Genomic DNA, 141377 nt, shown 5'->3' with positions numbered 1-141377 from the left:
AAGAAGTGAAACCATTTTTCCCAACAATGGGGATTCGGTAATTTGAGAAACCATGCCTTATCCGGAAAGTATGACCTGCTCTGTAATAGATAGGTAACCTAGGTCCACAAGGAACTCTTGCCGCAACTGATGGGAATCCCTGGAGCTCTGCAAGCATGCCTTGGCTTCCTGTAACCTCGTAGATACTTGGTGAAGCATTAGGCAAAGGGTAGGGACCTGGACTGAAGGGCTGAGCAGCAGCAGAAAGTTTGCTTCCATTTGTCTCTGCAGATTTCTCCTGGTTACTAGAACATGAACTGTCTTCAGTATCCGAGGAGGAATTTTCCAAAGGGGATTCATTTTCGTAGACTTCACCTTGGTTGTCCCCTTTTATACCTTCATCATCCGGTAGTGACTCACATAAGCCATCTAAAGAAACTTCATTCCTCCTCTCCTGCTGTGGTGTCTCTTTTGGACTAAAGCGCATCTGATCATCAGTATTTTCCTCACATAATTCTTCCGCTCTCTCCAGAAAAGGCTTTAAAACCGTACCTGGTGCAGCTGCTGCTACTTCTTTGTAAGACAATGATTTTGAAGCCATTGCAGCAGGCATAGTGGCAGGGACAGGAGAATCTTTAGATGCTGATGTAGGAGAAATAATGCTCGTCGAGCTCTTTGGAGGCACTCTACTGGAATCATCAATTTTATTTAAGCTAGCAGTGCTGGTTTGCTTCAATGGAGACACTTCAGCAAAACTTGCCTTGAATGTTGTCTGATGCCCTTGAGATACAGCTTCATTTCTATACCTGCTGTCCTTAAAGTTTGAGTAGACAGAATTTATCTTTAATTTGGCAAGCTCTGGATGCTTTCTGGTAAACTTTTTAACAGCACTGTTTCCTGACCGACCTTTTGAACTAGCTTCCTGCCATCCTCCATCCGAGTTTGCTTCTTGGGTTTCTTCTGACAATGGATGGTCACTTATTGTGCTTTCAATTGACTTGGATGATTCTTGGGAGAGTTTGGTATCTAAAGCGTTACTTTCCTCAACTGTGGTACTAATTTCTGTACTTCCACTTCCAGGGGCAATTTCATTGTTTCCTCCTAACTCCTCTTCATTCAATTTATCAAGAACTGGTTTAAACTGTGAGATCATAAAACAAAAGATGAGAAATATATAGTTCAGAAGAAAATTTGATCGTTGCACTCGCCACAACAATGGTGAGAACAATGAAAAAATAAATGCATCTCCCAATACGACCTCTCAAAAGGCTGAAAGTTGAAACAAAAAATCTCTGGCATCAAGTAAGATAAATTTCAAAACAATTTTGTAAGAGAAAACATGATTTAAGCAACTCCCTGGTAGTATAAAATTATCATTTATTTCAATGAACTAGACATTAGATATAAAAATGGACAATTGTTTATCAACTAGTCCTTTTTAAAATGAAAAAACACCTTGGTTTGTCGTTTCCTCGTGGTATCTGCAGCTTTTGACTGCTCATCAGGATTTATATAATCAAGGAGATCTGACACACTGCACAAGAAGGATCAAGGTGATGGTTGGCTGGAATATGGTAGAAGGTTTCCAAAGTATTAAATCATTACCTTAGATGACCTTTGCTGGCAATGGAAGCATCAGGTTTAGGTGTTCCATTTCGAGCTGCTTCTTGCTGTTCCAAGGCTTTTGATTCAAAATATTCAAGCCATGCAGCAGCATCCTGAAGGTGCTTGGTTCATTAGTTCTCAACTTTCTAATGTTCACGTAAAGAGATCCATGTAACCTTTTAGAGGGTCAAAACTAGTGATAGTTCTTAAAGTTTGTTTTGCAAACATTAGTTTTCTTCATAATCAAACAGAAAGCTCCTGTAATACTTAATAGCTGAAAAAGAAAAATTAAATGCACGTGTAAAATTGCATTAAAAGAGTGGTTTCATTAAGAAGTCTTCCGCAGTCTGTAGGCATGGGAGCAGATGAAATGTGAGTACACCACAAGATGTATCAAAACAATGATTGTCATCTTATAGCATGGTGGTATCAGTAGAACACCTAAAACGAATTTCTTAGAAGCAACCATTTATTAAAGAGGCAAAAAACATAACCAAAGATTGCCAAGGATTCCTTGGCCTAGTGTCAAGGGTGAGACCCCACCACTTGTGTGGGTAGTGTAAATAGTTTCGATAAGAAATCCCCCGCCCACATTTTATAAAAAGAAAATAACCAAAGATTAAGTGAACCTGAGTTCGAAGATCCTCAGCTCCTAGCTTAGACTGAAGAATTTGTAATGTAGTTTGTTCGTGTTGAACACTGAGTGAGTAGGCTTCCATCAAAGAAAGTGCAATTGCTATGGCGTGATAGCTAGCAGCAGTCTGTCACATACAGCGTCATATTAGTCATAGTCATAGATTATATTTTTTTAGTAATTCATGGGTATGATATATCATGCTTTTAAAGCTGTTTCATTGTTGTAAGCTGATCGTGCAGTCAGGGAGATCCAATGAAATGTGTACATTTAATTTTGTGCCAGTATGAGCCATAAATTAATGGAGTTGTGTATGTGTCAAGGGATAAAGTGACGCTGGACAGACCTGTATGTGATCTGCTCCTAATAATCTCTGGTTGCACTTAAGTGCTTCGTGTAAATATCTGAGAGCGACGTGAACATTTCCGATACCTTCTTCCATCATAGCAATGTTGATGTAAGTAGCTGCAGTGTTTGGGTGAGACAGCCCACACGTAAAATGAAGAAGGTACATAGCACGATTGACATATCTGCCCAAGTTAATAACAATTAAGGCGGGTGAGTTTAAGAACCAGGAATGAGGAGAAATATTTTGGCCATACAAAAATAGACAAAAGCGGGGTAAATGGAAAAAACCAACCAAAACGCGGTAAATTTTTCATCGGTGAGAAAATCGAAATAGTTAAGACGTATACCCACAGAATCACAAGTCATAGTTTGATCACGAAAATTTTAATGTATGAAACTGAAGAAGATAACATCAATACTAAAATAAAATCTGACTCAGCAAGGAGCCTCACACGATTGAAAATATACTGCATTCAAAGATAAACCTTAAACAACTTTTGGATTCATGACATAAAGCAAAATAGACATGTGAATCAATGATAAGAAGTTTCCTTACTACAAAGAATCTGTGTAACTTACTTTAAAGCCAATTCAATGTGTTGGAGACGATAGTAAAACACAGATAGATCGCCATAGCTTTTCATCGTGTCGGGATGATCAAGCCCCAGCTCCCTCTCATTGATATCTAATGCCTTTTGCTGATATATAGTAGCCTGGACGAGACCATAGCAGACAAAATTAACTAGGCAGGTCTCCTATATGTCATGGCATCAGCTTTCTAAAGGAAACCAGCATCTTGATGTTTCATGATGCAATAAATCTTAACCTACGCTCCATGGCATTACATAATCATTCTTTTATACAACTTGTACATCTGTAAAGTTTGTGTCGTTTCCTCGGAGAGGCAGATATATACAGTATTCAGTCAAACAATATATAGCTTTATAACCAAGTGAAGCTGAAAAATAGTCCTACCTGATTAAAATCTCCAGTGTGGTATAGAACAACAGCTAGAAGACTGTAAGCACATGCAGTTGTACGATGATAGGGACCACAAACAGCAATCATCTTTGCCAGAGCCTTAAGTTCCAAAGTCAAAACCAGATTCAACTATGAGGACATGAAAAGTTGCAGAACACTTGAAACACGACTGACAATTTTGGTACCTTTGTCCCATAGTTAGCAGCATCTTCTAGCTTTCCCTTGTCTAGAGCAATCTTGGATGACTCAAGTAGAGTTCTCCCATCAGCAGAAGAGCAACCTACATGCTGTACATCATGAAGTAAAAGAAATTATGCAATCATTCAGATAATCAGTCAAAGAAAAACATAAATAAAAATTCAAATTTATGGAGTATGCTCGGACCTTGCAGACTGGCACTATACTGATGATATCAGAATTCTTGAATGGCGTAGAGCTTTCCAAATCATAGTCTTTAGGAACCAACTCTAATCCAATCTAAAGAACAGGAATTCAACAAATATTCGTAGGTTAATAAGGAAATAAGATAAATTATCAGTTAGTACCTTGTGACAAAGTCCCCTGAGAATTGATAGCTTTCTCAAATGTTGGAATTCATCTCTCATTCTCCAACCAAATCTTTTCTCCAAATATATTCGCAGCCATTGCAGTTTGAGAATTTGATCATCGAGGCCATTATCCCCGACATTGTTAGAGGCAAACAAGAAATTTAAGGTCGAGGCAATTGCAGTGGACAGAGTATCTTTACTTTGAACAGAGGCAATAACAGCTCGAATTACACGCTTAAAAGCTCGAGCAATCATCTCATGTATACAAAGAGACTGTATATGAGGAAGCTTCTCAGCAAGTTCAACCTGGTTCAAGCAATACAATTAATTCCAAAGACAATCATCCAGAGGATAAAAGAACAACCACCCAAACACACACGGACAAAGATATTATTCACTCACCACGCGGCCTAAGGAGCGCATTTGTAACCCTCTAAGATGCATGAAGTCAGTCAGTGTACGACCATCAACTGGAGAAAGTTCAAGTGAGGCAAAGTCCATCACCTGAAAAAAAAAGTTATTGCTACAACATTTGTCGCAAACCAAAGGTGGTGCTCCCATAGTCGTATCAATTTGAACTAGTAATGAAATAAATACCAGCTTAGGCAGAGCTACATCAACATAATACGTGTGCACCATCTCGATCAGCTCGTCCACTGACTGCGAGTTGTAACAATGAATTAATAGAACAAAAGCAATTGAATTATGTTTGGAAATGATAATGAGCAGAAGTTCTTATTCTTACAGAATCAAACAAGTTAATCTGAGAGAAACTACAGCTGTATTACATTGGGAGGGGTCAAATACTTAAATCACTGAGTCCTTGCCCCTCAATATGCAGGCTAATCATGAAATTTTGCATCTAAATGGAAGCCTACCATTGAACAAATAACAAGCAATAGAAAATCTATATCATCATCCCATAGAGCTACTCACAATAGGAGACAACAGCACAACGTCTTAAAGGCATTAGAATACATTTTCGAGGAAGTGATGATTTTTTTATGACGATTTGACACGTACTGGGTTGACCCCGGGTTAATGCAATAACCTGCAAACCACGCTATCCAGGTAAACCGCACTAGACAAACCCTGTGCGATAGGCTCGCCTAAGAAAAAGTTGGTAGAGGGAAGTAAACTCCTGACTATTAGTCAGACGCTCCACTACTTCACCAATTCAGACAGCCCTTAGAGGAGAAATGGTGAAATATTATTCAATCCTCATTTTGTCAAAGAGGAAATCAAATGACTCAATCTCGACCATACTCAAAAGTCACTATAACTGTTGTGAAAGAAAACATCAAAAATAATTTTCTAGAGATAACATTTCTTGTTGAGCACTGACAGGAAGGCTTTTTACATGCATCAAAAGATATCAGTCATCCCATCCTTTCAAAATGCCTTTAGGCCTTTGTATCTTGGACCCCAGGATTTGGCTTCGAAGGAAGCAAGAGGGAACCATTACGCACTATTTCTTGCCCATGTGAATGATACATAATATTGAAGCAATACCTTTGTATGAAGGCCAATCCCAGTTTCTTTCAAACGTGAAAAGGCCTCTTGAGGAACATATTTCAGCAAGTCCACTACACCGTCAGAATCACAGGTATTTATCTCTCCCATGTTGCTATCCATGTGTAGATCGCTGGCATCAGCATCATTTGCTTCAACCTTACTACCATCACTAGGTGTTCTCTCTTCCCTCTTCTTTAGCATTTTAAATTTTCTCCCAAGTCCTTTGACCACTGATTCAGTCTTCTTGTCATCCTCGTGATCTCCAGATTTGTTATCTGCAGGTGTTTCCTGCTTTTGTAGATGCTGCACCCAACAAGAACCAAGTTCCCATCTGATACAACTTTCGGTTATAGCAGGATTGTCCACTAACCTTTTCAGACCCTCTTTAATAACTTTCTGGACCAGACATCTTGAACTTTCAACATCCCTTAAATGAGGTTGAAGAGCCTGGCCTCCGACGGATGCTTCAGAACATGGATCCATGAGAATTACCCTTAAACTGTCAAAAAACAAGGCATCAGTTATTTTTATATATGATGACTGATTTCACCAACAGAGAGGCAACCGACTTTTTCAACAGTTTCGAGTTATAAGCAATTCAACAACATAATTCAAATATCCTAGATAAAAATAGAATACAAACCTCATTATAAATATAAATTTTGATAAGCAACAATCCAGAGCGTAACTCAAAAAATACATTCATTTATACCAAAAACTTTTCCAGAGAACAGAATAGCTCAGAGTTACATAAATTACAAGGCGAAGCACTTAGCTAACAAATTTCAAAAAACGAATTATTCCTTGTTAACCCCCTGAAAAGATGCTAATGCCGACGAAAAACCCTGTAATCTATGCTAGTTGGTTATCCAGGTAAAGTACTAAATTATCTTTGACATCAGTTCAATTATACCCGTTCAAAGACTTACGACGCCCACTCTAAGCACATCTGTAAACCAAGTTTTCTCATAATCGACCGTACCACTGATACAAAAAATGGATGACTAAAGAGGAAATGTTTATATACCTATTCTGATCATTCATGACTTTGGTTTTTCAAACTAATTGCAGTCAAACCATTAAATTCACATTCGCAACCACACAAAGATAAGTAACAAAACCTGTTGATGTTAAGTGCATTGCTGCCACCATCGGGTTGCTCCTCAATTTCAATATCTTGCATACAACTCCTACCCTTTTTAACATCTCCATTGACCTTGACAGTTGCAGTGTAGCCACACTGCCTGACAACAACTACACCCAAGGAAGAAATGTCCTGCCATATATAGCACATGTATCATTATCACACCATAATTGGCCCGGCATTAGAATGCTTGAACTTCGCATGCAGCACAGAAAAGAAATAGGTTACCCGTTACCCAAAGCATGCTAGTGATTAATGATATGCCCGCAAAAGACTATGGAAGAGGATTCTACAGAATTTCTTTTAAAAATTGGAAGGAAACTGAAGAAGTTTAAATTCCATTGATTGACAAGGAACGCAATATAATTCCACCATTTAACTGAAATGCCAGTTTTTTGGTTTATGGCGAGAAAAGAAATTAAGCATCACAAAGAAGTATGGTAGTTCTTTAAAAGCTATGCATTGATAAATAATTATATAAGGAGTATTTGACTATTTCATATGAAATGATGGATTATCTGAATGTATTCACAATCCGATAATACGCCATATGGAACATTCCACCATTACCAAGCTAATGACCTTTAATATGATCAGGAAAAAATGCATACATAGGCTGATGATGATAGTTTTTAGTAAAGTGGGCAGTGAAAAGCAACCATGGCCATATATACCGAAAGATGTAAGAACCGGAATTATGATGCATGAGATAACTGGAATCACACTTCTCATGTACAGCCAAGCTATTCTAATACTCCTTCTACAATCAAAGTAGGTTAGTGAATAAAGTTGCGTCATAAGAGGTAAAAGTCAACTCACATGTATTACTACATTTTCATCTGCAGTTACACCTTTTAGTAGATTTCTTCGAGAAACTTCATTAGCAGATTCATTGAATGTAATACTGCCTAAAATCTTGGATCCAGATTTCAAGCTTGCGTCTGCGTCATCTCTTTTGACAATAATTGAAAGGTCACCGATGCGACTCTCATGCACGACTGAACCAGGACTGAAATTTGTGTCGCGCTGTGGAGTGTAATCGATCACTTTCTGTATAGCTGAAACAGCTTTAAATATCGAAACATCAAGAAAAAGATTATGAACCAAAAACGCCTTTCTATCTCGAATCACCCTGTCTTCTTCAGTTTTGCAAGGCATGCTTGCCAATATTGCAAAGTCTGTTGCCCATGGTCTACTGTCATACTCTCCAAATCGTCCATGGCCTCCACCATTTCCTCCCATACTCTCATCCTCTGCCGGCAAGGGAACAAAGTTTGAAACTGAATCAGCGACAGACGGAGGGAGAAGCCAGGTATTCGCACGGAATCCGTATGGAAGGTTGCCAAACTGAAAAGAGCATCATGCCGACTCATTCCTCTTAAATGCTTAATTTCAATTTGGATAACATTTGCTTTGTCCGAATGGAAATTTACCTTATTGTGTTCTACAAATGCTTTCATCAAGGATGCATACGCCTGCAAGTACGATATTACTATCTATTATATTATTTGATTTGATAGATGTGGTAGCATTCTTTTATAAATTACCTATTTTGTTAACAACCGCTACAAAAAATTGAAGGGTCTTTCGGTAACATCTCAATAAATTTTTAACTCCCAAACAAACTTGACTTGCTCAATACACATGCCAGCTCATGAGTTCGGAAGCAGCATTTAACTACTTGCTCCGGCTCGTTATCAAAAGTGTCAGTGAGGTTGAGGCCGAAGATAACTCACATTGGCAAAAGCTCGGCTTTGCTGTTGCAAAAGATCCACCAAGGAACGGCTCCTCAAAAGTTGTTTCCCCACAGTGTAGAATCCTTTCATAGATGCTATCACTTGTACGATCTTCCCATTGCATATCTTAATCTACATTCACATTGTATAATTATTGATTCTGCAACAGACGCTCTGTCATGACTGATCGCGTATACTCATTTGAGAAAGAAAATTTAAAATTTCATGCGCAAAGTTTTAAAAAATATAAATTTTACCCAAAAGGACATTAAATTATTTGTTCTACTCCCCAACTCAACTCGATTTACTGCTAAAAACCCTTCAACTAGCTCGGTATGATCGTGTGACAGTTGCCATAATCTTCAGTCGTGCAATTCTTTACAAAAAAATATAACCTTTCCCGATACCGAGAATCTGCGTCAAAGATTTTGGGACCGGTAATGAGTTTAACTCAACTCAAAGAAGAAAAAATCACCTGCATTACGAAGTAATCGCCATCTTTCCTTGCTTCTCCGTCTTTAATTTTCATTATTTTCCAATCTGCATTTATCAGAAGCAATTACCAAATAATTACCAAATAAGATGGAAAGAATATGAAATCCCTCGACAGAAAAAGGAGAGAGATAAACGCACGTAGAATTGGAGGGGATAGCTGAGAGAAAGAGAAGAACTCATAGAAATCTGAGAGACTCGGAGTCGGATGTATTGCCGTCATCCCGTAAAAATCCGATATCGCAGGAGGCGGATTCTCCGTGGACCTTGCTTCTCCATCGGTGGCGCTAGGCTGGATTTTGTTTTTCTTCGAACGGGACTCCGCCCCGTAGCCCTTAAGCTTGGAGAAGCGTGTGGTGCACGCGAAGATGTCCAGGAGCCTCCGTACGTGGGCAAATGCCAACGACGACTCAGTATAGTCCTCTGTGTACGCAGTGGCATTTCCGTTAATATGGAGAAATTTCTGGTCAAATGTAGAACACTACCCGTAGTTCGCCAAAAAATTTGCGAAAGCTTTGGAGTTTGCTATTTTTTTTGGAAAAAGCACATTTGGAAAACAATAAATAACATTGTCGCCATCTGTTACTGATTTTGGGTATCATCAGCTGCCGCTCTCCCCAAGATACCTTCCATCTACTTATTCAACGGAACGGCCCCATGCATTTGTAATAATTGTTTTATGAGCGTTAAATGTGTGTTAAATACTTGTCAGATGGATTATTTTTCTTACTAAACAAAAAAAAAACGTTTCTACTCTTTTTTTAATAAATATATGATATTTTATAATTAAATATCTTAAATATGACAATAATATATAATTTTTAAAGATTCAAAATATTCCTTACACGTCTTTGCGGATGAAAATCCAGTACAAAAACTTGCAAATCTCCTATGAATATATAATATTTGAGTATAAATTTTCCAGATTTGACACTAATATATGTTTTGAGTATCCAAATATATAACGAATTTTGATATTAATGACACATGTTTTTATTCGGATGAAAATTGATAAAAAAATATTAAATATGTGGTACTAATATATGCTATTCAATATAAATTTTTTCAGATCAGATATACATTTAACTATGATGTTGAAGATTTGAAAGCAAATCTCTCTTGTTTTATTTACCGACCGAATTTTCAAAATATTATTATTTGACAATATAACAAATATTTTATAATACTTTCATAAAACTGAACATTTACAAAATTTAATTTTTGGCATTACATTTTTTGTTTAAGTTTATACTTTTTTATATACGTAACTTTTATAAAATAAGAATCTTTTTTAGGAAAAATCTAATGTTTTTTATTTAATTTTATTTAAAAATCAAAGCCCCAACAGCCCACGCAGCTCGTTAGTGTTGTACCTGTTCATGTGAAAGTTGAACCTACCTTCAACCATTCTCAGCAAACAAGGCTTCAGATTAGCAACCTCAACCTTGTCATTCAATTTGTCTCCCTTCACCTGTCACACATTTTCAATGAATAGTTAGATTTCGTGAATTGATTATTCCAATCATCCACATAGACGTACAACAGATAAAAGAACGACTTTCGTGAACAAATTGTTCACTAAATAAATATCTTGGGTATTTAGTTGACATGACAAATAACTAATAATGAAAAATGGTATATATTATTACAAACACAATTAAATTAAATACTCGATTTATATAAAAATCCAGAGATTACAAACATTGTCTTTGCTTACCTCGTGAGAAAGAGAATAGTTTGTGAAGTGGCATGTCTCCACATTAGCAGCCAACAACTTCTTCACATCGATTATTTTATCAGTCGATATACCCTTCATTTTCACATGAGATGATCAGTCAGTCCATCGAGTCAAATATTATTTATCATCATAGAATTTTAAACATATCAAATTAGTAACCGCATTGGCATTTTGTTTGGAAACATGCGAATCCACTAGCATCGAATAAGGACACCAGGTTTTGAATGAATAAATATTTTATTTCAATTTTTTTTTTTAATTAGAATAATGAATTTGGAGTTTACCATGGCGTACGTGAAGAATGAAATTCGAATGAAAATAGACCAATACCTTGAGAACAACTTGGCTATCATAGGGAGTGACGATAACGATTTCAAGCAGATGAGGTACAACTACAAGGGAAGAGAAACGAATTAGTTAAGCAGGAAAAGAAAAACGAAAATCGAATTCAAAATAAAATAGAGAACATAGATTACTTCTAACCTTTCTCCTCTTTCTTCTTCTTCTTCTCTGTCGTCTTACCTTTGTGGTTCCCCTTTCCTTTAGATGACCTCGGCGCCATTTTCTGCAAATCAGCTGAAAAAAAACTTGAAAACTCGAGTTTATATAAGTATATATCAACGTTGATTTGATTTGAGAAGGAATGTTGAATGGAGTACTGAAACAAAGCTAATCAGAACAAGTGCAGATAAGGCAACAGAAAGAGGATGTTAGATATTAGTTTGAAGATGGAAGAAGGAAGCTGCTGGCTATGGAAGAGAAGATAGGATAAGGGGTTTTGGTGTTGAGTTCTTGGCTAGATGATTTCGAGTGAATGAATCCTGGCCTCTCCTTCCCTCACGCAAAATGAAAACTTGCCTTTTTCTCTCTCTACGGTAATTGCAAGATACACGTGAATTGTGATGGCCGTATTTAAAGGGTGAATAGGCTCGAGACTGATGGGGATGGACGGCTGGGATCGCTTACCGTAGTTAGGCATCGATTGATTTTTATGGATTTTAATTTGTATAATCATATTTTTATTTTCAAAATTTTCGTTATGTATTTCTTAAGTCAATAGCTATTTTTAAAGCTCTGAGAAGGTTTTTTATTTATTTATTTATTATTATTACAAATAGATTTTCAAATTTAAATATCAACCTTGGATTAAGATAGATTCTAGAAATCACTCCGTTCGTGAACCGACTCGGTTTGTTTATGACTCGAAAAATATTTGATTTGTATTCGAGCTTATCGATTTGAGCCGAACTTGAACTCAAATTATTTTGTTCGATAGTTCGCGAACCGCTCACGAGTTTTAATATTCTTTTAATATAATATAATTATATATTAAATAAATAAAATTCGAAGCTTTCAAGTACTTATTTTGGAACTATAAAGTTTTAAAATTTTCGAGATTCGAATCGAACTTGAACTCGTATATATATTATTTTATATTTTGATTATAGATATGTTGTTCCTTATATCTTAAATTTTGATAAATATTTTTTTTGTTATATACACATTTAAGATATTTTTAATTTTCAATATTATTTATTATACTATATTATAATTCTGATTTAATTGTGTGATTAAATCGATCCGATCGATTGAATTAATATTTTAAAATATGTTGATTTGATCGCCAATCAGATCATAAATACATTGGTTAGTATTTTTTAAAATCATAATCAATTGTTATTTTTATTTTTTTAAAGAATCAATTGTTAACATTTGAATGACTATATATTGTGTTTGGCAGAAACGATGGTGATGTTGGGAAATTGACCGCTTATTTTGTCCCACGTGGCATCTGGTAATGGGCCATGCTTCCGTCCATCCTTTTCTCCTTGGTCTTTGTCGACCGCTCGTGATCGGTAAATAATTTTTTTAAGAAAATTATATTGTAAAATGGGTTGATTTCATCCTACATTTAAGAGTATTATCTTTATGATAGAATCAAAGGTCCAAATTTAGTCACATATATATATATATATGAGATCCACTAATTTTTTTAAAATCACATATGTGTGTCTTGTCCATCCAAACCATGTGGAGGACAGTGCCCCACATATAGCATCGACTTAACCGGCAAAATGTCAGCATTATATTAGGGTGCGATAATTTTATTCATGAATTTAATATTGAATCATTTATAATTTCGTATCTATATTTTGACTATCAAATTTTTTTTTTCAAAATTATATAATTAAAAGACTAATTTCATTATTTATTTTTTATAATTGCATTTATAAATACATTTACATGTCACAAGAGATTTTTATACCCCCTAATTAATATAATTAACAACAATATTGCTAGTTTAATTATATGATTTTTGAGAGAATGACTTAAATTGGTCGTGAAGACATTGTTACACGACTATAATTTATTCAACAAAATATATATGACAAAAAATATTATATCTCAATGTATACATAACATTTTGCCTAGTTATATTTTATTATAACATGATATATATATATATATATATATATATATATATATATATATATATCTATTATATTATTAAGTGACGTCAAAATTTGTAAATTTGTATTAGAAATTATTAGAACCTCGTACATTGATTTGGAATATTAGTTCACAAAAACTAATTTAAGGAGTGTGAAACTTACGAAAAATGACTCGAATATGGGACAAATTTATCAAAATAACAGTTCAAGTGTTACGTTTTTATTTTTCCATCATAGACAATTATTGTACCCCTAAATTTTTTTTTATCAATAATTACACTTCTTGTAATTCATAATTATTAAACCTATGACATTGATTCTGATATCAATCTTATGAAACACTTACCGTTTCACCAAAACCTGATACCCACTCGAACCCACACCAAAAACTCATTTGACATGGTTTTAACCTGCTCTGAATGAAAGAAGTTTAATACTAAAATCCGACTCATTATCATCCTTACTTTTGTTGTAACTTGTAATTGACAAATGTGTGCATGCCTTTAACTAGTTTTGTCAAGTGGGTGTTATCACATACTAGGACAACACATAAATAAACCAATTTCCTTTTTTTTTGAATGGTGGTGTCTTTGTTAATGCTAATATAAAATTCGATACCTACGCAATTTTGTATTTGTAAATTAAAAATCAAAGTTTTTTGTGTGGATATTTTGATTTATTGAAATTCTATGTTGATATTCTGATCTTTTAATATTAAAATTGAAGTGAAGAAATATATTGTTGCTACATTGACCTTAAAGTTTTTGGAGAAAATGGAGAGGAATTCATGGCTTTCAACCTATTTTGGAGACATTAATTTTAAGAGGCATTTTTATATCCTCTTTCAAAAAATTCGTTAAATCTAACTTAAATATACTATTTGTTATACAATATCAACATTCTTCACAAAAACTAGAGTTGTTGATTCAAGAAATTTTAAAAAGTATATATACAATTAGACCGACTGATCACTCGACGGTTTGAAAACCCTTTGGCATAAATTAGGTCACTTACTCAAACCATGTGATCGAAGTGTATGTATAGATTAAATTACAAAAGAAAAATACGTAAATTTAAAATATAGAGATATATTTAATTGGTTTTTCCTTTTATAAATTGCTAAAATTAGTTGAGTAAGGCATATAGAACAAAGACATTTAGCTCAACACGATTTGACTAATAAATTATTTCAAGGCGACAGCTTGTTTCGGATCCTACAATGCAGGAAAATATTACCAATCTTGGAACATTATATATATATATATATATATATATATATATATATATATATATATATATATATATATATATATATATATATATATATATATATATTGAAATATTCAATATTTCAATATATTTAAACCTTTTTACCCCCTATATATCTGATGTGATTTTGTTATTGTAGTTAGCCACATGTCTAATAAATAGCCATATAGTATAGAATCAACTATGTTATTAGTGTAATAAATTATTTAAAACAGTTAGTTATAAAATTATTAAACAACTTTTCTAAAAGTATTTAGTATATAATTTTTTTTTAAAAAAATAAACTAATAATATATGACAAGATACTTTTGAAAATTCCTCGACATTTTTAGATAATATAAATAGTAGGTCTCTTGTGAGACGGTCTTACGAATCTTTATCTGTGAGACGGGTCAACCACACCGTATTCACAATAAAAATTAATACTCTTAGCATAAAAAGTAATATCTTTTCATTGATGATCCAAATAAGAGATACATCTCACAAAAAATAACCCGTGAGACCGTCTCACACAAGTTTTTGTCTAATATAAAAACTAGCTATTCAATATGAATAAGATGATGTCAATATTTATTTTTAATATATCCTAAATAATTATCGGTTCAATATTTATTCGGCATTTTACCACAGTCTCAACCATCAATTCACTATGTGAAAAATGACATTTTACTTCGCCAGACGTTACTTCAGCAAATATAAATTACGAAGTAATACGTTACCAATAACTTCATTAATAACACAAGCGAAGTAAAATAATATATTTTACTTCGGATGTTTAAAAACACGGGCTTCACTATATTTTTTTTTTATATTTTACTTCGGCATATCAATTTTGATGAAGTAAAAAATAATGAAAATGCGTCGTAGCGAAGTAAAAAGAGTAAACCATGCGACGGTTTTTATAAACCGTCGCTAAATGTCGCGACGGTTTAAACAACCGTCGCCAAATTTAAAATCGGCGACAGTTTACTTTACCCTGTCGCTAATTTTAGCGACAGTCAAATAAAAACTGTCGCCGATTTAAAATTTGGCGACGGTTTTATTTTAAAAAAAATTACACCCCGCGTATATTTCTCTCCATTTAAACCGTCGCCGATTCAAATTTTTGCGACGGTTTTTAATAAAGTTGTCGCCAGTTTCAAAAAAATTCATTCCCGCCTATTTTTCCCTCCATTTTCTTCCACCACTCTCTATAAATACTTATAAATTCTCACCAATTTCTTCCACTTCACTTCACTACAATTAAAATTTTTTCTCACTTACACGATTTTACAACTTCACAACACTTAAAATTTAAATTTCTTACACGATTTTACCACTTCACAATACTTAAAATTTTTATCTCTTACACGATTGTATCAATTAATAACACAAATTTATTAAATTATTAAATTTTTTTATTTTACCGCACCTATTAATAAAACAGATTTATTAAATTATTTAATTTTTTTTTATTTTACCGAACAAATTAGCGACGGAATTCATACATAGACCGTCGCTAGTTAGCGACAGTTTCTAACATGCATTCCGTCTCTAATTAGCGACGGTTTTAACATTCCGTCGCAATATAGCGACGGTGTGTAACATGAATTCCGTCGCTAAATTTAGTAATTTAGTTACACGATAGCCGGCCAAAGACTTCAGTACCAAAGACTTCAGTATTTTCAATCATACAACTTCGGTTATTGTATGAAGTAAAAGGTCATCTATTACTTCACGTCCATATACTTCGGCACTTAACTACCCTATTACTTCAGATAATATCCGAAGTAAAAAGCCTTTTTTCACATAGTGATTGATTAATTTCTCTTAACCATGGATTTTTTTTCCTCGATCTATACGTGACAACTTATTTGTTTAGAAGCTTGATTTCAGAATAAAATGCAAGGGCGTTTAATAATTAATTTATAAAATATAAAAAAAATTCTAAGGTCGATGTTTAATATTTATTTAGCCGAATGGATTCTAATTAATCAATACATGCGTGACAGCATATAAGCAATCAATTGCTTGACAAGCTTAATTTATTTATGGGCATATTAAATTGTTAGGTGAATCAAACAACCGTGTGTGTCATTATGTCCAATGAAAGCCGTTTTTATCGAAAAGCCTACAATATAGGCGTGTACTAAATCAGCTCGCAATTATTTATTTACATTACAAAAACTCAAAAAAGAAAACAAAAGAAAAGAAAAGAAGAAAAATAAAACATTGTGATTAAGTAAAAACTACGGTAACATAATCCCGTTTAGACTTAACTATAAAATTAGGCTAAATCCGGACCAAAAAAATAAATTTAAAATCATAATCTTCTAAATTATAAGCTAGCTGACGAGTTCAATTTGAATTTTGTACCCAGAAAATATAATATTTAAGAACATCATGTTCAGGAACTCAAATTTTATTGATGATAAAAATAAAAATTATATATCGAATGTTAACTCGTGAATATTATTACCTCTGCTTTAACTAAAAAAAAAACACGTCCCTCTGCTGTCCTCCATAAAATTAAATGTGACTCATTGATGTGCAGCAGCAAATACGTTTTAATTATTTAGATTTAGATTAGAAAACTAGTAACTTGATTATTATCATGTCCCTTACGCTGGCTAGCTGATGATGGATGTAGAATTAGGTCCATCTCCTTATTACCTTATCTTCTTATTTTGCTCATTCGATTTTTGAAAAATAAGTAATCAGCTAATATTAATTTCACTCTACAGAATGAGATGAAATGAAACTTGAAAATTACAATGTCTAGGTTACACAATTTTAGAGTATGATCATCCTTGTCCCTCGAAAAAGTGTAAATATTCGACAAGTCACTTTCTGACCTAATGTGGGACTGAGGGTATGCTATCTAAGAATATGAAATTTGGGTCAAATGACCTTTAACATCTTACAGTGTCTTTCATCGTATCTCAAATTATGTGTGCTATTGAACATAAAAGTATACTGTCTGAAGACAGGTCAGAAGTGAAGGATACGGATGAGTGGCCTTCTAAGTATTCCAAGTTCGTTGTGGAGGCCAGGTTTACTGTCCTCGGAGTACTGGAGCTGTCACTGCCGTTCATACAAAGTTAAAGAATAGAAGAAAAGTAGGTGTGTGCTAGTATCTACACGTGTGTGTGTGTGTGTGTGTGTGTGTGTGGGTATATGCATAATGCATGCGTATGTGTATATGCAGCTATGCGTTGTGGTTTCAGAGTCAGAGAAGTGTTTTTTTCTTATTGACATGCAAAATATATATTAGGGTTTGGGTGTTCCTACTTACTGATCATTGGTAGAAAACTGGATAATGCATGATGTTCTTCGTGATTGTGCTTCTAAAATATATATGTGATTACTTTAAGCTGTGGTGCCCATGACAGTGGATGAGTTCTGGAGCTCCCTGAGCAAGAAGAAGATTGGAATGAAGGCTCTTTTACTTGACCAGCTGCCTCGCTTTTTGGATACCGTGAATCTTCGAGTGAGTTGTGGAGGGTTTCTTTTTATCAAATCTTTGTAAAATGAACCTCATCTGTAACATTGTGAGAAGGTTCTTTATCTTTTCTGGGGCAATGGAGTTAACAAATTAGTCTTTCTTTTGTAATGTTCCAAGCATTTCAAAATAATCTGTGTTCATAAGATGTGTAGAGATCTTGTTTAAGTTTAAGGGGCATTGTCTTATCTTTACATAAAACCCATTTTAATGGAGGCCCATAAACTTAATTTTGGTATCAAACCCACTTTACCGACTCAACATTTTTGCAGTCAATTTGAATATTGTCTATTCTTGTGTCTGATCCTGAGGAAAACCCAACAAAGACAAAGAAAATGACAGAGAAAATCAAAGGAAGCAAACTAGGGGAAAGAACTCGATCTGCAAAGAGAAAACAAGAAGAAAGTAATGACGGAAATTAGCAGCTGTAGTAGTGAAAGTGATGATGGCTATGAAGACAAAAAGTTAACGAAGAGATGAACAGATAGCAGAGGAAGGCTGCATCATCAGCGAAGAAAACCGTCGCGTCAGTTCAAAGTCGGAAGCAGCAGAGGACGAGAGCCAGATTTTTATATTAAATTTTTACTATTTTTGAAGTGTGCTAGTAATTAAATAAATAATTAAATGGGGATATATTGATAAAGAATAAATAAAAATCTTAAATATAAAATTTAAAAGATATATTTGAGATGGAGGAAATATCAAAATCAGCCTAATATACACGGAGGGATCATGTTTTAATATATATTAGTAAAATATATATATATTATTATTATTATTATTATTTTTAATTTGATCAAATAATATTAAATAATTAATATAAAATTATTTTCAATTTAGAAGAGTTGTTCAACTTAAATTATATGTAAAATATGAAGTGATTTGAAGAAATTTTAGTAAGATAAGAAGAATAATTATGAAGTTAAATATTTAGTGTCCTCTAAATTAGTTATTATAATGGTTTTATACTTAATAATATAACTAGTTATTCTGCACACGCGATGCGTATGTACAATCTTTTGTATCATTATCGATGGATTAAAGTGAAATTTAACAAATTATGAGAGACTACATTGATACTTGAATTGTTGAAATAAAAAAAATTAAAAATAAAAGTGTTTGTTGAATTTTTTTTATAAAACAAAAAAACAAAATGTAATATTAATATTATATTATGGTAAAGTTAGAAAAAAAATTGGTATCACTTTTAAGTAATTACTATCATGCCCTTAAATTAAATTTAATAAAATAGAATAGATAATATAAATATATACATACATATATTATATATATATATGTGTGTGTGTGTGTGTATGTGTAAAAATTTTAAAAATGTAAATAAAATTAATTTATATATTCCATGTATAAATCGTCTAGAACATATGAAATAAATCTAAAACGCCAATAATAAACTTCCAGCCGGCCTTAAACTCTGAGACGGGCTGAGCGTCGTCCACAAAGCAATCTAATAAGTTGGTCGGACTTTTTGTTATCTCCGGCCACCTGGTCATCGCTGGTATCTGCGACATTATCCATTGGTAAGCCACTTGATTGCGCTTTTCGTTCCTCTGAACGAAGTCTTCCCTTTGCTGCGGTGAAATGAGGGTGATGTTAAAAATTGATATTTCAGTAGATGCTATTCAGTCGTTTCTTGGCGTTGATGGTTAATTTATTAGGTTTATGGGATGTTCTATGGAGGTGAGCAGCCAAATTCAAAGAACTGTTTTTTCATCCTGGACGGACTGGAATTAGTTTCATAGATTTCATTTTTGAATTGAGGAGGTGAGAAATAAAGTTCTACCGTTCAAATTTATATCACTTGAATTTTTTTCCGCAGCAATTTGATTGTTTCTCCTTGCATGAAAAATGAATTAATTGTGTGTTTTACATTAAATTTGAGGGAACAAAATCGCTTGCTCAAATTCCTACTTTTTTCGATGTAGTTTAAAACAAGCTGTTATTTCAGTGTATAAAGACTTAGGATCATTGGCGGCTCTAAAAACTCAATAGTGAGGTGTGGAAATTTGATCAGGTTCCTTGTCATGGTTTATCGGCGAAGGATTTGCAGTTTCTTGTTCGCAGATTTTGATAGTATCTTTTAGTTTTAGATTGTGATATGACTATGAGCCTGCAATCAAGCATCATAAATTTCTTTCTGATTTTAGGATCAAGTTTTCTACTTCAATTGAATGAAAGAGGCAATTTTTCTTGTTTTAAGGCATGGAGAAGGTGGACTGGAGCAATAGTCCTTAATTCCTTATTCGATTGTTACTTCACTTGTAGCAATAGTCCTTAATTCCTTATTCGATTGTTACTTCACTTGTAGTTCTTTGGGAACGAGTTTTGCATCATTCACCTGCTTTTACCTTTTGTATTTCTTTAAACTATATGTATGGACTTGGTTACCAAAACTATTCTCGCCCCAGCGAAGGTTCCAAGTTACCATATTTCTATGCACATTGACTGCGGAGAATGATTTGTTGCTGCAAACTGTATAAAGAAATATCATGAATGTTCAAATTTCATGAATGTGCAGATCATTATTAGATGGGTTTTTACTCAATCAGTTTATAGCCATTGGTCGATATTCTAACTCGGCCATTCTTCTGGAGAGATCATCTCAATTTTGTATGGAAGAAACTTTATTTAATGCCGAGAAAGTGTCGGATGGTGTAGGCTCTGACAATGCACCGGAAATTAGTGATGAGAAAACAACATTTGGTGGTAAAAATGGCATCCTCGAAGGCGATCCTTCTCATGGGGCCAATGAATTTGTTACTCCGGCCATTGGTATGGAATTTGATTCTTATGACGATGCATACAACTATTACAACTGTTATGCCAGGGAGGCTGGCTTTAGTGTCAGAGTGAAAAACTCATGGTTTAAAAGAAATAGCAGAGAGAAATATGGTGCAGTGCTTTGTTGCAGCAGCCAGGGATTTAAAAGAGCTAAAGATGTGAACCGTCTAAGGAAGGAAACAAGAACGGGTTGTCCTGCTATGATGCGGATGAGGTTAGTGGATTCTAAAAGATGGCGGATACTTGAAGTTACTCTTGAGCACAATCATTTATTAGGAGCAAAAGGCTACAAGTGCAGCAAAAAGATGGGTAGCGAATCAAAGAAAAATCTATTGTCAAAAAGTGATTTAGAAGTGCAGCCTGTCAAGTTGTACCAGGCTGTTGTGATTGATGCAGGAGGTGATGAGACGTCAAATTTCAGCCAAACAGTGGCTAAGGCATCATCCTATCGTCCTAATCAGTTAAACTTAAGAAAAGGTGATGCACAAGCAATGTATAATTACCTCTGCCGATTGCAGTTGACAAATTCGAACTTTTTTTATTTGATGGATCTAAATGATGATGGGCGGGTGAGGAACGTGATATGGGTCGATGCTAAGTCCCGTGCAGCAAGTAGTTATTTTAGTGATGTGATATATTTTGACAATACATGCTTATCGAACAAGTACGAAGTTCCCCTTGTAGCATTTGTTGGCATAAATAATCATGGTCAATCTGTATTACTCGGCTGTGGACTGCTTTCTGGGGAGAATAAGGAGTCGTATACATGGCTATTCAAGGCATGGATTTCTTGTACGTCGGTGAATTCCCCAGAAACCATAATCACTGACCGATGCAAGATTTTGCAGAGCGTCGTCGCTGATGTGTTCCCAAAGTCCCTTCATCGATTCTCTCTGTCCCTCATCATGCAAAGAGTCCCTGAGAAATTGGGAGGGCTGCGCAACTATGATGATATAAAAAAATCATTGCTTAAAGGAGTTTATGAGACTTTAAAACCGTTTGATTTTGAAGCAACTTGGAGATTTATGATCCAGCAATTCAGAATCATGGATAACGAATGGCTGTGGTCTTTGTATGAAGATCGTGCTCAATGGGCTACTGTTTATCTCAAGGACACATTTTTCATGGGAATGGCTACTGCACGTCCTTGCGAGACCATGACTGCCTTTTTTGATAAATATGTGCATAAGCAAACTCCACTGAAAGAATTTCTCGACAAGTATGAGTTAGCCTTGCAGAAAAAACACAAGGAAGAAGTTCTGGCGGACATGGAGTCGAGAAACTCAAGCCCCAAACTAAAAACTAGATGTTCCTTTGAACTGCAGCTATCCAAAGTATACACCAGAGACATATTTAGAAGATTTCAATTGGAGGTTGAGGAGATGTACTCTTGCTTCGGTACCACACAACTACATGTTGATGGGCCGATAACGATATTTTTAGTCAAGGAACGCATTATGTCTGAGGGAAATAGAAGAGAAATAAGGGATTATGAAGTTCTATATAATGCAGCATTGTCTGAAATTCGTTGTATCTGCAGCTGCTTCAACTTCTATGGGTACTTGTGTAGGCATGCTTTGTGTGTACTTAACTTTAACGGGGTAGAAGAAATCCCATCAAAGTACATTTTATCTCGATGGAAGAAGGATTACAAACGCTTGTATGTGTCACCTGACCAAATGTCCGGTGGTTCACATATTACCGAGCAGGTGGAACGGTTCACTCAATTATACAGAAGTGCATTGCAAGTCGTGGAGGAGGGAATGATCTCCTTAGACCATTACAAGGCGGCAATGCTTGCATTTGAAGAGTCTCTGGACAGAATTTACAGTGTGGAAGAAAAATGCGGGCAATGACATTTTTACTAGAACCATTGGATTGTGAAGATTGGTGTGCATGCTCTTGAAGTTTGTCGACTAATCAGAGGACATACATACATTAAAAATTATTTTTCTGGAGGACTCTATAAATGATTCAAATCTTGATTTTAGAGGTTAGATTTAACTGGTTGTAGATGTTGTACACTGAAATTTCACTCATGTCCTGGTCGCTGTAATCTGGTGGCTGTAAATGTATACTTGTTTGTTGATAAATTATTTATTACAGTCTTCGACATCGTATCACGAAAATGATAAGATTCTATATTCCTACTTCATCCAGTATTTAACTCAAATCCTATCATGAATTATCTCATTTTTTTTTATCTCTGCGAAACCATAAATTTGTGTAATGGGGATGTTTTGAAAAATATATTTGATATTTGGAGAGTAAAAAAGGCGGACATCGTGGGCGATTCTCTCCAAAGGAAGCTGTGTCCTTAATTCGAGAACAGCCACGAAAGATATAACATGGTTTGAAAGAGAAGCTCAAATAGCAAACTTTAGTTACCAATTTAAAATCAAGATTGTTGCAACGAATGCTTCAATGCATGCATTGACGATATAGTTCTTGATATCATTACTGAGACAGCAAACGAATAAATTTGTTCCAAAAGACTACTAATTTAAAAAACAGCGAATGACTAGACGGCCGAATGACTTCTTTCCCAAAAGTAGACAAGGTCCTAAACAGAAAAACAACCAAAAAAAACATAAAGAGATTCTAATACTAAAATTAGCTTCTTTTTTGCTCCGTGGAATTGGGGTGAGGATGCTGGCTTTGAATTAAATAAGATAATTTAACGAACAAAGAATATTAACCTTCAGTGACTATCAAATTTTAGACATCTACAAATCTACCAAAATGGAATGTGTGAGTTATATTTAGAATTCAGGCTTGACAATTTCCGTAGGGATATCTTTACCCGAAATTCTATATGGACTATCAGAGCACTCATATTGAAACCAATCCTTTGCACAGACTAGTGCCTGAAGTGTGCTGGATTGTAATGAACTCTGATGACCACCAATCTTTCCATCTCCTGTGTCAAACACTGAATCTGGAGGAACAGTTGAAAAGGGAATCGACAAAACATCAGAAGCCATTTTTGCAAGAGTTGGGTATTTTGTTCTGTTCACTTTCCACCAACCCAAAACATCAAATCCTTGTACACGGGGGAGAACAGATTCCTCCAGATATTGATCTAATTCCGACTTCAAATGCTGTTGACCACCCATAATATCAGAGATGTATATGTCAAAATCTGGAAAATCATCTCCATTTGACACGAGATTATCCTCTTGAGGTGCCTCTATTTTTAGCAGAGTGTCATTTCCCTCTTCTAAAAAAGTTGGTGCAGGAAGGCACTGCACCACGTACTCGAGATATACTTCGTGCAACCCCTCGTCAACAATCTTGATCCAAGTTTCAGCATCCACACCATATATCCTTGAGAAGTTGAATTTTACAAGCTGCATCTTAAACCGTGGATCCATTACAACAGCAATTGCCAAAACCAGGAAGCAATCCTCCCAATACCTGGAAAATTTTTCCAGCAACCGTTTAGATAAGCGGCATAGAAAGAAATCCGGACTCGCATAATCTTCCATCAGTTTAAGCTGGATTCCACACACTTTATGGAAGAATATATTGCTTGTCGGATAGACAGGTGAGGTTAGAATACTGGCTGCTTCATATAAAACTTCCAAGTATTTGCAGAGAGCTTTCACCTGGAACCATTCTTCCGTTGATGGAGTCAACTTGTAATCTGGATCAATGGTATCTAAGCAAGAAAATACTTGCTCTAGCTCAGAGGCGGCCATTAACATGTCATAGGTGGTGTTCCATTTTGTAAGGTCATCGGTTGACAAGGTCTTGTTACTGGACACTTGAAGCAGTAGTCTCAATTTGTTAAATCTTTCTTCATGAGCTTCTGAAGTTTTTACAAATTTCACACAGTCACGGACCTTGTTGATGGTCTCCTTTACACAACCAATAGCATCTTTTGCAAGACTACTCAATGTACGAGTATAGCAGCTGTTGATTATTAGCTGACCGTTTAGGATAAGAGAGTTTTTGATTGATATTAGGCGTCTAAGATTTCCCCTGGCATTTTTATTGGCATTGGAATGATCCAGAGTGATAGTCAATAGCTTTCCTTCAGAATTCCAATCGGCCATACAAGAAGCAACCACATTATTAAACACGGTATCAGAATCAGGGAAGGGTATCCTGACAAAATTCAAGATCCGCCTCTGCAACTTCCAATCCTTATCTATAAAGTGCCCGGTAAGCAGTATGTAAACAAGGCTTTGATTAGAAGTCCAGAAGTCTATAGCAAGACTGATATGTCCTGAAATCTCATTAAGAAGGTCCAGAATCTGCTGCTTCATCCTCAAGTAAGTACGCAAAATTTGCTCTTCTAAATCACTGACACTCATCATATTTAACTCAGGGTGAAGAGCCCGTACAAAATCAACAAATCCAGAATGTTGGCACATGTGAAGTGGGTAGTCATGCCGAATTATCATTTTTACAAATTCTCGACTGCACAATTCCTCGTTGAGATAAATATTGGCCACTTTACTCCCAGCTTGGTAACGTTTTCTTGGTCGATTGGTACCATTAACAGAAATGATACTTCTAGGAGATGGGGTGGAAGGACCCAATTGATCATTGTCCTGATTATTCCGGCTAACAGGGCAGATTCCCAAAGCAATATGTCGTTTCAGGTGGCTTGTGCCTGCTTGCTTTGAGCCTGATATATAAGCAAATGACTTCTTGCACTGGTTACAGAAGGCCCTAACACAGTCAGCATTTACAGTAAAAATTGTGAAGTGGTCCCAAACCATGGACGTCTTTTTCCTGCGTTTATTAAACTTGACATCTGAATCGAGTGAATCAGTTTGTTTAATAGAGATATCCATAGAGCCTTCCAGCTATCCAAACAAAAAAGAGAGATATTATGAGCACGTTTTCCTTCTTTAAGCTGAAAAAAAATACGTAAACTCCGCTACTCTTCCAGCTATCCGAGCAATTGATATTTTATGAGCACGTTTGGATAGCCTTCCAGCTATCCAAACAAAAAAGAGAGATATTATGAGCACGTTTTCCTTCTTTAAGCTGAAAAAAAATACGTAAACTCCGCTACTCTTCCAGCTATCCGAGCAATTGAGATTTTATGAGCACAATTTCCCTTCTTTAAGTTGAAAATACATGTGAACTCCACGACTTCAAAAGACTTTAAAGAGGGATCCAGCCACCTAACGACAGGGAAACAGGGGAGGCACCAGTTTGAGAACAGTTATATTCATCATTGAGCAATGTAAAATTCTATAACAGGAGCCTAATGCTCTCCAACCGCCTATCTCGTTTTTGTACTCCACAAACCAAAATGGAAAACCAAAAAGAGAGAAATCTACAGAAACCAGTGTGCTTCAATTTAAACTTGTGAACTCTATCAAAGTAAGTACACATGTTTAGTCTCAACGACATATATAATCCAGAAAATTGCATGAACACAATAAGAATTACTAGTTGGAAGTAAAATGGAAGCAAATACAACAATTTAACATAAACGAGTGAAATAAAAAATTAATAAAATTAACCTCCACTCCATGGCAGTCGACTATGTTACCGATAATTCTCCTGCACAGTAAAAATTCGTCTGGACAAACACTTTCCAAACATGCTAAACAATGAATTTGTTTGGTGCATTAATGTATTGTATTTTCTAGTTTCTTCCTCTTGTTTGTTTGTTTTTATACCGATTTCCGAAAAACAAATAAACATGTTGCTTCACTTTCTTGGTAGATGAAAGTATTATTCACAGAATTAAATGCGAGCGAAAGTTTTGGAGAAATGTTTAAAATAGTTTCCACTTCAATATCCAAAATTGACTAAAAAGAGCATTAATAATAGTGCCATCTTTATTTCTGTAGAACAATTTTCAATTAACTAAAATCATTAATAATACATTGAACTAAATTTTGAGATATTGATGTTTATAAATATTTTATACCCAAGAAAATAAATAAGCAAAATAATAATACCAAAGGCATGTTTAAACAACAAAATATAAGATTAGTTACAATAAAGATGATTTGTTAACAAAAAATAATTAATTTTATAAATTTCAAAGAACGGTTAAAAAATTTAACGATCATATTTATCACTATAATAACTAAATAATACAATAATTTTTTATTCATGAATTCACGGTTTTATAGAATTAATCTAACATTTTCAAATTCTGGTTGAAGCTAAATTAATTTTAGTTTCGATCATACACGCGAAAAAGATGTGATCTATTTAACATTGGAAAAGATCGTAAGGCATACCCTCAAGGTGGTCATTATTGTACACTCTTAAGAAGGCTAATATTCCAAATCAACATGCGATTACAATGAAGGAAAATAAATGAAAAAAAACCGTAGACGACAAAACAAACTTAACAAAAAATACATCCAAACTCCCCATCCAATCCAAGAACAAACACAACATTCCTAGTAAAAATAAGCACAATCAAAACAATTATCATTCCACAAACATTACACAATAAAGCGACAAAAAAGCCAAACAAAAATATCACAAAATAAAAAAGAAAAACCAGAAAATCGCTACCATCAAAACCGAATTAAACGAGAAATACACAATTCAGAAACACTCACCTCAACAACAGGATGAAATCCGAGGCGACGGAAAACGCAGGGTTTAGGGTTTTTCCAATGACTGGAGATTTTTGAAGAGATGGAGGGAGGGAGGGAGAGCGAGAAGATGATGGGCTTCAAGTCTCTCCAAAACCCTAACGGACTTTTTGCTGGGTGGCGGCCTATTGGGCATGTCCATTAAATAGGGATGGCAAATAACCTAATCTGTGACCGTCCATTGAGCCCAAGTCTCTATAACGTGATCTCAACCGTTGAAAGGTTTTTTTCTAATTTATTTTATTTGACTCCGAGAATTTTCCATCTCCATCTAAACTTCCTCAACAAGTAATGAAAAGATACTAATTCCATGTGGGCTCTATATTCTTCACTAATTTAGATAGTTATATGAATTTCACTTTCAACGACGTTATTTTTACATTAAAGTATGTTTTTCATATTAAAAAAATGTTTGAATAAAATATATTTAAATAACCTAATCTATGAACGTCCATAAATTTCAAAAAAGGCTAATTTCATATTAAAAATATTAATCGTCATTCTCATCAATGGTGAGTGAATATATATATATTAGATTCGGTTTTTTCTGACATCGTTGATCGACTGCCTTAGTATCATGGCATCGAGAAAAGAACAAAGTTCGATTTGTGTAACAAAGTCTCACGTTGTTGGGTGCGAATGATGAGATTGATCATAGTTGCATCGTCTAACTTTAGCTCAAATTTTACAATAACGTAGTCTTTAAATATTATGTTATAATTATTTACCAGTTTGATTCATTAACTTGTTTCGACTTTTCTTGCTCGATTGTACATTAAAACTTATGTTGTGCAAATTCAAAATTTATAACAAATCTAATAAGCTGAACATGATTGTAAACCGCATCACACTAGCTTATTAATGGATAATGTATAATATCATAATTCACATCAATTATCGCTTTCGTGATATTTTTGAGTCAGCAGGTAATCATCATAATCTTTTCATAACGATATATATATATGATATAAAGGAAAACTACATAGAAATATCAAAGCACAATGCCAATTCGAAGAATCAAATCAAGAGATCCAAACCAGATAGCTAAATGCTGCGCGTGACATATAATCCAATTAATTACCATGAGTAGAGTAGATAAGAGCCTTCTTGTGGAAAAAATTCCACATAACAAATATCAACTTCTTTCAACGGTAAACAACCACGGTTTTTACAGAACCGTGACCAACTAAATGACGCTTTCATGGATGTTATGAGTTGATCCAAATTAATCTTATTTTTAATTGCGATTAATCTTGGAATATTTTTACCTCGAAAGCAACACTAATGATCTCACTATTACTAGGAAGTCCTATTGCGCAATTAGAGAATAATAAAAGATAATTTAATCAATAGAGCCAAACAATAACTCAAATAATCTTACCATCAATAGACAGGAAAAAAACTTTTTAAAGATGTCAACACTTTTTCAAAGAATCACAAAGTTGATTCTCAGCACATACAAAAGGCTGGCAATAGTGATCACAGTTTATGTTATCAATAATAAATACACAAACTCTCCGCCGACACCGGCAGGGCAAGAAGCTTTAGGTTAGGTATTGCATATTTATTATTTAACATATTTTTTTAATAATATTTCAGATTTTGCTATATATATATATATATATAAATAAAAATGAATGCATCAATTCTCACAACCATTTCAGAATCTCCGGAATACATATACATAATGATAATACATAACATACATGAAACATCAATACAAGTACAACAGGAGCAAAATTTAGGTCGTAAGTGGTGGTCTTCATCTCCAGCAGTTCAACCCCTTGATGTTTACACATTCAACCTTGACCAAAAACAAGGGATCGAAAGCAAAGTGAGGGAAAGCGAATGGGATCCATCCTCGGAAATAAAAGGCCTCCAACTTGTATAATGACATTATATTATTATACTTAAAAGGGATGAAAAAGAAAGCATAACAATATATAATATCAGTATCCAACGTGTCCGACGAACTGTCTGCTATAGATTGAAAGCTTAACTTCCAACTTAACAGCATTAAAATATGTCTGGGTGAAAATGCCCAGGTATTGAGTTGCTCTGCTCAGCCTGGCGTAAATGCAGTTTCAATGCATAATTGTTCACCTGCAAGAATGGTTAAATCAGGATTTCTACTGATGGCTGTATCTTTAGAAGCAATTAATTCTTGTTAAATTTTTCAGGGATTAAAGAAAGTTCTTAAGCCTTTTCCATAAATTGGCATGTACATTTGCCAGTAGAAGATTAGATTATTACAGCTGCATCAGATGGTTTGTATACATTCAACATAACCCCTAGCTAGGGATACCTATGAGTCAGTGAGGAAGGACACACACTGACAGTAAAACTCAAATAAAGAGAGAATAACCAAAATTAATATGAAAATAAGTCAGAAAACATGGTATAACTTTATTGGGATTCAATGAAACCTTTAATTTCAAGTGGAGGAGACGGGCACAAAAGGACATACCCAACTAATTTGAAATTAAGGTATGTGCAACGATTATGATGTCGGTTATGCAAATGGCCTGATAATTTTAAATATCTATAGACTCCAGATATATAATTTCTTAATATCCAAAGATTATATAGTTACAGCATTGACCTCAAGAGTCCGCAGCTGCTCTTGATATTGAGTCACCAACAGCTTCAATTGCTGCACTTCCTGGTTCCTCTCATCGTGCTCTTTTTGACGTTCATGCTGGATGGCTACTGCTCGTTTGAGGATGACATTCTCTCGAAGAAGGGCCTCAATTTGTTCCTTAAGTATCATATTTTCCTGGATTCATAAAAATACCTGAAAACTTAGATAACACATGCTTCCATATAACAATAAAAAAAATCAGTGTTCTACGCGGCTGCCCTCGACCATCCCGCCTATGCATGAAGCGGCTGTTTTAAGCGGTCCAAACTATACAGCGGTGGGCAGGCGGTCAAGGTGGGTGGAGGCGGGCCAGGAAGCGAGCAGGCGGGCTAGGTGAGGCAGTCAACATTTTAAAATTGTAGTCAACAAATTTTAAAAACCTAGTCAAAATCAACTAATTTTAAAACTCAGAATCCTATTTATTTAAATCACACCCTACTTTTTTTTAACTTTTGGTTACCACTCCTTCTCACTATCAACCACTAAGCCCACCACACAAACTCTCCGCCGACACCGGCAGGGCAAGAAGCTTTAGGTTAGGTATTGCATATTTATTATTTAACATATTTTTTTAATAATATTTCAGATTTTGTGATTTCAAAAATCAAATTTGTATTTTTTCCCTATTATTATTGATTTATTATTGAAGATTAATGACGGAAAATGATAAACAACTGAAGTTGGAATTTAAACCAAAGTCTAACGATATTGTTTGGGAATATGAGATGTTGTATAATAAAGAGAAAAGAGATTGGATCACAAGCAAGTTGTATAATAGACATATAAAAGGAGGAGTTTATAAAATGAAACATCATATTGCAGGTATTGTAGAACAAGTTGAAGCATGTTTTAAAGCATCCGATGATGAGTTTATATATTTATTTGCACAGTATCTAAAAATTATATTGTATGAAGCTAGTTTATGTTTAAACATTATTTAATTACACATCTTACATAAAAAAAAGTATGACTATTTGTGATTATATTGCATGATTTTATATGATTATCTATAAAAAAATTACTTAAAAAAATTCCACCATCTGGGCCGTAGACTGCCCCGCTACCACTCATTTACAACATTGAAAAAAATTCATGCATGGAAAAAGTGTTTGACAACAGCAAAAACATTTTAGATCAACCAATCGAGCATGAAGATAAGATGCCATCTTTTAGCAGACAAAACAGCCATGGATGTCTATGGTACTAAGGCTCATCGAAAGGAAAGCAATAGCACTTTGATCAGTTATATCTTAAAACTCAGAAAACCTCAAAGAGTAGATAGCAATGATATCATAACATTTTTTTCGTCATCCGACACATTTAGCATTGCTATATATTTATAAGAGAGGAAATGATACAGACCTTAAGGAAATTTTGAGCTGCTTCAACACCAGCCCGAGCGCTGATAGATTTCTCCAGACTCTCCAATACTCTAGCTGCCCGGGTTCTAGCATCATCTATGCTAGTTGAGCTTATCATCTCCCGAACAAAAAAGTCCACCCATCCAGCACCATCTACAGGAAGGTGGTTTTGAACTTTAGGCTCCTCCACAGGGAATGGATCCCCTTCAGTTGGTGTATCATCTGTACATTATATAAAAGCATTTTTTCAAATTATTTAATTTAATTTATTAAAGTAAAAGAACTCAGAATCTATTCAATAATCAAAGAGCAAATAAGCATGAAGAGCAAACATGAAATAAAATAAAGTGATTGATAATCAGGGAGAAAGGCATCAAACACCAAAAATATTTCTAGAGGAACTAAATTCTGCCTGAAAAAAAAATACCATGTCATAGAGTGAAAAATGGTTTTGTAAATACAGCGTAAAAATAACAAAGCATGGGTATGTCCATCATTCTTGTTGAGCTGCAACGAAGAATCAAAATGTGCTATGCTTGGTTCACAACCTCAAAAAGTACACTTCTATCCACTTCTATCAATATGATAAGGTTCATCAACCACATAATCTTAGCATATATTTTTTTACCACCACACCATTATATGACTAAGCTGATACAAGACCATGTAAATATTCTGTAGCAATAACAGAAGTATTCCAGAATCCCCATCAATGTTACGCAATTTTAACAAGCAATTACCTGCAACCTACTTATGATCCAAATAGTATTTGGACGGATCATTCATGCTATGTAATGGAAAATCAAGTTAACAATCCTTTGAAACTAGGGTTTTTCCAACGTTGTAATCACATACTTTCCATAACTTATTTGATTTGCAATGAGCAGGACAATCAATACAATGATCTCATCTAAAACACAAAGGAACATCAAACATACATGGTAACTATGCATAGAAATACGAGATCTTGAAACAAAACACATGATATATCATGAACACAAACAGAGCAGACATACCATTTTGAAAATTTGCATCTTCTTCAGAAGTGGAGCCCAAGTTGCCCTTGTATACAAGACGAAGCTCGTGAAGGCTCTTAACAGCAGAATCTAAGTCATCACCATACTTTTCCAAGGCATTCTCAATAAGCTGAAAATATTTTGTCAAATAAGCACACTTAAAACATATGAGGAAGAAAACTAGTGTTCGAACATTCAAACACCCGGGGTTAAACATATCAGCTAGGGAAATAGCGTGATCAATTTTATCAATGAAGCTTAAAGATACACAAAAAATATTTGCAAACTTCATTTTTCAAGAATCCAAAAAACTGCACATTTGGTAAGGGAAAAAAGGATGCTAGACCCTGCTGCAAACATGAAAACAAATACAAGCAAAATTGCTAAAAGATACTTCATAAAATTATTCTGATTTCCGAGATAGTAGTATATAGCAATGCTAAAATCAATAGAAGCAAAAGAACACTTGATAAAAATTGATCGAAATTTAGACAACATTCTAAACGGTGAACTCAACGCCTGAAAAACAATCGAACAAAATCAATGTTTTGTAGCAAATAACAAATCAACTAATAAACACAACAGATACTCATACAGCAAATCATGGATTCAAAAAAAAAAAAAACCCCTCCACCATGAGAACATAGCACCTAAAAAATAACAGAAAAAAGCATACCTGAGTTTCCATATCAGGAAACAAAGCCTTGAGCTGATCAAATGGAACAGGAGAAATAGGAGGTGAGTAAGAGAATCTAACAGGAGACGTGGCCGAAGAGCATCGGAACTTCTTGTAAACCGGTGGCGAAGCAGAAGTTGGCGATGTCGCTACAGAATCGGTATCCTCGAAGAACGATCTCTTCCCACAAACAATAGCAGACATTATTTACACAATCGGATTTCAATCCAATATATTATCGTTTAAGAAAAGAAAAAGAAAAGCAGCAGCAGAAATGAGGAGAATTCAAAACTCAAAGTGACGAATGAATCGAAGTATACGAGAATCGGGAATCAGGGTTACGGTTAAGGGGGGTGGATAGGGATTCCAATCTGGCTTTGGGTCAGAGATGTCCTTTTATTAACGTTTCAACACAAATGCTGCCATGGGTTGCAAGCATTGGTATTTATACTGGTAGGGGATAGGACGGTGGCCACCAATAAAGATAATATAAAGAAAATAATAACGGGCTGGATTCAGGAGATTTTAAAAGGTCTTTAGTTGGCCGTAATTAAATAGGCCCAGTTTTAAGTGGGCTATGGAATCAAGAGTGAAAAGATGGGCCCAATTGATCCAATGAACATGGAATGGACCGAGGTTTATCTTATTCCACAACGGGCCTTTGATACATTTTTTGAATTTCCTAAATTATCATTACCAATAACTAAATTGGTATATTAATTATTTATTTTTCACAAACATACCAATGATAAAATATATTATAACGCGGAAGGGATCCTCACAAGTCCAATGAAATTCCAAATTCAGATACTGCAATTAGGAATTGAAATAAAATAAATAAATAAATTTGGCTTGCCGCCTGATTCTTGGTTCCTTTCAAATAAAAATAAAATATTACAAGCGCACTCTTGCTTCACCCAACCTTCCACCTGGGCTTGAAGAACATATCCCATTTGATTATTATTATTATTATGGTAATCAAATATTTCATAGATCAAAAAAAAATAATACCGTAATCTTTACAAATAAAAAAGAATACCTGTATATTTTCAAAAAATATAATTTACCCGTACAATTTGAAAAGTGTCTTACCAGTTGCATCTCTAAGTCCTGGGGCATTTATGTTCAAAAAATTTAATTGGGTTTGTGATTTGTAGAACCTTTGTGTTGAATTCAAATGCAACATTTGTCAAGATTCAATTGGGTCCTATTTCATTAATCGTCAATATCATTGTACCATATGAGAGCTAAGATGAGCAATACACATGTTATGTATGTGTCTTGCTTAAATATGTGCATGAAATGTTATTATTTTAAATATCAAAATCAATATTATATTATCTAAACAACGGATATTTTAGAAATCCATTAAGCCACTAATGCAATAACAATTTAACTTTTCATACAGAGGGACTGGTATGACAGGAAACAAAAGATTACGTTGAAGAAATTGAAAAAAAGCAAATGATGAACACGCTAAAATAGCAAAGTGACAGCATTTTATGGAATGAAAAGAGTCACACCAAAAAGAGTGCAGGTACTAAACATGTAGAGTTTGTACACACAGGAGATGGGAGGTCATTCAGCTGCAATAAAAAGCAAAAAGAAAGTTTGATGTTCAAGGATCACCGATCACTCACACTTCTTGTTCCATACTGTACCCCTTCATACTCAATATTTCTCGTTCCTCCGCATTGAAATTGAGCTTTTACACTCAGTCTCCCGGGTTTCTTGAGCTATGCTTCTAGATATGGCTTATTTCCTACTGGGAAATGCTACAAGAAAACACAATAGAAATAAGTAGATATAACAATGAATGCACCTGTTAGAAATGCTAACAGTCTAAGCCATTACACATATTAAAAATAATTGCATCTAATGTTTCTTGTTTTATTTAATCACAAATTTATTGAACGAAATATGATATAATCAGACTGAAAAAGATTGCATCTGACATTTCGTCCTTTTGCAACGCAATTTGAAGAACGAAAACTAGTATCGACTAAGTCATCAGAGGACTTTCACCGAGTGTTGTGAATATAACCCTGTGAATTTTTCGACAGCGTGAAAAAAAGGCACCCTTCCCTATCCATCCAATGGAGGAAGTATAGAAGTGCCCTTATTGTCTCTTCCCAGTCAAGAGAATTGGGGTGTCACAATTACTAACGATTAGTGTTTCTCTCATACCTTTCTCTTTGTTTTTCCCTATCAAACGAGATTCCCCGTTATCTTATCTGGCTCAATGGTTCTTGGTTCCCTACAGATCTCCAGAAGAAAACCTTTTTCTCCCTGTTGTGACAAGTTAATGGACAATGATTCCGGTAGGGAATCCTTGAAAATTTCAAAGCATTCCATGTCAAAACCCTACGTACAAAAAGAAAAAATATTAATAATATGAGTCTACTAACAAACTGAAAACGATGATATTGAATTAACCATCACGGCCACTACTCATACATCTTTAATAAGCAAATTCTTGAGATTGGGTGCACACTCAAGTAAGCTGGGTAGCAGTTCCCATCCACTAGAATTCAAATTTTTTACAGCCAAAGTGACAAGATTAGGAAACCGGGGCAGTAGATGAGGCAAATGTTGCAACATCTGCATGAAATGATGAGCATATAAACAGATCCATCTTTTACAAGGGCAAGTGTAAAATGAATGAGCATTCATTCGTGTCAAGAAGATAGAATCTCACTATGATGATCTTTTCTGACAAGAACAACTTCACGACATTCGAGCAGACTTTTATCAGCTCAGAAGCATGTTCATTGAACTCGAATGGATATTGGCTGATACTTTGATCAAGATCTAGCTGAGCTATCTGAAGACATTTCAGGTTTTTTGCCAAATAACGATTTGCCAAGAACCCACGATAGTTCAACTCTTCAAGCTTTGGAGCTTCAAGCTCGATTTTACCCTCAAGACAGTAAAAGTCATTAACTAATTTCAAAACTTTAAGGGAAGGAATGCAGATCCTAAGTATGTCTCCAGGGTAACAATAGCAATTATATACCAACAAATACTCGAGCATTGGACAGCCTTCCAGAAGAACATTTGATTCCTTATATTTCATGAATTGAATGGAGAGTATTTTAAGGTTCGGTAGATTGAACCTGCATTCAAGATTATGGTCAACAAAGTATAGGAAGAGATTCAGAGACACTATCTTGCACCCATAAAGACTGTCGAACAAAGCATTGGCATTCTTAAGATGACGGACCCGGAGATCAATCCTCTTGGCATTAAGACAAATAGCAGCACTAACCCAATTGGAAATGCATAACCCATCACTCAAGTTTTGACAAATCAGACAGAAGGCATTGATAGAAGGAACGTCAGACAAAGTGACATTTAATAATCTATTAACAAAATTCATAAAACTGATCAGATTGGTGCTGGAGGGTGATTGTTGATTTAATAATAACGAGTCATCCAGGTGGAGTCTAAGATTTGGTATGAAAGGGAGTAGATTTTTCCATTTGGTGGAGAGGATAGAGGTGGCAACCGCATATTTTGTGGGCAGGAACGATAGGATGTGACAGAGGATTTCATTGGGCATATCGCTTATTCTATCCATTTCATCACCATCTCGACCATCATCATCCGGGGGTATTTCATTTGCTGGTACTTTTTCAATAGACTTAAAATGCTTTTGGATCGTATCCATGTGCGAGAAACTCCAGATTGTAAACAAAGAGGGGAGAGATATCGAGGATATTTTATGCCTCGCTAAGGGTACTGCAGCTTCTCTTAAATGGAGCTGTCAATTACTGCTTCTATCGTATACATCCTATTTCTTGATTTGCATTGGAAATGTAGCAATCCATTAGCTCTGTTTTGCTTAAGAAAATATTATGATGATTTTCCTGCAAAAAAGTATGAAATGTTCATTACACATGATTCTAATAAAGAAGACTTTTCATTAATATGTCAAACCTCCACGGTAGATATTAACTCGAACACTGGGCAAATTTTGTTATAAAACAAAGAAATTTTAATCTCGACAGAGTCATGAACTTGTTAAACAAACATTCCAGAATTTTATTATGGGTATAAGGCATTTGCATTGTAATACAGGACATTAAAGAAGAAAACTGAATTTTCAGACACGTTATTATATAAGTAAAATAATGGTAATTCTTGTGACGTTTTTTCTTCAAACATATAATCACGGGTCGCATTCTTGTTGAATCCAACTTGCCATGATAAATTTCATTTCTGCTCTTGAAGAACATGCAAAAAAAATTATTTTTTCTAGAATGAGCATGCATGTGTGAGTGAAGCAGAGACAATGTCAATCTAATAACTAGCAAGTGGGCTTTTTTAATTCACTGTTTAACCATTCTGTCATGTCAATTTAACCAATTAAGATTACAAGAATTCGAAAATAATCTTACCTCGAAATAAATTTACATGAAGCAATAAAATTTTAATAAGCATAGGTGATCAAATACGTGTTAATTAGAAACACAAACTATCTTCCAAGATTTAAAAGAAATGCACTCACAAGTGGCAATGCTGGCAGAAAATCTTTTGAATCTTCTCCGGTTCTTCTCTTTTCCTACTATCTTCGATGGCACTCTCTTTTTTTCTTTCCTTATAATTACTTCTTCCTTTATCCCCTTATTTCCTCTTTTATACTACCATCCTACATTCAGACACCCAGCACCACAGCAGATCCTTCTACTATCAAGGTTTCTTGGCTGCCGCTCACCGTACCCTTGAAACCAGTACCCTCTCGATTTTTTCGATGAACTCATTCGGCGAACACTTTCCCTCACAGTCTGCACATGAAAAGCAAGATATAGGGTTATACACGTGTTTCCATACAAGACACGTTTCACATGCACGAACACGTGTTTAAATAACAGCAACACGGGTGACAGGTTAGCAACTTTCACGTGACTGAACGACAGTTGTACACGCACATTTCACACACATAGAGTTTTGAAATAAAAAAGTAGGTATGTCATGGCTTCAACCTCCAAAACCTATATGTTCTTCAGGCAATATCACATTATCCCTAGGTCACTCTAAAAACTACGCTTTATTTTAATCCTGCAAAGTATCGTTGACCTACCAATTAACTCCTTTGTACAACAGTTGGTTCGAACCTTGAATTTCAAGTATCTGAGTTAGGTGGCAAACACTGAAAATTAAAGTCAAATGTGACAAATATCAGATTAGACATTAAAAAACGTAAACATTTAATTAATCAAGAATTGCATACATGTTTTTTCGACATAGACTTATTTATGCCTAACCAGAAAATGTAAAAGGCTTACAGCATAACATTGCAGGGAGTCACATAAACAAAACAAAATAGATAATTTCCAACATTACAATCAGTATGGAATGAAACTGGGACAAACTAACATTGATCAACAAGAGAGTCATAGAAATAGGCGCAAAAAATTATAATCATATATGATCGCATCCACCACACTTATCATCATCTTCTATAAAACATACATGCATAAAGGAAACAGATCCCCGTTTCAAATTTTCTGTTATACTGAATTCTCTAAAAACAAATCGTTTATAAATATGAACTCAGAAGATACAACATTGGACCACAAAAACGAAACTCTTACTTCAATATAGTTAATGGAATACAAGATGTGAAGCTTAGCTTGAAATCTTTAAAGCTGTGCTGATATTTCATCATTCAATTCAAGACGCGAATAACTTTAATCAAAGATTCTTGACGTCAAATCATGTTTTCTTGCGCATAATATACAAAAACTTCCCCTTTGAGAACATTGTTTCTTTCATGAGTACAAACTTTATTACTACTAGATTGGATGGTAGACAGAGCCAGCTGCTAAATGCCGGTGGGAACAATCTAAATTCACATTCCCCACGACGGCACGATAATAAATTCTACTGTATAAAACAAATAAGCTTCTCATTCATCAAATATACTTGAATTCCAAACCAGGAATAATTGAGGCGCAACTCTTCTCAGCATCAAGAATCCCACGATTCCCGAAATGCGAACAAAAATGGTGAATCGAAACGGATCGATCACATGCATTCAAACAATCAATACAAAGGAATCCCACACCAAAAGGGGGAAAACAGAGAATCCACCGATTCAACTTTCGTGTGTGTAGCCAGAAACTGAACAATGCGGAGGGAATTACTACAGCCAAAGTGGGCTCTTGTTCAGTTACGGGCCGGGCGATGTGGGTCGGGTCTCGAATCTGAATCTGAATCCGGTCAGCAGGCAATACTTTTTTTCCCATGAATAACTATAATTCGTGGAACTAAAAATTAATAGTAGTAAGTTAGATATCATTGAGATATTAAATTTATGACAATCATTTCAAATGAATTGTTTGAGTGTGTGCATAATTAACGGATAGAGATTATTCTTTTGGAATGGATGGAGTATTCACGTGAACTGCGATCATCGATAAATAACATATCTAAGGGTGGACATAGTTTGGTTAAAATCGAAATAACCGATCGAACCGAAAAACTCGGTTTAAATGGTTTGATTTTATCGGTTTTTCGATCGGGATAAAAACTTGTGTGAGACGGTCTCACGGGTCTTACTTGTGAGACGGATCTCTTATTTGGGTCACCCATGAAAGAGTATCACTTTTTATGCTAAAAGTATTACTTTTTATTGTGAATATGGGTAGGGTTGACCCGTCTCACAGATTATGATCCGTGAGACGATTTCACATGAGACACACTCTTCGGTCGGTTACGGTTTCAAAATTAAAGATGTTCGGTTTTTCAGTTCGGTTTACGGTTTTGATCCCCAGAAAACCGAAATAACCGAACTGACCATATTATATTTAACTATAGGGCTTTTTTGTAATGAGCTAATAAATGGGCCTTAGTCATGTGACAAGTCCAATGTTGACGATTGGAATTTCAAATTGTTATTGAAACTCATATCGTTAAATATATTGAAATTTGATATGCAAAATCTATGTGCATTTTGGAGTTGAAAATTGAAACTTAATGATTATGTATCTTTTATTGAAGAGCTACTGTTTGAATTGTATTTCAAATTGTTATTGAAGCTTAGATTGTTATGTCATAAGTGTATTGTAATCGTATATGTTCTATTCATCTATTATCATTGTTTCTTTTATATGTGTTGCATTCATCAAGCATCAAGTGATGTATAATTTTATTTCTTAACAAAATATTATAAAATCGTATATAACTGACCATATAACCGAACCGTATTACAAAAAACCTAACCGAACCGTAATAAAATGATTCGGTTTTGGACCAGATATATTCAAAACCGAAAACCGAAAAATCGAACCGTTATAGAGAAAAACTGGACCGAACCGACCAACACCCACCCCTAAACATATCAAAATTTTAAATTTAAGTTCCAAAAAGAAAAAGTATTATTTTTTCTATTAAAAAATACAGTTTTGTTCAACTCACAATTATGTTCAATTTACCTTCACTTTTCAATAGTCCACAAATTATTTACCAAAAAAGTGGTAACAGTGAATCTTTCTTTCTTTCTTTAAATCAATATTTTCTAATTTTTTTCAACAAAAACACCAATAATTTCTAAGGAAAGCTCGCTAGCCAGTAGCCGCTTCACCCAAGAGCCATTGTAGTCCAGAAGAGGATTCTCTTTATAAAACGATTTTTCGGGCAGGATCTTTTTAAATATTGTCTAAAATGAAATGAAAATTCCGAATATTTGACAGCCAATGAAATCTAAAAATGGGCTCCAAATTGCATCTGGTTTATAAATGATTTTAATATTTCAAACAAAACAACATACACATTCAATCATGACTCACAAGCTTCATGAAGCCGATTCAAAATGGAGAGCAAACTCTGTTATTATCGTAATCAAAGTAGTTAAGAGTCAGAATCTTGTTATTCTTCTATATTTACACCACAACATTACGATATGCAAAATTTAAACGTGCTGGCCTCACTGTCTCCCCTTCATTTAATCCATATCACGGCAGAGATTTGACTAAGAAGCTGTGGCCAGAGGAGGCCAATGAGATCCTTCTTCCAAAAACTTGGATGATGCGCTAGTTATCCCCAGTCCATATTCGCTTTTCGACAATTCCTCTTCATCGTCATCAACCACATCCCACAAAAATCGAGCATATGAAGCTAGCACATAGCTGCAGTTGACAAGAATATTTACATAGTGTAAGCAATTATGCAGAAAAACATTAACCTTCCATGGCTTCATCGTTTAGGAACATATTTTGCCTAGTCGTAGTAATATTTTAAACAGGGATTTAAAGCCAGTATGAGCGACTGGTGCCCAAGTGGCTTGCAACCTTATTTCATGATCAAGGATACAAAACCAAGACACTAAAATTTAATGAAGTCTCGTTACACGGAGATGAAAGTTGAGACTCAAATGCACCATCCAGAAAATTTGAGGAATGTCGTAACAATGAAAATGATGTCGACCAATAAATTCACTCATTAGAGATGTATACGCGCTTCAATTTCATCATGTTTGGGGCAAAACTTACATGCTTTTTGTATTTATTAGGCATGTGTTGTATTGACCATGGAGCATTTGAAGTACCATTGAGAAGCTAATAATAAACATATCAGTAAAACAAACTTATCATTCGAGATAGGAATCTCGAATTTTCAATGTGACCGAAGGAAAGAGTAAACCAAACTTATTAGTCAAGATAATAATCTACAATCTTGAAGTAGCCACAGAGAAAAGTATCTGATCAAGAAAATATCAATGGTAACTTCAAGCTTACCAATCATTGGGGTCGGATTTTACAGCTTGATCGAAATAAGCCTCGGCTCTTTCAGCATCATTTTGTGTTTGCCATATTAAATCAGCATAGAGTGATAACATATTGGCATCATTTGGGTTGGCTAAAATCGCCCTTCCGCAATACTCTTCTGCTTTAGCAAAGTCTCCCTTAACCTTTAACACACAATAAAATCTAAAATCAATACCTAAGGAAAAAAATTTGCATAACTTGATGAATTAAGCCAAGGTTTGTTGATTTTCAGGAAGGTAAAGTATCAGCTGACGCATTCCCCAATATAAAACAAGAACGCGATTTTGTGCATTCATGTGGTAGGAACTTTCAATTTCAGAAAAGTTTCACAAAAGACACTGTAAACAAGCTATGAAACAAAACTCCATCCTTATACATTTTGCAGGATGTCCTACAGGTATAACCTATAACCTAAGAATTCGATAACAAGATTTAAAAAAATCCCTAGCGAGCACAAGCTAAAAATCCAGCCCTAAAATATAATAGAAAACAGGACGGGGGCGTCTAGAATTATAGAACTTTCAAATTTAATCTCTGCACCACTCTATGTTGCGTAAGCTAACGGGGTGAGTGCAATTAAACACGAAAACTAATCATTGTAAAAACAAAATCTTTAAGATAACCAGATAAAGTGAGAACAACCTTCAAGAATTTAGCATAATTTGCCAGCAAAAGAGCATTCCCGGGATTGGCTTTAATCATCATCTCATAATAAGCATCTGTGCTATTTTGACCATTCCAGCTTCCTGAATCCTGCGAACCAGATCCATCATATGATCCTCTACCACCACCACCACAACTTGTACCGCCGCCGCCAACCAACGGCATCAGCGGCATCCTCTCCCTTTCCGCTACAGCATAACAGCCCTCGGTCGCCATCGACTCACCCAATCCAGAGCTCGACAGCAAAATGGACCCCATATTCTGCGGTTTTTTCCTCTCCGTGACCTTCTTCGGTAGCATCAAGCTCTTCTTCGGTTTCAACGGTTCCTTGAGATCCGATTCTAATGCAGACCGCGCCGGAGTGCATCTTACCGGGCTATCTTCGCAATGAAGCGACGCCATAAAGCATACAGATCGGGTACGCGTCAATTGGGGCAGGGCATTGGATTCCGGGGACGACCCGGATGTTGAGTTGGGTAGCCATGAGTTCAAGACTGGCGAGGAAGAGCTCCTCAGCAACATTCTTTTCATTCGATTAATTTATTATTCTCACTAATAACGAGGTAGGATTCTCTGGTAGATATAAGATATGGCCAGAAGGAGGCGGTCCTCCGCCGCGTTGAGCAGGGGAGGCCGGTGGCTGGGGTCAGGTTTTATAGGAGATTTTGAAGAAGTGGCTGAATGGTGGCCGTTGGATTAGAATCACATTAAAATGAAGATATGCATTGACAGATTTTTATATGTTGATTGATCATCATGGGGTAGTTTATAAAAATAAATAAATTATGATAAAAAAATATATTTTATAGATATTTCAAAAAAATAAAAACTTGTTTGAGACGGTCTTACGAATCGTATTTGTGAAACGAATCTCTTATTTAAGTCATTCATAAAAAAATATTAATTTTTATGCTAAGAATATTAATTTTTATTGTGAATATTAGTAAGATTGATCTGAGACGATCTCACATGAGACCCACTATTTCAAAAATTATTGATCGGCTCGTGCTTTACATTGATTGCACATGGTTTATATATATCACACACACACACATAATAACAATTATCTTTTATTTTAAAAAAAAAACATCAATAAAATAATAGATTCATTGCTGCAAATTGTTCCATTTTTAAAGATAATGTCTATTTTAAAATTAAAAAAAATAGATATAAAACATGGACGACAATAACAAAAAAGAGAAATATATAGTTTATCCAGTGATAAAAGACTGTTTTCCAAGCAAATAAGAATAGCAGATTAGAAAGAAACAGAAGAAAACAATTCCACCACGATGTTTAGTAAAATGGGGGCCCGCCAATAAAGATTTCTGTGTTATTTCTGGTGGAGAATCAAACTACCCAACACCATGTCATTGCGATTTTATCAAGATTTTTGTAGCATGATAAAGACAAGCAGACCACCCTAATTCATTCAACACAAATGTTATTTTCAAGTGCGTGTGCAAGTGCGTGTGTATATTTACTTGAAATAAATTCATCAATATACACTTGTCTTTCATCGCATGACATAAAATACTAAAATCCTAGCTCAACCAAGGAAAAACCCAGTTGCATGAAAAGAGAAATGGTCCACTTGTAAGAATGTATGTCATCTAAAAATTCATAATATTAAAACTCATGCTATCCTCGCTTGTATTAGCATGTGAGTATATATACACGATATAAAAGCTTACTGAACTATATCCTAAATCACGATCACTTGTTTGTTCTGCCGTTATTCCTACCATCACAAGCAGAAGACCAGAAAAAATGAAACATCCAAAACAGAAGTAACATAAATTTGGAAAGTATTCTAAAATCTTCCAAAAATTGAGGCAAGACCAGGGCAAAGAGCAAGCGAGATCCTTGAAAAGTACAACATAGCGATAAAAGAGAATCCTGGTTATAAGATAACCAAAAGACACTGAATAGGTTAAAAAAAATTGTCATACAAGTTAAAAATGATCACTATAATAGTAAAAATAGCAGTTGCTCCCCCATTGATGTTGCACATATAAAGAATGTGACGATATTTTGTGTAAACAGCGGGATGTGTTGTTGTAAACCGTGGAAATTGGACAGTTCGGGACACCAAGATGGTGGCTAGCAAGGAGATGTGATAAGAATGAACAGGGAGCTAATTCATATTTGTACAGATTCGGCCAGTATATACCATGGATTGTTGTATCTGGTTGATAAAAGCTGAGCTCTCAAAATTTATGGAAATGTCATAACAGCACGATAGTGAGTGATAAGTGTGATAAATGCCTAATTTCTTTAGATATTGTTGAACTCTTCATAACCATATACATCGTAGTTTCTAAATGGGTGATTTCGAAAGCGAATTTATGGTCCAGTTATAACCGTGTGCAAGTGTAAAACAGGTTCACAACACAAAAGTATGGTACACTTTTAACATACACACAAATCCAAATGTTTCTTTAATTTTATTAAAAAAAATCCCACTATGTTGATCAAGGGAATGCAAATGCTGGGCAGGACACCAGAGAATTTCAGCGATCTGTTCATGAAAAACAGAGCTTTGGAGACACCACCCAGTTAGGAACTCATGCAATCATAGCAACAGTTGTTGGGATACCATTGGTCCGATGGTTCCGGCGAAGTGGTTCAAAGAAAATTCATGCATAGAAAGATCCAGCATAACATGCTACATCCTGAGTCCACGATCAATTTTAATTCTTGAATTTAAATCACATGATCGCTAGTCAACCTCACGCTACATTAAACCAAAACTATGAATCATGCATCTTGCTCAAGCGCATTATTTATCCAGATTCAGATTGCTTGACAATCAAAATAATTCAATATAGCTGCGAATGAAAGATCACGGAACACAACAGTACCTCGCTTGTGTATTTCTTCACACTATCAAATTACGAATTATGATTTCCTAGTTTTGGTTTTGCTCTTAACAAATTTGGTTAGGAATACCTCGGATAATCAATATATAGCCTAGTTATTAACATGAAAGACAATATGGCTACTTCAACCAATCCAACACTAGTTCAAGTGATGAAAAAACTAAATCCTTAATTACTAATTGCCAAGCTACAACACATGTATCATCAAATCATGGGTTAAAACCAAAAACAAAATAGAACCAGGAAAAGGGATCCCGGAATGATAAAGTAGAATAACCAAAAGATACCCAAGGGTGGGAATGAATCGATGAATGTTTATCTGAAGGTGGCTCCGATTGTGACGACGGTCCGGATGTTGTCCCGTGGCAGCGGCGGCCCGATCAGAAATTGGATTTAAACAGCAACAGATAAATGAACATAGGAAATTACAAGACTATATGGTTACTAGTGGTGATGGGATTGTAGTGTGGGGGGTGGTGCCGCCGCTGATTGATGCTCGTGGACAAAGTTGGTGGACACGACGCCGTTTTCTCCAGTCGCTACTAAGAAAAGGATAGAAACGGAACCTTCTCTGGAATAATAAGATTCTTTCACGAAATAGAATATAAACATAAAAATTTTAAAAAATATATCAACTTTGAGAAAATAAATAAAATATGTGTATGAAAACTTATTATATAAAAAAAGGCAAAAACTTGTGTGAGACGGTCTCACGGGTCGTATTTGTGAGACGGATCTCTTATTTGGGTCATTCATGAAAAAGTATTATTTTTTATGCAAAAAGTATTACTTTTTATTATGAATATGGGTAGGGTTGACCCGTCTCACAGATTAAGATCCGTGAGACGGTCTCACATGAGACTCACTCATAAAAAAATCATATGTTGACTAAAATTCAAAACATTGTACCCGTGGAATCGACTGATCATTTATTAGCACTAACGTGACTAAATGGGTTGGATGGATCATATTCGGCCCATATTTATGAAAGTTGTATATCTTAGCTTAAAAAGGAAATCGATTACCTTTGTTTTTTTTGGATAGGGATTCTTGCTTATAGTGTGTGGAAGTGAGAATTGCAGCGACTGGAGCTTCTAACTATGCAAGTTTTGCTCAAATACATTATACATTCAGTGCTCGAAATTACTCCGAGAAAATTATGTAGCGCCTAACGTCGGTTGATTCTGATAACATTTGGCCGAAACCACCTTTCAGAGGGAACGAAACGAAAGGGCGAGTCTAAGGTGGGTTTTCTCCAAAACAGAAGATCTTCTACCGCAGCCACCGGTGGCAATGGAAGAAGTATCCCTACCGCGTCAACAGCATTTGTCATGATTTGTCAACTCAGGTAATATGCAGAGATGCTCAAGCAAGACTGCCCATGGCCCTAGCTTTTTCCCTTAATATGTACTTCTGAATCTTACCGGTTGAAGTTCTTGGTAGATCACCGAAAACAACGGTCCTCGGTGCCATATAATGAGGCAAATGGTCCCTGCAAAAGTTCATTATATCTTGAGGATCGACGTCAAATCCATCCTTTAACTTCACAAATGCACAGGGAGTCTGCCCCCAGTGGTTATCTGGTCTTGCTACAACAGCTGCTTCAAGAACTGCTGGATGCCGGTACAAAACTGTTTCGACTTCAATCGTGCTTATATTCTCCCCGCCTGAGATTACTATATCTTTTGACCTGTCCTTCACTTCTATGTACCCATCTTCATGTTTTACACCGAGATCGCCACTTCTAAACCATCCACCCGCAAAGGCTTCTTGGGTAGCTTTGAGGTCTTTTAGGTATCCGCTCATTACCGTGTTCCCGCGAAACATAATTTCACCCATTGTTGCGCCGTCTTTTGGAACACTCTTCATGGTAGTAGGATCTTTCACATCAACTTCCTCCAAGCCAAAATGCTCCACTCCTTGTCTTGCTTTAAACCTGAACCGCTCCTCGGGAGGCAAAGAATCCCATTCGGGTTTCCACATGCATGACGTACCAGGCCCATAAACTTCCGTAAGCCCATACAAGTGTGAAACCCGAAAGCCCAGATCTTCTATCTTGGAAAGGATTGAAGGTGGTGGTGCTGCACCACCGGTCATTATGTTGACTTTGTGAGGAAGTTGCTTTTGATCGCTTGAATTAATAATCATGTTTAATACTGTGGGTGCTCCACTCATATGTGTAACATGGTGAAGCACAATACTGCTAAAAATTTCCTTAGGCTCAACTTGCCTGAGGCAGATATTGGTGCCACCCAAAGCTGCTAGCCCCCAAATAAGGCACCACCCGTTACAGTGAAACATTGGCACCGTCCAAAGATAGACAGGCATAGACCCCATACCGTGCATAGATGTTGAAGCAAGTGCATTTATATATGCGCCACGATGATTATAAACCACCCCTTTTGGTCTAGACGTCGTGCCGGAGGTGTAGTTAATACTGATGGGGTCCCACTCAGTTTCTGGTCGTCTGGCGACGAACTCGCCATCTCCACTTGCCAGGAACGACTCGTACTCATGGATATCGGGAATATCATATGAGGGAGATGGATTATCACGTTCGGGGATGAGTACTAGAATTGGTGGTTTGATTTTGTATTCTGATGCGAGAGTATGGAATGCTTGTTGAACGATATGAAGTAATTGGTGGTAGACAAAGATAATCTTGGTTTCAGAATGGTGCAGCAGGGCCGAAATCATGGTGGAATCGTGGCGAGTGTTCAATGTGCAGAGTATGGCTCCGGCCATGGGCACCGCAAAATGCAATTCTTGCATTGCCGGTACGTTAGGGGCCAGGGTTGCTACCTGTTCTAAGAGCACAGCATTGAGAATCCAAGATTAAAAAGAGAAACGTTGCAGAGACAGAATATCAGCCAAGCAAAACCATACACCAAAAACCTCTTAGCGTTTGAAATATAAACTAGACTCGATCAAAATTCAATAATTTCAAATATAAAGCAAATATTTATATCGTCTTGAACCAAAAAAAATCGTAGTTAGTTTAGTTAATTGGACAGCCTTAATCCCTGTCCCTGTGTTTCTATATCAATATATGCACGTTGGGATTATTGTATTCACGTCTCCAATAAATACAATAAGTACACGAGAGGTGAACGCAATAATTCAAAAAACGAAGTGAGTTCTATTTGCTTTAATTAATATTTCAAGTAAAGTTACCCAGTTCATGATTCCCCAAGTGCACACAGAAGTTAATTACCACGTCGAATCTAGAAATCCCTAGCCGGGTCATCGCAGAGGCAAGCTTCACACACCTCAGATGAGTCTCTTCCCAACTGCATTTGTAGCTACCGCACACAACCGAAGTTCTATCTCCATAAACCCTCGCAGCTCTCTCCAGAAAGCTAATCGGCGTTAAGGGCACGTAATTCACCGGACATTTCACCAAACCCTCGAATTTTTTCCGCGACAGATTTTCGAGATTTGTAGTCAATTCACATAAGTTGCGGGAATAATTATTACCAGAAGAGTGTACTATGCTTGTTACGCCATGGAAGAAGATCCGACGAGGCATCAGGTGTGAGGTACGCCGGCGGAGAAAGAGATTCATTTTCTTCAGATTTGATTGGTAAAAAACCAAGACTTCGAAGAATAATTAATTGGTAAATTAGCATCAAAATTTCTTTAAAGAGATGCCTTCGTTGGACGTATACGCAGACTTATCTGCATCGTAGTCATTGAATCTTCGTATATGATTTGACATTTGCTTCGAAAGTGATTCAAACTGGGAGTTTTTTTAATTCTCGGGGTGTCTGTTAATTATCTATTAATTAATTGGTTAACAATGTTGGTCCTTAAATGTCAGTTTAAAAGAATATTTTTTCAAATTACTGTGGTTTTAAAAATATTTAAATTTATCAGCAAAAATTGTACACTCAAAATATTTATTAATGCTTATTAAATGATTTTACTGAATTTTTTAAACTGTATTATTCAAAATATTATACTTACTGATTCGATCTCACGTTAAAATAATAAGGCAGTATTTGGTTGCCTTGATTAGGTGGGTTTATTTTTTTAAATCCACATAATCACTCGTTTGATACGTTTTTTATTTAATCAAGTCAATCCCTTCTATTAATGATTAAGTTATATTAGTTAAGTTAAAATAATATCACTTCACCTCTTAGGATTATTTATCTCCCTCTTAATCTATCCTATTTTTCCAGAAATAATCTCTACTTCAAACTAAAGCTATTTAAAATTGTTTATTTTGGAAATTTGGGAGAATGTCACTCAAAAAACTCTTAAAAAGTGATAACATCGTATCAATAAGGTCAAACAATATAAGTATCGTTTCGTTTGTGTGATTTGATAAGTAAATGATATATAATAATAGTTGTTATAAAATGAAAGATAAAAATAAATAATACATTATGATAAATTATATGATATTTGATATGATTTTTAATTGTTTGATTATTTTTGTTAATTATATTATAATTACTAAAATGTTCACATTATATATTAACTAGTAATATCTTCTTAAAATAATTAAAAATAAATAAATAAAATTTCTAGAATTTTAAAAATTATAATTAAATTAATTATTAAATTTTCACTAATTTCAATTTCCGAAACAACTAAAAATCAATTAATATCATAGAAAATAATTACATTTTATATAAATATACATTTGTTGTGATAATTAAAACAATAATACAAATTTGAATGTTAAACAACGATTAATAACAATTACAGTATTATGGTTAAAAATAATATTATAAAAATAATAATAATTAAAATATGATCAATAATAATTAAAATAGTTATAATATTAATCAAATTAAAATTTATATCTATATATTACTAAATTTGTTTAATTTATAATTATTTTAAATTTTAAGATATTAAATAAAAATTTAAATTAATCAAATATCATCAATTTTCCCTTAAAAATTTATATAAATATCAACAAAAACATATTAATGCATATAGTGCGGGTTGATACGGGTTGAACAAGCCTATCACAATCTTAACATGAACACCAAACATATGATAAATATTAAATATTAAAAATCAATAATCCCTAAACACTAATAATTAAAAACCAAACTCCGTTCCACTAGGTTTGGATATGTTTTTTCAAATGGTTTTGGATTGGTTTTTGAGTCAGTCGGTTTGGTACAAAATGGAGTCTTTAAGGCCTTGCTTGGTTGGGTGGATAAAGTAGGTTTGGATTTTTTTTCCTAGCTTATCAGACGTTTGGTTCATTTGTTAGTAAACCCACCTAATCTAGTAACCAGTGGACTAGGTTATATTAGCCTGGATAATTTAAACCCATGGCAAGGCCCAAAATTATTAGTCCTACATTCTGTCCAAGGTTTGATTTACTATAATACCCTTTTGTGTCAGAAGAGTGGCAACAAAGGACTCTTCCCCCACCCTAACAAGATCGTACGAAGGAAGAAAGTGAGTCGCTTAGGTCTTGCTGTGTTCGGCTAAATCTTCCTGAATCAGGTAAAAATTGTTTCAATTCTTGGATCTTTACTTCAATTTGCAGCAGCTTTTGTAAAAATTATTGTTTTTACGTACCTGTCCATTTCTTAATCATATTTACTTGAATCTGTAGTTTCTGATATTATTCTGCTGCGGAGCTTTTGTTTACAAATCATCATTTTTATTGCATTACAAGCGAAATGAGTTTGCTGTCCGGCTAGGGTTTTCAGTCGAAAGATATGGTAGCGGGGCTGGAATTGATGGAAGAATGTGTGGATAGTAAAAGTAGAGGCCATGAGAAGTAGTAAGTTAAACGGTCCAGTCAGGGTAGTTTAGGGGGTATTAACAAGTATAAGTCTAGATTTAGTCACACTTTTAAAAATCCTCACCAAACACAGACAACTGATGTTACCATCTACATCATATTTACAATTCAATCACAATCATTTCTTTATCATTTACATACTGAATCATAGTTTATTTTATCCTCGTACAACCAGCCTAATAGTTGGTATATCAAATATTCTTGTCCCAATAACAAGAATAAATATGATTATTAGTCTATTTCTTTTGCAAAACCAGGAAAGGTTAGTTCTTTGACTTCAAATCTGGTTACCTAATTATTTTGTACGAGAACAAATTGTGCCACTCGCTAAGTTGAACCATCATTGAACAAATAATTAATTTTTGTGAATGATTTTTGTTAAATAGAAAGTCTTTACCACTAAAATGCACATTCGCTTTTAATCATGTATTTTAATAATGATTTTTGGTGTAACAATTGTCGTATGAAGGGAGCCGTCGTCTGATTTAAAAGATTAAATTTTCGTTGGATTTTAAAGAATATTCAAACAACGGAAATTGAATTATTACTAGACAAAATAGATGAGATATGATCTATTTTGTTCAATTCCTAATTTTCAGAGGTTCGGTTTGGATTTGCTTTGAATTTAAACCGTTTAATACTTTTTTCGAAAGGACACCACGTAATCAATCACATAAATCAAAGTTAGCTACATTCATCAACCATGATGTACAAACTCTCATACCAATAATTAGTAGATGGATGATTAATGGCATACTGTGTTAGGCTATGAGCCACCTTGTCTGCAGATCTATATAAATTAAAGAAGCAAAAATGCTAGTATAAGATTTATTTTGTAATAATTTCCCAAAGTGAAAAAATGGAAATAATATATTTTCACAGAAACAAATAAATATAGAAAACCATATTTAACGATAAACAAAAACAAATTAAGAAAATAGTTAAAATTTAACAAAAGCAAAATACTGAGTGGAATTTCCGAAATTGGATTAACCTCAGATCTATCGAGCGGAACAAGCCACTTCCACGTACACCTTAATAACCAGCTCCCGCCGCCGGCGAACGCCTCTTTCAATCACGTGTTTCACATCACGCGCTTGACGGGCTTCAAGCGTTGGCGGCGCGTCTTCTCGTTTTTTCCAAAGGCACCGCAAAAACCACAAGACGAAACCTTCGGTGACGGCGGCTCAACCGCCGGGGACACTCTTCCCGTCCTGAACCCCCGTCCTTCACCATTGGATCTGCTTCTCTCGATCTTCAGTCCAGGAACTCTAGCCGAATCCTCGGAGGCGGCGTCGGGAGTAGAGGTGGCTGCATCATTCTTCCATTCATGCCCTTGATGCTGAGTTTCTCTGCTGTTATTTTCCTGTTTAGGATGTGCGAGCTGATTCAATTCACCTGAGATAATTTTGTCGTCCCACACCAATCCCGAGGAGCCTTGTCTCCTAAATGATACCTCCGATCTCTGCAAACCAGCCATCGATATCAGATAATCAGATTTAACAGCTTCACAGATTTATTTTCTTCGATTTCTGGGCTCCCCCATCGGGAGTGTCTTTCACCCTGTTGTAGTATCGTGGGGGAATTCTCTAGAGTCTAGATATTTCTGCTGTGTAGTTGTTTGGGCTAAAAATAATTATTTAATTCGAAGCCCAATGAATGTAGAAATTAATTAAAAGCCCATCAAACACACCGGGTTGATTTTTAAAACCGATCACGAAGCACTGAAAAAGGGGGAAGATCATGGGAGGAGAGGTTGAGATCGTGGCATGAAGAGCGGGGAACATGGCTCATGGGGGAGTGGGAGGAACCGCACAGTTTGCAGAAAGAAAAAGAGGACATCGGCAAACAAAAAAGACACACAACTCAACACAGACAAACTCTGCAAATATTCTCTGCAAATTTCCAGTCTTCAAGCATTATTTTTCAAGCTTTTCAATAGTTGTTCTAGCATTCACGTTTTAGATTTCAGCAACAAATTATTATATTTTTCATGTCTTTGATGAATTCCTACAGTTTTGTAAATGCAAAATCATGTCAGGGGTTTATTTCCATCACTTTCCAATAGTTTTCTTAATTTTGGCATCGCATATGTTTTAGGAGATTAGAACCAACGATCAAATTTAGAATTTACCGTCGTTTGATTTTAGAAGTTAGATTTTTACCATTTTCACACAAATCGGTGCACTTCGCACCTGGCACGCCCGCAACACCAAATATTGTGCAAACATATTTTTGGCACGCCCGGTGGGACCATCACTATGCCGCCAAGAAGAAAGGAAAACGTGAATCAGGAGGGTGGGGAGTCTCTGGCGAATCAAGAGGGAACTCAAGCGCCTCAGCCAGAACAACACGTTGTTGAACCACAGGTTGAAGAAATGGATCTACAGATTTCTACTACTAATGACCAAGTCTCAAACAGGGTGATTGGAGAACTGACTGATACAAAGATTGAGGAAATCTCACTGGCATTATCTAAGGCGATGGCTGACTGTTTGAAATCCATTTTGTGTAAGCCGAGTAAGTCCCATCGAGGAGAGCAAAATACTACTGGCAAAGAGGCTGACCAGGGAAGCAACCAAGTTCATGAATCCGATCAGGGAGTTGGAGACTCAAGGGCTGGCGATCCCCGCCGCCCAGAGTGTACTCTCCCAAATCAGCCCGAAAGAAGGTACACACCACCTCACAAGAGAGAAGAAACCTTAGGAGGGAGAGCTCAGCCATATCCACGTACTCATGGAGTGGGGAGCTCGAAGCAACCAGTTGCTCAAGTGTTCAGCGTGACCAATCCTCTGTACCAACCGGGAGCTTACGATGACATATCGCACATGGATTATCCAGGAGGAGATGGAGGCTTCCCAGGGGGTAATTTTGGTTTAAATGCAGGGTTTCAAGCTCGGGGGGCAAATTACCATCACCAACTCCCCGCTCGGAATTTGCACGGGATTGATCCAGAAATGGTGAGAGAAGCTGTTCAAGAGTTATATGGGCCGGCCTTGAAACAGATTGGCCGCCCAGAGTTCCACAAACCATATCCAGACTACATTGACGTGAATAACCCGTACCCAAGGGGTTATAGAGTGCATGAGTTCAGTTTATTCTCCGGGGAGGATGGCCAGTCCAGCATGGAACACATAGCCAGATTCACCATCCAGTGCGGGGAATTAGCCAACTTGGAGAACTTCAACAATCTAAAGTTGCGGCTATTCCCAAATTCCCTCACTGGAACTGCATTCGCTTGGTATGCCTCGCTCCCCAGAAATTCAGTGATGAGTTGGCAAGAAATGGAAAGACAATTTCACATTCAATTCTATAGAACAGAGCCTGAAGTGTGCATTGCCGACTTATCCAGAGTCACTCAAAAGAAAGGAGAGTCTGTGGAATATTTCATAGACAGGTTCAAGAAGATGAAGAATAGGTGCAAGGTGTTCCTACCCGAGACTGAGTTCGTGAAGATGGCACAAAAGGGGCTAGATTTTGAATTAAGGAAGAAATTCCAGGGAATGGAGTTCAGGGATTTCTTTGAGCTAGCCGCCAAAGTGGCTGAATACGAAGAGCTTTTGAGGGAAGAGTCGTACAAGAAGAAAACTGCTATGGGGTCGTATTATCAAGAGGTGGAAGATGTGGCATTAGCGGAGATTCGGTCAGCTGGTTCTTGCACCGTTCCCCTGCTAAAAAAGAAGCCAGCAGAACCTGAAAAGAATAATAGCTCCCAACTCCCCAAAGACATGCACTATACTTTTGACACGTCAAAGACCGAGGAAATCTTCGATTTCTTGGTAAAGGAAAAATTCATCACATTCCCGCCTGATCATAAGATGCCACCTACAGAAGAGCTGAAGGGAAGAGAGTATTGTAAGTACCACAACTCTTACAATCATGCTACGAAGTCTTGTTGGGCGTTCAAGAATATCTTGCAGGACAGAATTAACAAGGGAGTTGTGAAGTTCCCTAACAAACAAGAGTCTATGGCGGTGGATGACGATCCTTTTCCCCCCGTTGCTTTGGTTAATGTGAATATGACAGATTTGAGAGATCTTCTCAATGAGAAGAGAAGGCGATCTTTTGCAGTGAAAGACCGAGTGATCAAGAAATACTGGATTCCAAAGGGTCAATTGTTTGAAGCTCATGGAAGGCACAGTGTCGATGGAATGCCAATAGCCCAGCAGCGTTTCCCTAGAAGTGTTGGTGAATCCGCGGCCTTTAGGCCGAGGGATCAACATTTTCTTGAAAGACCAGTGATGGAGAAGCAATGGTTCAGAGGGGAGTCATCTCACAGTCATCACCAAAGGTATTCAAACAGGAGAAATGCATGTGAATTTGAGTCAAGGAGGGTGGAAACCAGAAAAGTATCAGCTGATCATGGCAGAGAACGGCGTTCATACGAAATCACAAAAGGAAAAATGATTGAGAACAGTGGAGTAAAGCCAAGATACGTTCTTCCAGCCAGAGGGGAGTTCAGTGAGTCTTGGAGAGTGGCCCAACACAAAAAGTTCCCTAGGCCACCGACTAGGACACAAAAGAGACGACTGTTGAGAGAAAGAGCTATTGCAAGAAGAGAGGAGTTCGCTAAGCTGAAGAATGAATCCAAAACTGATGTTCCAGTCTCCAATGAGCCAGTGGGGAGTAAATCTAAGTTTGGAAGATCGGCTACTGAGGACAAGTTTGTTGAAGACGATGATGATTTATTAAGCGAAGAGGATGATCAAGCAAGGAAATCAATTAATTTTCGCGTTGGGGAATTTCACATCACTGTGGATTGTGCCACTGGAGTGGTGATACTACCCGAGATATTTAAAATGGTAGAAGAAGGGAACGGGGAGTTGATACCCCATGAATCGTCGCAAAAAGAAGATCAGGCAATTAAACTCCCCGAAGGGAGTTCAAAAGTGATTATCAAGGAGGATCACCGAAACAAGCCTCAGCAGGTGATACTTGAAAAGCCTACACCGGCCATGACCAAGCACATAAGGCCGTTGTACATCAAAGCCCACTTGAATGGGAAGCCAGTGTCTAGAGTGTTGATTGACAATGGCTCAGCAGTGAACGTTCTCCCAGTAAGAATGTTGAAAAATCTAGGCAAAAATGAAGAAGACTTGATCCCTTCAGAAGTTTCGGTTGCTGCATTTACAGGGGAAACTACCAAGACCATTGGGGTACTCCCCGCCGATGTTACTGTGGGGAGTATGTCATCTTTATGTGCATTCTTCGTGGTAAACTCCTCCGCCAACTTCCAAGCGTTGTTAGGCAGAGATTGGATCCATGCAAACCAGTGCATACCATCCTCAATGCACCAACTGTTGTTATTTTGGAAGGGGGATGACGTGGAGGTCGTAGAAGCGGATGGACAACCGTTCCAAACAAGTGCAAGTGCAGTAGAAGCCAGATATTATAATGGGGATTTTGGGCCCATCAAAATCCGTAGCAATAGCAAGAAAGAAAATCCACTGTACATGCAAACACCAACTCCAAGCTCGGTGTTGGAAAGAATCCTCAAACCTACCGTTATCGTGCCATCGAGGCCGATAATTCAGCCACTGATTGAGGAGATTGATGATTGATTCGAACCAACGAGGAAAGGAGGTAGCTGCAACCTCTATATGGAAGGCACATGTGCAGCAAGTACTGGAAAAACTAAAGGAAGAGGAAGCATGGGACACTTATGGAACTGAAGTGGTCCAAGAAGAAGAATACGAAAATGATGAGCTCCAAGTCGATGAGTTGTTGATGGCGCCATCTCAACTGGAAGATGGCCAACATGAAGTTCAAGACCCATTGGAAGAGATTAACTTGGGGGAGCTTGAGAATCCAAAAGTTGTATATGTGAGTAAGTTACTGGAAGAGCAGTTGAAGCAAGACTTGATCAGCATGTTGAAGGAATACAAAGATTGTTTTGCATGGGGTTATGATGACATGCCAGGGTTGGACCGAAAATTGGTCGAACATCGACTTCCACTCAAAGAAGGTTTCAAACCATTTCAACAGTCATCTCGTCGCATGTCAAAAGAAGTTGAATTGAAAGTGAAAGAGGAAGTTGAGAAATTGTTGAAGGCCAAGTTTATAAAGCCAATCCGATATACCGAGTGGCTTTCAAACATTGTGCCAGTAATGAAGAAGAATGGCAAGGTCAGAATATGCATCGACTTCCGAGACTTGAACTGTGCAACTCCCAAAGATGTATATGTGATGCCGATACCTGATATGTTAATTGATTCAGTGGCTAAACATGAGTTGTTGTCTTTCATGGACGGATTCTCGGGCTACAACCAAATCAAAATAGCCGAGACTGACACTCACAAAACAGCATTCAGATGCCCGGGAGCTGTTGGTACGTTTGAATGGCTTGTTATGCCATTCGGGCTAAAGAACGCGGGAGCCACGTATCAAAGAGCCATGAACTCCATCTTTCATGACATGATAGGACATCATATTGAAGTATATATAGATGATATCGTTGTAAAGTCCAAACAAGCTACTGATCACATTGAGCACTTGAGGAAAAGTTTCCAAAGAATGAGGCAACATGAATTAAAGTTAAATCCATTGAAATGTGCATTTGGCGTGAAGGCAGGAAACTTTCTGGGATTTCTTGTGCACCAGAGGGGAGTTGAAGTGGATAAAAACAAAGCCAAAGCCATTATGGAAGCAAATCCGCCTAGAAACAAGAAAAAGTTGCAACGCTTCCTTGGGCAAGTGAATTACCTGAGGCGTTTTATCTCTAACCTTGCAGGGAAGACAAAGGAGTTTTCACAGCTGTTGAAGCTCAAAGACAGCGGGGAGTTCAAATGGGAGGAGTCGCATCAGAAAGCTTTTGATGTGATCAAGAGTTATCTATCTAACCCACCTGTTCTGATGCCTCCCAGGTATGGAATGCCCCTTAAATTATACATCTCTGCTGCTCATGAGTCAATTGGATGCCTACTAGTTCAAAATAATCATGAAGGAAATGAACAAGCCATCTATTATTTGAGTAGATTCCTTACTCCAGTAGAGGTGAAATACTCTGTGATTGAAAAGCTATGCTTAACACTGTATTATGCATGTACTAAGTTAAGACATTATTTAATTCAATCAAGAGTGTTTGTGGTGGCTAAAACCGATTTGATTAAATACATGCTTAATAGACCCATCCTCTCTGGGAGAATTGGCAAATGGTCTTTAGCATTGGCCGAGTTTACATTGACATATTATCCCCAAAAATCAGTAAAAGGCCAAGCTATCGCCGATTTTTTAGCTGATCACCCTTCACTTGATGAGTTTATTGGAGAACAGGTTGGATTTCCAGTTTGTGGAGTGGGAGTTCAACCCTGGGAGTTGAAGTTCGATGGATCAAGTACAGAAACAGCAGCTGGAGCTGGTATTGTGATCACCTCCCCAAGAGGTGTGAAAACCGCTCTATCCTTTAATTTGAATTTCCCATGCACCAACAATCAAGCGGAATACGAAGCGCTGGTCATTGGATTGGAAATTCTGAAAGACTTAGGTGCAAGAGAGTTATTGATATCAGGGGATTCTCAGCTGGTACTCAAACAGCTGTCAGGGGAGTTCAAATGCACAAGTTTGTCCTTAGCTCCTTACTATACCGCTGCATCCCAACTGCTAGATGATTTCGAGGAAGTGTCATTAGTACACGTCCCAAGACAAGAAAATTGGGAGGCAGACGAGTTGGCACAGGTTGCTTCGGGATTGAAGATGTCTCCGGAACTTACACACAGGCTGGTGTTGATTCAAAAGAGAAACCACCCTTCAATTCAGCAAAGAGGGATTCAGGTAGATACGCTCAACTTGGATATAAACTTAGCTGGTGACTGGAGGGATGACATAAAACAGGTGCTAGAATCAACCGGGAGAGATATTCCACGTGGTTTAAAAATGAGAGCTCTTAATTACGTTTTAGTGGAGGGTGATTTGTACAGGAAAGGGCTAGATGGTCTGCTTCTCAGATGCATAGGCTTCCCAGAGGCTTTGGAGATCATGAAGCAAGTTCATGAGGGAGTGTGTGGAGCGCATCAATCTGGAATAAAGATGAGATGGTTGATAAGGAGGTATGGCTACTATTGGCCATCCATCCTGAAAGATTGCATCAAATATGCTAAGGGATGCCAGCCATGTCAGAGACACGGGAACATCCAAAGAATTCCAGCGGATGAACTTCACAGCGTTGTCAAACCATGGCCATTCAAAGGCTGGGCCATGGACTTAATAGGGAAAATCTACCCTTCATCATCTAAAGGCCACTCGTTCATCCTTGTGGCTACAGATTTTTTCACCAAATGGGTAGAAGCAGTGCCCTTGAAGAAAGCAGAGCAAGGGGATGTTATTAACTTTGTGAAAGAGAATATTATTCATAGATTTGGAATTCCAGAGTCATTGACCACAGATCAGGGAACTATGTTCACAGGCTCAGATATGAGGGAGTTTGCAGAAGACTATGGAATTAAATTGATAAACTCATCCCCTCATTACCCACAGTCCAACGGGCAAGCCGAAGCGTCAAATAAAGTGTTGATAAAGATTCTACAAAAGATGATGGAAGAGAATCCTAGGGATTGGCCAAGGCTATTATCAGAAACTTTGTGGGCATACAGGACATCCAAGAGGACTGCCACTGGAGTGAGCCCTTTTTCCCTTACCTTTGGCCATGATGCAGTGCTCCCATTGGAGATTATGGTGCCATCAATGCGAGTGGCAAAGCAAAATGAACTTTCCCTTGAGCGTTATAATGAAGCAATGATCATGGAACTAGAAGAACTAGATGAGTTGAGAATCCAAGCGTACAATGCTTTGCTGTTACAGAAACAGAAAGTGGCAAGAATCTACAACAAAAGAGTTAACAAGAAAAGTTTCCATGAAGGAGAAATAGTGTGGAAGACCATACTACCACTAGGAACAAAGGATAGGGAGCTGGGCAAATGGTCTCCCAACTGGGAGGGACCATTCAAGGTACATAAGGTGTTAGACGGAAATGCATATTGGCTATCAAGCATAGATGGCCATCCACACAAAAGATGCATAAACGGCAAGTATCTCAAGCCCTATTTTCCGAGTATGAGGGAAGAAGTAGGAAGAGCTTGCGAGTAAAGCAATCTCAAAGGCTAATCTTCAGTGGGGAGTTGGCATTTTTCAGTGGGGAGTTGGCCTTCGGGGCCACTTGTGTATATATTAAGTTCCTGATTTCAAGGTGTCATGTGATGTAGGCCTTAGGGCCACTTAAATAAATATATTTTGTTTAAGATTCAACAATAAAATCGATCGGGGAGAGTGGGACAGTAAGCCACTTCCATTCTTTATGTTGAAGGTCCATTATTTCACTAGGGAGTCGGCCTTATGGCCACTTATTTCCAATTTTTCTTTTATGGTACCAAAAATCATGGTGGAATAGACCGTTCTATCATTATAAATTGATTGTTTGCATGTGCAGTGACAGATTCATGAAGTAGGCCTTGAGGCCACTTAGAATGTGGGAGGAAAGGCACACAGCCAGCGGGGAGTTGAGCTTACTGGGCAGACGACGAGTAATAAAAGAAGAACTGAAAAGAACAAAGGTGATATGCAAACCCCAAGAAGACCCAGAAATTGATTTTGGAAGAAAAATAGGCTAATCAGCCATTTTATACTGTTTTTAGCTTCATGTTGTAAGAATTTTATTTGAAGTAGGCTGTATGGCCACTGATGTAAATATTTGTTATGATTCAGAAAACGAATGATTAATAAAAGTCGGCCAATAGGCCACTTTCATCATATTGGATTCATTGTGTATGGATAATGGATCAAGGGAGAGAATAATCTTGAGTGGGGAGTTTTAAGTCAACCTATGGTTTTGATTTGAAGCTATTGAAGTGAGTTGTGTTAAGTTGATTAAGAACGAATGTGAACTCCTTCCAATACATAACACCCCGTACAAATCCACCGTCACCAAACCAACAATCAATAGATAAGAAGCGGAGCCACCGCATGCAAGAACAGTAAGTAAACGTGTATGCGGGAAAGGGGTCCAACTGAAGTGCAAATACGTGTATGCGGGAAAGGGGTCCAACTGAAGTGCAAATGCATATACGTGTATGCGGGAAAGGGGTCCGACTGAAGTGCAAATGCATATACGTGTATGCGGGAAAGGGATCCGACTGAAGTGCAATGCATAATGTTAGGGGCGAGGGAATCGTCTTGAGTGGATGCAGCACATAGGAGCACATAAGAGCACATAAGAGCATGTAAGGGCAAGACTTACCGGTGTTTCAAAGAGCCCCAAACGACACCAAGGTTTAGGTATCGAATACACCAGAAAATTAAGGCCAACCCATGGCCAATCCATGCTACCTGCTGAAAATAAACATGCCAATGTGCACGAAAAGAATGAACCAGCAAAAGAGGAGATATAGGAATATAAAAGCCCAAAAGCAAGAGTGTGTTCGTAAAGTGTCCTCAAAACAAGTTGCCCTGAACACGACAATCGCTCACATTCATTGCATACTAAGAAACTGAACAAATGAGGAGTCATGGAAATAAAGTGCGCAGCTGCTCCCACTTGGCCAGACACTCGGACTGGGTAATCTCGGCCTCGTGAAGTCTACTGGTCCACATGTGATAATCATTCTTGAGGCCGAAAAGTTGATGGCCGATGGTATGCGAGTTTTTCCTTGTTTCTAACAGAGCTGCTTCCAAAGTTTCTGCCTCGTCCAACAAAGTGACCATCCTAGCTCTGCGCCTGTGAATCTCCTCTTCCAATCGCTTGACTTCAGCTTCTTCCACATCATAACTAGCTGTCACTGCGGCGATTTGCTCACGGACCACCTTATCATGCTTGTCCAACTCTTCCTTCTTTTCGCGCTTACTCTGGAATGACGTGCGTTGGGATATCATATCCGAACTAGTAGCAAAGGCAGCGTCTGACTTAGAGAATATAGTAGGAAGATCGTCAAGTATACCAAACTCTGAAGTGGCGAATTCCGAGGAAGTCTTGAGAATAGAGACAGATGACAGCATAGCTAGTCGTTGGGACTCCCCAAGTTGATGCAAGCCAAGGCCAAGGAAATTTCGAATGGCCATCTTTGCATGAGCGAGCGCTTCCACAGACGGTGTACACCTTTCAAGATTGGAAGGCATTGATGAGATATCGTCCGAGAAGCTCAAATCAACCTGCATCTCGGGTTCCCCTATAAGCTTGAGTCGAGCCCTCCGAGATGTCAAATCCTGTCAAATAAACAAAGTCAAGGTTGAGCATAGCAAATACACGGAGGTATTCAAAACGAAGAGAAAAGTTGAGAGAAATTACCATAGAAAGGGTGACCGCAACGGGCAATGAATTGGGAGAATTTGGACTGAATCCAGCAGTAGAAGGGAAGTCCCTCAAGATAGAAGGGTTATCAGTGGCTCTTTCCTCAGAAACATCAGGATTGGTATCAAATTTAACACCAGATATTCCAGCTTGAAGGATTCCCTGTTCAGATGTGGCTGGACTGAAGTCAATGTCAAAAGCTTCATTAATGTCTGAAACCTCGGGGCTAGAATTCTTGGGGCTCGGTCGCTCAGAGACAAGAGGTGGATCATCTTCACCAAGGATGATGGGGTCATCAACGGTGTTGCTAGGGCCAGAAACCAGTTTAGTTGAATGGCGAGTATGATATCGCCGACCCACCGTCTGGAGCCTACGAGTGATATTTCCTGTCGGAGCAGCTTTAGGAGCGGCTTTAGTCTTCAAGGATTGAGATTTCGGAGGCACTGTGACCTGCTCCTGTTTGAGTTTCAAACTCCCTTGAGTATCCATTTTTGGGAGCTTGACAGACACAGGACTGTCTTCACTCGGAGCCACATCTCGCTTGCGAGCATCTACAAGAAATCACAGAAACAATGCTGGAATAACAGATATCGACAACAAAGCGTTATGTAAACATAAAGAAGGATACCAGACCATACCAGGGTGTCGAATTACTGATGGAATGAGGTCTAGATAGCGTGACTTCCACCAAATAGCAAATGACTCGGCCATCTTTCGGTCAAGTGGCACCATCGGGCTGAGAAACCTCCCGGATAAAGTGGATAGGAGCTGTACGGTTGCCTTGGAAAGTCTCCTAGAGGCGATCTCTGAGACAATATGAGTCAAATCCACCGGGAAAGATAGCGAGGTGTGAGGAACTGCCGGTGAGAGCCAGAATTGGTACGCATATAAAGAAGGATTGTAAAATTCGAACGACCAACTCGACTTGTCATTATATGGCGGGCGTGTGGAAGAACAATCAACTACCAATAATCTGGGATGGATATACCGAGTCAAGATTAGAGCAGCAATCTCATCGGGAGAACGACCATTAAAGTCCGGAAAAGCACCAACCCAGAAAGGCCGGGTAAGGCAAGAAACGCTCGGTCGTGCTGGAAGATTGAGTGTATCAAGCTTCAGCCGCTGCAAGTAATCCATCAGATCAGAGGCGGAAAGAGTAAGGTGGCTCCCCATCAGTGAAGTAATGCGCAACATGGTAGGAGGGCCAGCAAGAAAGTCCATCACGCCAGGAAAATAAGAGAAGGCCCATATTTGCAGAAACCATGATACTCCCCCCAGCTTGGAAATAGGATCGTGCCGAACACACTGATTCAAACTGCGGTATACGGACCCTAGAAGCATCACCGCCAAATTATACACTCTACCGGTGCTGAGGGAGCATGCAAGGGGCAGGTATTCGGATGATGGCTTGCCGGACGAAGGGCAGAAAATGTAATGGCAAATCAAGACCCATAGAAACATGACGTGTTCAACCACAGAAGGAACACCTGTATGCGAGGACCATTCCTTGACCACTGCCCGATAGGAGGGATAGCAGTAACGGGTATGAGCTAAAGTCGGGGCAGCGGGATCATCAATGAAATAGGGGGAGTCAGGCCCAACCACAGGCAACCCGAGGAACAAAGAGATGTCATACAAAGTTATAGACATTGGGCCAAAGGGGAAGATGAAAACATTGCTGGAAGGGGACCAAAACCGGAGAAGACAATCAAATAAAACGGATTGCTTGTTTATTTTCATCTTGGAAGTCACAACCAGTGGCCACAAGCCCTGATGGCGCCACTGCTGCCCAAAATGAGGGGTCAAACGATCTATCCACTCAACCCAACCCTCAGGAACCCGTGGCCAAGATTTGAACTGGGAAGGCTCACTGTGGGGCAATAAACGTCTGGAGAGCAACAAATCCCTCGAGTGTAGTGAAGGCAGGGGAAAGAACAACTGATGGACTGATGGAGGGAATTGATTCTCATGATAGGTAGGATGCCGCACAGGGCCAATGGTAGCAAGAGCCAGAGAAGCAAAGGTCGAGCTCCTACAGTGGAACAAGAGATAAGTTAGAAACATTGCAATACACAAAGGAGACAGATAACCATGAAAGATGCAATTCATACCTAGCTTCAACTTCAGATTTGTGTAAAGCTCCTGGCTCGGATGCAAATGGATTAATAACTGGTGCACCTACAAGAAATGAGTGGATACTTCAAACATCTCTACCAAACAAATAAACCACAACCCAAGGGCATACCAGATGCATTCGAAGAGGGAATCAAGGGAGTGGCCATCACCGAAGTAATAATCGAAGCAGAAACAATAGCAGGGACAGATGGGACAACTTCCATCGAAGATGGGGTCACCATATTGAGAGCAGTCAGAGGTGGGGATGACGTTGCAGCTGGCAACCTGAAAACCAACAAGGGAGTGAGCAAAAGCAAATTCACATTCTATTTAGTAAACAAATACCACACATACCCGGTGTGTGCGGCCTCAATTTGGGTGGCAACAGGGACATAATTAGAGTCAATGGACTGTTTGGGGTCAAAAACCACTGCATAAAGCAAGAAATGTTCAGAAAAATCAATTGTCACTGATGTACAACACAGGGCCAAATAATGGCCGCTTTACCACACATACAAAACAACGGCTAATGAATGGTCTAACAATAATCCATCACTCCCCACAGAAACCTGACGTCCAAAGAGGTAACTCAGTTACACAGATAAACCCAGTGTCCATCATTTGTTTTCTCAGATGCAAAATCAATACAAAACAGTAAAGAGAATTGTAAGTCAATCGCGACGACAAGCAATATTCAAGGAATCAAGAAACGCTGAGTAATGATTCAAGAAAATGAATGAAGAAATACCCATGGCCATCGTTGAGTTCTGACCGGAGCCGAGAGGAACACTCGCTCTTGCGGAAGGAGGCTGGCCGAAACGCGAAGGTACGCCTGTAAATAACCCAGAGACAACGGCGAATGGATTGGGACCAGGATTGGAGCCGGCGAACGCCACGGGCAATGTGGCAGCGGCGGCGTGAACTTGAGACGTTGGAGAATCCACAGTGCCAGAGTCACGGAGAGGCGCTGAAAGGGAACCTAGAACCATTGGGAAGCCCTCAACAATCGCGGCAGAATCAGCAAGCGCAGCGAGCGGGGAGGCCGAGATGTTGGCTGGAGCAGAAAGGGTACCCTTCGCGTTTGGTTCGGAGGAACTCGCCGGAGAGGAATCTTGAACCATGGTTAAACCCTCAAGCAGCAACAGCGACGGCGGAGGAGCGAGCGGGGAGAGTTTCAGGGCACAAGAACGCGAATGAGAACTGCCGCAGTGGAGCAATCGGACGAAGCGGCGTCTTCCACACCAGCGATGAGAGCAATCGGACGAAGCGATGGCAGCGGGGAGTGAAGAGCGGGAGCGCAGAAGGAGAAGAGAAAGAGGGCCGAAGGTTATCGATTTGAATCTGAGAGGGAAATTGGTAATGAAAAATCTAAATTGGGCTTGGCCCAAAATCACAAGGTCACTCCACATAAAATGCTCACGGGCCGTTCCAAATAAAAGAATTAAAGCTGGTTTACATGACACAAGCATTTTGGCCCAATGGGCCAATGCTTGCGGGGGGCAATTGTTTGGGCTAAAAATAATTATTTAATTCGAAGCCCAATGAATGTAGAAATTAATTAAAAGCCCATCAAACACACCGGGTTGATTTTTAAAACCGATCACGAAGCACTGAAAAAGGGGGAAGATCATGGGAGGAGAGGTTGAGATCGTGGCATGAAGAGCGGGGAACATGGCTCATGGGGGAGTGGGAGGAACCGCACAGTTTGCAGAAAGAAAAAGAGGACATCGGCAAACAAAAAAGACACACAACTCAACACAGACAAACTCTGCAAATATTCTCTGCAAATTTCCAGTCTTCAAGCATTATTTTTCAAGCTTTTCAATAGTTGTTCTAGCATTCACGTTTTAGATTTCAGCAACAAATTATTATATTTTTCATGTCTTTGATGAATTCCTACAGTTTTGTAAATGCAAAATCATGTCAGGGGTTTATTTCCATCACTTTCCAATAGTTTTCTTAATTTTGGCATCGCATATGTTTTAGGAGATTAGAACCAACGATCAAATTTAGAATTTACCGTCGTTTGATTTTAGAAGTTAGATTTTTACCATTTTCACACAAATCGGTGCACTTCGCACCTGGCACGCCCGCAACACCAAATATTGTGCAAACAGTAGTTATTCTACTTTCCAAGTATTTGTATCGTGTGGGTTAGTGTGCATTTTGATGTTCCCTAAAACGTGCCCGTATGTGGAATTTACGTGTATATTTGTGAATCTGTGAAGTATTAAAATAAATTATTTTATTTGTCTCAAATATATAAATTTGTTTCATTTTTTTTTATAAAAACAAAATTTACAAACAAATTTCTTATTTATCTATATTTATATTTTAATTCATTCTGCAATTATGTATAGATAGATATATTATATATATTAGTAAAATCAGCGTTCCGTGACACTCATTAAAATTTTTTGTGAAAAAATATATTATTTTATTATGATATGATAACTATATAAGATTTATTCAATTAATTCGAATTTTTAGATAAATTATATATAAGTTGAAGAACAAATCGGATATAGATAGAGAGATAAATTAAGAACAAATACGTAACAATAAAATTATCTAACAAATATTATGAATGGTAAAACTATATAGAAATTTTGGTGTTACGTTGATTTACCAAAATTAGTTAATATGAGGTGCTCGAGTTTAATTATATAGTATATGTAAAAAAGAAGAAAAAATGTTACAAAATATACAAACCGAGCTATATATATAGTATAACCCGAAAAAAACTTATACCATTGGAACATAGTGAGTGTAATGGATGGAATTTAAAGAGAACTTACATCAAGATAAATTATGAATTTGATGATAGTCATAAGGTTTTTTTAAAACCGTGAGAATATTTTACGAAATTATCATTGAATAAATGGAACAAGCACTCCTTTACCTAAATTCAGGTGTCTTTATCGATTCAAACCTGAAATATTTGGCAGATATGCTTTGTGCAAATGATAGGTTAGATCATCTCAATTTTAACTAAACCAACCAAATTAATCGAAAGCTTAGATAAGACTAGGAAAGTTTTCCTTAAAAAAAATTCATATAAATTTCCAATGAATTGCCAACTGTTGGGCTAAAAAGTAAATCATCCACTTGCTATCGGCGCCATTAGACCCTAACTGTGGATGTCGTGGCATAGTTGTAGCCACTTATTATTATTATTTTTTATTTATAAGATGTGTGTGATCTACTGATTTGAAGCCGAACGAGGCAAAATCATATAATAACATTAACGAAAGAAATAGATTCTTAAAAAAAAAGCGCCAATTTGCGACCGTTTTTCATTAACCGTCTCTAATGTAGATCGGCGACGGATAACGTAATCTGTCTCTAATAGCAACGGTTTTACTGACATCCGTCGCTAATAGCGACGGTCACTGAACTGACGCAAAAATTTCTATTAATATCCGCACTCCCAGCCCATTTCCCTCCACAACACACACTTCACACATGCGATAAATTTCTCTCTTTTTTAACGATTTTAGTTTCAATTTAAGGTAAATTTTTGCGTTTCGATTCTTGGAAATTTCTGAGTGTTGGTATATATCATGAATTTTGTTAACTTGTAGTGCAGGTCGTCTTCCACCTGATTTTTTTGCATGAGTGCTGTGCTCCAACGTCTTCTACAAACAATTTGTATGTGTTTTTTTTATGGATTTATACACGTTTAATTTGTTTTTATGGTATGTTATTTAGAAATTAAATAATATGTTGCATGTTTAAATTTTTATTAAAATATTATATAATATAATTTATATAAATTGTCATGATTAACATTAATAAATTTGTCTAATTATGTTGTTGAATTTTAATTTTTTTAATTTTAATTAATTGGTAAATGATATGGATTAAGTAAAATATATCCTATTTATTTTTATGTATGATAAAATAAATAATGATAGAAATTTGATGTATCTTCGTTTCGAGAATGAATTTCTAACGGTTGAAATTTAACGACAGTCGCAAAAACTGCCGAATATATTTTTTTTTAGTGTTAAAGGAACGATGAATAAATTTATCATCCTGAATTTGATAAAAATTTATAGAGTATGTTTTCGGTGATACCGTGATATGATCAATTTATATGACAAATCGATTAGATTTATATTCGATTGGAAAATAAATATTTTTACATAAAAAACAATATTTTTTATTGAGTTAGATTATATAAAAGTTTAAGAGTCGAGTTTTTGTGTATTTGAAATTTAAAAGTAAAATAGTTAAAACTTTTTTAAAAAAATAAGGAAGATGGTGTTACAAAAAAATATTAAATCGTGTTTAAAGCAAGTTTAGGAAAAATCTAAACAATGGTATACATTATACCTCGATTAGTGAGATTTTAACATGCAAATTTACTTGGATTATAAATTTTGCTCGCTGGTTTTTTTTGTTTGTCGGTATTTTGACCTAAAATAGCTTTTTCATTAAAAAAAGAGATCTGGACAATAAACTTGTCAACCCAATTCACAAGTTTTAGCGGTAAACTTTGCCCACCAAAACTCCCGCCAAATATATCAAATTTGTTCGTCTAATTAATTCCCACCACAATCTTTTCGATCTTTAACCTCTTGGCTTTTCGAATTTCCCTTTCACGTTCACCGATCTTCTGAATATTCGTTTCACCTGAAGTTTTGTAGCTATGTCTTTGAAGAAATGCTTGTGAGGAATTTGCCGTGATAATCGGGGTGCGATTTGTGGGGGAAAAACAAAAATGTACGCCAAAAAAGCAAGTGAATTAGTTAAAGAATTGGCGAGCACTCAGCCTGGGCAGCTTTGCACCTTCAATGTAAGTTTTTCTCAAGTCTGTTGTCTCAGATCTTCCCTTATCTTTCATTCTCTACGAAAGATTATTTAATTGGTATTTTAATTTTATTGAATACACAATTGCTCGCATTACTGATGCTAGACGCTAATATTTTGTTTGATCGATGTCGTACTTTGAGATGGAATGGATTCTGGATAAAGTTATTAAGATCCTTTTTTATAGTTTCAATCAATTTTGTGTTTCATGTCTATGTGACCAGAATTTTGTCGGGGTGAATTGAGGGATGGATTTTAACTAAATAGGAAATTTCCGAATTTTTTCCATTGAGGCCCAACTTCAATGCCTGTCACTTTTAAATGCTCAAAGATTCGGACGATTCAATTTCATTGTTTTTTTTGCACATTGGTTTCTACAATTGTTCAGAATGATCTATTTGCTCAAGTGCTTGAAGAATGTAATGGACATCTCCACCAGCTTCATCCCTTAATGAGGTAACACCACCTCTCGTGTTCTTTGTATGCTTCCCTATTTTAATTTTTTTATTATTTCTTTTCGCGTCCGTGGTGGGTTGAAACCTCCCATTTTTGTGTGAGACTGTCGACTACATGAAAAATTAATTAAATTGCGTACTAGGTATCATGTTAAGTGAAAAACATATCAAAATAAATTGGCGGAACGCCCCCTTCGAGTTTGTGAAATCTTTGCGTAGAGAAATCCAACATTGTGATACTCAGCAATTTCTCTTCCTTTTTTTTTTTACAAAAAGTAATTGTAAATAATCCACCATTTTCTTAAGGGTAGTTGCTCTCTGATGGTTTTGTGATTTGAGTTCTTTTCAGTATAGTAATTTGTTACAATCACCATTTCTCCTGTCCGCAGAGTGAGTTTTATAATCACTGGCTAATGAAATTAATGGCATATGCCATATGTTGATTGTAACATCACTGGATTGAAAATTTGTTATATGTTTGCACCCTTTAGAAAGGGTCTTTACTTGTTTATTATAAATTCGCGAGGAGAAATGTATTTTTTCTATACTTTTCTAGAATTACAATACTGCTTTTAAATAGAGTACAAGATATATAACAAACTCCAAAAAATCAGAAATCAAATATTATCCTACCTGATTTAAAAGACCAAATTATCCTATCAAATCAAACTAATTGATATAAAATAAAATCAAATATTCTTATAACCAATTTATTTTATTGTATACTCCCCTCAAGCTTGGTTGTGGATATTGATGAGAGATCATGTTTGCTAACAAGAAAATCACAAGTGGATTTTGATAGCCCTTTGTAAGTAAATCAACAAGTTGATGAGATGTAGACACATGTTCAACACTCCGTTTTCCTCTCTTTCCTGCGAGGATTGGAAATTTTGTATTTTACATATCCATTTGATTGAGTTATTGGATTTCCGAAATAGTGCAAAAAGAAAAGTTTCAATCCATTGCTACGTGACTCAGACCTGTTCTAAAAAGTCGAGGAATTTCGAATTATTTGTTCATACGGACGAAGTCAAAGAAAACCTCAGAAATTATTTCAATATTAAACTTAAAACATGTAAGAGTTCCGAATCGAGAATCACTCCATCGATTTTTTTTTGTGATAAAAGTATCGATCTACTTCAACGTGCTTTGTCCTGTCACGATGGACTCATGGACATGATCGTGAGCTATTGTTTCTTGTTGCCCTAAGTTACAAGATTTTCCCAAACTTTGGCACAATATCCTAATGTGGATTTTCGATAATCAACAAAGCCTGCCCAATCTGCATCAATGAATGCACTAACATTTATATCATCATTCTCTGCGAAGAACATGCCTCTCCCATGGGCTTCAGATACCTCAAGATTTTATAAACTGAATCCAAATGCTCTTGTCAAGGTGAGTGCATGTATTGACTTATCATGCTAAGTACGAATGCAATATCAGCGGGAGTATGTGAAAGATGAATAAGTTTCCCAACCAGACGTTGGTATCTTCCCACATCTACTTTTTTCCCTCGAGCACCTTCCTTTTATTTCTCGATTCAATGGATGTCTTACTTGGTTTGCAACACTTCTTTTAGGAAACTGAAACGCCTTTCTTATTTCTTGCAATCTTTATTCCTAAGAAGTATTTTAGTGTTCCAAGGTCTTTGACTTCGAATTCCCTAGCTATCATCTGTTCAGCATCCTCCATATCTTGACTGTCATCCCCAGTGATAATAATATCATCAACATATACAATTAGAATTATGATCTTCTCTTTTCTGTATTGACTCATTTAAACTTTCTCTTCTAATTCATCATTCAAAAAAGCATTTTTAATATCGAGTTGATGTAGTGTGTCTAGTCAAGGATAGAAATATGCGTATGGCATTTAGTTCAGCAACTGGGGTGAAGGTTTCAGTATAATCAATACCATAGGTTTGTGTTAAACTTTGGCTACCAGACTTGGCTTGTGCCTTTCAATGAAGACGTCTGCCCTGTACTTGACTTTAGATACTCATTTACATCCCACTGTCACTGTTTTTTTCCCTGGGGTAACTCTACCAAGTCCCATGTGTTGCTTTGCTTCAAAGTATGCATATCTTCTAGCACAACAATTTTCCATTCAGGGATGAAAGCTTTGAATATGATACAAATCTAGAGATGAGATGTTGAATACAAGATCTCATTCTTTTCTTAAAGACTATTGGCGCATCAAGATCAAGAGTGTTACCTGGCTGAGGGTCTGTTATCAATTCATTTTATTGGTTGTACGTAAGATCCACAATGCATGTATTTACCTTAGATATTCTATGTCTTGAGTAGACACAACTCATTTTGAGATGTTGAGACTCCATTTGTTTTTGACATACTGAGTGTGTTCCAGTGCAACACCAGATACCAAAGATTTTATATCTGTCAACGGAGCATTCTCAAGGTAATAAAGAGCATTGTGGAGTTTAGCACTACAATCGTCTTCCCAGACAGTACGTTACGTCCTGAAATAAACAGGAGACATTTGAGAATTCTGCAATACAATTGTTATCAACAGTAAGTTTACCGATGGATAGAAAATTGCAGGTCAATGAAAGAAAATGGAGAACTAAGTTTGCCGTGAAGACAATGGTATTTTTTTTATTTTTTTCTGAGAGTGGCACGCCCGAAAATCATAATCATCCTTACTAATTTAAAGTATTAAATTATCTTATCTAATCAAAACTAATTGATATCAATAAAATCAAATATCCCTATAATCTATTTATTTTATTCCACATATATTATTTGGGTTTAAGTACGTTAATCAATCACATTTAGCAAAAGCACATCATTTTAGAGATCAAATTTAATCTGTCTGATCACCTCTATTTGTTTAATGCATTTTATAGGTTATTGTATTTTTTAGTGTGTACACAGTAAATGTTCTCAGCTTTCCGGGAATGCATAGTGTATATTATTGTACTGTTTACTTTTTAGTGTGTATACAGTAAATATGTTCAACACAGTTGTGCTCGCAAGTTCTGTTTATTGCATTCACGTTCAAGCTATACAATTTGGCAATACACCAGAAAAATACAAGAACATGAGAACAAGTTGAAAGATATAAGCACAGAAGATGAGATGGAAAATTCAGAAGATGATAGGGGGAATTCACAAGCTGAAAAGACAGTAATTCAAGGAGCTATGAAATCTGATCAGTTTGGGGCACTGGTCCATCACCTTTCCATGGTCCGTAACAAACGCTGTCTCATGGCTTATGTGTGAGTAATGAAAAAAAATATTTTCTTAGTAGATCAATTTTCATTCGAATCTTCTCCAAAACTCTGTACCATCTTCATTCTTTTTGCACTATATTATTCTGATTGTAGATATAATAGAGCAGAAGTCATAACAAATCTGGGATGGATGGTTGATGGAGACCTTCCTGAAGAAATTGAAAAGAGACTCAGCAACTCTGAGAAAGAGTACTTCAAGAAACACCTTGATACTTTACAATCATATATTGCAGAAATTGACCTTAATTTGTGTGTGGTAAATATTTTTCATTTTACATAATTTCACCCAAAAGGGCAAGTCGAGCATAATTCTCATGACAATCGTTTACCATGTGTTGGAGAAATAAATTAAAAACCACATTCAGACTGTACAAAAGGAAAAATATTCCCACTTAAACTTGACCATTCTTTTCTCCAGGATATGATTCCTCCCAAAGATCCCTACATCAAGGTGAGAGTTCTTGATGATATAGGTAAAGTTCTGCTTGGCGATCAGGTAGCCATTTTAGCTCGCCATTCAATCATGTTCATACGACGAACTGATGCTGAGCAGTACATCACTCAGGTGAGTGTAACTCCTAGAAATGATTTACACTCCTTCAACTTTCTCGATTTATGGTTAAGCTTAACCATATCTATTAATGATGAACAGGGCCAAATGGAAGAGCTCACAAGTTAAAATGTAGCATCTAAGGTCTTTGCCGGCATTTAAAGCCTTTCTCCATTGCAGCCCTGTATTATCAACACCTGGGAAAGTCAGTTAGGTATTCATTCAAATGATGAACTATGACTTGAAGCTTAAAGTGAAAGGAATAGAGTTTGAAACTAATTGTGGAAATAATGACACACTAAAAGAGTTTGAATGAACCCTCATTATATGTGTTGAAGCTCCTTTCTTACAACGATTATCGCGTCATTGATTCATGCAAGAAACATTATCTGATGCCAAGGTGTTGAGTCGAGAGCCTGTACTTTGTATTGTTTGGTGGCTCATGTGAGGTGAGGAATGGGTGTCCTTGTGCAAATGAATAATAATCCTCAAGTTTTATGAATGATGATATGGTAAGTTGCTCTTATTGATTGGAACTCGGCAAATACCAGAGACCAAAACTCTAGGAAAACATGAAAAATACAAATATTATGGTGAGCCTAAGCAATAATGTTTAATCACGAATATTTTAGTGGAAGCAATTGTTAATAAAAAAAAGTCGATATAATCAATCGTACATGCATGCCTTAGGCAGTAAATTATTAGATACAAGATTTGCATGATTCTAAGATGACACCATCATATTTTATTTTTATCTTATCATACGTGTCATGTCTATTCTTTTAATTAAAGACGCGAATTACTATACACTTTTTTTTTGTTTTCACTTTCGATAATAGACAATTAATCATACAACAGTAATGTTGATATGCTTGTAAATTTTATTTTCTCCCAATGACATCGGATGTTGCTTCAGTAAATTTGTTGAGATGATTTTTCTGTGGGGATTCGGACGCTAATCAAGTTCTTAATCATTATTGGGACTAATTAATCAATTATAAAACAGGGTTTAAATTTTTTTTTAAAATACAAAGCGGAAACGTAATGTAATTTAATCAAATTACATATTAAACATGAACATACAAATCTTGTGTTATCTACAAGAATTCAACTAGGTTCAACTACATATCAGTGTTGAATCCTATGTTGCTTCGAAGCCCAGATCTCCACGTTATCTAATCTTCTCTCATCCTCTTCTTGACCCTGATCCAGCCCCACCTGTTGTCATGCACACATACAAAACAAGACAACAGCCGGATAACTCCGGTGAGATATAAATATTCCAGTATAAACAATGTAAACATGCAGTCATATAAAAATTATTCATAACATGTCTCAAATCAGAAACATAAATTCATATCAAACATTCAATAATCATTAATGGCATAAACAATGTAAATCAACATGTCATATCAGACTCAACTCAACCGACGCCTCGTCTCAGACTCGACTCTACTGACGCGACGTCTCATACTCGACTCAACTCTATCCTAGGGATCCCGATGTCTGGATATAGGTAATTATATCGAATCTCAGTCGATAGGAATGAATCAATTCCTAAACGGCATCGATATAATTCATATATCAGTGTCTAGGCGAATCAGCCGCAGAATTGACGAATCAGTTAATAACCTGACGAATCAGCCAGTAATTAGGCGAATCAGCCAATAATCAGACAACTCTCTGTAATTAAGCGAATCAGCTTAAGTTTAGACGAATCAGTCAATCACCAGACGAATCAGCCGGTGACTAGGCGAATCAGCCTATAATGGACGAATCAGTCAATAACCCGACGAATCCGCCGGTGACTAGGCGAATCAGCCTATGACTCAACGACTCAGTAATCAATACAGATAGTCAGTATCTAAGCAAATCAATCAATGACTAGCGAATCAGCATGCAGTGGCTATAAATCAATAGACTACAATCATCAATTTCATCAATTACAAGAATCAATGTAATAAACTAAGTATGTGATTTAGGAAAACTCGAGTCAAACCTTCCTCGAGTTGTGCAATCCCAACACAACATTAATTTATACCTTTCTTTCTGATACTCTGGCTCTGTCGAAGTCTCGAACTCCAAGCCTGTCAATACTCAGTCTGACAATAACAATATTGAGGGTACAGTATCAATACTTCACTCAATCAATACTGGATATAATCAGAATTCAATCAAATTCTGTTTCGCAACATAACGGCATAATCTCAATATATCCAGTCCTATCATATCAGTCAGATATCAATTCTAATATCTCGTACTCGATAACAATTCAATTCTGATATCAATTGATTCCAAAACTATTCCGAAAATCATCACAATTCCATAATCAGTCCGTTTCTTAGTCTGACTTCGATTCTATGATGTCTAATATGTCAAGAACAACATATATGAGTTCCATTCAATTCTGACAATATCATAATTTCAAAGCATGTCAAAACGTAGCGAAACTTACGTCCAGTTGTAGCCTACGTTGCTAGGAACTCAATACCGAAGTCGGATTCAAAATCAGACGGACGGATTGTTCGCAGAAGGCGTAAGGATTTCCCAAAATCTCTCCTCTTCTTTCTCTGATTTTCTACTGAATATTTCGAAGGATCCCTTGCTATATATACTCGTGCATGCATGTCATGAGGTGTCCTCATTTTCGCACAACACGTCGCACCGCGGGTGCGGTACCTGTCGAGACCGCGGGTGCGGTACTGCACCGCGGGTGCGGTAATGCTAACACCGCGGGTGCGGTCACCCTTCGGTAAAACTGGCCAAGTTTCTGTCCATGCACCGCGGGTGCGGTACATGCAAGGGCGCGGGTGCAGTGTTGCTTCGGCAACACACTCTGAAATTCAAATTAAATGGCCGCACATTATCTTAAATCGTGTCTCTGTTGGCCCTTTCGTAATCACGTTAACTTATAACTCAATAAGCCTTGATTAACAGTGATAATTTCTCGGACATTACATTTTCCATCGAGGTATTTGTTATAGAAGTTTTGGGCAAATGTGCTTGTTTCGAAGTCTTGGAGAAATAATTCGAAAACATAAAGTACATAATTGATTGATTTATTTGGTCTGATTCTGATGTATTAGTTTACTTCAAAGTATTATATTTTAAATTATAGTCTATAATAATAATAATAATAATAATAATAATAAGAAGAAGAAGAAGAACATTTTTTAGGATTGATGAAAACTTCGCCCAAAAAATTATTATTTTATACACACACATACATAAGCAAAAATGAGAAGAAAAAGAAAAAGCAGGACAGAGACCTAAATAGAGATAAGTGTACCTGTGCCAGCCATACATCCCACAGTCACAGATGCAGCAGCTTCTCAGCTCATCCATGCTCACGCCACCTACTACTGCTTCTACTTCTTTCTTAGCACAGGTAAATTATATCCCTCTACATCTCCACTGATCCTCTTCAGTATGCGTGCGTGTGTGTTTTCGTAACTGTGTGTGAATGGTAGTGTAGCTCTGCCCATTGACGTGAATTTCTGAAATTTCAACCCAAGAGATGCAAGATCGTGGGAGCACCGGCGCATCACCACCTTATCGCCACCGTCTCACTCTCCAACCCTCATGGTGAGCGCTTACTGCAATTTTGCTATCTTTCATGATCAGTATAACAGTCAGGTTGTTGCCCTTCAGAAATGATATTCAGATAAAGTTTTGGTTGATGTATTATGATGCCGATAATTAAAATCGATTAAAGAACACTAGAGTTGAGCCTAAAGTTTTAATCTTTTGTTTTCCATCGGTTACAAAAATGTGTATAATTAATTAATTTGAACATGATGTAATTAATTGTATTTGAATAACCACCTTTTCAGTTTTACAATGTACTTTTGTTGCATTCTTCAAGTAACGAAGGTTATATGCCTTTTCTTTATTTTTCAAATCTTTGTTATCTCTCTTGTGTGACTCTCATGCTTCTTAGATTCTCTTGACACTCTTCATTATTGGTGCGTCGAGGTTATTTGCGTCAATTGCAAAGTTGTGCAAGAGGACACGCAATTGATGTCAAATCGTGTAAATAGTATCTCGAAGGCTTTTCCTCCCCTTATGAACACGAAATAAACCACATTAATGGGAGGGTCTAAGTTATGATATAGAAAAATTTAGTCGTGGCAGTTGCGCTAGTTTTGTAATACATAAAAATTTGATGATTCAAAGTGTAATTCATCCATGTTAATGGGTTGCACTTCCAACTCATGGGTTATTCTCTCCTTATAAAATGTCAAGTTAAAGAAACAAGGAGTGTTCTTTGTGCAACATATCTCTATAACTTTGTAATTTCTTGAAGCCCTATAATCAAGAATCGGTTTTTATCTCAAAGGATTTCAAATTCGTGCGAGTTCAAATGATCTGGATGCAAAGTCAGAAGAATATATTCAAGAGTCGGCGGGATTTAGCAAGCTTGAAGTGCAAGATCAAGAAACTAAAGAATCAAGCAAGGTTTCAAGTGGGGAAACATCTCCGGGTCCTGAACTGGACAAAAATTTGAAAAGGGCTAGTATCTCTCCTTTCATTTCCACTTTTGTTTTGTTCATAGTTCATTCTTATTTAGTGGGATTTTTTATTTGTCATTTTTCCTGATTGATTGGCTTCAACTTCGAAAATTATGTGTGAAATATGGTTGATGTCATGCTTTTTACGTTCTTTTTATAGTTAACTTTTTATGCTTTATCAGGTAGTCCAAAAGACTGCTGCTACCTTTGCACCAAGAGCATCCACTGCCACTAAAAACCCGGCTGTACCTGGCTCTGTTTTATACACCGTTTTTGAGGTTCAAGGTTATGCCTCTTTATTATTGGGTGGTGCGCTCTCTTTCAATCTCATATTTCCATCTACTGAGCCAGACATATGGAGACTTATGGGCATGTGGTCCATATGGATGTTCAGTAAGCATTTTTTAGTATCTCGATAGGACTTCATTGAGGATGTTATTAATTAATCGGTTTGTCTATGGTTTAACGAAACTTACCTTTTCAGCTATCCCTTCACTTCGTGCTCGCGACTGCTCTAAGAATGAGAAAGAAGCCCTCAACTATCTGTTCCTCCTCATTCCATTACTTAATGTTGCGATCCCATTTTTCTTGAAATCATTTGCAGTTGTTTGGTCTGCAGATACAGTTGCCTTTTTTGCCATGTATGCATGGAAGGTAACTCAGCTCACATTTGTTTTGCACCGGTACCTGTCAGAGTCCTCATAAAAAATGAACCCTTATTTTTTGCTTTACAGCTTGGATGGCTTTCACAGAAAGAATGAAGATCATCTACTATGGCTGGAGTGAGTCCAAAGAGATGTTCTTCATCAATTAGAATGTGTGGATACATAACATTGTTCCTAATCATTGGTACGTGACTACGTTGTTAGGCATGGAAGGACCAGGGACGTAGTTTAGCGACATATATTGATGTATTTTTGGGTGGAAATTACTTTTTTGAAAAATATTATAAATGAAATTTGGTTATTTTTTATTTGAATGAAGAATCCAACGCACTATAGTTTGACCGGACGTATACAAATTGGATCAGTGAGTTTCACGCAACAAGTTGGGTCAACCAATAAAATAGTCTGAGGTCCTTTCCAGCATTTAAAGCCTGTAGTTTGAAGCAACGCCTGTAACTTTTTGTTTTCATTAAGATATGCATTTTTAACGTGAAGAAAAGCGGAGAAGAAGGATCATCACGGAGCTTTAAAGGCCAAGGTCAATCTCATTTTTATACATCAGAAATTCTTGTTTTTCACGCACTGCAATACCATAAACCAAAAGATGGATGAAGGTGGATGAAATAGTCAAATAACACAAATTCAAGGTTTTCTTGCCATTCTGAACAACAATCATCCTTGAAATACCAACCACTGATAGAAAGGTCCATATAGTTTTCAGCGACTCAAAAAAGTAGAACGAGCAAAGTTTGGTTGTAGCAACAATCCTTTAATGGGTGAATTATGAACTTTTTTTCCTCCAATCAGGGAACACCCTTCAATCCAATTCCATTCCCATTTCCCTTCACCAAAAACCTCCCTCCAAACAATGCGAGGGCGAGCTCGGGACGAGGGCGTGCACAAAGGGTGGCGAGCGGCAAGCGATGTCTCCCTAAGAAAATGCTGAATAGACGCATGAGAAACACTCATTCTTGATTGTTTATCAGTTCAGTTGTGTTAAAGAGATCAGGGACAAATAATACAATTTAATAAATCAAGAACCAAAGGTGAGAATTAAAAATTTTGAGGGGGAGTTTCAAAAAATAAGAGTCTTCAAGGGGCTAAATTATGGTTCTTTGAGTTGGTGAAAGGGCACATTTTAACTTTTAGATAAATTCGTTCAACCTTTTGGATGACGAAAATTGGAAGATGTATATTTTTTGGAAGAAGGGAAGAAAAAATGTAAAAACACGTGGTTGAATAAAAGAAATACTCCCTTTCTATTAATACAAACATATTTATTTGGTCATCCGATGGACTACGTATATTTTTATTTTGTCTCCCCCTTCAACACAGAAAAATGCAGTGATAACTTCACAATAAAAGTCTAGCAAGTTTGAACATAAGCATACAACAAATCATGTCATTTGATCCGTCTGATCTCTCAGGAACAAGATTTTTTTGTGTTCCTGCAAATTTTTGCGACTCGAAAGCAATCGACTCAGATAAAAAATTACAAGCTGCCACAAAAAATAAGGTTAAATGTCACACGGGACGATGATCTACTGAAGTTTCTATATTCCAGGAAATGAAGGAAGCACAGCAATAAGTGCATCGCCGTATCCAACAGGATCTGCCCAGTTCAAGAACCGCAACTTTTTTAGTAGACTATCAACCGATACTCGATAAACTAGTTTTCAAAGGGACTTGATATATTTTGAAGGACAAAAAAGTATATTTTTAGAAATATTATATAAGGAATTTGGTTTTTTTTTTCTAAACTGAGGGGGGAGCAAGAAAGCAGCAAGTTGAAGAACACAATGGAAGAAAATGTCATACCTCCATCTTTTTTAAGAATCTTAACAACCTCCCCAGATATGTCAGACTGGAAAAGATTCAAGAAAATTAAGGATTAAGTGAGGTATTCACAGCTTACATGAAACGCATGAATTTTTGTTCACAATTACAGCAAGAAAAGGTGAATATGAACTCGAAATGGAAATGGCAGAGGTAGGCGAAAGTGAGAGAATTTGTTTAATCGTAAACAAAACAAGAAAAGTTGAATAAAGATTCATAATGCCAATGGAGATCAAAGCCAAGTGAGAACCTCAACAGGGATCTCGCCACCTAGTTGGTCAATATAGCAGAGCACCTGCCCTTCCTTCACTATATCTTTCTGTGAAAAGCAAAAATAACTGGTAAAACTCATAACTGATGACCTCTGACCAAGAAAACAGCACTCCGAATTTTCTACTACATTTATTGATACATCTACCAAATTGGGTGGATGTTCATCACCCGTAATATGCACTAATTAGCTATAAATTCAACATGTGTTTCATAATGACATACATGGGAAATATTAGCTCAATGTAGCATTTAATATAACACCAAACAATACCTCCTTGCAAGATGGAGGAGCCTTCTTCCCTTTAATGGTTCTCGATCTTCGAAAATAACCAACCTGTGTCAGGTATAAAATTTATGACAAATTTCAAGAAAATAACACATTACTACTGATATTTTCTTTAAATTCTCACCCTCGGAGATTGAAGTATCACCAAGCCTTCATCTGCAGCTTTATCCAGTAAAGTTTGAACACCATACAAGGAGGGCACTGGTTTGGAGAGGGCTAAAGATGATGATGAAGCCGACCCATTTGTATTAGGTGTCTCAACAACTGAGTGCGCAGTTACTGGAGCAGAAACAGGAGGATGCGGGGGACCACTTTGCCCAGCCAAGTCTCTTGTCACATATAGTTGAAATCCCCCGAGCTAATCATAAAAAAAAAGATGAATACAAGGAGAGAAGGACAAAGAGATAATGAATCAACAGAATTTTGTTTTGTATGTCATAGTAATATTGAAGTTGAAATTATGTTTTCAAAGAAAAAGAACTGTCCATTTCAGTCAGTTACACTGTTTTTTTACTTTGTGGTGGAGAGGGTGAGTGAGCCAAAGATTCATAAGCTTAAAAATAGCTTACTTTAAGTTCAAACTCAGCAATGGAAGTGGTGTCACATAACACTGTCAAAAGGGACTCTACCTGCGAAAGTTAAGATTTTTAGTAAGGATTCTATCATTGCAAGCAGCAAAGATCAAATTTATCACCAACTATGCATTTGCACTTAAGTTTCAGTGCATCTGGTGCTTAAGACTAGATAATCAAATAGAGCAGCAGTGCATCTTTACTGTGTCAAAAGTGATGAGAAAATGAACCAACAAACCAAATGTTTGTAATCCATTGAAAAATCGCAGATTACAATTATGTTAATGTAGATGCTTCTGAGTCCTTAAACCCCGAGCTTGAAACACATTGGCGGAGTCTCTATAAAAAAAAAAGTAGTACCAGTACAAGTTCATATGCAAATTTATTTCATCTTCTTCAAAAAAAGTAAAACAAGTGGGCAGCATAAACGATTCGTAATTATTCATTTAAAAATTTCTAGTCAAGATTTGTGTTACAGAATACCACAGTACCAACATTTTATATATAGCTTCAACTTGTAAATCTGAATAGATCAATATCTTTTTTCAATGAAAATATGATACCACAAAATAGGAAATAAATTGATAGCTATAACATCAGAATGAATAGAAAGGGAACAAGACATTGGCCATGAAAATAACAACCCACCTCGAGTGAATTGGGAATGAGTTGGCTTACTTCGTCAGATGATTTAGCTGTTTCAGAATTATCTTCCAAATTTGTAATAGCTGTTATTCATCAAAACATAAATATGGAGAAAAAAAAATTTAAAAGACGAGATAATAGCAAGAGGTTGAAATAGAAATTACAATTTTTACGAGATTTCCACACCTACAGTAAGGACAAATAAAACATCCTCAAATACATACCTCTTTCTCCGAACTTCTTTCACCAGTTTCTTTTTCCTTTTTATTTTGTTATTTTGTTATTTTCTTTTCTTGCTATTGAACTATATTACGTGCAAATATTTTCAGGAAGTAAAGTACAAGTTTGTAAAGAGAATAGAAGTTGCTGGCAAGATGCATTGGGTTGAACATTAATGTATCACATTGCCTATGTCCCTTTATCCAGGCCTTGAACAAAGTCCAATATACAACTTCAAGAATATAACAACGAGACACATAAATTTTACTTAGAAATGACCTTAACATCCATTTGCATCGAATGAAATAGTTCCTCTTAATTAATTGGCACGAGTTTCAAATCCTCTACAATTACATCACCTAGATGTTTGGCAGGTCTCCGATATACCAAGTTAATAGTGGAGAATCCAAGAAATACAAGAGCGAGCATACAGCACCGAGAGCAGCAAATAATTTGCTATTTTGCTGCACAATATTGTTTATTTACTATACATAACATTAATATTGATATGATTCAATTAATTAGTCCCTCTTAATAAATTGGCACACGTTTTAAACCCTCTACAACTAGATTGTCTGAATGTCTGCCATGTTTCCAATACACCATAATGGGGCCATGGTCAAAATCCAATAAATACGAGAGAGCATATAACACCGATCTGAAGGTCAAAGCATAAACATTGTTTACTTACTAATATAACCATAGTTTTAGAAAGAACCTCACTCATATAAGTCCAACAAAGTTGGTCATATGAACTGTAACCAAGAATACAAACAAATGAACTTACCATCAGTGCCAGAAGCCGAGCATCGGATTACTTGATTCCTTGATCTGTTTGACAGTCTCAAACCATCAAATCCAACAGATTTTGAATTTAAACAATGCAAAGGCTGCAATTTGCCCAATTTGGGTCTAACACACCCCAATTCCAAGTTTGTAATCTTAAGGCCGGAAGCACCCAAACCGCCTGACACAAATATTAACATGAAAGATCATCATCACATTCAGCAAGACACGCAACAGATGGGCAGTAATATGGAGCAATTTTAGACATCTACCCTTCTTATTACCTTGGAAAAGGTTTTCAAAACATATTAGCACAAATAAGGTAATTTCAAAGAATGCACATTACAGAGACAGTACAATCAAATAAAATAAAATCAAAACTTCCTCAAAAGCGAGGGCCGAGGAAGTACTAGTCCCAAAATCAAGGAAAAGAAACCCATTACAGAATTATACATGAACAAAGACAACATCTGGTTTACATTCCCATGATCGATAAATCAGAGCACACAGGTCATAGATGCACACCGCACTCTGCACAATTATTTGAACAGTAAAATGTTAGGCGACGGACACTTTTAAGGGGTAAAGTAGAGAGAGATGAACTTACATGAAGCCATGTGAACAAGCGGCGGCGGCGGAGCTGAGCTTCAAAATGAACTGAATCGTCTTCCGAAGCTTTGCTTTTAGCGATGTTAACGAAGAAGACGGACCACAGAGGTAAAGGGAAATAAATAAATAAAGAGTCCTATCGATTTCTCCACGAACGAACATGTAAGAAGTTTGTCAGAGGTCGACATAGGCGATCTATTGTCCTCCAAACATAAAATCCTCTTAATTTTTTTTAAAATTAAATATAAAAAAATTATATATTTGTGTTAAAATTGATGACATTAATTTCTTTGAAAAATTTATATAATTATATTGATCATCTTCGTCATAGCACATTTTCGCTAATTGTGTAGTCTACTACGTGGATATAGTACTCCAAACTATGCAATTTTCTCACGTGTCATTTCTTAAACCAAGATCTAAGATATCTTCATTAATCATCTTTATCCAAGTTTTCAATAACTTACCATCTTCTCTACTTCTTTTCATTAATATGTAAATCTAAAATATATTAGATCGAGACTAGTGTTTGGTCTTCTTTTCATATGACCAAACCAAATCATGTTAGACGTTTCTCCAACCTACTTGACGTAAAACCAAATTGGTTCTCGGATATAGTAGTAATACCCCTAATTCTCCTCTATCTCACTCGCTCTCATAGATTTAATATATGACTCATAAGTTTAAAATTTATATAGTTTGAGCAGTTTTATATATCTATTATATTTTTATAAATTAGTACTACATATCATGTCTCCAAGATTCTGACAGTTTTATAGTAACCAGAGCCTAGTCAACAATTGGATCTCAACTACTCTTAGACAATTTCATTCCTCAATTGGTATTTAATCATATCTAACTGTTTTTCCGACTTCATTCTCTTCTGCGTCTCAGTACTTCCTTAGTGCTAGCACTAGCTCTATGATGGAGAAACAAAAGAATAAATTGATTTAGATGTATAACCATATTGCATTAAAATGTTGTTTACGAAAATATGTCAACGGAGAATAAAAAAAATAAGGTAATGGTTGCGAATTACCAATATATCGTGAACTTGTTGGTTATGTTCTACTGCAGTGATAAGACTTGATGTCATCGGCCTTCCTTTAAGTGATGACAGTTTTTGTAATAGTCCTCAAGTCATAAAAAAAATCGAAAGAACACGATGAAATAATTTAGGTAGAATTAAATTGAGATGATTTCACCTTGTAAAAATCAAACTATATAAAATTATAGTCATGATTAATCAAATAGAAAATTACACCTCAAATTTTTGACAAGATAGAATAATTGATGATAAGCTAATGTTAAAAAAATTGATGATATGTTCTGTTGGGAAAATCTTGAGAACTGAGCAGAAACTCCCGTCGACCTCCCCACAAATTGTTTACAGAGGAATATATAAATTTACGCATAATCACTATGCAATTAATAATGTAGAATTAACACATTTTTTTTATAGCACCAACAAGCTTTTCGTGTCTCTGTGTATTTTTTAAAATAATAATAATAATAAACAATGATAGGATACAAATTCTATCACATTTCTAATTATATTTTAAAGATATTACAAAACAACATGTGGATATATAAATATAATTGTCATCAATTACAAAAATTCATATTAACTAGACTCTCCACTTATAAATAAAAGGCTCGTGACTCTTATTAAGGTACGTTTTTTATATATCTTTCGTATACTATTCACATGCAATTTCAATACTTTTTCCCAAATATTTATACTGACTCAGCGTCAGAGTGACATTACTTTTGCATAGACTCATCTCACGTTTTTTATACACATATATATTTTTAGGTGGTTCGGTTCGATTCTATTAAAGAAATTGATTCGAAATTCTCTGTCATTCAATGCATTTTATTGAGTGTGATTTTTTGATGGCATCGATACACTAATATTTATGATTTACCATGATATATAAAATGATCTGCTACTGAATATTAAAACAAAAAATGATGCATCAGGGTGGTACCCGCCACCTCCGATTCTTTTTCATAGATAGGCGATGCCCTCAAACGTGGACAATGTTTCACCGTCAGTTTCGGGCCCCGATACCGTCTCGCTCGCTTTCTATTTGTTTCTATCAGGTAATTATCGTGCAAACTCGTTTAAGTCATGAATTCCCGATAAAAATTTGGAATTTGGATGATAATTCCTTGATTTATAAATATTTTGAGGTCGTAATCTGATGGATTTGATGGGAGGAATAGTTTGTCATTTTGCATATATTTGAAATCTATCAAAATATTATTGAAATTCGAATTAAATTCAATTTTATATTAAAATCTGTCATTCACGATACATCCATCAAAACATAACTTTGATTAATATGATGTCTATACTTACTATTAATAAAGCAAGAACCTCTGATAATAACAATTATGTGGTGAATCATTTTTCATAATCCCAAAATTTCTCACATGTTTTAGATTTAAGGCATTTAATTTGTTCTTAAACTTGTTATTTAAGATTTGTAACTTTATTTAATGCAATAAAATATGCATGAATTTTCATATTTTATAATTATTAAAATTAATTTTAATAAATATATCATATTTATTATTATTATTATAATCAAATCAATAACTTTAAGAACAACACATATACAATACATAATATTCATATAATTATATTGTGTGCGTGACTAGTATTTAATAATAATGGAACTCAAAGAATAATTAAGCAAATCCAAGCTCGACTTAATGATTTGACCTAAAAATCTAATTAGAGGATTAATGGTTTTGAAAATATTGAAGATTCCAACATTTCGTATTTATTATAGAGGTGATTTATGTAATTTATCCGAAAGGGTCCACGATCAATTCGAGTCTATAGTGCAAAATGAGATTTCCATTTTTCCAAAAGAAAGTGCAAAAATATTAGAGGGCAATGGCTGCCAATTACGACATTTGAATAGTTTACATGAAGAACCAAAAAAATGCATGGGACCAGCCTTCTCTTTTTGGACTCCAACGTAGCCTATTTTCATTATATTTCATTTTTCTTTGCTTCAATGATCATATGTTATCATTAATAAATTAAATTATCAATAATTATTTGCATTCAAATCAGAGATGAGAAAAAAATATCGAATTTTCGGTAAAATGAGGTCACTGTATCAAAAATACCGAATTTATCGAAATTTTCGGTACAATAATAGTATGTAATTTGAAAATTATCGATATAGCAAGTGCCAATGATCACGACTTTCTCCCCCTTGATTTTATCTCTGTTGGGGGTATTCATATGGTGTTGAGATAGTTGATCATCCCGATATGCTCGAGTAGTGGTCACGGTGTGAGAATGTTACCTATGTTATGATATTCACATGAGATGAGAAAGATCCTTGGATTTTTGGTGGACAAGGTCCACAATTATTTTGACTTAGTTATCTTACATTGCCCGATCTCGTATACATATCCGAGCTTGTGTGAACCTATAACGATCTGATAAACTACCTACGGGTAGTGTAAGTTTGGACTGATATTCTGTACTATTTCTTTACCCATATGGGTTTTCCGAGTAGCTATGCGATTGAAGTAAGCTTGTGATACTGACATTATCAGGGCTAACTCCCACCCCAAGACTCTTGGGTCTAGTTTTGGGCTGACCTTGCTTCCATTTCTATTCTCATGCTTGAGTCGGATGACCCGAGTTCTCGCCGATATCATTAAGTTTAACTTTAATTCATATTTTGATTGGTTGCAATTAAACAGTCAGCAATACCAACAAATCAAAATCTATTGCTGTGATTAATAACGAGGTAGTGCCTTAGTTGCAGGTATTCACTAGTCTACGGTGAATTGATATGAGAAAACAGTGAGAAATATCTAGTAATTATTCGTAATTTCATATCTATTTTTAAAAGTAAGGAACATTTGCGTACAACACGTGATTTTAAAATGCTATTTGCCAAATCTTCTGATATGGTCTTTTGATTGTTGAAGCGGAAACATAAGGGTGACGTAAAATTTCAAATAAAGAATATAAAGTTCAACATTCGACAACCAAATATAGTGAGAAAATAAATATCTAAATGAATATTTGTGATCTGGGTAACTCCATTGTCCCTTTTTCTTCACATGATTGGCGATTCTCTTCCAAATTGGGTTTGATTCTTGGAAGATACTCTCTTCAGTGTCATCTTCATTCGAGTTTTTCTTTTCTTTCTCTCCGTATTCTTTTATTTAATAAAGTTTTTTCTTTAAGTATGATATGGCCTGGTCGACCCAATCATGATATTGAAGGATGGGACCTTTTCTCAAAAAACTTAAACCCTGTTTGGAATCAATAAATCCTTCTCTCTGCAGTCACCGACATAATGATATCATTATTTTTTAATTTGTATTCTGGTCTAATTAGACATCGGTTTAAAATTCTTTTGCTGGTTGCTGGCCGCTGGATTTATAAAAAGTTTTTTTTTCTTTGCTGGTTGGTGGCCGCTAGGTGTATAAAAAGATAATTTTTTTTGTATATCTGCACCAAACCCTTGAAAGAAAAAGGAGAGAAACCATCTTCCTCGGCCTATACTCCAACCTTATCAACATCTCCGCATCCCTCTTACTCTCATATTCAGTTCATAAAAGTGGCATCTTTTCGAGTTTCTATTAGGAGCTTTGTGTAGAAACAAGAACAGAGTTGAGAGAAAGAGGAAACGTGCGGAGAAATGCAAGCTGTTTTACAATCAAAAGGGCTTCTTTCTTTGCCTTCAAATCCCAGAATCAGAGCTTTTTTACCACCACCATCACAGTGCTTAAGGTATAGATTCAACCCCACAAACCCTTTACTTAAACCAACAACACTTCCCCCTTCATCGTTATCGGCAAATGGATCTTCCAAATTCCAAGGATATGTGACCAAACCTCTGTTAATTGGTCAAAAGTCGAGGAATTTACCCAGGGCTGAGGCTGCTGCAGCTTCAGCAGATGGGCAGTCTTTGTATGGAGAGAAAGAACCACCCAAGTTTATGGGTGTCGAGCTTGCTACCCTCAAGAAAATTATACCACTTGGCTTGATGTTTTTCTGTATTTTATTTAATTACACAATTCTCAGGGATACTAAAGATGTTTTGGTGGTGACTGCCAAAGGTTCTAGTGCAGAAATCATACCTTTCCTCAAAACATGGGTGAATTTGCCTCTCGCTATTGGGTTCATGATTTTGTACACTAAATTAGCTAATGTGTTGTCAAAAGAGGCTCTTTTTTATACGGTGATTCTTCCATTCATTGCCTTTTTTGGGGCATTCGGATTTGTGTTGTATCCTCTTAGTCAGTATTTCCATCCCACAGCTCTTGCTGATAAGCTTCTGAATACTTTGGGTCCAAGGTTTCTTGGGCCGCTTGCAATCATGAGGATATGGAGTTTCTGCTTGTTTTATGTTATGGCTGAGCTGTGGGGAAGTGTCGTTGTCTCGGTTCTGTTTTGGGGATTAGCTAATCAGGTAATGGGTTCACCTCAGGGATAGTTATTTTTATTGGCGCTGTGTAACCTAATTTCTGAATATACTATATGATATTTTATGGACTATCAATGTCAGGATTTCCTTTATTGATTAAAGATCCCACCTTTTGCTTGATAGAAATGATCGAAAAATTTCCAGTGATCTGTCTGTTGAGTTTTTTTTTTTGGGTGTTTGTGTGGCAAAAGTTTACTTAAGTGTTATCTCAATACTTTGGAAATTTTTGAAGGTGTGTGGTATTGTCCCTGAGGGTTATTTTTTGACAGTTGATTATTTTGTCATTGCTTCATAGTTGTAGAGTGGTTTCGTCCAACTGTATGAATGGATGAAGTACTTTTGAAATGGATTATTTGCAGTTGCTTTCTTATTTTGGTTCTAAAGTGGCACCAGTTTTATTTTTATTTATTTTTATTTGGTCTGATCTAAGCCTTATTTTAGGAATTGCAAATAACGTGGGTTGGCTAGTGTTTTGCGGTTTAATGTATTCAGTCATTTGCTTGATACTGAAATAAGTTTACAGGTTATCATGGAGGGTAGTTTCATTCTCTTTCCTTCCAAAATTTCTAAAATCAATGTCTTTTTGGTGAATTCTTATTTTTTCTGTTAAACACATCCTTATTGTTGTTTTAAAGGTCTGCACAAGAAGGAAATCATCTCAAGATTCGAAGGGGAATTATTAATATATTTTCTGATTCCAATCTCGTATTTTTATCTTTGTTGTGTAGTTTACAAGATAAATATGGCATCATTTAACCGTCATTGTATTTCTTATCTTCAGATTACCACTGTCGACGAGGCCAAGAGATTCTATCCTCTATTTGGACTAGGAGCAAATGTTGCCCTTATTTTCTCCGGTCGAACCGTGAAATATTTCTCACAAATGAGACAAAGCCTTGGTCCCGGGGTTGATGGTTGGGCCATCTCTCTGAAGGGAATGATGAGTATCGTTGTACTAATGGGGCTCGCAATTTGTTCCCTTTATTGGTGGGTGAATCGTAATGTCGCTTTTCCCATCCGTAGTCAGAAGAAGAAGGTAATTAATAATTATTTACTAAATCTTTAAAGAACATAATATGAGCTGCTATTTTCTGTTTACATTCACATAGGGTTCACTTGTCATGAAATGGACACCAACCCTTCGACCATCAGTGTGATATTCATTCACGATATTTTTTTACTCCTTCAAACTTCTAAGCAGCAGTTCCTCTTGGACACTAGTGTGGGAATTTTCTTAAGATTTTGAGTTAGTTCAGATGTCATTTACATGTAGTGAAAGATTTAAAATTATATTTTCCCTTGCAGGAGAAGCCAAAGATGGGAACAATGGAGAGCTTAAAGTTCTTGGTATCATCAAGATATATAAGAGATCTTGCGACTTTAGTCGTGGCATACGGTATTAGCATCAACCTTGTCGAGGTTACCTGGAAATCAAAGCTCAAAGCTCAGGTGAACCTTTGAACAAGGCCATCGTCTTTTGCCCCTACTTTATCATTATTTACTTGTTTATTTTATATTGGATTCTTGGAATTTCTCAGTTCCCGACACCAAATGAATATTCATCCTTTATGGGAGACTTCTCAACCGCCACTGGGATAACTACTTTTACAATGATGTTATTGAGCCAATGGATCTTTAATAAATACGGCTGGGGAGTAGCAGCAAAGATTACACCAACTGTCTTACTTTTATCGGGAGTTGGTTTTTTCTCACTGATCTTGTGTGGCGACCCTCTTGCTCCAGCTCTTGCCAAATTTGGGTTGACTCCACTTTTAGCTGCTGTGTACGTAGGAGCCATGCAAAACATTTTCAGCAAGAGCGCAAAGTACAGCTTGTTCGATCCGTGCAAGGAAATGGCTTACATTCCTCTAGATGAGGACACCAAGGTTCGAATCTTAGGCTGCCTATATTTCCCACTAATTCTGTATGATTTCGTTGCAAATATATTGGACAACAATCATACTTACTGCTACGTGTTTTTACCCATGTGGCATGACAATTGAAATGTTAAGCAGTTATATGGTTCAAAATATTTGAATTGGATCATCATTTTCAAGTACACAAGAAGCTTAAAATAAATGTTGCCAGGCATCCTCTCTTGCATAGTTGCATAAGTAGGCATGCTGGTGAAATTCTAGAAATGGGTTTCCGGGTGTAATGTTTTAATTCATATTAGTTCTTTATACTAGAAAATGGCTCGGCCCTTAATTTCATAGACTCTTGTTATATTACTTAATTGCTTTGCTGTCTTTTCTCTCTTTCTCATGATACTAACTCAGAACAATTTATTTCATCAGGTAAAAGGGAAGGCAGCAATCGACGTTGTGTGCAATCCTTTGGGGAAATCTGGCGGGGCTTTGATTCAACAGTTTATGATTTTAACCTTCGGTTCGCTAGCAAACTCAACTCCCTACCTTGGAGGCATACTTCTCGTAATCGTCCTTGCATGGTTGGGAGCAGCCAAATCTTTGGATGGTCAGTTCACGACACTCAGACAAGAAGAGGAGCTGGAAAAAGAGATGGAACGAGCTGCTGTTAAGATCCCTGTTGTGTCATCTTCAAACGAAGGCAGCGGCGTGTCTCTCATTAGCAGTTCAAGTGACACTGCCAGTGCATCATCCGAACCCTCGTCTCCTCGAAATGTGTGATGATATTGTTGGGGTTATTGAATGATAGGATGGAAAGGGATTAGGGGAATTGGTCTCCTATGTGGAATTATAGTATTTTAGAATTTATTTTCCCAAAGTTTCTTGAAATTTTATGTTGTAAGATTTTGACTCAAGTGACAGGAATATCCTAAAGATAATAATTTTATGTTGTAAAATCATGGATTGACATATAAAAATAAACTTGAATTATTGGATTATAGTATTGTGGAAATATCCTAAAGATAATAATTTTCTCGAAATAATTCAGTGCATTATATACATGTCCACAAAACTACTCGATGTTCTTTATTTAAAATCTGATTCTTAAATCAGTAGATATGATGTCACACAATTGAATCTCCTTTATTAAGGCAATAACTTGAAACCATTAATCAAATTCGAATATTTGAACCACTGAAATTGCGTGCTGCTAGCTAGAACTAATCGGCCAAATCAAGTTAGATTAGATAGTATGGCCGATGAAGGTCGATACCAAGATGATTGTGGATATCAAACCGAAATTCAGGACACAAAATGGCCCCGAGCATCTGGAGGTGGTTTTCGATCCTATAATAAAAAAAACCAAAATTTTTTAATTTATCGGCGCGAGATTAATTAAACATAATAATGGTGATAATAATCATAATCATGACAACGATGTCATCACCGTTTAGTGACATAAACATCTCCCAAACAAGGAGGGACCGTAACACAAATTTATGAATATATATTTTTTTAGTTAGGTTAAAAATAGATATTCCTAAGAGTTGAGAAATTATCGATTGTTTTATGTATATATAGATACACACGTATTGAATATACAAAATAGAATAGAGAACATGAAATACCATTTGATGGTGGTGGTGGAGTCGACGCTGAATGCGGATCAAGATCAACTCCACTGCAATCTGCTCCTATGCCACCTACAAAGATAATAATAGTAATATTATATATAAACTAAGTTTGCAGGTTACTGCGTTTGCTCGAGAATTTATCAAGTGTACACCAGAAAAGTAGCGACGACGGATTGTAAAAATAAGGGACTTGCATGCTCTAAGTAGATTATATATTACCTAATTATTCACCCTATACTTTTATTCTACATAAATCAATCAAAGACAAGTCGAAAATGAAATGATTTAGGATTCTTACATTTCTTGAAACAAGGTAGGACTGTCATGTTCAATAAATTTGCGGACCCTTCGAAACATCGGCAAGAATGGCTGATTCCATCTGGTTGGCAAGTTCCATCGCCACACCACGCAATATTACAGGCTGAGGAAAAACATATACGTTAATAATTTCATAAATCTCTTTATAAATTTGATCTTTGTTAAAAAAAACTCTCTGCAATTTTAAAATCAGTAATATAATTTTTAATCATATTTTCCGTTCATTCAATTTATATAACATGTGTGTCTGATTTTTTTTAATAACTCTAAGCCGTGACTAATAAAATATGAATCCATAAGAATTACGATCGAGAATATTGAATGACGACGGCGGCGGCGGCGGGGGTGGTGGTGCCGGAGTGCTACTACCGCAATGAAAATCCAATTTGCCTGCAAGTAGACACACGCATATATATTAACATCTATTCGTGAAATCATGTAACCTTTTGTCTTATAAAACGGGGAAAAATTATATAATTACTTTAAATTGGTGAGAGTACAATCAAGCTTAAATCCCAATTTTTTTAAAAAAAATAAATTTCACGTACTATATACTTTGGTTTAAGTACGTTTCCAATTCACAAAATAATACACCGTCTTATAAAATTTAAAAAATATCCAATTGTACTCTAAAAACTGAAAAAAAAAGCATGTTAGAAACAAATTAACTTATTTAAGTTTTATTATATATAATAAGTATGGCTTACACTATATATGTTGAACTCCAAGTGCATCATAGCCCTTGGATCTCCTTGTTGGGAGTGGTTCACACATGAAATCATGTGGGATCCACATTATCTAAGAGAACTATGTCTGCTGCACCTACTCCAGATGAAACATGGAGTAAGCCAATAATATGATATTCATGAATGCAAGACTTGAGCACTTTTAAAAAATAGATACATAAAATTCAAATGTTCTTTTATTTAACAATTTTTGTGTTTCCTAGCGTCTATCATCATCTTGTGTGTATAAGTTCTAGTTGTTTAGTACTTTTTGCGTTTCAGTTATTCAAGTCACGTTTCTTTTTCTTTAGTCTTACAAAGATCAGATGAAAAATAAGGACTCACAATCTGGGATGACACAAGGTGGAAAGGTGAAGTCGCTTAATGTAATCTGCTTCCAGCCGGGGTAGCAAATACATTCGAATCCTAGCAATGCGCTTTTGTTGCCAACGCATGTTCCTCTCACGCAATCTATTTTTTTACATACATCATCTGCATTCATAAAACAAATAACATTTCATTAGCTATGCAAAAAAAAAGGGACCGAATGGAGTTCTTGTGATTGATATTTTTATGAACTCGTGAGTTGAATCGATGGTAGGTGTGATTACCCTGGCCATACACGGAGGTGTGAAGGAGAATGAAGAAATAGAAAGGGACGAGGAAAAGAATGGGAGCAAAGTTCAAGTTGTTGCTTCCCATAATCTTTTGGCTTTCAAGAGACCTGAAGAACAGAGCTATGTAAAAACTCATGGAATATGTATAGACAGACAGGCTTCCTCCTCGAGCAGGTAGCCGAAGAAAGATTATTATTATTATTATTATTATTATAAATTGAACATCAATTACATTTTGGCCGTCTAAAAGAAAATAACACAGTCAGATATGGTACATTGAAATTTTAATTGTAGCCAACCTTTTTCGGTTTACGCAAAGTTGATAATCCCAAAATTATCACAGACTACAAATACACAAAATTTTAAAATGCCAACGATGTTATTGATGAGAAATAGTTAATTATTTTAAATGCTTAAGAGGCGGAGAAAGCTAGCCAAGGGTACATGCAACATCGACAGAATCAACTTTCTTGGTGACATTCAATTTCGAATGCATCGCCTTGTGAAACCATTTGATGCATCCTAACAGCAACTAGCCGTCTGGGTATACTTATTTTACGTGGGTATATATGTGTATTACAAATTTAGTTATATAAGTTTTTCTTTGATATTAAGACAATTTTTTTTTTTATATTATACAGTTTGTCTAAAAGCTTTTACGATAGAAATAAATATACCATCGACTTCCATCTCCGAAAAAGAAATTAACAGAGAGGAAACAACTAACAAAACCAGGAATGAGATATCCCGAATCCGCTGAGAGAGGGAACACAATAGTTATCGTAGCTAGAGTGGATCATGCTACGCAGATCCAAATTCAGAAAACCATTTCTCGTGCTTTTCAATATCAGCTGCTGAAACGCTGGGTTGGACCTTAGCTATGGCTTCTAAGAAGTCGAACATCGCAACAGGATCCTTTGATATCTCGTCCTTAGACACGTTCTTGATCTCATCACGAGTCTTTCCTGCTATCTTGCGCCTCATGCCATTTAAAGACGCATCTCGGCAAACATTTGTAAGATCGTCTCCACTGTATCCTTCGGTCTTACGAGCCACTTCATCGATGCCCACATCTGCAGCAACCTGGTCAAGCAGACAAATGCATCAAAGTTGAAATGGATTAATATACAAATTCTTACACCAACCTTGTATTGTTTGAAAACAATGGTTCAATCGAGGGTGAAACTTGAAAGAGTCGCTTTGCATGAAAATCCTGAACATCACATGGTTGATGTAAAACATTTGGCCTAGCTTCAATAGCCTAATAAATTAGCGAAGTGGCAAGCATTTTATTCATAGTTAGCAAATGTCGTTTTCCTCTCAAATACTATGTATAATAATGCCTTGTACTGAAGTGTTTTTACTAAAAGTTTGATACGATGCCACATCTTTTTCTTCTCCAATCTTTTATTACACACAAAGAAGCAGAAACCTCTCTAAGAGCTGCAAAAATAGTATGATCTTGCTCTTTGGTTTCCTTATATTCTCCCATTATATTCTCCCACCCTTTCAACACAAGCATAAAAAAATTAAATAATTACAATTTATAAATTTAAAGAATGATAGCAAAGAGTCAGACTTTTTTTTATTTTTTTAATAATATTTTAATCAATATTAAAATAAATTTATTTTTAAAATAATAATACTATTTATTTTAAACAATATTTATTGTAATTTTTTAAACAAAATAATTAATATCGAATTAAAAAATTGAATAAATGAACAAGTGGATAGTGATATTCATAGATAATAATGTTGATATTAAATAAATATGAGTGTGTATTAATAATGAGAAAGTATTAATATAATAATTATGTGGTTTGTAGACCACGTGTTTTTTGAATAGATTAAAAGTTAATAACATGAATTAAAGATACGGTTGTCCTTGATAGATACAGAAAAGTACTTGTTAATCTGAGCAATGGCGCCATCAAAGAATACAATGGAAGTATCGAAGAGTCCTTCCACCGCATACTCTCTAGCAAGCTTCAAGTGATCTTGCAACCCCTCCGGCGTGGCGCCCGCCATTTACAGGTCACACGAACAAACCCGTCAGAATTCCGACGTGTGCTGTAAGGATTTAAATTTAAACTAAAGGGGAAATTTAAAAAAAAAGGGAAAGAGGAATGGAAATGTAGGCCCTTCGTCAATTCGAAACGGGGGAGTTGAACTTGGAAGTCGTTGATATCGAAGAAGACGACGACGTTTAACTGTCGCATGATCGGCATGAATTTTGAGAAGGAAGGAAATTTAAATTCCAATTAAAGTCCTTGGACTTGCGTCAATTTACCTTTTCTTCAATTTCTTTCTTTTTTATTAAAAAGATTAATAAACAGCCAAATTAAAAAAAAGGAAAATAATATTATGTTTTTACAACCTGACCAAACAAATCAAGGAAATCCGTGGTTGAGATTATGCACTAAGACGAGATCCAACGGTCTCAAATCAATTCTCGAATAATAAAAAATTTAGTGATATTGATTAATGATAAAGAAATTTGTCAAAACAACAGTATAAACAAAAAAATAAAATAAAATATATTGTTAGATGCGTATTTGAAGAATCCAAAACAAAGTGTTTATCGCGAGGTTGGGCTATTTAATACAAGAGTGAGTTTCATGTGAGACCGTCTCACGGATATTAATCTGTGAGATGGGTCAATTCTACTCATATTCACTATAAAAAGTAACCTTAATACAGTACTAGTTGTCCGTATATTAATTTTTTTGTAAAAAATATATGCCATTTTAAGATACGATGCTTATAGATTAGTAATTAGATAATATTTACTAAGTTATTTTGAATTTTTAGATAAATAGGAGAAAAATTCGAACAAAATAGAGATATATACAAAAAGTACTAATAAACTCACGTGAGTTTACTAAAAAATATTATGAAGGGTAAACTATGAGAGAAAATTTGTAAAATATGGTCAACTATATTTGTAAGAAAATGACATCAAATACATTTGAAGATGTTATGTTCTTTAAAAAAAATTATTGACCAAGGATAAAAAAAAGTACCTCAATCTGTAAAGAAAATTTAGTATCATATTGATATACTAAAATTAGTTGAATGTGTCTCATGTGAGACCACCGTGAGACAGGTCAATCCTACGGATATTCACAGTAAAAAGTAATACTCTTAGCATAAAAAGTAATATTTTTTCATGGATTACTCAAATAAGCGATCGGTCTCACAAATACGACATGTGAGACCGTCTCACACAAGTTTTTGTCTAATTAGTTAGCACGAGGTGTTCAAGTTTAAAAATATATTATATAAAATATAGATATGTGTATGGTTGTAATTGTATTTACCAAAAAAAAGAGGGAGAGAATATATTTCTTCGACGATTTTGTTATTGACAAAAATGGTGTGAGACGGTTTCACGAGTTGTATTTTGTGAGACTGATATCTTATTTGAGTCATCCATGAAAAAGTATTACTTTTTATGTTAAAAATATTATTTTTTATTGTGAATATCGATAGGGATGACCCGTCTCACAGATAAAGATTCGTGAGACCGTCTCACAAGAGACATATTCTTTGTTATTGGGAGTAGGTCTCTTGTGAGACGGTCTCACGAATATTTATCTGTTAGACAAGTCAACTCTACCGATATTCACAATAAAAAATAATACTTTTAGTTATTTTTAAAAGTATTATTTTTTCATAGATGACCTAAATAAGAGATCATTCTCATAAATTACAACTCATGATATAGTCTCATGAAAGTTTTTGCTATTTTGTGGATGGGTCAAATTCGTCGATCATTGTTTTTAAAAATAATTATTATATTATAAAAGGATTTTAAACTTGAGGAAGGCTGCGGTTTCTTTCTACCGACACGAAGTATTTTTCCTCGTGCAATATATATGTTCGAAGGCTGCGGTTTCTTTCTAGCGAATAGTTTTATGGCAACATTACATGGCTTTCATATGAAAAACATGAATAATTTATTTTAGGCTCCCTTATCCATTAAATTCATCCAAATTTGGATTGTTTTAAATATGTAATTAAAATTTTTTATAGAAAAATTGTTCAAGCATCTTTTTAATTATTTTTACCTATACATTTTTAAACAAAAAATAGTTGTCCAAACTCATTTACAACTGTAAAAACATTTTGATTTAAAAACATTTACTTTTAAAATATTTTACAAAATTTAAAGATTTTAAATTGAGATTTGTGACGGAGAGACTCGAACTCAAGTTACTTAAATTGACATTCCTTAATTAGAAAATTAAAACATGTAATAGAAAGTCAATCCCACAATATTTGATATTGGTGGATCAAAATTATCGCCTGCAAAAGACATACGGTGGTCTATTAGACAGACATGCAGCCTCCAAACCAATATACCAAAATAATCGTCCATGTTGATAGAATCAATCCCTTACTTCCAAATAGATTTTGAAATTCTCAACTTCAAACAATCATAAACGTCAATATACATGCATGCATGTCGTAATCTTGGAGTCTCATCTTAATTTGTCACTATACCAAATAATATTAGACTATTTATATGACTTTTATTACTGAGATTTCTCAATTGGTAAATGATTTGTTTATATATATTTATAAAACTAGAAAAATGCACGTGCGTTGCACGTAAAAACCTAAACTGCTGAAAATATATGTACAAAATTTTGATAATATTTAAATGAATTAAAACATGGTTAATAACATTTATCAAATGAAACAAACTAAGCCATAAAAAATAAAAAATCTTGACCATAGACGGTATATGAATCAGAGAAATTATCTTATCCACTTGACACACTTTCCAATATGCTTCTTGGTTGATTTTGACAACTCTTTGTCCAGGGGCGGATCCAAAATGATATGTTTGGGGGGCCCGGTCTACCTCAATTCTTGAACGTAGAAAAAATTCCAAGAATCCTTGTCTTTCCTTCTGATGTGTCTCCGAACTCGCGTCCCACAATATTTCACTCGTCAGTCGACAATATAGCAGATGTTTTGCAAAAGATTATTATTTCAAATGGCTTTCTTGATTGTGTTTGTATTAACAAACTATAAAGGTTTTAAGTTGGGACTTTGTAAAAGCCCGTTATTTAGGTTTTCAAAAAAAAAATTGCAGAACAATGTCAAAAAACAGCGTATAAAAAGAATTAAACATGGACCATATATGTAAACCTCGAAAGTCTTTAACCATTAGACTATTTATAGATACTTAAAATTTTGATGGGTTAAATAATATATGTACTAAATAATAAAATATATCTTACATAGTAAAAAAAAAAATTAAAAAAATTCAGGGGGGCCGTGGCCCCCTCCGGCCCTACAGTGGATCCGCCCCTGTCTTTGTCGTAGTTTGTTATAATATGCATATAACTATTTTGGTATGCTCAGCAAATATCTGATCGTCTATAGCTATAAGATTAATAAATTTTCAACAATTATTTCTAAATCACTGTGAGAAAAATTACTTGAAATCTCTTCAAATGACTATATCTTAGAATTGTGTCCTCATTTAATTTGACAAAATTCAAGAAAATCATCTTTGATCGTCATTTTTTGGAAGCTTTGCAATAATGATTGCGTGCATCATGTCATGAGGATGATATAGTTTCAATCTCATTTGTTGCGTTTAGAACATAATATTATATTATTCATTGAAACAAAACAAATTTTCTTCTAGCGAGTTTATATTTTGTTTTATAATATTTTATCTTGTAGAACGACATACAAAATTATTTATTGTATTTTAAAAATCTTGAGAATAGATACGAATAATGTAATTAAAATATGCATATGAGATATCATTCTAATATATGTCAAAGTATTTGTTTTATTCAATATCTCATCTAATAATATAACCATTTAGATTTCATGAGCATTTTACGATAGTCAAAATTAATTTGATGAAATATTGTAGAATTTTATTTGAATTTCAATATTTGGCTAAGTGAATTTATTTGACAAGGAGTTTTCTATGCTACATCATATATGTTATAAATTAGCTGGTTAGACACTTTGACTAAAAAAAGAGACAAAAACAATCTTGTATCACCTCGAAATATATTGAGATAATATTGGAGGAAATAAAGTGAAACTGGCTCGATGTCTCAATAAAATGCACAGAATTCATCTATTATATTGTGTCAACAAAGCTTTAGAATTGTTCTCACTTCTCATATCATTATAAATAAAATGAAAATTATGTACAATTTGTTTTTCATGTATTTTTTTTCTGAATGAATAATATTTTTCTTTTTGAAAAACTATTTTATTGAGAAATATTGACATTTATATGTCGCACAACCATGAAGTAGCAACATAATCATTATATAACACTTAATGTACACATACAATTCTTCAATTTCTTCTTCATTGTGCTTCGTTGAAATTTAAATCTGAATAATTCTCGATCTTAAAATTTTGCTTTAAATATGATTTAATATATATGTATATGTTTCATGTTACTTAGTTGGACCTAATTTCAAATATATATAAAAAAATGTGCTTGAATTATATCATACAGAAATTAGGACATAGTATGTAGGACTGAGCACTTGCCGTTTTACCAAAAGTTATAGCTAGTAGTAATGGTGCAACTCAAATCTTTTAAACCGCGCAACAGCTCAAGTACCACGGTTCGGCCGCTCAACCAAGTAGGGACAATTATTGCACCCAACAATCTTCCTCCTATAATTGCACTCATTGCAATAAATGAGAATCGAACCCGTGACCTTGGCTCTGATACCAATTTTAAGACTGAGCGTTTGTCGCTTTACCAAAAACTATAGCTAGTAGTAATTGTGTAACTCAAATCTGTTAAACGGCACGACAGCTCAAGCATCACGGTTCGACCGCTCTACCAAACAGGGACAATTATCGCACCCAACATAGTAACACACAACATATTTTTTTATTTAACATGTCTTTTTTTTCATCCTATATTTGTCGAAACTTTTTTGTTCAAAATTTGACGCATTTCATAGACTATATATATGAAAAACCAAGAAATTATATAATTCACAGAAACCATTTATTATTCTCTTCATAGAACAGAAGACCCAAAATACGTGGTTTGATTGGTGTACTCTCATACTTATTTTTATATAAACAACAAGACACATCATATAATATCAGAAAAATCAATTACCGCCAACAATACTAACCAAAACGAATAAAAAAATCATAACACAAACAATCTCGATAAGGAAAAAAATGATAACTCAAAGTTTAAAAATAATTTATTTAGTACAATAACAAAGAAATTGAAGTATATACGAACAATAAAAAGCATAAATCACTCTCAAATTAAATATTAACCCATATTATTTACAATTTGTATAAATTTTCCAATGTTTTTTTAAATAAAGAGAAGACGTCTTATTAATGTCATCGTTTTATAGATATTCATTCCACTTCTTTAAAAAACACAAATGAAAAATGGTGTCTTGAAATCATAATAAAACCATTTAGAAAAGCAGCTGTAAAAATATAATACAAAGTCACACAATTTTTCTTAAACCATAGAAAAATATTAGACTATTGACAAAATATATGTAGCAACAACAAAACATGCGTTAACTTGTAATATAATGAAAATTTATAATCATGCATAATCATTGGATTAGAACAAAATCGCATGCCAAAAATCTACTGGATATTATATATTTTAATAATTTATCCATATTTGTCGTTTACATGAGGACTCTTAGACCTACCAATTTTTGTAGTTCACCTATTATTTTCATAACAAATAATATTACAAAAATAATATAAACAAGAACATAAAAACTCAAATTAAAATGCCTTCTATCAATCTAAGTAAAAAAATTGATTAGATAATATAATAATGTCGTAAAAAATTTAAATATTGATTTATAGACAGAAGTTTGGAAATATATTTGTCCCAATAAATAAAAAATATTATCTCTTGATATTCTGAGACATAAGGTAAAAACGAAGAAATATTTCAATTTTTTAATATTTTTTAAGTCACTTTAAACTAAATAATATAAACAAACAGAAAACATGCATTATGTGTTTAAAAAATAACAAAATATCTTAATAATAAAAAATTGAAAAATAATCATTTTTGTTGGATATTTGATTTTGTTTTCTCTTTTCTTTGTGCAAACAAACAAATAACAAAAACAATCCAAACACAATTACATGATCAATACAAATGACATATAACAATCAAACATGTTAACGCTAGTGTAAAAAAACTCCTCTCATTGCAAGAACAAAAAATGATCAAATAGAGCATATTATTTAGTAATATTTATTTAGCAGCATTTATAAAAAAATTGACTAAATAACTTAAAAACAATGTTTGAAATCTATTACAGAAAAATATTTCTCTCAATCGTATATTTCTATTGACACATGAGGAGTCTGAAAATATTTTTATTCTAAATGAGAGAAAGAAATTTTGTATGACCTTAATATTTATTAATACTTTATTTTTATTCAATCCGACTCATCTCTTTTGTCTTCCTATTATTATTTGACGGCAATGTATAAATTTAAGTATTTAAAAATTAAATTTAAAGTAAATTAAAATAATAGTTAGTTTGATTGAGTTAAATACACTATTAATGATCTTATTAAACTAAAATAAAAAATGACTTAAATAACACCATTAATATGACAAATTGTAATATAAAAAAATAAAGTGATTTTATGTGAATTTGAAAAAAAAATAAAGTGATTTTGTGTGAATTTGATGTCAATGTAATCACAATTCACATTCATATAAAGATATCAGTATAGATTAGTATAGATAGATAGATTAATTTAATTTTAATTAATTTTAAATTTTAATTAATTAATTTTAATTTTATGAAATAGAAAATGAAAAAGAAAACATGTATTCAATTCACATATTTATATTAGTATGGTATAGATATAGATATAGATAGATTTTAATTAATTAATTTTAATTTTATGAAATAGAAAATGAAAAAGAAAATATTTATTAATGATTAATATGAAAATATGTATTAATGATTAATATTAAATGAAAGTAAGGATATTTTTGTAAATTCACAATTCAATTCATATATTTATATTAGTATAGATTATAAATTAAAGTTAATCTCCTCAAGTTAACAAATTTTTGATATGCTGGTTAAATATTTTAATAGTTTCAAATATTATCTATAAAACATATAGCATTATTCCTAGCCAGCTTCGCTATTTATTAACAAACACCAAGAAGTGAGCAGATTCGATAACGTCCAGATGATGACCTTCTCCAAACAATCCTCGGGTAATGTTTATTTTTTTTTTTTTTTGTTTTCGTTTTTTCCATTCAGTTGAATTCGATGGATACACGCAAGATCAATGGAATTACTGAATGCGTTCAAATTTTATGGAGATGATTTTTTTTTTCTTTTTCCACTGTTGTTATTTGTTTTAGTGTATTGTTTCTTCTCGCTTTCACCAACAGAATATGTTTTGATAAGTTATGAGGATTTAAGTATCAGATTAGATTCTAGAATGATGAATAATTTTATAAAGAAGAAAAATTTACTTACAGACAAGAATCATGGTCGTTGTGCCTGTACTTTGACACCATAAACGCACTTGAATTATTGACTTTGATTCAGAACCATAGCGAGAGCTCTTCTCTATGAGAGGCAGTAAGGTTTTCATTGCATCTCTTACATGGCAAATCCTCGTGCCCTGAGCAAGTGTTGGTGTATTTCGAATGTAATTTTTTTTTTTTTTTGTGAGTAGTAAGCAACTCTGGTTGATGGAAAACATTAGTAGATGCAAGAACTGTGTCTAGATATTGGTTCTTGGTACGTTACTAAATGCAGTTAGAAATCCATCAAAGTGAACCATGATGAAGAAATTGAAACTACAAAACGGTAAATATTTTGGTGTCGTCTCTTGAAATTACAAAAGCAATTTCAGTGAAATGAACTTTATATTAATGGTTTGTATCAATTTTCTTGACCATATCTTGTATTTATACTGATTTATATCATTTTCTTAGAACCTATTGAACGTCTAGTGCCTTGCTCTATTTTTCATTTTCTGTGCTTGTTCAGGCAGTTTAAGATTGCAACAACCTTTGCGGGATGCCTTTCCTTCAGCACAAGCTGAAGTTTCCTCTGTGAAGGAACTCTTTGAATTTATTTGCTCGGGTCCCATTTTAAAAGGAATAGGCCTAAAACCAGAGAAGGTGGCTGAATCCATACACAAGTGGACATTGTATGGATCGAAGCTGTGTAAATTTTTTAAGATAAATGAAGTGTACCTTACCGAGACTCAGAAAATTCGGATCTATCATTACTATGTACCAGTCTTCTTGTGGTGTGAGCAAGAAGTTTCTCGCCATCGTTCCATGTTCAAAGAAGATGACGAAATCCCCCCTCTAGTGGTACATTTAATTTTATCTTATATACATGTTTCTAGAAGGGTTGGAACCGATTTTTTTTTTTTTTTAGATTTTTGATTCATTACAAAATATCTAGAAGTACAAAAATAAAAAAGGGGAAAAGCGGGCAAGAGTAGCATCTCTAGATAAATTGCTACTGGTGTTGCCTATTTGTCATCACTCTGGAATCTATATGCAGATCGGTTTCAATGCACCACAAGGGTGTGGGAAAACTACGCTAGTCGATGCCCTGAATTATCTTTTCCGAACAACTGGAAGGTAGGATGCTAATATTTACTGAAAAATAACTCATAGAACCCTGCAAATCAATACTAAAAAGCCAACACTTTGAATATCAGGAAATCTGCAACTATATCTATAGATGACTTTTACCTGACTGCAGACGAGCAGGTATGGTTTCACTGCTAAAATCCTTATGTTGCATCGAGTAAATTTTCTTTCTAAAGAACTTTCATTATACCATTGCAGGCCAAACTAAGGGAAAACAATCCTGAAAACGAACTTCTTGAGGTAGTTCAAACCATCCTTTCTGAAAATCACAATTTTTCTATAGCAAATGTTGGATGAAGGTTTTATTTTTAACTTATTTTACCACAGTTACGTGGTAACGCCGGAAGCCACGACCTTTCATTATCCGTTGAGACGCTGAAAGCAATAGGCAGTTTGACAAAAGAAGGTTAGTTGTTGCAAGCCAATATTTTGTATAATTTTTGTGTTGATCTTTACTTTCATTGGTCAACATAAAATCAATGTTGTCCCATTTTTAGGGAAAAAAATCAAGCTTCCTCGGTATAACAAGGTAAGCAAAACATAAGACGAGACTTTCTGATCTTGATGTATGGACGGTCAAAACAATAAAAAATTCATATGTTTCTTGCAGTCTGCATATAATGGTCGAGGTGACAGAGCTGATCCTTCCACATGGCCAGAGGTGGAGGGGCCTCTAACGGTAAGTGGTCATGATAGGTCAGATACGCAGTTGTAATGGATTAAATTTACATCGCTTGTAAAACCATTTGATATCCACTGTCACACATCGAAACAAATTACAACCAAAAAATAACATGCTATCCAATATTGTATTGAATTTGAAAAAATCACAAATCAGATATGTAAAGTCAACAATTTTATAAAATGGGTTGTTTGCCACAAGGTTCAAAGTAAAACTGATTTTGTTGCAATGTCAGAATAACTATATTACCTTTCTTGGTCAACAGGTGGTTTTGTTTGAGGGTTGGATGCTTGGTTTTAAGCCCCTTCCTGCTGAAGTCGTGAAAGCAGTCGATCTTCAGGTAGAGATCTTATGTTGGCATTAGTATATAATCTCTTTTGCAAATTTAAGATGTTATTAGTCGAACCAATTACCTGAATTTGCCCCTGAACTTAAAATTTCAGCTGGAGACAGTTAATAATAACTTAAAAGATTATCATGATTCATGGGACAAGTTCATAGACTCCTGGATAGTAATCAAGATTCAGGACCCTGGCTGTGTATATCATTGGCGATTGCAGGTTAGTCGAGCATGTATCCTCGTTTTTAAGGTTTAAGAAAAATTTCTAACTCGCAATACTCAACTTAAATGGATGCTATATCATGGTGGCATACACAGGCTGAAGTAGCCATGAGGGACGATGGAAAACCAGGGATGTCTGATGACGAGGTAGGGCAAAGATAGAAATATGTTTGTCACTTAACAATATAAACACATAATAGTTTAGATCCTAACAAAGATGCAGGTTTATTTGTTCCTTAATGAAGTTTTTTCATACATAGAATAAAACAGAAACAAAAAACCAAAACGAACCCATTTTTCCAGATGAACCTGTAAATCAAATTTTTCCAAGGAAATAAATAGTTTTTCTTCCCTGTGTTGTGATTACAGGTTCGAGATTTTGTTTCAAGATATTTGCCTGCATACAAAGCATACCACCCTATCCTTTACTCCGATGGACCGAATGGGGCAAAGTCCAGAGCATTTACTGGTTTTTGAAGTCGACGTGGGCAGGAATCCTGTTCTTACTCATTGACATCAGTACTAATCAAGCTTAAGAACAGGGCCATTTCTTAAATTTAATGCATGTATCCGCTGAATGTAATAATTATTATAGCCTAATTTTCAATCTTTTAAAAGATCTGATGATTCAATAAAATCAGATACGTCGTCCGGATGTCTTACGCTTATAGTGAAGTGGAAATGAAAACAAGAAGAAAGCGAAATCCTTGCATTGATGATAAGAGTGTTTCTTTTCGACCGGTAAACTGATATTATTTAGACTGTTCGATGGTTGCTTTTAAATTGAAGATTAACAGTAATACCAAAAACGGAATAAAAGTACGCGCAGCAAATACGATCCTTTTCATGTGTGGAGGTTATATACTAAATTTTCAAAATGATGAAGAGCAAAAATATTGACTAAATGGCATTAAATATTTATTGCATATATTAATATATCAGTAAAATCCCGAGCCTATTACAGGTATAACTCCTCAAATCAGCATAAGAAGGCCTTTCTGTACATGTAAAGAATGGCCAGGGAGGGTGACTTTATCTCAACTTGTGCTCGAGACCTCTGAAGAAGTTTTGGGGTCTGTAACCAAAACAAAAATATATGATGAGATTCGAAAATTCACATAAATATTGTGAACTAGTGCAGATTTTAAAACAAAATAAACAAGAATTTCTTTTCTTTATTAAAGAAATGACCATTTAAACAACTGCACTAGTTAAAGTTTGGTACACCAAATGTCCAAATCTAGCTTCATTTTATCGATCGTAACTGGTGTTTGCTACACGACCAAATTGGTTGGGCTATTATTATTAATTTTTTTAAACAAAATTCTGGAGGTGGGACTTTAAACTAACCACCTTCCTTCACGGTCTTTCTTTTCTTTTTTCCCCCTCAATGAGAGAGGCATGTCAAAGGGCTCTTGGCAAATGGTTTGTTACTTAAAAAAGCGAGTAACATGACAAATTCTCCCCCAAAAATATGATTTTTGAATAGTAATTCTTTAATTTTGAGGATATTATACACAAGTAGATACACACGAACGAGGCAAGATGTTTTACATACCTAATCCAGCGGCCTCTGAGCTTTTCACTAACCTCAGCTTCTTACAGGATTCAACAAACATTCTAACCAAAACCCACAGAATAATAATATTTAGATCAACAGATTATTAATCTTAATTACCAAAAACTCAAAAAGAAACAATTTTGGGAACTTACTTCCAAGGAACATCTCCAATCAACATCCAATCTCCATCTCTATCCTCATAAGTAGGCACATATTCTATCCCATTTTCAGTATCCATGATCCTCCTCTCATTCAAAACAGTGCCTAATCAAGAGTAAGGAAAATAGGAATCCAAAAATCAGTGTCAAAACTCATAACTAAGAATTAGATCAACATAATCAAAAGCATATCCATGTTGGCCAGAGAAACAATTGGCTCCTCAAATGAAAAGATTCAACATATTCCATGTAATTTTTTCTAAAAGTAAATTTAGCGGTTCATCCCACGGAATACATTTAGACAACAATTCCATTTATTAAATCCGGGATCCATCAATCCCGAAAAGCCCAATTTTTAGCCTACGTTTCGAAGTATTGAGTACTAAACATGAATATGGGTCTTACTTGTTAAGCATGTAAACATGTCTTCCAATGCAGCCAATAGCTCCTGATAGCTAGCATAAACTTCAAGATCAACCTTTCTTAAATAAGGTGCCCCATCCACTGCCACCTTCACGTACTTGCAATTCTTCATCACGCTCTTTCTATATGATCTCACCGGTGGCCATCCCACGACTTGAGATCTAAAATTATACCAAAGAAAGGCAATCAGTTGGTATTTCATCCGATGTATTATTCTACATTATCAACCCAACTCTTGCACTATCAATTGGACGTTGTGTAATAAAATATCAAAGCTTAGTCTTTTGCAAATAAAAGTAAGGTGGCTAGCTCAATTCTTCCTCAAACAATCAAAACTATCAATTTGCCTATTGAATCATTAACTGCATGATTAATAATTAGCCACCTTGAACAATGAAAAATCATTCTCAATAAAAATCATTCTTACATAACCCCGACCAACGATAACTTTCATAGTGTCTAATATCCTTAGTATATTTTTACATTTTGGTACTTACTTAGCTGGAGGAAGTTTTGGCGAGACAACACCCTCGTCTTCAAAATTGGAACCAACATTCAAATCCACCGTCTCGGAAAACCCGCGCTTTTCGCCGGCCTTTGGCTCCTGCGCCGGTCTGGCTCCGGGCAATCCCAGGGTGAGATCCGTTTTCAATCCGCCGGAATATTCGGTTCCCGGCGAGTCTGCTATTCTTTCCGACGACATTTTCCCCTTCTCCTGCAAAATTGACGGGCTTTAGAAATTGATTCGGAGGAGAGATGGGTCAAGCGACTTTTATATGAGCAGAAAGGAAAAGTAAACGATGTCGTTTGGAAGGACCGTTTATCTTCTGACACGTGTAATTGAACAGCGGCTTCGATTTGTCTGTCTGAGGAGACAGCACGTGTCATTTCGAGGGTGCATTATGGCGTGGTTTCGGTCTACATACGCTACAGAAATCATTTTGGATATACTTGATCATGCTACAATAAATTTTACAATGTATATACTTCAATCAGTATATCAAAAAATTTGTTTTGGAAAATAACAAAAAAAATTTCAAATAACATTATTTCTCCCACCAAATTATTTCTGAAATCAAAATCTTCCCAAAATATAAAAGATATACAACAATTTTACTAATATGCAAAAACTTGTTGTGAGACATATATCTTATTTGGGTCATGCATGAAAAAGTATTATTTTTATGTTAAGATTATTATTTTTTATTGTGAATATCGGTAGAATTGACCTGTTTTACAGATAAATATTCGTGAAACTGTCTCACAAGAGACTTACTTTTACTAACAAAAGATTATTGATATTGAAACAAAATTCAATTTATCACAAAAGAAGCTCAAAAGTTGATATTTTTCTACAAGAGCTACACAATTAATAGTCATAATGGTAGAATGATTCATCATATAAAATATATAATTATCACATGTTAAACATCGACGACATAATTTGTATCAGATTCAGATCTAATCAGTATTCATTTTGGGAGGAAAAATTTGAGCAATTTCATATCGAATTCATCATAAAAGTTATAAATTCAAAATAAAAAAAAAAAATTCGTTGTATTGACCAGTTCATTTTCTTTTCTTTAAATAAAGACTGTGTGTGGAAGGACATTGTTATTTTCAACATTCATCAATTATTTTTTTTAAAAAATAACATTTTCGAATACATTTATTTATAATTTCCACGTGGAAATATCCCGTAGGTGTTGGTAACCGTGTGATGAAGGCAAAGCAAGTGGGGACAACTTGTCGGATGGACAACTCCTCAAGCACTGAAAACACACACCCATGTGAAGCTGTTGCTTTGTCGGGTTATTATTATTATGTTTTCCTTGGTACCATACGACACGTGGGTGTATGCAATTGGTCTTAAAAGTCTTATCAAACGTCATTCCAAGATTATCGGGTCAACATGCTTCCCCTAACCATTTTTACATGAGTAAATTTTTTTTAAGACGGTCTTATGAATTTTTATCTGTGCGACGAGTCAATTTTACCGATATTCATAATAAAAATAATACTTTTTCATTGATAACCCAAATAAGAAATTCACAAAATAAGATCTGTGAAACTACCTTACATAACATTTTGATTTTTTATATATCCCGTCAGTGAAAGGAAAATAAAAGTTGTCCGTGGGATTAATAATGCATGTTGCACAGTGACATAATCTTCTTTTTGTTACTAAAAACATCGGCATGATACAATATCATAATCATTTCATGCAATGAGAAAAATCAAAATTCAAACATCGACCAGAAAAAATATAATCTTTAATGCTATATATATATATATATATATATATATATATATATATATATATATATATATATATATATATATAAGAGTTTGTGTTTGTAAGAGTTTAGTTTTGGATGTATAATTTCCAAATATTTCATATGCTAAAAATTTAAAAAAACTTAAAATAAACTTTCGGAAACACAATCTGATATAATATAGATTATAATATATTAAGACATGCATTGTAAATTATGTTTAATGCTGGTATTTTTAATAAAAGATCCTTAAATGATATTGAGTACCATGAAAAGCAAGTTGTGCTTGATTCATCTCCCCACGCCTGCCTGAAACTAATTAATTAGTTTGACCATGGAACAGTGATCCACGCACGAACACATGAAATGAACAACTTCGATTCACCCGCATGATCCTTCACTTTGTCATATAATTACAGTAACATATATCGTGCCACCTTTTATGATCTCGAGAATGATTTTTAACGTAGTTCGATCTAAGTCTATCTTGGTTGTAACAATCTGGTCAATAGCCATAAGTTTAATGATATCTATTACCATTTCTTTTTGTATAAGACTATCTCATTGACTTTGTCTAATACGATTTATCTGATTTGCGTAGTATGTAATAATACATTAACATTAGATTTTATCTAGTGCTCACTGAAAAATAACAACAACAGGAAATAACGGAGCCGTGATTGATAATTTATTCGAACTCAATTTTAAACTATTGACATTTTTAAAATTTTAAATTGAGTAACTTATACTAATATCAAATTAATCCAAATTTAATTATATGATTTGTTAAAAATATAAATGATTCCATGTATGGTTTAATTTCAAAACTAAATATAATAGAGAAGAGAGACATACAACTCTACGTGGTTTCGAATTAACATTCGAGATATATGTTAGTTATCTCAAATCGGTTGGATAAAATAAATAGGAGTTGTACATATGGTCTTGGACAATCCTTCCCATTTGAGCTAACTTTTGGGATTGAGTTATGTCAAAGTTCCAATCTTAACAATAGAGACGAATATCATGAGTTGCTACAACAAGCTCGAGTATTTAAATTTATTTTTTTTAAAAAAAAGTTCAATAAATTATTAAAAGAATTAAATGCTAAAGTATAATAATTATTGTTCAAATTAAAAGAAAAATGGAAAATCATCATGTAATGACATACATATCATTTTATTCTCGTATATTATAACATTATTCAGTTAATTGATTTGTATCTTTTACATTCTAATAATAAGACTCGCGGACTACACATAGTAATTAGAGGGTAATCGAATATAATTCTGGGAAAAATTAATTTTATTTTTTAAAATAAGATATATACATATAAACATTTAACATTCAGAATATGATTATAATTTAAACGGAGAAAATAAATTAATTTTTTTCAAATATCGTACGCTCACATAATTCAAAGATTGCCGACTGGAAACATTATTATTATACAACAAAATATAAATAATTTACAAATGTAATTATCTTGTTTCGTAGGTGTCTGGTCGTCTGGGGATAACGTGGTCCTAGGAAAAATAATTTCTACGTGTATTATAATGTCTGGATTGACTAAGAATTTTTTCCTATACGAATTTAATTATTAATGTCTAGAAATTCATGTCATGATAATGAAATTTTCAAGTTTGCTGGTGATCAACAATGTGTGCATAATAAACCAGTACTCAGCATTCTTCACAATATCATTATTCATGAAGGATGCGTATAGTTCATCGTGATTATAGAACGATTATATATGTATATATTTATTCGAGTTTAGAAGCGATTATTCATATCTAGCCGTTTGTCTTGTGGGATGTGAGATGAGATAAGAATAATGTACGATATAAAAATGATAAATCGATATATTCAGGTAACATAATAATTTATGGTCTTCCACGAGTCATTCGAATCTCGCATATTTTTACAGTCAAGTAAAATGAAATGATATATATTTTGTCATACATAATTCATATAAGATATGTTTAGATAAAGAAATACATAAATGGTGAATAATCTAACCTTTTCGTTAAGTGGTTTATTCATGTTCTTGTTGCGTATTAAAGGGCTTCTCATTAATGCCTACAAAGTTAATTTCACTTTAAAAACCAACATTTTACGAAACCAACTTAACGTTTCATAAAAGATCGAAGAATGTATAATTTTTTTTTTCAAAAAAAAATAAAGATATTTTTCTAACCCTATTGAGTTCCCCCTCCCTGAAAATATTTAATGTACTCACGTTGTGACCATATTTGACACACACTTTTGGTCATACATGCAACCTTGTAATGTATCCACGTGACAGATAGAATTTTCAAGTTGGCTTCGTACCACCTTCACGTGAATAACAAATCTAATTGTAGCCTTTATCTCAAACAAAATATCGCGTTGAATTTTCTACTCCTGGCATTCAAAAGAGTGGATCCAATATTTGGTCAGAAAGAGACGCAGTTATCAACTAAATAAAGGGACTCCAACTGAATTTTGAGGTGTCAGAAAGTTGAACTTTTTTTCTAAAAAAAAAAAAGAAAAAAAAAATGGGCAAGTGGATTTTTTTTATGAAAAAATATTGATAATCCCATCGTCTTTTGCTTCATCCATCTCTCAGTGCCACCAACAGATGACAAATTCCATCCCTTCTTATCTAATGCAGTAGTCCTCGCCAAAGATCCCTCGCTCTATTAACAAATGTTAGATCCCAAAATTCTAGTGGTCTTGAGTTCAAATGCCAACGGCTACATGTGATGTTAAGTTAGGTTATGTTAGATAAATCTTCATCTTCGTTCTATATTAAAAAAAAACAGTAGCCCTCGAGACAAAGTGGTCATCGATTGCCATGAAATGTGGACGAGTCTCAACTTTTATTGGCATGCAAATGCTTAAAAATCCATTAGCCTTGGGCTGGCTAACAAGGTTAAATGAACACAACAATTTTGATTAAGGGGAAAAATGACTTATTTTAGGATGATAAAGATTTAATATTATTGAAAAAATTGTCTACTCCTAACTAAGAGTTAGTTTAGATAACAAGCAAAACATGATACTTAACCAGCAGATCGCATGCTAAGTTGGAATAACAGTAAAAATTAGGCTAACAAAAGCCTTCATATATTTCAAGAACAGATATACTTTTATTCATACCCCCCCAACAAAATTCCACATCAAGTAGAAATTTATACATGATATTAATAATCGGCCAGAATAATGAGAAAATACAACATGCTATGGACGTTGGCTGATCTATTGATTATTGTAAAAAAAATTCCTGAGGTGAGATATCAGTTCCCGGAACTCTTTCTTTCATCAAAGATGACCTCTTTCTTTTATAGATTCAGCCCAACCAAGTAACCGAGCAGAAAGCGAGATAATAAATGATGCAACCGCAAAATGTAACCACAAAAGGCTTACATGTTTGCAACATTTATGTACCATGCAGAATCGGATGAAATTTGCTGTGGAGGAGGAAATGTGAAGCCCATATGGCAGTATTTTCTCCTTTCGTCTCATTACACTCCTAATCCTCCACTAGGATTCTTTGTTTGATCGTTGGAATGTGTAACTACTTCTTTCCAGATAAATCGCTGCAAGCAAATGTTAGAATGGTCTAGTGAATGGCAAGATTTTATAATGCCTGCAATTTCTCTAAGTTTCCATTTGATGGAACTGAGAAGGTATTAGGACCAGCAATTGAATTGTTTATGCCACCACTTTCAGGCGTTTTGTGGATTTGGTGGGAAGCTGAATTTCGGACAGCAAAGCTGTGGATGCCCTCGAAATATGTTGAGTATGGAAAATACTCTTGGCATCGAACCTTCCATCCTGCAAAAGTGTAACAAATGAAACCCCACCGCATAAAAAGAATCTTGTTCATTCGATACAAATGTAAGATGATTTCTGTTCTTTTAGTTGCTTCAAGTTGCTCAAATTTTTATGGCACAAGTCATAACCAATATACTAAAAATCAAAAACAGTTTTACGGAAAATTTACAATGATTGCCATACCACTGAATTTCATAAGAATGTTAAGAAAATAAACGCATTAGGAAAAAGGAACTGAAAGAAAGGTAAACATAAACAAAAACTTTGTTCTCGATTTAGAGAGGCATTACCAACTTAAGCACAGAGAACTGGCCTAGTTTCAACCCAAAAGCAAGAGGAGGCAAGGGAGATCCATCTGTTCGTTTGTCTGAATAACTTTCTTTTCTTTTCTTTTTGGAAAAAGTAAAAAGGATTTTGTGCCTATATTATACTCGAGTTTGTAATACCACCCGTCAGAATAAATAGAAATTTTAATTTGTTTTTTGTCGCTTTGAATTGTGGCTACTATTTTCTATATCCACATTTGGAGCAAGTAGCCTAGCAGATTGTAGGATTGTGTCATCGATTACTGCCCCCCACAAAATACAGTGATTTTGCAAAAGCATTAATGAAAATGTAACATGAATTGGCGCTATACAATACCAGAAGATTGGAGTAAAATTCCGATTTTCAGTTTCAAAATGATATTCATCAATATGTTTTTGAATCATTTAATTTTCATCCTAATGTTTTCACAACCACAATCAATTTAATCATGTGTTTTATTACCACGGCCCATTTCATCCCTCAAACACAAAATCCAACTAATTTATTGCATTTCTTGGGAATGTTTAATGTTATGTAAACAAAATAATTTATGTACTTCAAATCATATTCATTGTTATTTCTTGGAATTAATAAATGACAACATAAACAATAAAATAAAATTATTTCTAACACCAACTAGTCCGAAGATTACATATTCATTTTCAAATACAAGTAATTACCGATTACAGTGATAAAAAAAATCATAAGATATAAGAAATTAAAAATTTATCAAGATATTCCTATTCAAAACGTTTTAAACATTAATCTTTTGACTAAAAAAAAATTATTTGGTTTAAACCATCTTATAAATTAGTTATTCAAACAAATATTTTTAAATATTTATAATTTCTTAATGAAGACAGAAATCTTTGATTGTACGTATAAAAGTATATTACTTATATAGTTATATTTCAATAATTTTAAAAAATTTCAAACATCTACAACTATGTAATTTGTCATGTAAAATATTAAAATTTAAGCTTCAAAATTCTCTAATAAATTAAGGGAAACTTATTCAGTTGATATTCTAGAAAATTTTGGCATGAAAAAGACAAGTTTATTTTAACGTTATAAAAACACGATGATGAAATACACTATTCAAAATACATAGATGAAGATAACTTAGAGATTAAAAGCTGGGATTAAAATGAATTTCTTCCCAAAAGAATATTGAATGTACAAGGGCTATGAAGCTAGACGCAGGCGGGCAATGCAAGCAGTAATGCAATCCAACAATTACAGGACAGGGTGCCAGAAAATTTACAAATATCATAATCAGGATAAAGAAAATACAACTATCAAGGAAACGAAGGCTTACTTGATGCAGCATCATGGTCGTCTAAAATCCTCCTTAGGAACTCGTGGACTTCGATGCAGTCGTTGAGTCTCCAGTTTCTCACTGGCCCTAGAGCTCCGTTTCTGAAAAGTTAAAAATAAGGCTACTCAACATCAAGATGAGAGTATGAAGATGGAAAATTTAAATTTTTATCAAGTGACGTACGAAGAAACCAGGCTGTTAGATGATTCTTCTATCAGGTTAACAGCCTCGCTCTTCTTGCTTGGCTCCATAAGAATCATCATTTCTGCCACAGCAGTTCTGTGCCTCAAAGAATCTGGCAACAAGAATAAAAAACCCCAGTTAAAATGGACAAAAATTGCAGCAACGAACACCTAAATAAAGCCAGTAAAAGACCTTTATGCGCCTGAAGGAAGAGGTTGTTTGCGTCAATGAGAGATTTTCCATGCAACTGACTACAAAAGCAAAAGAAAGAAAAGCAACCTCAAATAACATGTGTAACCGAAAGTTAGTGTACAGATAACAGTAAGAAATTAGAAATAACTCCCCAAATAAATGGAGGCCAAGTAAAATAAAAAATAAAATAAAATAATAAATAATAATAATAATAATAATAATAATAATAATAATAATAATAAAATACCTAAATGACGGGCGTTCGGCCTCCAAAACGCACCATATGAGCTTTTCAGTATCAGTTACTGGTGCTGGGAGAGATCCCACTTTATGAAAGAACTTTATCTGCAAAATGCAAACTTTACCTCCAAGTTCAAACAAACAGCAGATAGTGCCATGAAAAACTACAACGAAAAGTGAAGTAAGAATATGCAACATATACATATGTATGCATTATGTTGTGAGGAAAAAACCATCAGCAACTGGAATACCAGGCAACGATGTGTCTCCGAGCTATCAGCATCAAATCGCAGCATATGTTTTAATGCCTGTGGCAAACAAAGAGGTGATTTTCATTTCGTCCACAAATTTAAAAAAAACTAGAGAAAAAGGACAATCCTTTGATTGAAGCAGCAAAATGTGAGATTCCATGAAGGCTAAGAGATTACAAAAAAGTATCTTCCATCATGAGACAAAGCTTTTAAGAATAACTATTGTTGGTACAATGTGCACATAGAAAAATCATACACAAATTGATGGAACATCACTGATATAATTGACTACCTAGATGGAAGATCACTGCTATAATTGACTAACTATACTAAACCAACTAAAACTTTCAGCTGAGATCAAAATAGAAAAATGCAACAGAGGACAAAAGCAAGCCTCTATAGGAGTTTCCTAGTGAATACTTCACCTGTAATGCAAGTAAGGTTTTCTTCTTTCTCACATTAACTTCAAACGAGAGCAAGTGTGTTTCTAAGGAATCAGATGAGTGCTTCTGAAGTAGCTTCCAGTATTTTGTAGCTTCCATCAAAGGATCTTCAACCTACATGTATACGTGACTTTGTAAAATATTGCTACATTTCATTTTTGCCAATTGCATCTTCTTAATGTGTATTCATGAATAGAGAAGACAAATAAGAAGATGAACTAGGCTAATTTATGAACTTGGCTGGAGAAGGGAGCTAAACTCATTAAACGAATTTTCAACCATATTATTACTCTTTCAACGTTTACATCTAAATATGGTGAGTACCTGCAATAACTTCTCCCCGTGGGGATCCATATCAACTGGTTTCATATTACGTTTACCAGATTTTGAGACAGCAGTAACATTTGATTCTTGCTTGACTTCTGCTTCCTGCACATATGCAAGCAATGATGGACAAACTGTTTCAATTACTTTCTTTCACATAAGCAAGTCTGCAAAGTTAATTACTTTCTTAGCTCTTGCTTCAGCTTTTCTCTGCTTTTGCCTCAATTTCTTTTTGTGTGAAGCAGGCAACCTTGACATCTCTTCATCTTCTTCTGCAGATGACTTCAAAGGAGAATCATATAGCCTTAAATAGCATCTGCGTATCAATTTAAATGTCAAAAAGGATGAAGGATCTGAAAGGAAGATACTAAAAATCTTTACACCGTTACAGGGCTTGCAGGAGATATAAGCAATACTTCAGCCCATGGTGGTCCCGATTTATAGTGAACAACATTGAGCAGAAAATAAGTGCCAAAAAAATTCTTCATTTCAGAAGAGAAATAGAGAGCACATACTTGATGGCTCCAGCAGCAGCTTTCCGAAAATAGGAATGCGAATGAAGACGATCCTGAAATTTCAGCATTTCTACATAGGTTCGAAGAGTCATTTTTCTTAAGCAATACGAATGGAAGTCAAATTGGTCCTCAATAATATCTGCATAATGCTTTTCCACAGCCAAGAATTTCTTCAAAGCTCGTCCAAGGTCGTTTTGGCGTAGATAACTTTCTCCTGCCGCTAATTCATACCTTAAAATTGAAGAAAGAATAATAGCCCTAGGTACAAGTTTCTTGATTTGGAAGCATCAGTTAATTTAGAAACTAGTGAAAAATATGCCCACCACATGCACTGCATGTCATGAAGGTTATTGTGCTGTTCTCCGTCTTTTGTGAACAAAACAGCCGTCTTTTCTGCCAATATTACCTAGAATAGAATGTTAAGATAAGGGCATGACCAATGAAAAATTGCAAATAGTAACAAATTATGGCCTTGGTAGGTCTAAAGGAGAGGAAAAATTTAACAAAACTCAACCTGATCAGCCTGCAGCATACGCTTAACGCATTTACTATTGACATAACGATCAGCAAGATCCATACATCTAGCTTCATCAGCCAAAGCAGCAGCTGCTGCCAGGTCACCTGAGTGCTTTAATATGTGGCTCTGAAACAAAACGGAACCGCATAGATACAGTAATATTATACAACCGAACCATTGTCACAAATATATTTATAGGTCTATATCTAATGGTAATTGGGATATGCCGAGGAGCACATATATGTATACCAGCTAACGATGTGTGCATGAAATAGACATACAGAATCCAACTATGATATTCATAAGAATCAAATCTAAGTGCACATAAAAATTGACCGGAAAACGCACAACAACAGTTACAAGTGTAAGAGCAAAGACTAAGAGGGATGAAATTAGCACAGTCGGAGCAACCAAGAATCATGTTCTTCAATTTCTGCAGAGTTTGGCCCAAAGAACTATATATATCGGGAACATTTGTTTGCCAAAAATTAAGGTCCTGGCTTCAAAGCACACCATGTGCAAGGGTAAACAAAATAAAGAACTGATTTACAATGATCCTTTCAGATCTATGAGAGAAAAGTTGCGGTTTAAAGCCAATTGGGTTCAAAATGTGTCAATGTCGACGCAGGCATCATCATGGCACTGGCAATAATCTCATTATTCTAGCAAGCTTCTTATGTCCAGATATAAGAGTCGAATTACAGAAATCTTACTTTAATACAGCTTCAGGATCTCTACTTCAATAATTTGGTATATCTAGAAAAAAGGTAGAAAAACATTACTTAAGTTGTCTGTTTGATGTGAGACTTGAAGTTCCATACATCCCTCAACACCCATGGACTCAGACTCCGGTGAATAATTACACACACGAGAGTAAAATAAAATTAGAAACAGGAAGAGTGATGGAGATTTCACCAAGTCTGGTAGATAACTCTTACTTCAAAGGAAATATAATGACTGTATCAAGAAAAATTGCATGAGACATAATACTCTGAAAAGAAAATCTGGATAGTACAAAATGTATGACAAGATACACATAAACTCAAATGCAAATATGTAAATAAGTCAGGGAACTGATTCTTCAAAGTGATCCACCAAATATAATTTTAACAAGGAAACAAAAAGTTCAAGGAGTTTACCATAAAAAACAAATATCATAGAGCAATAAATTAAAAGTTTCAGAATCAAGATATCTCAGAACATGTGATTACCTTCACTGAGTATAAATCAATAACAGTTGGAGTGTGTTCTATGGCCTCATCAATTTTTCTGAGAGCAATTTCATACTGACCAAGTCGATCATAATGCTGGATAAAGAAAGTATCTTAGCATAACAAAAAATTCTTATTTAACAAACCCCAGGAAGAAACGTCACAAGAAATGGAAGAAAAACAAACCTGAGCCAAATAAAACAAGATCCACATAAGAGTCGATGGAGGCTCCTTGTGCGCCCTGAACACAAGGCAGATGCAGAATTTTTTTAGATGAAAGATGAAGAAAGAAGCCAAATTCTTCTCAAACATAACATCCAGTCCACTCCATTCAATTTAGATGAACAATAAATCAGTAATTTTATTCAAGAAATGTGCATTCCATATATGTATGCAGTAGCCCATAGTCGTTTTAGCTAATCAAAAAACAAGTGTTATGCTGGAGTTTGAGAACCAACAAAAACAAGTAGGTGGTAGTCTTTAAAGAAGACAAATCACAAAAGCAGGTAAAGGTACCTCCCTGGATATCCACCAGTTGTTCTGATAGAGTGCTCTAACTCGAGAATTAACTGCTCTAAAGTATCTGCCTGCACAATAATATGGTAGGTCTTTAAAGATTATCCACTAATTCTTTTTTTTTTTTTGAGAAGAAACTAGATATTATTAATATTTAAAGTGTTTACAAAACAGGCGGATAAGATTATCCACTAATTCCAATCCTTCAAACATGCAACCATCATTCTATAAAAGAATCAAACTAACCTTTCCAGAGTGATCATAGAGAGGAGAAAGATCGGAAAAGAGAGAAGGAACACCCTATATATGCCATCAATAGACGAAGAATATCTCTGAGACTTGTCAACTAGCCATTCAAATGAATAATTGAGGGCAGTACCTTGGTCAGTAAAGGTCTAATATAATTTCCAGCTGCTACACAGAATTTTTCAGCACTTAGAAAATCAAGCGGAATCCTCTGTCGATGGATATTCAATAAAAACAAAATTATTAAAGCAGAATCCGAAAAAGTGAGAAGACAGGCTTCACTGAGATCTGGCCTTCCTTTCTCTGAGGGCAATAATTATAGATTTGGAAACTAACATGAAAAATACAGAACCATACACTGATTATTTACATGATTCGAATTAAACAGTTCTGGAAAGCGAAGCATGAGATAATATTCCACATTGCCAGATATGAAGAAAGAAATTGAATGCAATTTCTATATTATGGAGTATGGACTATAAGAACGTGCTTGTGAATATTTGGGGGACATGAAATTATGGAAGAAGATAGAAAAGTCTGCTACCTTGACAGCAGATGACCTACTGTATTGCTTGCTGAGTGATTCATACAAGGTCTCCAAGCGATCAATGTCATCGGAAGAATACTGTCCATTTTTTGAATATAATTGCATACACCTCTGGAGGCCTTTGTAGTACCTAAGTATATAAAATATAAAATCTACTGTTCAAGTGAATCACAGTATGAGAATTCCGCGGAAAAAGATGAAACTTAGTAAATAGTAGCATCAGAATATGGGGGAAATGATGAAACTTGGTAGCTTTTTAAAGCACATATGGTAACAAAAACTGATTGGTGTGATGTGTCTGATAAACAAAGTTTACTTTAGGTACCTGTAATTGTCAGGATTCATCGAAAGAAGTATCCTGTAAGTTTTTTCTGCTTCATCAAAGTGGCCAAGCTTTTCAAGCAGAGAAACTTCCTGCTCCTTGCACGACAATTTATCAATCTACAGCACAAAATCACAAGAGGTGAGAAGTTTAGCATGAAATTAGAAAATCAGTGCACTAAATCAACTACTATAACTAACAATTTTGGATTCTTTGTTGAGCAACTCCTCGAGAGCCCTCTGAATCAATCCGCATTCTTCCAGTATAGATATCTGAAAATAAATATATGATTCATTGTAAAAAACATAAGACCACGCTAAGTCCAGTGTGCTAAAAATATGGCCTAAAAAGCATGCAAGGTAACAATCATGTCCAATGAATCATCCTCAATATGCATACTATTAACAAGCAGGCTATTGCAAAGCAATGTAATAAAAAAGGAAGAACCACATCAATCAAAGCAACAGATCATCAAATTTCTATTTTCAGAAATTCCAAGAACGTACACTAGAAGGAATTCAGTAAATCATCCATCAGTAGCTCCAGAACCAGATTATTTTTAGAATAATAATGTTCCGATAACGAGTACAAATACCAATAAGAGAGAAATTTCTGCCAAATTATTTAAAATTTTAAACAATTCTGCTTGTGTAGAGCAGTTGTCTATGCCAATATGTGATATTGATGTTGAGACAAAGGAAAATGGAAAGATTTGATGCTAATAACACACAGATCAATGAAGAGATTAAATTTCAAGCACATGCCAATGAAACAAAAGGAAACAAAAAAAAAAATCAGCATATGAAGAAGAATGTTTTCAGGATTTATGGAACTCAAAATTTCAAAATCAGTAGTAGGAATTGCATTTGTATGTAATCCAATGACATTATCTCTGAAGCATAACAAAGTCACTGGCTAACAACAATACATGCTACAAATTCTTTAACCAATAAGATGTAAGAAAAGGCAGAAGACAATTCAGACAATTATAAGAATAACTAGGAGCCAAACTCTTAGCTAGTGTCCTACTAGATCAACCAACTCTGGTACCTTGTATAAAAGCATTTCACCGTGCTCACTACGTTCATTATAAGGAGGGTAGTCGTCCTCAAGAGTCCCTTCATACGCTTCAAGAATATCAACTGCCTTTGATCCACTAGTATGTCAAAGATAAGTGCAGATTATGAATCTAAGAATCCAAACTCCATAAACTAGTCTTTCAACCAAGTTTTAATCAATCAGTAGTTCTTATCAAAATTATATTATATAAACGAACATGAACTAATGATGACTAAACATCATATTCAAACCATCACCACAAAAATGACGGCACATTTTATCTCTGTCATTGACTAGTGAATTCTATTCATCAATCATGCATAAAATAGTTTCAAAGAGCTTTCATCGTGCAACATAAATTTCCCTTTTCGAAAAAGGTTAATATATCACAACTATAATTTATTAATGTTTACTCTCATTTTTATTAATGCTGATTTTTTGGATCGGTCCAATTAAATCCGTAGAGTCTACTGATTTCACCGTATCTACCTTTTATTTCAGGCTGGGGGAATGAAAAATGATCTGTAGATTTAACAGTGTTACACGAAGAGAGCTAAAAATCCCTCTCTTACGCATTCCAAAAAAATTACAGTAACAGAAGAGAAACAAAATACTAAAACGTACTTGGAGTTCAGGTCATGAGCAACAGCAAATCCTATCCAATTCATTCGATGGTTTGGCTTCAGAGTGAGCAGTTGTTGTCTCGTCTCAACAAAACCCGACAAGTCACGCATTTGAGCCTGTAAAACAAATATGGAACCATAGACATTAGTACATTACTATTTGTCTGCTGTAATATAAATTGATAATTTGACAATGAAAACAGAAAGGTGGTGATATATTCTTTTTTTAGTTTGCAAGATAAACAAAAGCAAAAACATCTCAAATTTTCCCCATGTTCCTTGAGAGTTGATCTATCTGGAAAGAGTTTTGGGAGTTACATGATGAAGCTCTAGTACAGATAGGTTGAGTAAATGAAGTTGTCTGGACAGCAAGAACGACTGAATAATGGATAGAAAATGGAGGATACAATTTAAAATTTTCCAATGGAATTAATTAAAAAAATAGTTAACTGCATCTAGATGGTGCCTTTAGCCACCAGCAGTGTCGATATTTAGTTAAGTCCTTTGTAGGAATACATCAAAGTCATGTGAGTCCATCTCTTTGTCCTTGACAAAGGCCCTCCCATATTTAAAATATTACAGGACATTCTGTGCATTACCCAACATGACCCAGCTCAATGCAATGTCGCGTAGCACAAGAAGAACTTAGTGCACATTATCTCCTCAGATCCAGTAAAGTTGCTGACAGCTGATACGTATATTTAGGTAACTAATCATTATCCAAGTTGTTTGCATTCCTGCTTCAATTATGAATTTCAATGATTAACATCTTTATATCAACCAGCTAAAGTTACCTTTTATAAGAATTGTACGCATCAAGCGAGAGAGGAAATAAAAACTACAATCTGAAAACTAATTATATGACAATATATTATTAAGAATATATATCTCATGAGCAAACCAAAGTAAACAAGACTTTTATTGTTAAAAGTATAATATTTCTCGATAGCATGGATGACACAATGCACCTGTAAAAGAGAAAGATCCCGAAGTATTTCAATATTATCTGGATCAATTTTAAGCGCATTGCGATAACACTTAATTGCCTCCTTGTATTCTCTGTCTGACCGATACACAAGCCCATAAACATGCCAGCAAACATGACTCTTGAGGTCATTCTGCACAAACGAGAGAAGACTTTGAATTGATGTCAGCCTATAGCTGAGGGCATAAGATAAAGCAAAAGTCAATTCAACCTAAACCACGAAAAAGATTGAGATCAACCTTCAATCCAAGTCTAACAAGTTCATAAGCTTCTGACTTGCGATCCATGCAATTCAAAGTCAATCCTTTCATAGACAGAGTCTCTGTAGCCAAAAAAACCAAGAACGAATCATGAAAGAAATAAATAAATAGCAAGAGTGGGAAAATTCATCATGGCCATGTAAGAATGGGCATCTGCTTGATCACATGAGACGAAGCAAATTATCTTTCCAATACTTACTCTATTTCCCTTCACAAGGCCAAGTGTTTAGCATTATGTGGATTGTCAATGAGAAAACTGCACTTGGTGACAGGAGCCATGAAAAAATATCCCACCCTTGGATTGCTCAAATCCAAAAAGTCATTCTTAAATTTGCCAAATTGTCGATGGAGTATTAGGCCAACCAGAAATGGTTTGCCATGCTACTCCCCAAAAATATAGAATAGTTGACGGTGAAACCCAAAATATATCAAAGAAGAAGAAATTTGATTCCAAATACAAGAGAGGGCATGGAACCGGAAGGAGACAATTTACATCTCAATCATGATTCTACCAAAAGTCTTCAGAATACTTTCTCATTAAATTCATCAAACAAGATATTCCAGGCTAAGAACGTCCAAAATCTTAATTCCAGGGTATGAAACAAATGAAGATACAACAAATCTTCCTAGCGGTCCAATTACTTAAATAAAGAAACAGATTTGATTATTACTATTAACCACGAAATAATCAACTTTCCTAAATAGTACCAGATAAATTTCCTCATACCTCCATGATCAGGGAACTTCTTTAGAATTGCATCAGCGGCCTTTAAACCCTTTTTATACTGCTTTGTCTCATATGATTTCTGTATCATGTTACAATCAAGTTTGAAATCGTAAAGCTAAAGGTATTGAATTGAGCATCAGTCTATGCAAAAGATACTATCAGCCATTCAATAATGTTGATTTGAAAGCACATAGTCAAAAATCATGTGATATCGATGCATATGATAGCTATTAACAAATTCATTCCACCAAAAAATCATGTTTCACAACACAACGTCTGGATGCAACTTTACTTAGCACTCAAATGCAAAAATTCTATACGAAGTGGAGAAGTTTGTGACAATAACTGATATCATATTATTCTTCAGTATAGTAGCAAAGGAACAACAAAGTTTACAAATACTACTCGTGATTTCACATCCCATCTTAGACTTCATTATGCTCAGGAATTCTATCTCCTATATATTTAAGTATCACTGATATTCTCTCCCCAGGAAATTGTACTAACATAGATTTGCTGAAAGTTGAAAGCTCTCATCACAAACAGCCAGAAATCTATAATAAAAACACAATCCTTCCCTTATTCCAATTTCCAAGTATGCAGCATAAGAAAGCGATACAAGCACCTTTCTCGATTTCTGTTCATGGCCAAAAGAATTAAACCAACAACACACATAGCATGCTCCACAAAATCAAATTGAAAAATCGTTTTTCACAGGGAGAAAAAAGAATGCATTTTCACACCTAAAAGAAGAAGAAAAAAACCGACTTCCTAACTTCGGAGGCAAAAACATTTTCTCAAATCGGAACAATTAAAATGTAAATTCAAATATAATCAAACATGAACGAATTATTCTAAAAATAATAGCTACATTATAAAATCACACCAAAAGTCTGAGGAACCAACAAGAACTTGTTACACACCAAAACTAGAAATTAAAAATAAGAAGAAGAAGAAGAAGAAGAAGAAAACTACAATGTTTAAGAATTAAAACACACGTCCTATAAACTCAGTTTTGGTAATGATAGTTTTATCATTTGAGTTGGTTTTGAGTCCGAACCTTATAACAGCAGTTTCTTTTAAAATTTCAATTAGTTGATGAATAATCCTGGGGCACTACAGCTTGTGAAAAGCGTTCTTAATATTAAATAAAAGACTATCTTCCAGGGTGGACCTTTCGACACTGGTAGCATCAACTCAAAATGGAAGAATGCACAGTCCTACTATCAAAATTTAACAATAAAATCAACAATAACAGACTCACAACCCTAGGTTTCTACGAATTACACCATTTCGAATTTAATGACGAAAATTCACCGAGGCCTACTGATTGAAAAACAAAACAAGAATGAAGAAAAACATACTACAATGAGTTTGAAGAGGTTGGCCTCTTTTGGGGGAAGCGAAGCGCCCATCGCAGCAACAACACTGAATGCTGACCGTGGAGGAAGCGAATTACAGAATAGGGATAGAGCGCATCAGAAGTCCAACGCAAGAAACAAATACAAGGAAATGGGTTTCCCGAGCTGCCATACTACGCAGGATAAAGAGGACTGAGCAAGGGTAAGTTAGTCAATTCATGTTCCACCAGGCCTCGTATATTTCGCAACCTGTAGTGCGACATATTAGCGGTCGTCTTAATGATATTTAAACTCGTTTGCATGGAAAATTTTGATTCCGTGAAAATTTTGAGATAATTTCGTTATAAATAAATTTGAAATACATCATAATTATTATTAAAATTTAAATTATATAATATATGATCGTTCAATTAAATGAAAATTTTAAATGAATTATTTGAAATCCGTCCTCTCAAACCTATCAAATATTTTCAGGAAATATAATTTGTAACTGTCATTAAAGTACAAACGAGTAGTTATACATATTTCTAATCGTAAATGGCAGGGTTTGCAGGGTATTTTGGCAAATATGTAAATTTATAGTGAATTAAAGATTAACTGATTTTTAGTTTCATCAAAAAGATAAAATTAACAGTATATTTATTATAATTTTTTTGGTATCTTGGACACCATTTTTAGACATTAAATAGATCGGTCACAAACCCGACTGATTCTCGGTTATTAGAACAACTTGAGTTTCATTTCCACTCAAGTTCAAGTCATATATATAGAATAAATTTGTTGGGTAAAATTTAAATACATCCATGGACCTTTCATACTAATATAATGTCAACCCTTGTCCCTTTCTTGAATCGAGAATCAACCTTAAAAGAGGGCATATTAGTACTTTTGGCTCATAGATAATTAAAAGAAGTTAAAGAAATTAAAACGAATCATTTTGATCCCTTTAAAACCACACTTCTTAATTCTCAATCAAATAGAAAGAAAAGAGAGCAAAAAATCCATACCTTTTGGTGTTTTATAATATTAAGTTGTGGTCTCCCCTTTTCTTTTTTGTTGTTTATTATAAGCTATGTTGGCGGATTTTCATCGTTTTTTTTTAGGAACAAGACATCATATTATCATCCCATAAAGTTATCTTTACAAAAGGCTAAAACACAAAGGGCACAATTTTAGTGTTCTTCCATACGATAAACCAAAAGATGGTGAAACGTACGTGAGCTGCACAATTAGTCGATCGTCTACAATATTTACAACAAATGATAAGCATGACTACAATACCGATGGATGACTTTAGTAAATAAGAGCTTCAGAAAAATCAAATGTGAAAACATTTGAAAATTGGCGTTACCCCACGACATTAATTAAAATATAGTTAGAAAATTTGGAAGAAACACTGATTGGAACCATATATCAGTCGCATAAAACATGAAGAAAATACACAAGTTATTCATGACATGGTCACATTTTTCCTCCTGAGAGATCAAACCCTTTGTCCCATCCTCCGCGATGGCGGCGGATTACACTTCTGGCTGCAAAACTCATAACAAGGAGTTCCAGGACGCCTTCCTTTCTTGGTGCAGATCTTGTGTATACATATATCCAAGCAACGGTCATCAACATTCATGAGATCTGCATTTGCCACACACAAAAAGAGCATCATTACTATCAAAACACACACAAGCCCCAAGTACCCTCTTCCCTTCATCGTGTTCTTTTAACTAAAATAAATTGTATATATATGGATATCCTCTTCTATGTTTGCCACAGCCAGTACAACAAATTAAGTAGGGGGTGGTATTTAATTTATATATAGTTGTTGCAAATTTGAATTCTTGGAATATTCAATGCATAGATTTATGATATCTTCAAAGCAATTTGAAATATTGCGCCTTTTAGTTTAAATCCATTCGTGTTTTTGTATAGATTATGCAATTCACACGAGATTTACGCGTTCTTCGTTAGAATCACGGGCTTATTACCAAATGATTATGGATTCTGTGAATTATTTATATTCATGCAATTTTGTGAAACTGGATGATTTTTGGTATGGCCTTGTGAACTGCTTTGTTAATGTTGTATGAGATATCTTACTGCTCGTGGGGAGATCGATTTGTGTAATTTTGACTAACACTGAAGAGATCAATGACATGTATGTATTCAATATACACCATAATATAAAAGTTATTTTATTTTCTTATTGCAAACTTTTATGTTACATTTGGATGGACGAAGGGAATTGAAAATAGAGATTTTAAATCTATAATAACAAATCTATTGCTTTTTTGACAAAATATATGTACACTATAATGAATTTCAAACCTCAACTAGTTATTTTTTGAATCATTTCAATCTATCTCTTAAAATATTTCATCAAATCCAAACTCGATTTAAGTAATTGTTATTATATTTAAGAGCAAAAACTTGTATGAGACGGTTTCACATATTATATTTGTGAGATAGATCTATTATTTGGGTCATCCATGAAAAATTATTACTTTTTTATGCTAAGAATATTATTTTTCATTGTGAATATCGGTAGGGTTGACCCGTCTCACATATTAAGATCCGTGAGACGGTCTCACGTGATACTCACTCATATTTAAGTGTTGGATTGTGAATTCATTATTAATGAGGATTGCATTTTTACGGTTAAAAAAAATGTATATAGAATATAAGATATATGAACATATCAAATTAATTCAGATCAAATTTAATGTTATACCCGAGTTAATTCGATACACCTACGTATTATATCATTTGAAATTCAGAAATAATGTTTTATAAATACGTATATGGGCGTGGTATATTAAATCCATTGTTCGGAGAAATACCTTGAATTGTCATTTAGAAATTTTCTTTGAAAATTAAAAATGATATTATTTGTATAAAAAAATTGTATTGCTATTTTTGTTTAAATACTTTGTTTATTAATAATTTTATATGAATATTCACGTATCGTACGTCAAGACATAGAACAAAAATTAGTGTTAAACATATGAAAAAATAATTTTATTAAATACCTTTTTTTTTTTTAACAGAATTAAATATCTTTTTAAAGAAATGAAAATACGAATTTTATCAAGCGAAAATTGAAAGAATAAACAAAGTTTGATAAATTAGGTTTTTAGTAGTAAAAGCAATGGAGTTTTTTTCAGATAAACAGATTATTTATAGATTTTTTAATATAAAATATATTTAATCGATTTTGAAATAATTTATAAAAATAATGAAATATATAATTATAAGTGGGTGTGAATTAATAGTATAGATTTTTGGAAAAATGACATGTATAAAATTTGAAATAAAAATTAAATTTATGAGTAAATTAAATTATTATTTTTTAAAAAAATTGTTTATTCATAATTCAAATCACTAGATTTCCCTTTCAATTTTGTAATCAAACCCATCAAATTTAATCAAATATACCTTTCTCTTTTTAAAATTCCATCTTTCCAAATATTTTCAATTCCAGACAATATACTATCATAATGTATAAGGATAACTTTGGTTCTTTGTTCGCACTTTAAAATTAGGCTAGAAAAGAAGAATATTTTTTGGATTTTATAGGATTAAACATGAAAATATATCAAAATTATTACACAATTTCGGTTATTTGTGAAAAAATCAAAGAACGAGGTATAGATTCGAAGTTTTGGAAAGAAGCTGCGTAGATTTTAATTCCAATTTCTTTTTTTTTTTTTGGCCGAATCTGAATCAAGTTCCATATAAATTTGGATGCGATTTCAACAAGTTAAACAAAAGCATGTGCGAAACTTTTGAAATATTATGGCATTACCCCAACGACATTAATCGGAAAATTGTTTTAGCGATCACTAGAAATATGAGTTGCTGTTAAGATTGGAACTTGGACCTAACTCAACCCCAAAAGCTAGCTCAAGGGGGGAGTGTTGTCCAAGCCAGTATGATAAATAACCTGGGAGTTGCATATATTGTCTTGGACAATCCTCCCTCCTTGAGCTAGCTTTTGGGGTTGAGTTAGGTTCAAGTTCCAATCTTAACAGTTGCGAAAGAAGAAACACGGATTGAACAAACAAAAGTTATTTATTATTCAATATATCATCATTTTATTCGATTTATTTTTTAATCCGTCACTTGAATCAAACTTTAAGAAAAGTCACAATTTTCCTCCAGAGATATCAAACACTTTTCCCTTTCTACGGTGCCCGTGCCGGTGGTCGTGTACACCTGTTGTGGCAAGTACGAGGACAACTAGATCCAGGAAGGGTTTCATCACCGTTGCACATGCGCATACACCTGGCAAAGCAATCAACAGGAAAATGCTGGTCTCCATTTGCCACACAAATAAAGAGAACCATCACCATCACAACACACACAAGTAGCCCCAACCCTTTTCCCTTCATCATCTTTTGTTTGGCTTGAGAAAAATATATTTAGATGTTCTCTTTTATGTGCCAGTGTGTGTATCAAAGTAGGGGTGCGTCGTATTTATAGTTGTTGGAAATTTGAATTCTTGGAATATTCAATGCATAGATTTAATATATTTTGCCTTTTTTAACTTTATATTAAATTCATTGGAATTGTGTATAGATTATGTAATTCACTCAAGATTTATGCCTTCTTTATCATGTTCATGGGTTTTTTACTAAAAGATTACGGGTATGGTGAATTATTTTGACGAAGGAGTAGCTTTTTGGGAGACGATATCACGAATTTTTATCTGTGAGACGGGTCAGCCCTATCGATATTCACAATAAAAAATAATACTCTTAGCATAAAAAGTAATACTTTTTCATTGATAACCCAAATAAGATATACGTCTCACAAAATACGATCCGTGAGACCATCTCACAAAAGTTTTTGCCTTGATGAAGAGGGATATTTTTGGAGGAATTGTGCAAACACACAGACTAATGAAAAATTGATTTATGATCAAAAGTTTGTTGCTTTACCAAATCAAATGTTTTAACTAATGATAATGGTATAATTACCCCAATATTTTAAACAGTACAACATTCCAAACGTTTATATTATCAAATTTTAAGTCATATGTTGAATTTTTTAAAAAATTTAACAGTAAATCCAAACTGTCGGCCCTGCTTAAATTTGCGAGCTAGTGTCTGCTGCAACCGCAAAAGATCAACTGCTGAAGTTAATTGCTTACTCCATTTATAACTATGACAAACATGTAATGATAAATTAAGAAATGCTACATTATACTTTATTTAGACCAATACATGAAGCGCGCAGAAGTAAATTTGGATTTACTGTTAAAAAATTTAAAATTAAACATATATGACTTAAAATTTGATCATATCACTGGTGGTACTTTGCACACATACATATTAAAAAATTTCGGTTTTAAATAATATTTTTGGTTTTCGAGAGATCATCTTAAAATTTTAAACATTTTTTATAATAATTTTTTATGTTATGATTAATATGATTATTTAATTTAAAAATTCAAAAATAGTGATCAATAATATAGAAATATTTTATTAGGATACTTTATTAAGATATAGATAGATTCAAATGTAATAAAACATGTTTAATGATATTTTTATCACATAAAAATAGAATATTTTGTAGTTTGAGAATACCAATTGTATTTTTGGTTTATCAAAAAACATACCATGACATCAAAGTTTGTTACTATAAGCTCCTCAAATCTAATCATACACACACATATATATATATATATATATATATATATATATATATATATATATATATATATATATATATATATATTAAGAGTAGGTCTCATGTGAGACCGTCTCACGGATTTTAATCTGTGAGACGGGTCAACCCTACCCATATTCACTATAAAAAGTAGTACTCTTAGCATAAAAAGCAATACAATTTCATGGATTACCCAAATAAAGATCCGTCTCACAAAATTTGACCCGTGAGACCGTCTCACACAAGTTTTTGCCTTATATTAAATATAGATATACATTATATATATTTTATTAAATAAAAATAGAATATTTTGTAATTTGAGACGGTCTCACGGGTCGTATTTGTCAGACGGATCTCTTATTTGGGTCATTTATGAAAAATATTATTTTTTATGCTAAGAGTATTACTTTTTATTGTGAATATCGGTAGGGTTGACCCGTCTCACAGATAAAGATTCGTGAGACCGTCTCACAAAAGAACTATTCTATAACGTATATATTTTATCAAATAAAAATAAAATATTTTGGAATTTGAGGAAATAAATATTTTTGATATATTACAAAACATGCAATGATACTAAAGTTTGTGAGTCTAAGCTCCTCAAATTTAGTATAGTTAGGTGGAATTTAAATATTTATATTTTAAAGTGATAGTTGCAAATTGCAGTCTCTGCAGTCCTCGGTCTTAGTCTTAATTACGAGTGGGTCTCATGTGAGACCGTCTCACGGATCTTAATCTGTGAGACGGGTCAATCCTACCCACATTCACAATAAAAAGTTATACTTTTAGCATAAAAAGTAATACTTTTTCATGGAGGATCCAAATAAAGATCCGTCTCACGAAATACGACCCGTGAGACCGTCTCACACAAGTTTTTGCCTTTAATTACATCCACCTTACTTTAAATTTTAATTTATTTTTGGGCTAAAAATTTTCTATTTTGTGATATGATGAGACGGTAGTTTAGTACTCAACATGTATTAAAATGTCATGGGGTAATAATTGTTACCATTTTCCATTAACAATAAATTTTATGTATAATTTCTTTAAAAGTTAGTTTGTCGGTTGTGGATGTAATAATAGTTAGAGTAGGTCTTATGTGAGACCGTCTCACGGATCATCTGTGAGACGGGTCAATCCTACCCATATTCACAATAAAAAGTAATACTTTTAACATAAAAAGTAATACTTTTGCATGGGTGACCCAAATAAGAGATCCGTCTCACAGATACGACCCGTGAGACCGTCTCACACAAGTTTTTGCCTAATAGTTAATGTTATGAGAACAATGTACACATGTCGTTTAAATTATTGTACTGTTTAAAATATTATAATAATTACATTATTATTATTATTTAAAAAATTTAATTTAGTAACGCGACAAACGTTTGAGCATATATCAATTTCTCATTAGTGTGTGTAAACGCACAATTCCTCCAAAAGTATCCCTATTTGTCAAAATTGCATGATATAATTCACTGTATCCGTAATATTTTAGTAAAAATCAATGAACTTGATAAAGAAGGCATAAATCTTGAGTTAATTACATAATCTATACACAATTCCATTGAATTTAATATAAAATTAAAAAAGGCAAAATATATTAAATATATGTATTAAATATTCCAAGAATTCAAATTTTCAACAACTATAAATACGCGCGAAGTACCCCTACATTGATACACACACTAGCTAGCACATAACAGAGAACATCTAAATATAATTTTCTCAAGTCAAACAAAAGATGATGAAGGGAAGAGGGTTCGGGCTACTTGTGTGTGTTGTGATGGTGATGGTTCTCTTTATTTGTGTGGCAAATGCAGATCACCATGTTCCTGTTGATTGCTTTACCATGTGTATGCGCAAGTGCAACGGTGCGGGAACCATTCCTGGATCTAGTTGTCCTCGTGCTTGCCACAACATGTGTGCACGGGCACCGGCACCGGCACCGAAGAAGGGAAAAGGGCTTGATCTCTCGGGAGGAAAATTGTGACATTTCTTCGTATTTTATTCAAGTGAAGGATTAAAAATAAATCGATAAAATGATGGTATATTGAATAATGAATAACATTTGTTATTCAATTAGTGTTTATCTATGAGCCACTAACCTTGTTTCCCTGTATTTCTTATGCCAAAAGCTCAAGTTGTGAATGCATTAGTTGCAAGATATTGTAATAATCTCAACTGTTTAGATGGACGTGTAAAAAGATTAAATTCATATATATATATAGTAAGTAAGAAAAAAAAAATTATAACTATGGTGTAAAAACCTTTGCTAGTAAAAAAAAAATTTCAATCAAGATGGACGGAAACACATCAAAATCAACTAATATATAAGTATGTACTAAACTTCTCAACGAACATTAATATAATAAACCAATCACAAATAACGAGCTCTTGTCAAAAATCACGACAAAATTCACCTAACTCAACCATTAAACGTTAATCTAAAGTCATATGTAATCTAAATTATAAAACTTCCAACGTACCAAAAGTAAGTGCGTGAAGTCCCTTAATAAGGGGAACGACATGCTACCTCCAGGTAGTTGTACATATTTCTCTTTGCGAAGGATAGATCTTTAATGGTAGGCATGCAGTCGTTTGTCAAGATGGCAAATCCAACGCAACAGCCTGCTTTATCAGTCATGAACCCCGTGCTGGTATTTTGTGAAATGAACTCTTTTTCTGCTTCTGAAGAATTGCTTGCATCAGAAACAGATGGTTTTTTTGGATTGCATGAATCATACAGCACTGTGTCTATCGAACATGTCGTGGGGCGGGTGCGATGGAACGGTGATGGTAATGGGGTTGGAACATCTGGAGATGGCAATGGCGGTTCTGGAGTTGGGTTTGGAACGTCTGAGGATGGTGCTGGGGTTGGACTTGAGGTTGGAACATAAGGTGATGGGGATGGTGCTGGGGTTGGAATATCAGGAGATGGCGGTGAATCTGGCGATGGTGCTGGGCTTGGAACACCAGGAGATGGTGATGGAGAGTTTGGAGATGGGGTTGGAGAATCTGGAGATGGTGCTGGGGTTGGAGTGAATGGAGATGGAGGTGGTGATGGGGATGGTCCTGGTGTTGGAGCATCTGGAGATGGTGGTGGAGAATTTGGTGACGGTACTGGGATTGAGACAACATCAGGAGATGGTGGTAGAGAGTTTGGTGATGGTACGGGTGTTGGAACATCAGGGGACGGGGACGGGGACGGGGATGGAGAGTTTGGTGGTGAATCAGGCGATGGTACTGGGGTAGGAACGACAGGAGATGGTGGTAGATAGTTTGGTGATGGTACAGGTGTTGGAACATCAGGGGATGGGGATGGAGCGTTTGGTGGTGAATCAGGCGATGGTACTGGTGTAGGAACATCAGGAGATGGTGGTAGAGGGTTTGGTGATGGTACTGGTGTAGGAACTGGGGTAGGAGCATAAGGAGATGGGGATGGAGGGTTTGGTGGTGAATCTGGCGATGGTGCTGGGGTAGGAGCATCAGGAGACGGTGGTGGAGAGTCTGGTGATGGGGTTGGGGCATCAGGAGATGGAGATGGTGGTAGTGAGTCAGGCGATGGCGATGGGGATGGGGATGGTCCATCTGGGATTGGGATTGGTATTGGTATTGGAGCATCAGGAGATGGGATGGAGGGGATGGAGATGGTGGCAGTGAGTCGGGCGATGGTGATGGGGATGGTACATCTGGGCATGGAATTGGTGTTGGAGCATCAGGAGATGGCACCGGGATTGGAACATCTGGAGATGGTGTTGGGGTTGGAGTGATTGGTGATGGGGATGGCGACGGTGGTATGACCGGAGGAGGTGGAGGCGGCAAAGGCGCATGACGATTGTCACAAATATTCTTTGCAACTTGGAGCAATTTACGTTCCATGGGATCCAAGCTGCTAACGTAGCAATGCTTCGTGATCTTTCTGACTTGCAAGCAACAGTAAGTACGTGCATCTTCCGGAGCAAGAAAGCCGGTCCCGCCACAAGTGTCCAATAGTTGAGTCACCGATTGACAGATTTTATGCGGATTCAGTGGTTGAGACGGTGGTTCGGTTGGGGGAGACACAGGTGGTGGTGGTGGAGGAAGAGTTGCGGGTGGAGGCGGTGGATGATTGAACGGAGGAACATCTATCCACGGGTTATCGCAAATTTTGGTGGCACCATTGATGAAGTCTTGTTCTCTTTTGCTCAGTCCTACGAGACAATGGTCGTGAATATTCCTAACTTGCTGGCAACAATAGGGACGGGCTCGAACATGAAGTAAACTTAATCCGAAGTTAGTCCCACAAAATTTGAGGAAATTATCCCTCGCTTGACACTCTCCATGGCTCTCACCTTGGCTTAGTGACAGAAGAATAAACAACGACAAAAAGAAAATCGTCACACCTTTTTCCGCCATTGTAAAGCTTCTGTCACTCTTGATGGCAAAAGTACGATCGAAGACTGAAAGAATGTCCTGAGAGGGTTTTATAACGTAGGTAATTGGGGTGCTTGGGAAACTGGATTCCTATAAAATTCAAATTATATATATGTTGACATATCAAAATTATCACTTCAATTTTGTTCTTCTTTATCTTAAGCTAATACGTTTCATCCATCCCATATTTTGATGTGATCAAGCTTGAAATTTGAATGATTTCGAAACAACTCGAATATATCATCAGATATTATTCAAATATTGTGATATATAACAAACTTATCGAATTAAGTCAGTTTCATGCAAATTGGACTTTATCATAAGCCCTAATATAATATTTTGACTAATCTCGCATTTGAATTTAGTTTTAATACATCGAATTTTCTATAATTTATTTATGGTTCGACTATCAGTTATTTAGATACAAGGAATTATGATATTATATATGAAAAAAAAATTGATAGAATCACTCATTAATATGATTAATCTGGACTCTATTAGAATCCAATCTTGGGATTTATTCATACTCACCAAATAATTTATCATAATCTTTATCAAAAATCAAATTTCAATCCAACGAGATAAATCTTATGGAAATAATTGCACCAACAAATTTACTATTTGTTTCCTTCACGAAGCTGTGAAATATATGCACATGGTTAAATATAATTCTAGATTTCTACATCATTTGATAATTTTTCTCAAGGTGATTAAGAATTTGTGCTAATCCGTACAATTTTCATCTTTAACTTTCAAAACAAGAAAAATATAAAATCAAATCGTCCAGGCTCCAGCATATTAATTATTTTCTTTGACATTAATATATATATATATATATATATATATATATATATATATATATATATATATATATCATCCATCCATTTCGAGTATATACATTATATTTTATACAGAACAACAAAATGTCACCATTTTAATTTCTTTTCATCTTTGGTTTCGCAGAGCCATCTCAAATTCCTTGCCAACAGCCTTGTGCAAATCTACAGCCATAACATATCACGAAATAGCTAGACACCCTTAACTTCATCGTATTGTATCGCAACCAAAAGATAATAAACCTCGTGTACTTTGCAAAAATCTTCCATTTCAATTTTTGATCTTTCTTCCCCAGTCAGCATGTATCGCGGAAATTGCAAGTAGGTTCTCATCGTGCACACTGCACACGAGTTGAGCCGAGTTCAAACTCGAAAGTTCGAAAGTATTTGTAACATAATTTTAGGATTCAAATTTTATATTTATATGGACCAATTAAAATACCCTTAAATTATATATCTTTATTAAAACATAATAGTATATTTTCACGAATCAAAACTCGAACTCGATACGGGTTCTGATCCGCTCACAAGTAGCTTGCACCCCTGGTTTTGATATGTTAACCTGGTATTAAACCAACAATTTTCAATGTCGTCGGTTTTTTTTTTAATGTTGTTTCTCCGTAATTCTTTTTTCCAAAATCTCAAGCTCTTGGATGCATTGCATAATATTTTATAGGAGCCACCGATTAGTACGTATATATATGTATGTATATATAAAAGTTCTTAATCGAGAATATGATAAACCAACCGTAATTAACGAACTCTACCAAGTCATGACAAAAAAATTAACCTAACAACCATAAAAAATCAAATCTAAATAATAAAAAAAGAAAAAAGAAATAAAATAACTTCCCAACGAAGAGGAACTAATCGAGAATGCAAACATGTAAGCTCTCTTTAATGGCAAATCCAACGCAACAACCCGCTTCATCAGTCATGACCCCGGTGCTGGTGGTTTGTGGAATAAACTCTTTCTCTTCTTCTGAAGCATTGCTTGCATTAGAGATATATGGTTTGTGTGCATTGCATGAATCAAATAGCACTGTGTCTACCGAACATGTCTTGGGGCTGGTGCGATGGGATGGTGGTGGAGCCGGGGTTGGAAAATCTGGAGATGGTGCTGGGGTTGGAACAGGTGGAGATGGCGATGGTACGTCTGGTGGTGGAACTGGGGTTGGAAAATCTGGAAATGGTGCTGGAGGTTGGAACTGGTGGAGATGGCGATGGTACGTCTGGTGATGGTGCAGGGGTAGGACTAGCACCAGGAGATGGCACCGGGGTTGGAACATCTGGAGATGGTGTTGGGGTTGGAGTGATTGGTGAAGGGGGATGGCGACGGTGGTAGGACCGGAGCCCGGAGGAGGTGGAGGCGGCAAAGGCGCATGAAAATTGTCACAAATATATATTCTTTGCAACTCGGAGCAATTTACGTTCCATGGGATCCATGCTGCTAACGTAGCAATGCTTCGTGATCTTTCTAACTTGCAAGCAACAGTAAGAACGTGCATCTTCCGGAGCAACAAAGTCGGTCCCTCCACAAGTGTCCAATAGTTGAATCACCGATTGACAGATTTTATGCGGTTAAACCGGTGGACATTGTGGAAGAGCTGCCGGCAACGGAGGAACATCGATCAACGGTTTATCGCAAATTTTGGTGACACCATTGATAAAGAATCGTTCTCTTTTGCTCAATCCTACGAGACAATCATCATGAATATTTCGAACTTGCTGGCAACAATAGGGACGGGCTCGAATCGGAAATAAACTCGATCCGAAGTCGATCCCACATAATTTGAGGAAATTATCCCTCGACAGACAATCTCCATGGCTCTGGCTCTCATCTTGGCTTAGTGACAGAAGAATAAACAACGACAAAAAGAAAATCACCACACTTTTTGCCGCCATTGTAAAACGAAGAACGAACAGAGTTAAAGAGATGAGGGTTTGTTTAAAACGAATAATGGATGGCCTAACAGTGTGTTTTAATTTATATATACAGCTAAAAGAGTTTGAGTTTGTTTACAACTTTATCAAATATTGATGAGTAAGACTATATTAGAGGATCTCACCAATGTATGTATATGTAAGACGAACCTGATCTATATTTATCAAGAAAATTAATATTTTGACAAAATCGACCCATTATACGATCTCTTTTTGTGATATTGAGTCATAATTTTATTTGATCTCTATCATATATTGTTTGAATTTAATATTTATCAATATCTACCGAAGCCTATCTTTATAAATTTCGAGGATATAATATTTATTTATGATGATTTTATAATGATATGCTTATTAATTAAATAAATCAATCCAATCTACTCACGTTTTATAGAATTTGGAATTCATCTTAAGCTAATGATGATTAGTAAAATTTGTTTTACGTTGATTTTTCCTTAATTATGGTGCATATAGTAAATGACGTAGTAATTAAAACAAGAGTAGGTCTCATGTGAGATCGTCTCACGGATCTCAATCTGTGAGACTGATCAACTATACCCATATTCACAATAAAAAGTAGAGTAAATCTCATGTGAGACCGTCTCACGGATCTTAATCTGTGAGACGGGTCAACCCTACTCATATTCACAATAAAAAGTAATACTCTTAGCATAAAAAATAATACTTTTTCATGGATAATCCAAATAAGAGATCCGTCTCACAAATACGACCCGTGAGACCGTCTCACACAAGTTTTTGCCTAAAAAGTAATACTCTTAGCATAAAAAGTAATATTTTTTCATGGATTATCCAAATAAAGATCCGTCTCACAAAATACGACCCGTGAGACCGTCTCATACAAGTTTTTACCTTAAAACAATATCATAATACGACATTAATGAGTGTGCATGAATTTTAAGAGCTCCATTGGTTTGACTAAATTTATCTTTGAATATTTCATAAGTTTTTGAAATTTATTAGAGTGATGAAAATTTAGTATTTGTTAAACTTGGATAGTGGAGTTGTGTTTTGTTTAATTTGGACTTTATTGTAAGTTAATATGTTTGATCCATCTCAAAATTTGATTTAATCAAAGGATGGAATTAGAATGATTTACCATGATTCGAATATATCACCATCGATTATTTACATATCAAATAAATTACTTTGGTATTCAGAGTAATTAAAACTCGATCCCAAAAAAAAAACAAGAAACTCCATCAGAAAATATACTATGCAATTAATTCTATTAAGTGATTCGTTTCCTCCTCGAACTTTTAAAAGTCATTCTAATTTCTACATTGTTTTTAGTTGGTGATTGAGAATTTGAGCTAATATTTACAATATTCGTCTTTATCTTATAAAATGAGAAATCTATTATAGTAAACCAGCATTTATAGGCGTAAACAATCGAATCGAACTCGAATATCATATTACTCGAGCTAGACTCGATCAAGTAATCCATCTCAAGCTCCACTCGTGTGTGTGTGTGTGTATAATTTTGTGTGTGTGTTGTTAGAACTTAAATACCTTACGACCTACTCGAGTAAGAAACATTATCTTCTAGCATTCTAAAGCGATAAACATAAGGCAAAAACTTGTGTGAGACGGTCTCACGGGTCGTATTTGTG

The 141377-nt window shown here is 35.1% G+C and overlaps 16 protein-coding genes, 1 long non-coding RNA gene and 1 pseudogene across 43 annotated transcripts in view; 6 read left to right on the top strand and 12 right to left on the bottom strand.

Annotated features, from left to right (window-relative positions):
- Positions 1–11597, bottom strand: part of LOC140834963 (protein REDUCED CHLOROPLAST COVERAGE 3-like) — a 12487-nt gene extending 890 nt beyond the window's left edge. Inside the window, exons 1-23 of the mRNA XM_073200203.1 lie at positions 11204–11597; positions 11051–11112; positions 10700–10792; positions 10381–10453; positions 9124–9405; positions 8966–9030; positions 8491–8622; positions 8188–8229; positions 7574–8101; positions 6732–6886; positions 5608–6109; positions 4693–4755; positions 4498–4599; positions 4093–4401; positions 3932–4024; positions 3733–3834; positions 3542–3646; positions 3146–3279; positions 2565–2748; positions 2214–2345; positions 1585–1697; positions 1435–1513; positions 1–1120 (exon numbers count right to left, since the gene is read on the bottom strand). The exon at positions 1–1120 is cut by the window's left edge and continues 890 nt beyond it. Coding sequence (XP_073056304.1) covers positions 1–1120; positions 1435–1513; positions 1585–1697; positions 2214–2345; positions 2565–2748; positions 3146–3279; positions 3542–3646; positions 3733–3834; positions 3932–4024; positions 4093–4401; positions 4498–4599; positions 4693–4755; positions 5608–6109; positions 6732–6886; positions 7574–8101; positions 8188–8229; positions 8491–8622; positions 8966–9030; positions 9124–9405; positions 10381–10453; positions 10700–10792; positions 11051–11112; positions 11204–11282 — 4549 coding nt within the window. The 5' untranslated portion in view covers positions 11283–11597. The remainder of the gene's footprint in view (positions 1121–1434; positions 1514–1584; positions 1698–2213; positions 2346–2564; positions 2749–3145; positions 3280–3541; positions 3647–3732; positions 3835–3931; positions 4025–4092; positions 4402–4497; positions 4600–4692; positions 4756–5607; positions 6110–6731; positions 6887–7573; positions 8102–8187; positions 8230–8490; positions 8623–8965; positions 9031–9123; positions 9406–10380; positions 10454–10699; positions 10793–11050; positions 11113–11203) is intronic.
- Positions 11598–19315: 7718 nt separating this feature from the next.
- Positions 19316–22858, top strand: LOC140834961 (protein FAR1-RELATED SEQUENCE 6-like). 9 transcript variants are annotated; one of them, XM_073200200.1, is made up of 4 exons: positions 19316–19461; positions 19600–19705; positions 19890–19937; positions 20460–22857. In XM_073200200.1, exon 4 carries the CDS (start codon positions 20554–20556, stop codon positions 22576–22578), a length of 2025 nt encoding a protein of 674 aa, XP_073056301.1. In that variant the 5' UTR covers positions 19316–19461; positions 19600–19705; positions 19890–19937; positions 20460–20553; the 3' UTR covers positions 22579–22857. The 9 variants fall into 9 exon arrangements, 7 of the variants coding, with proteins under 7 accessions (XP_073056301.1, XP_073056300.1, XP_073056299.1 ...); XR_012118789.1 differs by lacking the exon at positions 20460–22857 and adding an exon at positions 20089–20206 and having other exon boundaries at positions 19316–19705; XM_073200199.1 differs by lacking the exon at positions 19890–19937.
- A 376-nt stretch (positions 22859–23234) lies between these two features.
- LOC140834960 (zinc finger BED domain-containing protein DAYSLEEPER-like) lies at positions 23235–27419 on the bottom strand. Of its 3 annotated transcripts, XM_073200195.1 has the most exons (3): positions 27271–27413; positions 26209–26248; positions 23235–25539 (listed from the first exon to the last, which is right to left on the bottom strand). In XM_073200195.1, the coding sequence occupies exon 3, from the start codon at positions 25525–25527 to the stop codon at positions 23485–23487; it is 2043 nt and encodes a 680-aa protein (XP_073056296.1). In that variant the 5' UTR covers positions 25528–25539; positions 26209–26248; positions 27271–27413; the 3' UTR covers positions 23235–23484. The 3 variants fall into 3 exon arrangements, with proteins under 3 accessions (XP_073056296.1, XP_073056294.1, XP_073056293.1); XM_073200193.1 differs by lacking the exon at positions 26209–26248; XM_073200192.1 differs by lacking the exon at positions 26209–26248 and having other exon boundaries at positions 23236–25863; positions 27271–27419.
- A 1511-nt stretch (positions 27420–28930) lies between these two features.
- On the bottom strand, positions 28931–33427 carry LOC140834959 (uncharacterized). Its single transcript, XM_073200191.1, has 5 exons — positions 33001–33427; positions 32325–32454; positions 31310–31530; positions 29909–30082; positions 28931–29409 (listed from the first exon to the last, which is right to left on the bottom strand). Exons 1-5 carry the CDS (start codon positions 33202–33204, stop codon positions 29323–29325), a joined length of 816 nt encoding a protein of 271 aa, XP_073056292.1. The 5' UTR covers positions 33205–33427; the 3' UTR covers positions 28931–29322.
- Positions 33428–34372: 945 nt separating this feature from the next.
- On the bottom strand, positions 34373–39274 carry LOC140834958 (F-box/LRR-repeat protein At4g14103-like). Of its 7 annotated transcripts, none has more exons than XM_073200183.1 (6): positions 38080–39274; positions 37511–37978; positions 35699–36869; positions 35458–35601; positions 35188–35364; positions 34373–34775 (listed from the first exon to the last, which is right to left on the bottom strand). In XM_073200183.1, exons 3-5 carry the CDS (start codon positions 36668–36670, stop codon positions 35209–35211), a joined length of 1272 nt encoding a protein of 423 aa, XP_073056284.1. In that variant the 5' UTR covers positions 36671–36869; positions 37511–37978; positions 38080–39274; the 3' UTR covers positions 34373–34775; positions 35188–35208. The 7 variants fall into 7 exon arrangements, with proteins under 7 accessions (XP_073056284.1, XP_073056286.1, XP_073056288.1 ...); XM_073200185.1 differs by having other exon boundaries at positions 34373–35364; positions 37511–37787; positions 38084–38152; positions 38929–39274; XM_073200187.1 differs by having other exon boundaries at positions 34373–35364; positions 37511–37787; positions 38084–38152; positions 38942–39274.
- A 1536-nt stretch (positions 39275–40810) lies between these two features.
- Positions 40811–43129, bottom strand: LOC140834955 (uncharacterized). Its single transcript, XM_073200178.1, has 3 exons — positions 42414–43129; positions 41742–41914; positions 40811–41132 (listed from the first exon to the last, which is right to left on the bottom strand). Exons 1-3 carry the CDS (start codon positions 42963–42965, stop codon positions 40976–40978), a joined length of 882 nt encoding a protein of 293 aa, XP_073056279.1. The 5' UTR covers positions 42966–43129; the 3' UTR covers positions 40811–40975.
- Positions 43130–43316: 187 nt separating this feature from the next.
- Positions 43317–45425, top strand: LOC140834956 (uncharacterized). The gene is made up of 2 exons (XR_012118788.1): positions 43317–44599; positions 45069–45425. It is a non-coding gene; the product is annotated as an uncharacterized lncRNA (long non-coding RNA).
- A 770-nt stretch (positions 45426–46195) lies between these two features.
- LOC140834957 (isovalerate--CoA ligase AAE2-like) lies at positions 46196–49070 on the bottom strand. 4 transcript variants are annotated; one of them, XM_073200179.1, is made up of 2 exons: positions 48491–49070; positions 46196–48123 (listed from the first exon to the last, which is right to left on the bottom strand). In XM_073200179.1, the coding sequence occupies exons 1-2, from the start codon at positions 48879–48881 to the stop codon at positions 46682–46684; spliced, it is 1833 nt and encodes a 610-aa protein (XP_073056280.1). In that variant the 5' UTR covers positions 48882–49070; the 3' UTR covers positions 46196–46681. The 4 variants fall into 4 exon arrangements, with proteins under 4 accessions (XP_073056280.1, XP_073056283.1, XP_073056282.1 ...); XM_073200182.1 differs by having other exon boundaries at positions 46197–48123; positions 48531–48663; XM_073200181.1 differs by having other exon boundaries at positions 46197–48118; positions 48491–48633.
- Positions 49071–51900: 2830 nt separating this feature from the next.
- Positions 51901–52714, bottom strand: LOC140834954 (uncharacterized protein At1g15400-like). Its single transcript, XM_073200177.1, has one exon. It carries the CDS (start codon positions 52573–52575, stop codon positions 52180–52182), a length of 396 nt encoding a protein of 131 aa, XP_073056278.1. The 5' UTR covers positions 52576–52714; the 3' UTR covers positions 51901–52179.
- LOC140834953 (uncharacterized) lies at positions 52271–73913 on the top strand. 4 transcript variants are annotated; one of them, XM_073200175.1, is made up of 8 exons: positions 67862–67997; positions 68075–68136; positions 69138–69286; positions 69689–69756; positions 72805–72996; positions 73105–73267; positions 73430–73576; positions 73664–73913. In XM_073200175.1, the coding sequence occupies exons 3-8, from the start codon at positions 69212–69214 to the stop codon at positions 73688–73690; spliced, it is 672 nt and encodes a 223-aa protein (XP_073056276.1). In that variant the 5' UTR covers positions 67862–67997; positions 68075–68136; positions 69138–69211; the 3' UTR covers positions 73691–73913. The 4 variants fall into 4 exon arrangements, with proteins under 4 accessions (XP_073056274.1, XP_073056276.1, XP_073056275.1 ...); XM_073200174.1 differs by having other exon boundaries at positions 67910–67997; positions 68070–68136; XM_073200173.1 differs by lacking the exons at positions 67862–67997; positions 68075–68136 and adding an exon at positions 52271–52402.
- A 2880-nt stretch (positions 73914–76793) lies between these two features.
- On the top strand, positions 76794–79047 carry LOC140834952 (protein RESISTANCE TO PHYTOPHTHORA 1, chloroplastic). 2 transcript variants are annotated; one of them, XM_073200170.1, is made up of 6 exons: positions 76794–76949; positions 77077–77146; positions 77901–78073; positions 78255–78465; positions 78557–78726; positions 78807–79047. In XM_073200170.1, the coding sequence occupies exons 1-6, from the start codon at positions 76881–76883 to the stop codon at positions 78831–78833; spliced, it is 720 nt and encodes a 239-aa protein (XP_073056271.1). In that variant the 5' UTR covers positions 76794–76880; the 3' UTR covers positions 78834–79047. The 2 variants fall into 2 exon arrangements, with proteins under 2 accessions (XP_073056271.1, XP_073056272.1); XM_073200171.1 differs by having other exon boundaries at positions 77901–78077; positions 78259–78465.
- Positions 79048–80089: 1042 nt separating this feature from the next.
- Positions 80090–84156, bottom strand: LOC140834951 (uncharacterized). The gene is made up of 9 exons (XM_073200169.1): positions 83962–84156; positions 83356–83535; positions 82353–82432; positions 81702–81761; positions 81257–81490; positions 81118–81180; positions 80824–80892; positions 80556–80601; positions 80090–80349 (listed from the first exon to the last, which is right to left on the bottom strand). Exons 1-9 carry the CDS (start codon positions 83969–83971, stop codon positions 80291–80293), a joined length of 801 nt encoding a protein of 266 aa, XP_073056270.1. The 5' UTR covers positions 83972–84156; the 3' UTR covers positions 80090–80290.
- A 4276-nt stretch (positions 84157–88432) lies between these two features.
- On the top strand, positions 88433–92231 carry LOC140834948 (plastidic ATP/ADP-transporter-like). The gene is made up of 5 exons (XM_073200164.1): positions 88433–89422; positions 90219–90473; positions 90743–90886; positions 90976–91323; positions 91735–92231. The coding sequence occupies exons 1-5, from the start codon at positions 88649–88651 to the stop codon at positions 92083–92085; spliced, it is 1872 nt and encodes a 623-aa protein (XP_073056265.1). The 5' UTR covers positions 88433–88648; the 3' UTR covers positions 92086–92231.
- Positions 92232–92316: 85 nt separating this feature from the next.
- On the bottom strand, positions 92317–96845 carry LOC140834949 (uncharacterized). Of its 3 annotated transcripts, none has more exons than XM_073200168.1 (7): positions 96506–96845; positions 94594–95682; positions 94328–94474; positions 93564–93647; positions 93238–93360; positions 92934–93008; positions 92317–92652 (listed from the first exon to the last, which is right to left on the bottom strand). In XM_073200168.1, the coding sequence occupies exons 2-7, from the start codon at positions 94733–94735 to the stop codon at positions 92549–92551; spliced, it is 675 nt and encodes a 224-aa protein (XP_073056269.1). In that variant the 5' UTR covers positions 94736–95682; positions 96506–96845; the 3' UTR covers positions 92317–92548. The 3 variants fall into 3 exon arrangements, with proteins under 3 accessions (XP_073056269.1, XP_073056268.1, XP_073056266.1); XM_073200167.1 differs by lacking the exon at positions 96506–96845 and adding an exon at positions 95745–96084; XM_073200165.1 differs by lacking the exon at positions 96506–96845 and having other exon boundaries at positions 94594–96084.
- A 6980-nt stretch (positions 96846–103825) lies between these two features.
- Positions 103826–107580, top strand: LOC140834946 (D-glycerate 3-kinase, chloroplastic-like; annotated as a pseudogene).
- Positions 107400–109394, bottom strand: LOC140834947 (auxin-responsive protein IAA17-like). Its single transcript, XM_073200163.1, has 5 exons — positions 109143–109394; positions 108628–108806; positions 108217–108328; positions 108062–108123; positions 107400–107578 (listed from the first exon to the last, which is right to left on the bottom strand). Exons 1-5 carry the CDS (start codon positions 109346–109348, stop codon positions 107541–107543), a joined length of 597 nt encoding a protein of 198 aa, XP_073056264.1. The 5' UTR covers positions 109349–109394; the 3' UTR covers positions 107400–107540.
- Positions 109395–114014: 4620 nt separating this feature from the next.
- Positions 114015–127099, bottom strand: LOC140834945 (N-terminal acetyltransferase A complex auxiliary subunit NAA15-like). 2 transcript variants are annotated; one of them, XM_073200162.1, is made up of 26 exons: positions 126890–127099; positions 125526–125604; positions 124778–124860; positions 124522–124671; positions 123555–123670; positions 122922–123027; positions 122072–122143; positions 121875–121990; positions 121547–121679; positions 121136–121213; positions 121003–121056; positions 120757–120827; positions 120427–120481; positions 120241–120336; positions 119027–119155; positions 118836–118918; positions 118513–118743; positions 118181–118313; positions 117998–118102; positions 117656–117787; positions 117231–117287; positions 116987–117084; positions 116740–116798; positions 116548–116659; positions 116365–116465; positions 114015–114740 (listed from the first exon to the last, which is right to left on the bottom strand). In XM_073200162.1, exons 1-26 carry the CDS (start codon positions 126938–126940, stop codon positions 114544–114546), a joined length of 2697 nt encoding a protein of 898 aa, XP_073056263.1. In that variant the 5' UTR covers positions 126941–127099; the 3' UTR covers positions 114015–114543. The 2 variants fall into 2 exon arrangements, 1 of the variants encoding a protein (XP_073056263.1); XR_012118787.1 differs by lacking the exons at positions 114015–114740; positions 116365–116465; positions 116548–116659 and having other exon boundaries at positions 117182–117287.
- Positions 127100–135059: 7960 nt separating this feature from the next.
- On the bottom strand, positions 135060–136973 carry LOC140833595 (uncharacterized). Its single transcript, XM_073197929.1, has one exon. It carries the CDS (start codon positions 136248–136250, stop codon positions 135063–135065), a length of 1188 nt encoding a protein of 395 aa, XP_073054030.1. The 5' UTR covers positions 136251–136973; the 3' UTR covers positions 135060–135062.
- Between the last annotated feature and the right edge of the window lie 4404 nt (positions 136974–141377).

Source organism: Primulina eburnea, chromosome 6 (genome assembly GCF_022965805.1).
Source record: "Primulina eburnea isolate SZY01 chromosome 6, ASM2296580v1, whole genome shotgun sequence".
Lineage (NCBI taxonomy): Eukaryota > Viridiplantae > Streptophyta > Magnoliopsida > Lamiales > Gesneriaceae > Primulina > Primulina eburnea.
The sequence above is the reverse complement of the archived record's forward strand: the minus strand, read 5'-3'. Positions and strand labels throughout refer to the sequence as shown.

Bases quoted from the DNA above. Each gene is read 5' to 3' on its own strand.
- LOC140834957 (XM_073200179.1), bottom strand. From the start codon at position 48,881: ATGAATCTCTTTCTCCGCCGGCGTACCTCACACCTGATGCCTCGTCGG. The intron at 48,124-48,490 runs GTAACTTTACTT...CTGTGCTCTTAG, and splicing joins CTTGGGGAATCATGAACTGG to AACAGGTAGCAACCCTGGCC.
- LOC140834952 (XM_073200170.1), top strand. From the start codon at position 76,881: ATGCAGCAGCTTCTCAGCTCATCCATGCTCACGCCACCTACTACTGCT. The intron at 76,950-77,076 runs GTAAATTATATC...TTTCAACCCAAG, and splicing joins CTACTTCTTTCTTAGCACAG to AGATGCAAGATCGTGGGAGC. The intron at 78,466-78,556 runs GTAAGCATTTTT...TTACCTTTTCAG, and splicing joins GTGGTCCATATGGATGTTCA to CTATCCCTTCACTTCGTGCT.
- LOC140834949 (XM_073200168.1), bottom strand. From the start codon at position 94,735: ATGAGTTTTTACATAGCTCTGTTCTTCAGGTCTCTTGAAAGCCAAAAG. The intron at 93,009-93,237 runs GTAAGAATCCTA...TTATCTTTGTAG, and splicing joins CCTACCTTGTTTCAAGAAAT to GTGGCATAGGAGCAGATTGC. The intron at 92,653-92,933 runs GTATTTCATGTT...TTTTTATTATAG, and splicing joins TCCACCACCACCATCAAATG to GATCGAAAACCACCTCCAGA.
- LOC140834961 (XM_073200196.1), top strand. From the start codon at position 19,557: ATGCTATTCAGTCGTTTCTTGGCGTTGATGGTTAATTTATTAGGTTTA. The intron at 19,622-20,459 runs GTGAGCAGCCAA...ATGAATGTGCAG, and splicing joins TTATGGGATGTTCTATGGAG to ATCATTATTAGATGGGTTTT.
- LOC140834953 (XM_073200173.1), top strand. From the start codon at position 69,212: ATGTACGCCAAAAAAGCAAGTGAATTAGTTAAAGAATTGGCGAGCACT. The intron at 69,757-72,804 runs GTAACACCACCT...GCAATACACCAG, and splicing joins CAGCTTCATCCCTTAATGAG to AAAAATACAAGAACATGAGA. The intron at 72,997-73,104 runs GTGAGTAATGAA...TTCTGATTGTAG, and splicing joins CGCTGTCTCATGGCTTATGT to ATATAATAGAGCAGAAGTCA.
- LOC140834960 (XM_073200192.1), bottom strand. From the start codon at position 25,527: ATGGATATCTCTATTAAACAAACTGATTCACTCGATTCAGATGTCAAG.
- LOC140834954 (XM_073200177.1), bottom strand. From the start codon at position 52,575: ATGGCTGGTTTGCAGAGATCGGAGGTATCATTTAGGAGACAAGGCTCC.
- LOC140834955 (XM_073200178.1), bottom strand. From the start codon at position 42,965: ATGAAAAGAATGTTGCTGAGGAGCTCTTCCTCGCCAGTCTTGAACTCA. The intron at 41,915-42,413 runs GTTGTTCTCACT...TGTGTGTTAAAG, and splicing joins ATTATGCTAAATTCTTGAAG to GTTAAGGGAGACTTTGCTAA. The intron at 41,133-41,741 runs GTAAGCTTGAAG...TGTCAACTGCAG, and splicing joins AAATCCGACCCCAATGATTG to CTATGTGCTAGCTTCATATG.
- LOC140834951 (XM_073200169.1), bottom strand. The intron at 82,433-83,355 runs GTAAGTTCATTT...GATGAATAACAG, and splicing joins CTCGGCTTCTGGCACTGATG to CTATTACAAATTTGGAAGAT. The intron at 80,350-80,555 runs GTATGACATTTT...TGAACTGGGCAG, and splicing joins GATTCTTAAAAAAGATGGAG to ATCCTGTTGGATACGGCGAT.
- LOC140834959 (XM_073200191.1), bottom strand. From the start codon at position 33,204: ATGTCTGCTATTGTTTGTGGGAAGAGATCGTTCTTCGAGGATACCGAT. The intron at 31,531-32,324 runs GTATGTCTGCTC...TATAATGTACAG, and splicing joins AGATGCAAATTTTCAAAATG to ATGATACACCAACTGAAGGG. The intron at 30,083-31,309 runs GTCTGTATCATT...TTATGAATCCAG, and splicing joins CAGCTCAAAATTTCCTTAAG to GAAAATATGATACTTAAGGA.
- LOC140834947 (XM_073200163.1), bottom strand. From the start codon at position 109,348: ATGTCGTCGGAAAGAATAGCAGACTCGCCGGGAACCGAATATTCCGGC. The intron at 108,807-109,142 runs GTAAGTACCAAA...GTATAATTTTAG, and splicing joins CCAAAACTTCCTCCAGCTAA to ATCTCAAGTCGTGGGATGGC. The intron at 108,329-108,627 runs GTAAGACCCATA...ACTCTTGATTAG, and splicing joins CATGTTTACATGCTTAACAA to GCACTGTTTTGAATGAGAGG.
- LOC140833595 (XM_073197929.1), bottom strand. From the start codon at position 136,250: ATGCCCAGATGTACCATCCCCATCACCATCGCCCGACTCACTGCCACC.
- LOC140834948 (XM_073200164.1), top strand. From the start codon at position 88,649: ATGCAAGCTGTTTTACAATCAAAAGGGCTTCTTTCTTTGCCTTCAAAT. The intron at 89,423-90,218 runs GTAATGGGTTCA...TCTTATCTTCAG, and splicing joins TTTGGGGATTAGCTAATCAG to ATTACCACTGTCGACGAGGC. The intron at 90,887-90,975 runs GTGAACCTTTGA...GGAATTTCTCAG, and splicing joins AATCAAAGCTCAAAGCTCAG to TTCCCGACACCAAATGAATA.
- LOC140834958 (XM_073200183.1), bottom strand. From the start codon at position 36,670: ATGGATACGATCCAAAAGCATTTTAAGTCTATTGAAAAAGTACCAGCA. The intron at 35,602-35,698 runs GTGAGATTCTAT...CATTTCATGCAG, and splicing joins TGTCAGAAAAGATCATCATA to ATGTTGCAACATTTGCCTCA. The intron at 35,365-35,457 runs GTATGAGTAGTG...TTTTGTACGTAG, and splicing joins AGAATTTGCTTATTAAAGAT to GGTTTTGACATGGAATGCTT.
- LOC140834945 (XM_073200162.1), bottom strand. From the start codon at position 126,940: ATGGGCGCTTCGCTTCCCCCAAAAGAGGCCAACCTCTTCAAACTCATT. The intron at 121,991-122,071 runs GTTAGTTATAGT...TTTGTGCTGTAG, and splicing joins TCAACAAAGAATCCAAAATT to ATTGATAAATTGTCGTGCAA. The intron at 120,337-120,426 runs GTTTGTTTTTCT...TTCTTTATCCAG, and splicing joins TCTTGTTTTATTTGGCTCAG to CATTATGATCGACTTGGTCA.